A 144,179-nucleotide genomic window follows, 5' to 3' on the forward strand; every position below is an offset into this window, starting at 1 on the left:
CAAGTATTTTATTTTTTTCGAGGCTATTGTGAATGGGGTAGTTTTCCTAATTTCTCTTTCCGAAGATTCATCACTTATGTATAAAAATGCGTTGGATTTATGGGCATTGATCTTGTAACCTGCTACTTTACTGAATTCACTTATGAGTTCTAAGAGTTTTCTGGTGGAATTTCCAGGTTCCTCTAAATATATAATCATGTCATCAGCAAACAGGGATAGTTTGAGTTCTTCTTTTCCAATTCGTATCCCTTTAATTTCTTTGGTTTGTCTAATTGCTCTGGCCAGAGTCTCAAGAACGATGTTGAATAGAAGTGGTGAAAGAGGGCATCCCTGCCTTGTTCCAGTTTTTAGGGGGAATGCTTTCAATTTTTCACCATTTAGAATGATATTAGCCATGGGCTTAGCATAAATGGCCTTTACAATGTTAAGGAATGTTCCCACTATCCCTATTTTTTCTAGGGTTTTGAGCATGAAGGGGTGCTGTATTTTATCAAATGCTTTTTCTGCATCTATTGAAATAATCATGTGATTCTTGACTTTAAGTCTATTAATATGGTGAATTACGTTTATTGATTTCCTGATGTTGAACCAACCTTGCATCCCTGGGATGAAACCCACTTGATCATGGTGCACTATCTTTTTAATATGTTTTTGTATGCGATTTGCTAAAATTTTGTTGAGAATTTTTGCGTCGATGTTCATTAAGGATATTGGTCTGAAATTTTCTTTCCTTGATGAGTCTCTGTCTGGTTTAGGTATCAGTGTGATATTGGCTTCATAGAATGAGTTTGGGAGGGTTCCCTCCTCTTCTATTTTATGGAATACTTTGAGAAGTATTGGAATGAGCTCTTCCTTAAAGGTTTTGTAGAACTCGGCTGAGAACCCATCTGGTCTCGGACTTTTCTTTGTTGGTAGGCTTTTGATGACTTCTTCTATTTCAGTACTTGAAATTGGTCTATTTAAATTGTTTATGTCCTCCTCGTTCAGTTTAGGCAATTCATATGTCTCTAGAAACCTGTTGATGTCTTCGAAATTTTCTATTTTGTTGGAGTAGAGATTTTCAAAATAGCTTCTAATTATGTTTTGTATTTCCATCCTGTCTGTTGTGATATTTCCTTGTTCATTCCAAATTTTAGTGATTTGGGTTTTCTCTCGTCTTCTCTTTGTTAGTGTGGCTAAAGGTTTATCAATTTTGTTTATTTTTTCGAAGAACCAACTATTTATTTTGTCAATTTTTTGTATTGTTTCTTTTGTTTCAATTTCATTGATTTCAGCTCTGAGTTTAACTATTTCCTGTCTTCTACTACTTTTGGTGCTGGTCTGTTCTTCTTTTTCTAGGGCTTTGAGCTGTTGTGTTAGGTGGTTTATTTGTTGAGTTTTACTTCTTTTATTAAATGCGCTCCATGAAATAAATTTCCCTCTAAGTACTGCTTTCATAGTGTCCCAGAGATTTTGATATGATGTTTCTTTGTTCTCATTTACCTCTAAGAATTTTTTAATTTCCTTCCTAATATCTTCTGTTATCCATTCATCATATAATAGCATATTGTTTAATCTCCAGATGTTGGAATAGTTTCTGTGTTTTACTCTTTCATTTATTTCTAACTTCAATCCATTATGATCTGATAGAATACATGCTAGTGTCTCTATCTTCTTGTATTTGCTAACATTAGCTTTGTGGCATAATATATGGTCTATTTTAGAGAAGGATCCATGTGCTGCTGAGAAGAAAGTGTATTCGCTCTTGGTTGGATGGTATATTCTATAAATGTTCGTTAAGTCTAAATTATTGACTGTGTTATTGAGATCTATGGTTTCTTTGTTCAATTTTTGTCTGGAAGATCTGTCCAGTGGTGAGAGAGGCGTGTTAAAATCACCTAGTATTATTGTGTTGTGGTCTATTTGGCTTCTGAAATTGAGAAGGATTTGTTTGACATACATGGATGAGCCACTGTTTGGGGCATAGATGTTTATGATTGTTATATCTTGCTGATTTATGCTTCCCTTAAGCAGTATGAAATGACCTTCTTTATCCCTTCTGACTAACTTTGGCTTGAAGTCCACATTATCGGAAATGAGGATGGATACTCCAGCTTTTTTGCTGAGTCCATGTGCATGGTATGTTTTTCCCCATCCTTTCACCTTTAGTCTATGGGTATCTTTTTCTATGAGGTGAGTCTCTTGCAGGCAACATATTGTTGGATCTTTCTTTTTAATCCAGTCTGCCAGTCTATGTCTTTTGATTGATGAATTCAGGCCATTAACATTCAGGGTTATTATAGAGAAATGATTTGGTTTCCCAGTCATTTGGTTCATTTTTAAAATTTTGTTTATTTATTTGTTTGACACAACTTGTTTCCTCCTTTATTTGACAATTCCTTTAGGATAATTCCTCCCTTTGCTGATTTGCTTCTTTGTTTTTCATCTCTTCCTCATGGAATATTTTGTTGAGAATGTTCTGTAATGCTGGCTTTCTTTTTGTAAATTCTTTTAGCTTTTGTTTATCATGGAAGGATTTTATTTCATCGTCAAATTTGAAGGTAAGTTTTGCTGGGTATAAGATTCTTGGTTGGCATTCATTTTCTTTCAGGGCTTGAAAAATGTTGTTCCAGGCCCTTCTAGCTTTTAGGGTCTGGATTGAAAAGTCTGCTGATATCCGTATTGGTTTCCCCTGAATGTAATTTGGTTCTTTTCTCTCACAGCCTTTAAAATTCTGTCTTTATTTTGTATGTTAGGTATTTTCATTATAATGTGCCTTGGTGTGGGTCTGTTGTAATTTTGTGTATTTGGAGTCCTATAAGCCTCTTGAACTTGATTTTCCATTTCATTCTTCAGATTTGGGAAATTTTCTGATATTATTTCATTGAATAAATTGTTCATTCCTTTGGCTTGTTTCTCTAGGCCTTCCTCAATCCCAATAATTCTTAAATTTGGCCTTTTCATGATATCCCATAGTTCTTGGAGATTCTGTTCATGATTTTTTACCATCTTCTCTGTTTGTTCAACTTTGTTTTCAAGGTTAAATATTTTGTCTTCAATGTCTGAGGTTCTGTCTTCCAGGTGTTCTATCCTATTGGATATGCTTTCTATGGAGTTCTTAATTTGGTTTATTGTTTCCTTCATGTCAAGGATTTCTGTTTGTTTTTTTTTTCAATATCTCTAACTCTTTATTGAAATGATCTTTTGCTTCCTGTATTTGCTCTTTTAACTGTCGATTGGTGCGATCATTCAATGCTTGCATTTGCTCTTTCATCTCATCGTTTGCTTCTCTGATCATTTTAATTATGTACATTCTGAACTCCTTTTCTGTCATTTCTTCTGCCATGCTGTCATTGGGTTTTATTGATGTAACATCTAGATTTGTTTGCAGCATTTTCTTTCCTTGTTTTCTCATATTGTTCAGGTATCAGTGGACCACTGAGATATTGCAGATTTCCTCTATTGACTTACAATGTCCCTGAAGATTTCTATATATATCCCCCCTTAGCCTTCAGTAGGCTGAAGTCATGGAGGAAGTTGATAATGCGGTGCTCCACAAGGAAGCTGCCTCTCTAGGAGTGGTGGCCTTCAGGTGGGGTATAATCCCTGCTAGTGGGCAGAGGTGCCTCCACTTGTTAACCAATGGTCATCCAAAGGGGACCTAGGCTGCGGGCTGAGGCAAGGCCTGTTTGGGCCTGAGTCTCTGGTTTTACCGTCCTTGTGGGGAAACCTCACCCAGCAGGGAAGACTCACCCGGTGGGGAGGTCTCGCTGGTCAGTTCCCTCCTAGAGGTTCCCCTCAATTTACAGCTACCGCCTGGGCTGGGCTGCCTTCCTCTGCAATGTTCCCAGGGGCCCGGCCCTACCTCCTGGGCCTGGGAGCCTCACCCTTTGCAGATGAATCTCCTTAGGCTGCCCCTCCTCAGAGAATTTGCCCACAGGCCTGGAACCTTCGCTCCGCCCTAAGCCTGTCTCTGTGCGGCTCTTCCACCCAGAAGCCTCGTAGATCCTGGGACCCTGCTCTGCACCTAATCACCTGGCTGTGTGGCCCCTCCTTTGAGCAGCCACCTGTGGTCCCGAACAATCGCTCTGAGTCCCAGAGACCCGCCACAGGCCTCTTCCTCCAGACAGCCGCCCAGTATTCCGGTGCAGTCACTAGGAGTCCAAGAAACTCACTTTGTCCCTCCTCCTCCCACCAACCACCCGTAGCCGGGGCAATCAATCACTCCGAGTGGAAGTGACCCTCCCCGTTCCTCCTCCTTCTCCAGATAACCCCCCGGGTGTTCAGGAGCACTCCCTCTGAGTGGCTCTGAATCCACGTGACCCGCTGCACGGGTCCTCTGGGCAACTGCCTGGAGCTCTGGTGTGGCCACTCAAGACCAAGCGTCCCACCACGCTTCTCCTCCAGGCAGCCCCACTGTGTTCAGGAGCTGTCACTTTAAGACCAAACAACTCACCACTCGCCTTTTCCTCTGAGCAGCCTCCTGGAGCGCTAATGCAGTCACTGCGAGTCCAAACGACCCGCCGCACTCTTCCTCCTCCTCCTCCTCCTCCTCCTACTCCTCTGGGCAGGCCCCGGGGTTCAGAAGTGGTCAGAGTCCAAACAGCTCGCCACGCAGTCCCTTCTCTGGCAACTGCCTGTAGCTCTGGTGTAGTCACCTGAATCCAAGCGGCCGCGCTCCTCTTCCTCCTCCTCGTCCTCAGGGCAGGCCCCGGTGTTCAGAAGCGTCGTTCTGAGTCCAAACAGCTCGCCGCGCAGCTTCTCCTCTGGCAACCTCCTGTAGCTCTGGTGCAGTCACTCCAAGTCCAAGTGGCCACGCTCCTCTCCTCCTCCTCAGGGCAGGCCCCGGTGTCCTGAGTCCACACAGCTCTCCTCGCCACTCCTCCCCTGGGCAGCCGCCGGAGCCCCAGTGGTTGCTCTGAGTCCCAGCGCTGTGCCGAGCGGCCTCCTTTATGGCGCTCCCAGCTGTCCGAGTTCACTGCTCCAGTGGGGGGAGGGGCGTCTCGCCGGCAGTTCTACTTCACAAAGTTTCCTGCGTTCCGGGACCACCGTCCCATCCGGGATGCCTCCCCAGGGGGTGAGAGTCACCCGGCTGCTTTGAGTTGGTCCCAAGCGTCTCAATATCTCCTCTTTTGAATCCTGAGTCCTGGAGCAACATGAAATGCAGCCACCCTCTAGGCCGCCATCTTGAAACCCCTCCTTTCTTAAATGTACGTTTAAAATTACCATTACAGACAAGTTTAATTTGGAGAATAGCAGGTTGATAAATTTTCTGCTTTAAAGACTTGTATACCTGGAAAATATGAACACATTTAATATACAAAGAATGACCATTCCACAATTACCAAATTTAGTTTTTAAAGAAAAATTTAGACTCTGTAACGTAGTACAATACTTTAACGGTTGTTGTTTAACCATAATTGTATAAACTCCAATTTTTAAGACTAGTTGATCTAAAGAATAGTACTTAACAGACATATGAAGAGTAAATTTTACCAACCTATGAAAACACCAATAATGTTTAAGTATGTTACTCCATGGAATTTAAGGAGTTGAGAGTACTTGATGTTATTTAATAACTTTGTAAATTAATCAGATGTCTGTAACAAACACATTTGAGTAAAAAAAACCAAGATATCAGACAAGTGTTTGCCGTCTCTTTCTTGTTGAACAAAAGTCCTAGAAAAATTGATGTTAGACATTTTATAAACATCAACATTTTATGAGCTCAACCACCTAGAGACTTATGAGTTAGTTTTAAAGACATTTTACTTCTATTAGTTTACCCAATTTAAATTGAACCTTTTTAAATCATGTGAATTAAAAGTATTTGGATTCATTTTTAAAAATTTTAATTTTATGCACGCTTATATTTAACACAAAAGCAAAGGCCTTGTAATATTTATCTCCATTGCAATGTAACAGATGTTCAAAAATAACTCTAGAGTTGGATAAAAAGAACTGATCAAAAAAATCATTAACCTAGGTATGTAGGATCAAAATTGTGAGCTCGAAAATATAGCATTTAAGAAAAACAAGAGTCCTAGAAGAAAAAATGATAATGGTCATTAATTATAGCATGAGAGAGTGAGAAGGAGAAGGGCAGAGAGAAGAGGTGAGAGGGAGAGATAAAGTGTTCTGTGTTGCAGCCCAGGAGAAATTTAAAATGGACATTCTTTTTTTCCTTGGGTTTGATACTGGTTTCCCACTGCACCTTCTGGCTTCCTCCATTTACATTTCAATGTAAGCCTTGACTGAGATCTAAAAGGAGCTAACAGGTTCTAGCAGAAACTTGATGCCTAGGGCATTTTAACCCTCTTCCTGGTTAGTAATCAATTCAGGTTTGGATGCAGAAAATTGTGAAACATTATCTCCCACTATGTATGGGGAATGGGGCTGCTATATCATACTCCTCACTGGGACATGCCACTGATTGTCGGGCTGGTTACTCCCTCCACACCCGCATATGCGGGACCTCGTGACAGGAGGACTAGGTGGGCTGGGCAAGGGAATGGAAGCAGAAACAGCTGAGTTGAAGTTGGAGGAGGAGGAGGGATTAAGAGGGGAGAAGAAGCCAAAGGAGAAGAAGCAAAGAAGTGCAAGAAAGAAGAGACTTGAAGATAAGGAATCCCTTTCCATCTGCCTGCTCACTCACAGAAGCTGTGTGCCATTACGTGGCCATTTTGGATTGATTATCTAAGGGGTACTGTGGCCAAATATCATCAAGTTTTGATGGCTTTAAGCCGGGGGTCAGGTGAAGGGTTCTGAAGTTGTCTAATCCCAGGGGTGAATCTACCGGAATGGAGGACCCAGATCCCATGGTGGAGACTGATACAGCTGAGTCTGTGCCCCAGCATCCTACAGAGTAGTCAACTGGAGATGAGAAGGCAGCACATAGTTGGAGTCATCACCCAAGCATCAATGTGGGTCAGGCAGAAGCCGAGAAGGGTTGAGGACTTGATGTCAGGGTTTGAGAGAAAGAGAGAGAGAGAGAGAGAGAGAGAGAGAGAGAGAGAGAGAGAGCGCGCGCAAAGAGGAGACTCAACCCTGAGAAAGAATCTCCATCATAAAATCAGGAATCCACCTGGCAGATGAGACCGACTAAGGGGGCCAGCTGTAACTATAAAAGTCATGGCTGGGGGTACCCCCACCCCTCAGCCACCTGGAGGGCCCTGGATACTCAACGGTCGCTTCTCAGGTTGGCAGAGGAGTGTTTAAGTCAGCCTAGGGGAATCCGCCTAGGGAACTCACCAATCTGAAGTCCGGTGATGAATGCAGAGCAGAGCAGAACAGAGTGTCCAGGTGAATGGAAGGTGAGGCTGTGTCTGGGGGGCACCAGGGCATCAGATGGGGTTCCACTTGCCTAAGAGGCAGTGGAAGAGCCCATCCGAGTCACGGCACCAATGTAAGAACCCAGAAACCAGTCCACATGCTGGAATTCACATAAGGGAGTTTATTAAGCACACAGACAGAGTGTCTCCCTGCAGCGTAAGAGAGAAAATTAGGAAAAGAGAAAGGGTGCACTCAAGAGAATGTGTGAAAAGCAAGGAGGAGAGAGAAAGAAAGTAAGTAGGAGAGAGAAAGCAAGAATGTGAGGAGAGAGAGAAAATGGCGGGGAGCTATCCTTAAGCAGTCAAATTCCACCGGTTAACGGGACCAATAACGGAGAAGGATACTTGCAAGCTGACTGATGAACCAAAAGCTAGCTAGAATGTTCACAGACTGACAAGGAGTTGGGAGGTGGGGAAATGACTGCAGCAGAAAGGGCGGGGGAGCAGCTTTATATTATGTTACATTAAGACCCCCAATTGAGTACGCTCAGAGACGTGCTGGACTCTACATGGGATGATGAATCTTCCCGGTATGGATGGAAATGTATATCTAAAATACTATAAAATATAAATAAAAATACTGTTTTTTTTGTAAATCTATGTAAATTATATAGGTAAAAATAATTTTATTTTATATTTATTTATTTATATGAATTTCTCCAGCAGAAGTCCCTTGCTTGCTTGCTTTGAGGAGAACTTTGCAAATTAATTCCAGTGCTCATCTTATTTGTTGCAAGTAATAAACCTCTCTTCCTCCTTTAGCATCTGCACTCAGAGAGACAACTCCACTGCATTCAGTCACAGAATTGCTAAGTTAAAGTGCATGCATGTTTTGAAAGGTTTTTGATTCACACTTCCATTTTAACCTCTACAAATATCGTCCCATTGCCCCAGCAAGCAATTATATTCTTGTGACCTCTCCCTAGGGTGAACCTTCAAGTTCCTGAAGGAAATACACTTCCTCTTTTTGTCCCTGCATATGCACGTTGGGGACAAAGTCTCTTGTTCATTCCTGACTAATACAGACCTGGTCCAGGTAAAGTGAATGAAGTACTTACACCCAGGGTTGTGAAAAGTGCTGGATCAGGTTTGTTCTTTAAAATATGAAGTTTTGATATTTTTTTAATTGTTGATTTTTAAAATCTTGCATCAATTTTCATTTAAAAAAGATATTATGCCAGTGTGTTGGGTTGCTATAACAAAATACCCTAGACTGGTGACCTATAAACAACAAAAAATTTATTTCTTATGGTTCTGGAGGCTGAGAAGTCCAAGGTCAAGGTGATGGTGAATTCAGTGTTTACTGAGAACCCATTTCCTCATTGATTGCTGTCTTCTCAGTGTGTCTTCATGTGGCAGATGGGGCAAAGGAAGGCTCTTGGTCTCTTTTCTAAGGTCACTCATACTGTTCATGAGGGTGCTGCCCTCATGATCTCACCTCTGAAGGTCCCACCTCCCAATACCATCACCTCGAGGGTTAGGATTTCAATCAGTGAATTTTAGAGGGGACTGTGAGTGAAAATTTGCCCTAAAATGTTACTCCTCTTGATTAATGAGTTCTTACTGCCACCTTACATTTGTACCCAAAGCCTCACTCTCCTCCCCCTTTTCCTAGTTTGTGGCAGCTTCAAGGTCCTCGGTGCCACCTGAGATCCAGGATCTCGCTTATGTTGTCCTGTGTGAGCTGACTAGCTGACCACGTCTTTCTGGTCCTCTCTCTGCGAGAGTAAACGTGTCCCATCTCGAAGATGCTTGTGAGAGAAATGATGACTCCAAGGTTGAGTTCAACTCTTGCCCCACGCCCCCTCCCTATTGGGCATCTGATGCTTTGGGAGGAGGACTGAACCGACTGAGGACAGGAATGAGATGATGCTTCTTGGTTCAGGGCTTCAGATGGGCAGAGTTTAAGTTCTGGCTAGGAGATCGGTAGCTTCCCATCGACCTTTCCTCCTTCCTCTTTCTAAACCCCACAGACATCCTCCCTCATGGTCTCAATGCTTGAAATTTTCATTTTGTGGTACTAATTATGATTAATAATAATGATCATAGACACTATTTCTGAGTGCTTACTGTAGACTCAAGAGAACACAGCCAGGAAGTGATATGGTCTTCATTAAAACTCAAGCCACTTGGCCATGGCAGAATGCCAACAAAACCATGGTCCTTGGTTTGGCCTACTGCATTCAAAATCTAATTTGGCTGTTTTCAGGCTTAGGGACTTTGGTCAAATGACAGAGACCTCCCTTAGCCTCAGTTTTCTCAGTTATAAAGTGGGAGTAGTGAAAGCACTCACTTTACAGGTAGTGCTTTGCAAATAGCAACTTGGTGCTCAGCAATTAAAAATGAGGATTCAGTGTTAGTGTGGCAATGTTAGTGTGGTTATCCTCCCAAGTTTGTTCTGTTTTAGATGGTACTAGAATCTTCCATTTCATCTAGGCATATAGCTAACCCAAATCAAGATTTCCTTTTCCTGCACCTGAGAGTCAGTGTGACTACCTACTTCCCATCCCAGAATAGAAGGGACCTTGGCACCTCCTTCTTTATTGCATAGTGTGGAGTTTGAGACCCAGAGGCACAAGCACCACCTGGGGGATTGTCAGAAATGCAGGATCTGAGGCTCTACCCAGCCCTGTGGAATCAGAACCTGCTTTTAAACAAGAACCCTGAAGATTCCAGGCACCCTAAAGCTGGAGAAGCACAAATCTGGCCTGATTCTCTTCTGGCCTAATTCTGCTCCTCCTAAACTTGCCCTCAAGATGCTCCTGCCTTGACTAATATTCTGCGTATCCCTAGTTCACCCAGCTTAGTTCTGACATGGATAGAAATGGTGGTGTCTTGTGGGGAGCCAAATTCTGCTCGAGTAGGGGACATGCCCCTGGTAATGCCCAAAGAGGCTGTTACCAACATTGAATGTGGGTGAGGGGTTAGGCATGGAAAGGAGGTTCAATGAACCAAAGAGTGAGGTTAGATGAGTGGTAACAGAGTGGACCCTGGACTGGTATCACTGCAGCCTGTTCCTACATCTGCTGACAGAGACCCAGTGGATACTAGTAGAAAGATCCATGTGGAATTGTCGTTTTTAGAATGCTCAAAGTCAAGTTGCTCTTTGCTCTATCTCTGTACTTCACCTTAAAATTCAGCTTTATCAAAAGTGGCAAATGCTTATTGAGCTCTTGCTATGTGCTGAGCTGTGTGCAAGGTCAAAGAAATGATCGTTCCTGCCTTCCAGTTCGCAAAAGGCTTCAGGGGAGTTGGATCTTGTATAACTTTGGCAACCTGAACAGGTTAAGGAAGAAGGAAAAGATTTCAACCTTTTTTTCCCCAAAAAACATCACTATTCCTTTTTCATATATTCATGTCTTTTAGAAATTTGTTTCTTCCCTTTGGAATCTAAGACCCTTGACAGCTGGGATTCTGCCCACCTTGATCAGGCAGGGCTGTTCCCCTAGCCCTTTGGGAATGATGTCTGGCATGTGGTAGACTCTCACATGAAATATGCAGACCAACCAGTCGGCTACTCATTTAGATCCAGCAAATAGTTATTGATTTTCCATTGCATGCCAGACCCTGTGCTGGGCCCTAAGGACACCATGGTACAGTGATACAGATCTGGGATGACAAACACGAAACAAGTTACTACAGAAGTTTCAGGGTTGGTGAGCACATCCAGGGGTCAGAAAGGTAATGTGCAGAGATAGGGTACACTCTGAGTACCCCTCATGCCTTGCCACATGTGTCTTCCATCTGATTCTGAGTTCTGCAGGGTGCTTATTACCTGTATGCTTATTTTAATAACACTTTTAAAAGGTATATTTTATCAAGTACTGATTACTTTTCAGAAATGTGTTTATTTCCAAATAAATTTCCTCATTTTATATTGTTCATAAAATGTTTTTAGATGTGTTTAAGACCTAGAATATTAAAATTTTAAAAGCTGCTGGAGTAGATATTGCCAGTAGCAATATCGAGGGAATTTACTTGGAGATCACTGAATTTCTCCTTGCACTAAAAATGGTCTTTCAAAACTAAGTTGTAAATATATTTTAACCATTTTTTTCTTGTGTCTTTTTATTTGAACAATAAACTGATAAAATTTGATGTCAATCAAATCAATTGGATTTAAATTTTATCATCTCAGAATTCACTGCAGCAGCAAGTTAAATAGCAAAAATGCCAAGTTGAACAGAAAGTAGAATTTCTGGCTTTTGTGCTATAAACAGAATGAAAGAATGCTATGGTCTGGATACGAGGTATCCTCAAAATCTCCTTTGTCAATCTAGGCATGCTCAGAGGTGGAATGATTAGATTAGGAGAGTTGTAACTTAATCAATCCATCCCAATTTGAATGGATTAATTGGGTGGTAATTGTAGGCAGATGGGGCGTGACTGGAGGGAATGGGTCACTAGGGGTGTACCCTGGAAGGTTCCCTGTGGCCCCTTCCCCATCTCTCTGTGTTTCTTGGCCACTCTGAGTGGAGCAGCTTCCTCCTCCTACACCCTTCTGCCATGATGTCCTACCTCACCTTGGGTTCAGAGCAATGGAGCTGACCAACCATGGACTAAATTTCTGAAACCATGAGCTGAAATAAACTTTTCCTCCTCTAAGTTGTTTTTGTCAGGTATTTTGGTCACAATGACAAACAGCTGACTAACACAAAGAAAATGACTGAAGTCAAAAAACTAACATACGTAGTTGGATTAACGATAAAATCTTTGTTATGTTTTGGCATATCTGTTTTAAAAGAATATCATAAAATCCATTCGCACAGTAATGAAGCTACAGAAATTTGCAATCTGCACCTCATGAATTACAATTACCTTTAGTCATGTTTATTTAAATAATTATAGCCTAGTCTTAGTATACTTGTGTTGTTATAACAACATACTTGAAGCTGGGAACTTATATTAGTCAGGTTTTCATTGCTGTGACGAAATACCTGAGACTAACAATTTAAAGGAGAAAAGATTTATTTTGGTTCATGATTTCAGAGTTCAGCCATACTCAACTGTCTCCTCCTGAGGTAAGGCAGGAGGGTGTAGCAGAGGAAGACTGCTCACCTCCTGGTAGCTAGGAAGCAGGGGAGGGGGAAGGTGCTGGGGACAAGATATAGTCCCCAAGGTCATTAGTCTCCATGGGGATTAATCCACTGATAAGGTTAAAGTCTTCATGATCCAATCACTTCCCCAAAGCCTGTGGCTATACTAGGGACCAAGTCATCAGCATGAGATTTTGGGGGATACTTCATATCCAAACATAACAGTACTTTATAAAATAAAGAGGTTTATTTGTCTCATGGTTCGGTGGCTGGGGGCTCTGAGCAGCATGGAGCTGGCATCCTGGCAAGGGTCTCCTGACTGTCACAAAGGCAGAAAAATGGAAAGGGAGCCAGCTGTGTGCGCAGCTCAAGTGTTTGTTACAACAACACAAGGGTGTGTGTTAACTAACAGTGCACAGGGCAATTTCTATCCGTGGGTGAATTTCCAGTAACTTTAAGATTATGATTGAAGATGCGTGGATTTCCCCGAAAGCTGGGAGTGACAGGCATGGGAGGGAGAACCATCTTGGGGAGGAGAGGCATGCAGAATTTTAACATGAGGCTTTTAGGTTGAAGTTCTAGTTTCCTTGTTCTTTCTCTTCTCTCCTTTCTGTCTAGCTTTTATTTCTTCTCTCCCATCTCAAAACCATTGCACCAAATAAATATAACCAATGACATTATGGCATATGCAAACAAGCACCCCCCAAACAAACAAGCAACAATCACCCAAATAAAGCTGCAAAGCACGGCCAAGGATACAGGCAGCTCACTGAGCAGAAGCCTTAGACGCTACCATGTCAGGAAAAGCCACCCTGAGGCAGGAAGAGGAGGGGGAATTATCCAGCTAAATGGCAGCCACGGGGAGACTAGAGGAAGGGCATTGCAAGCAGAGGAAGCAGCATGGAATCCTGAAGAGATAGGATGCTGGGCAAGTCTCAGGACCTGCATGATGGTCAGAGTTGGAAGAAAATAGAGGGTGAGGGGAAGACGGGGGAATGAGGATGGAGAGAAACTGGGAGGAGTCAAGTGGGTCAGGTAGAGTGCTGACAGTCACAGAGGGGAGAGGAGGCTGGGGATGTGCACAGGGCAGGACCCCGGGGGACCGAAGAGGCCCCCAAAACGCTGATGGCAGTGCAGAGCTCTAGGGTCATGGCTGGTTAGGACTGACACAGGTGTGCTGGCTGCAAGTCCTCCACCGAACAAGCAGCTGGAAGAACTTCAGCAGTAGTGTCCCCTGCCTGTGCCTGTGCCCTTGGGAAGAACTTCCAGAGTGGAGAGGGAGGTGGAGGGGTGATTCGGGGCAGAGTTCCACAAGTCTCCACAAGTGGGCATTACACTGTAGCCTTTTAAGAAAGCACTGCATTTACTTCTCATTGTTTTGTTGACGTGTTTTTAATTTCAATTAAAATGATGGGATGGAAATGTCTGAGACCTTTCCTGGGGGAACCCTAAGTCCTGAATTTAGTTCCATTAAGAGGGCTGTCGAGACAGAAGCTTTGTCTGCCCTCCCTTGTCTTGCCCAGCCTTTCTCCAGAAATACGTTGGAGTCCTAGCATCTCAGCGAAGTAAGCAGTTCCTGAGCTTCCACTCTGTCAAAGTGCTAGTTAGTGAAGGTGATGCAAAGACAGGCCAGAGAGTCCCAGCTTTGGAGTCTGACACTCATTAGGGACAGATATGTAGACAGACAGCAGCAAGAAAGGACTGGAGCGCCAGGGGAGCTCAGAGAGGCGCTCAGGAGAGGTGCAGGGAAGAGACTGGGGTCAGGAAGCTTTCTCTGTGGACCAGCCCCAGCACAGAGACTTGCAGACCAGTGTCATTCTGATAGGAGAGAAAGGGAGTCCAAGTGCAGGGAACAACACAAGCAAAGGAATAGAGTCCCAGTGATTGAAGTACAGGGGAAGAAAAATACTCTTTTTTTTTCTTCAGGCTTCGTAAGTTCTTGGCTGGAAGGAATCTCTGTAGCAAAAGACGGATCAACAAGAGAGAAACAAACAAGTTTATTAATAAGTGCATTTCATAGATACACAGGAGACACCCAGGGATGAGCAGTTCTCAATGGTTTGAATTTCAGTTTATGTAGCATCTTCAACCCAAAGCAGTCTACTTTTAGAGGAGCCACAAGACAGGAAAAGTGTTAGGCTGGGAAAAAGAGGCGCGCATTTATGGTTCCTCGCTAGCTCCCAGAACCGCTCCACAGGTAGAGGAACATTTATTTGCCCAGACGAATTGACGTCTGCACAGGGAGAAAGGGAAAAGCAAAGAGGGAAGAAGGCGGATGGCTCTCTCAGAAACAGGAACTTCGTGGGCTGAAAGGAACCAATCGTGGAGGAAAATTCTTACAGACTGACTGATGGGCCAATGACATAGTGGGACGTAATGCTGGAGGCAGGAAGCAACATAAGCCGGAAATTCCTGAAATGTTAGAGGCGGGCTAACGCAGATTGACAGGTGGTGGGGAGGACGGGAAATTCCTGTAACCGGAGAGGCGGGGAAACACAGATTGACAGGTCATTGGGAGGTGGGAAATTCCTATGGTGGGAGAGAAAGATGGCCTTATATCTTACAAAAAGGACTTGAGTCTCCAGAAGTGGCAAGGTGCAGGCGGATAGAGGCTGGTTGGTAGAGTTTGTTAATCCATCTCCAGGCCCATAAGAGTCCAAGGTCATCTTCAGCCGTAGAAATGGGGCAAGCTGTGGGGGCGGGGGAGGGATTTGTCTTTATAAATTAAAGTCCTGCTTTTAGGCAAATAGCAGAAGGGCAAAGAGCTTTCCTGCATCTGCTTCCTCTTAACTGCCTTCAGCTCAACCATCCTTCCTACTTTCGGAAGCATATTCTGACCTCCCACAGAAGCACAGAGTATGTGGTAGACCTGTGGAGGGATGCAGCTTGAGGGACAGCAGGGGACCGCTGCAATGGCGTCATACACCACACTCAAGAGTTAGAGTTGCCTCACGAGGCAGTGGGGGCCACTGAAGATTTTGTAGGAAGGGAGCGACATGGTCTGTTAAGTGCTATATAAAGATACTCCTCTGACTCTGGAAGGGAGGACTGGAGAGGCAAGAAGCTAAGGATTCAAAGATGAGTGTCAGGAAGCAGGGGGCAGCGGACCTGGAAGGAAAGATTAAATGCAAGTTAGAAGAGGAAGCCATGCTTATCAACCCCATCTGAAATGCAGTTGACAAAAATAAAAAATTATAATAACAACCAATCTAATCTCATCATTCCAGAAATTATGATGCACAGAGTGTAACATCAAGGAGAAGAGGAAGGAAATGCATGTGAGGCCGTCAGGTACCGTCACCCACACTAAAATCATCCTGAAGAGGAGGTCGGCAGGGGGTCTCATGCCGCAACTTGAAGACCGGAAGACATTCTTTCATTTGTGACGTGATTTCTTCCGAAATGTGCAACACATCTTAGAGGAGCAGAGATGCCGGGGCAGAATCTAAGGGATGCCCAGGTGCCTGGAAAGGCCAGCTGGGGGAAAGGAGAGATTAGGATGCCCCTGGGGTTTCTAGCCCATCACTGAGAGGAAAGTGCTGCCTTACCAGAGGCAGGGAGCTCAGGATGGGAGAGTCCTTGGGGATGCCAGATGCAGATTGGAGACGCAGGCAAATGTGGACCGCAGGTCTGTTGAGTCTGAGGGGACATTGGCCCTCTCCGTGTAGCACTCAGGCTTCCCTAGAAATCCCTCAGCGTCCATATCAGATGTGACAAAGACTAAGTAAAATGAAGACTGAGGAGAGGCCACTGAATGTAGGATAAGGCAGTAGCTTGTGATCTTTTTATTCCTCTCCTCTCCACGGGGCTGAGTATTGGACCCAGGCTTGGTACACACTAAGCACGTGCTTTACCCTCAGTCCCACTTGGGACCTTGAGAGCGCTGAGTGGAGTTGTGAGGGAGGAAGCTGGAACCCAGAAACGGGGGGGGGGGGGGGGGGGGGTGGGGGGGGGGGTGGGGGTCGGGGGACACGACACATTAGAGCCGAATGAAGCAGAAGCAGCAGGGTTCCGAAGTCTGGGTTGCTGCAACGCTCTTGACCTCATGGAGTTAGGCTCCTCCAAGACTCTTCTCAACTAGGCTTGCCCCTGGGGCCCCTGCTGTCTGTGTCAGGTCTGCTCCACCCAAACTCAGCAAGAATCCTGCTAAAACCAGGTCCATTTAGAGAGAATCTCTCATTCTCCCTATCTGATCATTCTCAGTATCCAGTCCCATTTCTCATGCTCCAGCTGATACCTGATCAAACTGACCAGCTGTCAGCAAGAATCCTGTTAGGTCAGTCAAGCAAGAGCCCCCTACCCTTCAGGTCTCCTCTTACTGAAGTTTCCACCCCTTGATCCCCTCCCCAACTCGCCCTTTCCCTTGTATTCTGAATTGAGTTCAGCTCTATACTGAGGTCACTTTTCCCCTATTACAAGAGTTTCCGAGTAAAATCTGCTTTTAACCATTTTAACTGCCGTCAGAATCTGATTTTCTATAACAGTTGGAAAGAGCAAAGAGTAGGAAACAAGTGTGAGTATTGTGTGTGTTTGTGTGTGTAGTGGCTGAGCAGGTAGAGGTGAGGTAGATGAGGATAAATTGTTATCCATTTGATACGAGTTCCATTTACAAAGTTTGTTGAACTAAGAGAGAGCAATTTTACCTAAAAGAGTCAACAGCAGTGACTCCCTCTTGGGCTGTGATGACCTCTCTGTGAACTGACAGACAGGCCAGAAGAAAGTTACTTGCTCAGAAGGAACGTCCAGAGGATCACACTCAACTTTCCAAGGACAAGGAGCTGATCTGAGTTGAGCTGTGCTGAACCCAAGAGCTATAGAAGTAAATTTAGCTTCTGGTCATAATTCCAGAGAAATAGGCTTCATACCCCACTTAAACTCCCTCATTTTGCCCCCTTAAAAAGACACATTCTAGTTTCTACTGGAGTCTGTAATCTCTAAATAGCAATTCTAAGACCCCAAATAAGTGTTTTTTTTCTTTTCTTTTCTTTTTGCATCACAGATCACCTAAACTTCTTTGACTGACACTATCCAGAAATTTTTTTGCCTAAAAAAATTTAAAAGGCACCTAGCAGTCTAGTGTTCTTGGAACACATCACTGGCACCTGATCACTATGAGTTGAATCCAGATGTTGGTTGGTATTCTAGTAAAACAGCAGGTAACTTAGCGAATGCTTGGGATGCAATGAGTGCTTCCCAATGACCAGATCAAAGGATCCCCCAGCTTCTGGAATCTTCTGTTGGGCAAAGACTCTTAGAGGAGACCATGGACTGATGCCAGATTATCACTTCTTCATCTGGACAGGGACAAAGGGAAATGTAATTTTTTTTTTTTTTTTTTCTTTAAAAGTCACCTGCCTGGCACCAGAACAAAAACCCACCAGGTTGCAGGGGTCAGAGTAGAATACAGTGCTCACAGGGGGAATCTCAGAACTCACTCAGAGACAGCACTGCTCCTTAGCTGCTCCCTCCCAGCCTGCCACAGAAAAATCCACCTAATTCCATTTTACCTCTCCAACCTGCTGTGCTTATTAGTTCCCTGACTCCCATTCACCCAATTGTTTAGAACAACTGAATCAAGCTGACATTTTGATAATAAACTCCAGGCGGAGCCGAGTTTTCAAATTTGGTGTCTCTCTCCCTAATGTGGTTTTCATTGATCCCGGGAGTTGCTGGAACATTGGTGGCTCTTTTACAATTCCTGGCAGAAATTTAAACATTCTCCTGGGTGAGTGTGCAAGCACACTCTCTGTAAAAAGATGGTTTAGATGTCTTCGGCCACAGCCCAGGAAGCACAAATGAACGGGCTGGGGGATGGGGTATGTGAAATGGAAACATTTTATGATTTCAGAGCAACCAAACAAAATAGATCCTTCAGATGGTTTTATTTTCTGTGGCAAATGTAGTCTTGGGTGTAATATCTCCTCCTGTTCCTGAACCGGCGTTTGTAGCCTTTTGCATTATCTCTGCACTAGCAGAAAATAGGATTTCTCACCTACAGATGGAGAATAGAGAAGAGGCTGGCCTAAACATTAGGTAGAAATTACTTGTCAAGTTTGATCAATTCAGAGAAAAACCCAAATCCCCTTTGAAAACACACAGTTGATACTTGGAGATTAGTGGGGAGGTCCTTATAGATCCATTGTTTGGCTAAATTGTCCGCATATGCAGCCTGTTTGCTAAATGAATGATACATTTGCATCTAAATGGTCCATAAATAATTTGATTCTGCTCCAGACAGTGCAATAAACAAGCCCCCTCCTCCTGTTTGATGTGGGAGATGTGGAGTGTGGACTCCTCTGTTATTGCTTTGACTGCTATTATTTGACAAGGCACTGGGGAAGGAGTACACGAATCTATTAACAAGAACCAATCTCCATTATGATTTGAGAGATTTGGTGAACCGGCAGAGGAATCTTTCATAATATTCAGCTTTTGGCCTCCAGCTCTCAGGGCAAAAAAAATTTTAAATAGTTAAGAAGTAAGAGTCCATGCTTGAACAGGAAGCCCACCCCCTACTCTGTGCCGCCTTAGCAATTTTGCTGGGTGTGTTGGGGATGGTGTGCGGTGTTAATTACAACCTGTGCTGCTTTTCTCGAGAGCATTGATTACCTACTCCTGCCATCCAGCACACGTGTGGATGCCAGGCCCACGGTCTACAGTGGTGGTCCCTTTGATGCCCCAGGGGTATTAGCTGCTAAGTGGCCGCAGCCTCATATGAGAGTCACTCAGTTTGCTCCTTCCATGTCCTGACAGATGAGTTCCAGCTCTTAATTTGGATGGTAGAGATCGAACAAAGGCATGGACGAGTGCTAGTTTCCATTCACGCTTACGTGATGTCCTGTTACGCCAAAACTGACTTGTTATAGCCTCCTTTCAGGAGATTTGTGAAGTTCAGTTCCTTTAAAAGGCTCCAGTGGAATGGTGTGCCTTGATTTAAGAAAGTTCAATGTATTAAATCCAGTTTCACATGAAAGAAACACAGAAGGATGGTTATTCACTTTGCCAAAGGATTCACGGTGGGATTCTTAAAGTGATAAATATTGTATGTGGCATTTAAGCGTGTGATTTAGTTCATTGTTCCAGGACTGTGTCTGTGGGGCAGAATTCTGCCTACTTAAAGGGTTTTAGTGCTTCTGTCTTCAGATTAGTCAACCATTGTTCCCTGCCCACAGGGACAAAGGGACAGTGAAGAAGTTAGGGTTTATCTCAGAGGTGGTCACCTCTAAGCCTTTGTGCTGTTCCCTGAAGTTCCAAGTCTGTGGCTCTTTACTATGGCACATGGGGCACATAGGTTCATTTTGCCAGGATCCCGATCCCCTTTGAGTTTGCTTTTCTGAGCGATGCAACTGGAAAGCCAAGACCCATATGCCCCCATTTCCCCGGCATGTGGGACTTCTCCAGTGATTTAGGGGTTTTACCTGTCAAGCAAGATGGCAGGCATGGCTGGCTTCTTTGGGCAGCAGGGGCAGAGCTTCTGACCCTAGTGTCCAGTCCCTGACATCACAGTGCCAAGCACCAGAAGACAACAGCTGTGGAATTTTTGTTAGAAGAGCTCTGTGAGGTAGCTGGGTGTTTTCTGTATGTGCACTGTCCCTTGGCTGTGTGACTCTCTAATGGTCCTATAAATGACCCATTATTTTCTGATTGAACTAGCTAATGTAGATTTTGTTGCCTGCAACCAAAAACCTTGACTGGTATGCGTTCCTCTCCCTGTGTGTCCTGGGGGCTTGCACTTTGGGCTTCTGTGTCCAGCTGTGCAGCTAGTATACAGCACAACCCAGAGTACACCATTCACAGAAACTGAACAACCTTGCCCGGTGGATGGCTGTGCTGTTGAAAGGTCCTTGTCTTTTATAAGCTCTGCTGCTCCCCCTGCCTCAGTTCGGGCCTCACGCTCCAGCCTGTGCTGTCTGGTCAGCCAAGTGTGAAGAGACAATTTTCTACAAAGATTATAACTCTTTCAGAGCACAGAACCTTCTCCAAGAGATTAGAGCTCTTTTATTTAGGCTATAGTTTCTTCTGTCCACATACTTAGAACAGAATTTTCCATGGGTGGGGTGTATTAATCATGTATTTCATTTTCCATAAATGAAAAATAAGCCATGAAATTTTGACATCTTTGGGCTTTGCAGACCTGGGGGACATACTGTTCCACCTAGTGTTATCTAATTTCTAGACATATCGGACAACTTATCTGAGAACGCACCTTTGATATGCAATCTAACCAAACCTAAGTCCATAACTTACCCCTTTTAAGTCCTTATAGTCTAGGCATTATCCCCTGTCCTAAATTCCCCCATGTACAACTAGAGGTCAGCCCTATAACCTAGAGATTCCCCCCAGAATTGTTCAAACTAGCCGATTCTGCACCTACTCAGCTGCTTACTCTGCCTCCCCCAGTCCTTCTGAGAAAGTAAAAATGAAATTTTTTTGCCCAGACTTCCCCTCATCCCCCTGCCTCCTGATGGGCCCCAGTACTTCTGTGTGTGGTCCTGCATGGCATGTCCCCTCCTACTGGGAACTATAGGAATAAGCCTAGGAATAAGCCTTTCTTTAAAGGCAGTTGTGTCCAAGTCAATTCAAACAAATCCTGGGCACATCTTAAAACACTGGGAAAGAAAGTATTTGTGCAGTGCCTTGCAGTGTCTTATTCAAAGACGATCTCTTGTGATGAACTGGATTTCCTAAGACAGAGCCCTGGCATTTTAACTGCCTTCCGCCTCAGGAACATACCTACAAGACTCCCCATAAACGCACTACCTTCACTGTTACAGTGACAACTTCATCCTGGTGTTAGGGTCGCGTCACTGACCATCAGATTCCAGGTCCCATTCATCATTTATTTCAGGTGCTATCATACTATTAAAGGCGCTCTATGGCCTGCTCAGTTCCTGTAGAATCTTGGAGGTGAATACATGGATAAGATTCCAGCAGGGTTCTGAATTCATTCTTATATTTAGGAGGGGAAGCTCAGAATACCTGTACAGTTTATGGTTACCTTACCAAGTCCCTAAATAATTATGAAATTGCAGAGTGATAAAAGACCCTAAGCATTACCTCAGTAAGATATTTCCTCTCTTATTCTTCTCATTCTTCTTCACTGTTTGTCCCTCTAGCCTTCTTTCACTTGAATAAATTCCTTCTACTACTTCTAACAATCAATCATCTTGTATCTGTTTGGATGTTATCTGTTGTGTGTTCTAAAACAGGAATTGACAAAATTCATCTCATGGGACAAATTCAGCCTACTTCCTAGTTTTATAAATAAAGTTTTATTGGAACACAGCCATAACTGTTCATTTACATATTATCAAAGGTTGCTTTCCTATCACAATGGCAGGACTGAAGAGTTGTGATAGAGGCCAGGTAGTGTGCAAAACCCAAACATTTATTATCAGATCCTTTACAGAATAAGTTTGTGGACCCCTGTTTCAGTGGATAAATTGGACAGGTAGTCTGGGGACATTATTCACTGTTCTTCAGAGACCACCTCAAATTCTTCATCTTGGACTAATCCAAGATGCTGCTACCAAGCTCCCCTTCAAACCATACCAGTTGAAGTCTTCCATTAATCTTCATTGTTAAGTTTGCATTTTACTATTGGGACACAATTGTGCACTTGTTTTTCTACATGTCTAATCGTGAATGACCAGTTGTTGCAGAATTCTTTTTTGAAATGTGTATATAGGCATGGAGACAGTGACTTCCTCTGGACCAAACTAATTTACATCCCTAGATGGTAAAGACAGATCCCTCCTCAGAGAGGCTTGCTTACATTTCAGGGTAACAAAATATTTTCCCTCTCTCTCAAGAGGAGGATGGATAGGTTTGTTTGTAGTCTTATATAAAATATGAGTTCCTGTCTTAGTCCCTGGGTTCTTTTCCTTTAATGCACATCCTCTGTGTGTGCAGGCAACACCCATCCCGTGGTGCATTATTATCCTAATGGAATTGGGACTTAGGGAACCTGCACAAAAATGTTCCTATTGCTGCAAATAAAATAATTAGCTGTCAATTACTTTGGGGCTTATTGTCTGCTTATGTGTCAAATCTGCAGAAGCAAACAACCAGTCCAATAGCTGCTACCGGAACTGGTGGGCCATTCCATAGTTGCTTAATGCAAGTTTAAGTGCATTTGTTTAGTCTCAAGCACACCGAGAAGTTCCTTGTGGGCAGAGACTAGATCTTTCCTTCCCTTTGGGTGCTCCAGCACCCCCAATATACAATAGGCATTCAATAATGTTTAGTCACTCAGTCATACCTCTGTTCTTCAGTGTTCTTCATGGAACAAAAATACTTTGGATTATTTTCTAAATTGATGGCTTCTGCCCAAGTGCTGATGTTATCTGAGACTCTGGGGTCCACAGTCACACTGATCTTGTTAAGATGCAGAGACAAGCTCTATCCCAAGACTGTTCAACCAGTAAACAGGCCCATGACCTAATAGACTTGTGACCAGAGGCAACAGGCCACACGGTAGGCTCCCTAGAGAATGAGTTCGCCAGGAGAAATTCTCCCTCCTGCTCTCTCAGAAAAGTGAATACATTTAATGGATTCTTGCCTCCTAGTTTTGCCAGATTTAGCAAATAAAAAACACAGGACACCCAGTTAAACTTGAATTTGATAGAAATATTATTTTAGTATAAATATATTCCAAATATTGCACAGGATATATCTACTAAATTTTGCTGCTGTTGTTTATTTGAAATTCAAACTTAACTGGGTATCCAGTATCTTATTAAGCAGGCCTATTCTTTGCCCTTTTCCCTCTAAGCCTATTCTCCACCTGAGCTTCATCCTCTAAACTCCCTCCAGGAATGGATGTTTTATTCTTTTTTCCTTAGAGTACCCTTCCTGGGTTGGTGAATCTGTGAAGCTGGATATTTAGGAAATACACACACCTTTCAGGAGACTTCCATTGAGTTTTGCTGATTGGCCTAGATTTTGTTGCTGTTTGCAGCAAGCGGGACCATTCAAAGCCAGTGGTTTGCCTTTGAGTAACTTGGACACATTGTAATGTTTTGAAGCACTTGATTTCTGGTTTAATCTTTTTATTTTTTAAATCCATAATTTCCAGAATTGCCTGTTATGAAAGAAAATGAAGTCATTAAGCTTTCTTAAGTGGAGTAGGGAGACCCCAAGAAGATTGTACTCAAACCTGCCAAAGGTCAAACCACAGAATGCTCCAATATCCTTAAACAGGTGAAGTCTGATAACTGCTGGCCTTCAACATCTCTCAGCCGGAAGTACCCCAATTAACAAACCAATCTGAACAGGTTTGTGATTTAGAATTTCAGTCCAGCTCGTGAATTGCCTCTGAAAACTGCTTTTGTGGAAATACTGTTAAAGAAATCTCTCCTGCACTTGCCCCACGGGATACTGCTGGGAGTACCCTGATTTGGTGTACTAGAATTGCAATTCTTTGTTTCTCAAATGAATGCTATTTCCTTTGACCTCTATGTCAATCTTTTTTAAAGTTAACACTGTGAAGTCTGATCTAAAAATCAAGAAATGTCTACCCCTTGTGTATTACTGGAAATAGAATTGAAACTGAGGAAGAGACAGAATGGAAGATTCAATTACCTTCTAGCTGGGTGGTAATCAAAGCCCCCAACTTTGATACTTAATAGATGCTTTTCCCGCTGGCCCTTGCAGAGCAAGCGCAGAGTCTGTCTTGTCTACCCCTGGGCTAATAGGGAACCAGTTCAGCCTTTTCCTTCTTTCTCACACAGCAGGCAAGGCATACAGGGGGCTTAGATCAGAGCTGCGGGAGAATGAGATCTGATAATTCACATTCCCCATGGAAGGTCGTGAAATGGTGACCCCTGCCCAGGCAGCCAGGGGAGACCTGCAGGATGAATAAAAGCCTCTCTAGGGATTTGCTAGGTGACTCCTTGTCAGGGCTGGGGGCAGAGATTTAAATATGAATTAGGGCCAGGGCTGGGTGGGGGAGTGGTTTACTTCATGCTCAAAGGAAGATTTACAGGGTTGCAGGTCCTTTATCAGCACCAGGCTATGAGGATTTTCACTGTGTGACACTCAGCACTGGGGACTATTCCACGCTGGGCTGGTTTATCCGTCATGGCTGAGGAGCTCCCACATCCCCATATCCTGCCAGCCCCCCTTTCTTGCTCCTCTGTCCCCCTGCCTTCTGCTGCCATACCCAGATAACAGAACAGAGTTCCTTCTCACGCTGGGTTACAGAGGACTCCTACCTAATACTCCTTTGTGCTCTTTTTAGACTCCATTTAATTTTTTCTTGCTTCTCCATTGAATGCAACCATGGTCATTTCCATTCACCTCTCTCCTGCTTTCCTCCCTCTTAAAGAAGTACCAGTTCTCTTCCTCAGGCGACTTTTCCTGCCTCTTTGTCTTCTGTGACCTGTTTTCTCACCAGACCCCTGGCTCTGGATTTAAGCACCTGATTGATGTTCAGCCAAATAACCTTAGCAGAATCCCGTGGGGGAAGAGAGTCAAAAAATCAGAATCCTGGGTTTCACTCTGGACCCCTGCATCAAAATCTCTGGTTCTGGGGTCCAAAAACTGGATTCTACAGGTGATTTTCAAGCACATTGAAGTTTGGGAACCAAAATCCCAAGCTGGGATCAGGCTGGGCCTCCCTCCCTCTGCTGGGCTTATGGAGGACGGCTTCGTCCTTCTTTCAGGGGAGTCTCTCTCCAGCACTAAACAGCATTAGTGTGGAATTCTGAGGTAAAGGGCAAATAACCTCACCACTGTGAGGTGCAGAGTGGTCCCCAGAGAGGACATGGCCTGAAAAGTGCCCAGCTCATGAATATTCATGATGGCCATGCGGTCAGTTTTGATCACACAGATCAATTCAAGGCACTTTCTCTAAGCCTTTGTGAGAGCAGGAAACAGGTTCAGGGAATAAGGAGGAAGGGAAGAAGATTGAGGTTAAAATGAATTGACAGGCAATAGGATTAGAACTCTTGCTCAATTCTGATGTTGCGAGTAACTAACAGTGGCCTGAAATTAAAGAATTAAACCATGAAGGCTTCTTTGACAACTGATCTGATAGGCCCAGAAGTAAATTTCAGGGACAGTGTTGTTAGGCAGAGGCAGGGGACAGCTAAGATAAGGGACTTGGGAGGCCAGGAAGAGGAGGGAAGCAGGTCTTTCTTTACAATTCAGGGAGAAGGGTTTTGGTCCCTCTTCTCAGGGTGGCACTAGATATTGAAATAGGACTGGGGGCAAAATAGGACTGTTTACCTCTGGTGGTACTTTATTATGTACATCCACTTATGACTTTTAAATGGAGGCAAAAATGAAAGAGGGGGACAGATAATGACACCTCAGTCATATGTGGCAACCGGAGAATCTCTGCTAATGGCACTTCCTTCATGTTGCTTACTAGTGTTTGCGGGGCAGAGGAGGGACCACCACCAACAACAAAACAACTCCAAAGGGGTCAAGGAAACAATATCAAATGCGATTTAATGACATTTTCCATGGGAGACAGGGTAGAGATAAAGTAGCACTCTAAGTTTGTTGCTGCTTCTTTAACATTAGAAAGCCTAGAAAATTCTATATACATCAATTTCAGGGTAAGTAAAATGCCTCTCAGTTTCCTTTCTCTTTCTTATCTCCATACCTTAAACCAAGGTTAAAAAAGGATGCAGAATGTTTATAGTATAATCAAGGAGAAATATTTTCACAGTATTTGGAAAAGACAAACTCTAACCCGTGCAGATAACTCACAGGATGACCTGGTGTTGGAAGAAATCAATGTTTATCTACAGTAGAACTCTGGGATCCCTTCTCAGAGGAGTTTCCCTTCAGCTGGCCATCCTCCAGGTTAACAGCTGGAGAGCGAACCGACTCTTAAAGAAAATCTTCAGAACAAATAATCTGAAATTTGACAATCTGACTAGGAGACTCCACTTGATGCAATTTGGCACTGAATTTCAATCAAAGCCTAACTCTTTGATGCCCAGTCTTTGATATCTCCCCTCCCCCACCACAATCTTGCTCCAAGGGGAACTTCAGGGAGGCTCACTTCTGCCATCCCTTATACGGAAACCCCTGGGATCAGAGTCACTGATTCACCCCTGACTTTGGAGATTCTACCAGTTTCCAGGGACTTAGCCTGCTCTGTCCCATGAGTTTTGCCCTAGTGGGAACCATATACCCTTGCAGGGTCCTTTCTGGGTTGCAATGAACTGAAGTAGAAAAAAGCAGGAAAGGAAGATGCTGGACTCTTTTCTTCATATAACCTCTTTTGACTGACTACCGTTTCTGTTCCTGGAATTTCTGCTATATATAACAGGGTCCTAGTTTCATGGAAACCCATTTTATGTGATGTTTGAAACTACTGCTTGCTGTGTCTTTTCAGATTTCGGATCATTTTAATCTCTAATTTCAAATTAGAACATTTCTTTAGGTTAGGTTTTGACCTCTGTGTAAGGACATAGAAGTAGGAAGGGGAACCAAAGTGATAGGAGATTCATAATTTGTAGAACTTGGTTTCATTTTTGAGTTGGAGTTGCTCACAGGCTAGTTTTATGGGCCTTGATTCTCCATGAAAGCCATTAAATAGGAATTTGTGTACTCACAGAGATAGAGAGGGATCCAGGTAAGGTGGAGGAAGATGCCCTTTGGCAGGGAAGGCTCTTGCAGCAGCTTACAAGTCTCAGAATCTCTTCTCCAGCATGGTTTGCGTTTTCTGAAAATTTGCTCAGTGACTGTCATCTCTGCCTCTATCAATATGGCCACCAAGGTCTTACTTTCTCTCAAAGTCCCCTGACTACAATAGCCCTACTCTGTGGTATGCATCAGCAATGTCTAGGTAAATGTTCTGGTAAATGTTTAACAACTGGATTCTTGGGGAGATAAGGGGAGCCTCCAGCTTGCATTTGCTAATTTCCATGGTGCAAATTCTCCCACCGTGGCTAATTTTGAGTTATCACCATGAAGTCACTAAATGTGGAGTTGGAAGATGAGCTGTAGCACATCATTGTATAGCATGTTCATCTTTCAGATCTGACTGATGCAAATAACCTCAGGAGCACAGAAAGCAGTGATGAAATAATTAGGAAGTGATGAGTTTGGGTACTTATTAGCTGTGCATTAAATATAATTTATTTAGTTGAAAATTTATACGATTTAATTTTTAATAATGGCAGTACTTAATGATCAACTTGCAAAATTGCTAAGAATTTAACAACCAGAATACATGGCAGTTCTGGTGTACCACTGGGTTTTAGGCTGGAAAAAAAGGAAGAAAAAGGAGAAATGAAAGAGCACATTTACTACTAAAGTATTAAAAGGCTCCTATGCCATTCAGACTTTATGACTGGGTCCTTCTGTGCCTTGAGTCATGAGTTCATAGAAATGACATGGTTGATGTTGGTCAGAAGCCTGGACTGGGGAGACAGACATGTAGCTTGTTTCTCAACTATAAAGTGGATATAATAATAGTATCTGTTTCATAAAATTGTTAGGGAGATTATATGAGATAATATATTCAAAGTACTTCATCTACTGGGTAGTTAACTCTCAATAAATGGTAGTCATGTGTGCTGTTATGACTTCTATCTGGATTCTTTTCTAAAAGTCCATAGCAGCTTCAGGTAAAGTGATTCATGTGGATACCAATTGTTAAAAACAATCTTTCTGTATGGACTGATATCCATGTTGCCAGTAATCATTGGCTCAAGTGGGGGATGCTCTCCTCTCCATACCTAAAGAAAAAGCTGTTCTCACAGATGTGATTCAAATATGCGTAACTCCTTTCTCACCATTAAGTGCTGTTGTCTCTCTAGGTCTTCTTAGAATGTAAATGTTCCAGAGGATGTCAGAAGGCCTAGAACCTCGATGTAAATGAGAAAACCAGAACCCAGGGCTGTGCATGGCTTCTTGGGAATCTAAGAAGCCTGGCAGTGGGTGGAAGGAGACCAAAAAGGGCACTGAGGCCTCCATATGTCTGTCCTCATACCACCTCCCTGGGGCCATCCTGTTCCCAGGTTGACCAGATGCCCCTAAAAGCAAATCCACTCTAGTCTTCCTCTTCCTGTTCTCCCAACTATCCCAGGATGAAGACCCAGTTGATTCTCAGGCCCACCATCCACTGCTGATGTGGGAACATTGCTGAATATTTTGGGCAGTCTTCTTATTTTGAGAACTCTAAGAGTGTAGTTGGTTGATCTGAGTTCAACCTGTGGTCTGATCACTCAATGTGTGACCTGGAGAAGGTAATGTCCTGCCTGGGAATTTTTATTTTTATTTTTTTAGTACATTGAGGATACTGATGAGGATTAACCTGAGACTCAAATGAGAGAGAGCCCTTGAAGAGCAGCAATAAAGCTCAAACACACTTTTTGGATATCATTTTCTATTTCTTATTTGTTGTTAGTCAGCTCCTTTTTCTTTAATTCCTCATATGTTAATATGGAGAAAAAGGCCTTTGGGATTACCAAAGATGGGAGAAAATAGCACATATCCTCCTCCTTATTCTAAGGATTTCTAGGAACTAACATGCAAGATCCTATCCAGGATCATTTACTCATAACACAATCTTGTATGCCATAATAATGATCTGAAGTTATTCCTAGGTTGGCTCAGGTAACTTGGCACAGGAAGGCAAATGTAATGTCTTCAGGAGCCCTGAGGCCCTGTGAATGTTAGTTGTATTCTTCTTGAGGGTTGTTTATTTATCTGGGGCACCTGTGATGCTACACAAATGTTTTCAAAATGGTTGCATATCAGAAGCCGGGAGAGGACCGGTAGCTTCTACAGGTATCAGACTTACAGCCAAGCAAGTCTTGGATCACAGAAAGGGATTGGGGACTAAGCAAGGAGTCAGACAGGCCTATTTCTTCCAGCACTGACCAACCAGCCTGGGGTCATTCCTGGACCATTCTTGTGGGTGGAGGCGGGAAGTTAGTGCCCTGAGGGAGCATGTCCCATAGCTTTGAGAGCAAGCAGGATGTAACACTTTCACTGTCTCTTTGCTCAGTCCATAACCAAAGTTTGTTATCCACTCAGGGCTCTGGAAGAATGAAGTCTCAGCCCCAGGCTCCAACAATTATTGTGTGACTCAAGAGGATTGTGTTGTCAAATCTTCCAAGGACTGGCACCTCCTTCTGGTACTTGGGGTGTAGGTTGGCAGCAAAAGTGACTGGGGAATTACTCTGTTGTTTAGAGGGAGGGTGTAGTGTTTCAGGATGAATTATTTTTGATGAAGAAAAGATTGCTGATGGGCAGCCAGGGCAATCTGCCTGAAACTAAGTACTCATTTGGAGGCCTGCCAGGATCCAGCTGAGGTAGGGAATGGGTTGGCAAAAGGCCTGTAGGGCCCCAGTGACCACTTCCTGGGGTTTGGTTGTAATGCTTCCCCAGTGCCTGAAGTGTGGCAGAGGGGAGGAGCAGATGCAACCGAAAGGAGGCAGAAAGATCCCAGTGGGAAGGCTTAAAGGTGTCCGACTTAGAATGGAAAGACAAACTTGACTGAACATGCTTACTCTCTTCAAAAGCATGAGGGATTTTCACAAGAAGGTGCTGCTATTCTGAAAAACCGGATTCCAGAAAGCAGCCTATGCAGAGGTAAGATGGATTTCCATTGCTTTTTCATTCATGCTATGCTGAATATGAACCTGACCAATGTGCTAAATGGGACATTCAGAGCATTTTAGAAAGCAAGGAAAGGAATGGGAGACCCCAGTGCATGAATCTTGGAGCCAACTCTGGGTCCAAAGTCCTGGGTCTCGCCCTCTGTTTTCTTGGTGTTTGATGCTGTTATGGTTTGGATGAGATGTCCCCCAAAAGCTCACATGTGAGACAATTCAAGAAAATTCAGAGGAGAAATGATTGGGTTACAAAGCCCAATCCAATCAGTGGATCAGTCCTCTGATGGGATTAACTGAGTGGTGACTAGGCAGGAAGGGTGTGGCTGGAGGAGGTGGGGTATGGGGGCGTGGCTTGGGGGGGCATATGTTTTGTATCTGACAAGTGGAGTCTGTTTTCTGATCATCATGTGAGCTGCCTCCCTCTATCACACTTTTCTGCCATGATGTTCAGCCTCCCCTCGAGCTCCGAGGAATGGAGGCTGCTCTCTATGGTCTGAAACCATGAGCCCCCAATTAAACTCTTCCTTCTCTACAATTGTGTTGGTCAGGTCTTTTAGTCACAGCAGAGAAAAAGCTGACTAAACAGATGCCAAGTAATGGTTCTGCTTTAGAAGTATCAAGAACCAAGCAGGTCCTTTGCCTGATACAAGGGGTGTCATTCTAGTGAGGGGAAGGATGGATTTTATAACTTGATTACAAAACTCTCTGAGGAGGGAGCGTCCTCCAGGAGGTGAGAGATAAATTTTATGTTTTCTTTTTTCTGCTGTTTCTCTTCACCTGTACCTGGCCTGTCCTTGTCTATCACTTGCTCAACAGAAGGCAAAGGGTTTTTTGACAAAGCACCAAGAACTTGAAAACTTTGATTCCAGAGCGAAAAAGGATGGCATGTCCTGGGAATGAGGCCACAGGAGCCTGAAGAGAGAGGACTCAGCATCTGACCACTGTCCCCAGCCCCAGGTGGGTGCAGAGAACTCGTGGCCTAAGAGCACCTCCAGCTCAGTCCTCTCCCTGCAGAGGAGACAATGTCCCCTTATGTCCACGTAGCTTAGCTTTGACCCTAAGGCTCCTGGGAAGGTATCACTTATGTCTGGCAGATCTATCACTGAGTTGGCCAGGTCCCCTCCCCAAACCTCCTCCCCTCCCACACAGCATTTTAACTCCCTCTGAAATAGACTGAACAAAGAAGGAAGAAACTATTTGGACACTAAATCTTTCAACCCCAACAGCCTGCTGTTTTTGGAAGCAGTGGAGAAAGGAACTGGGGTGGCAGGAAATAACTATTCTGATCGAATCTTACGGACATTCTATATAACTATGTCAACAAAACAGGACAGACATCACGGCCAAGATCTGGACTCACAGGATGTTTACATGACATAAATGCCTATGGCAGACCAATACTAAATACCACAAAGTACCTGAGACAAAAAAAGAAAGAAAGAACAGAAAGAAGGAAGGAAGGAAGGAGAAGAATAAAAAGGAGTCTGCTGTCCTGACATCTGGAGGTTCGAGGCTCATGGGCCCTGTGTGATCCTCCAGTGGCTCCTGGCCTCACATCTCAGCTTCTGTGGAGTGGACTTCCGTCGCAGTGATGGCGATTCCGATGGCAAGGCTGCCATTGTCAGAGAAGAGCTGGGCCAGGGAGGTGTTGAGGACCAGGCAGTCCCCGTCTGTGATGACCGAGTCCACGCACTCAAGGACAGACCGGGGGGTGGCCTCCCATTTGAGACGCCGATGGTTTCTGTTGAGCTCCAGGCGATAGGTGAAGCAGTCGGCCTGGGTGGGGGTCCCGATCAGCATCATGGTGGCAAAGAACTGGGGGTGCCCTTCATGCCTCTCCTGCTTCCTAAGCACCAGTAGAAAGTGGTGGCCGAGGCAGGAGTGCATGATGATCCAATCGGCCGGCGCCGGCAGGTGCATGTCTGTGGCCAGGAAGACTATTTCCGCTCCCTGAAGGATGTCAACCCTGTGCGTCTGCCGCAGATGGGGCACGACCACCTCCAGGTGGCCTTCCCACTGGCAGGAGAACAAGGGGCACATGCAGGGCGTCACCTGGGTGGCGTGCAGCCCTGCCTCCTGGTGGTGGAGGTGGTGGGGGCGGGCGTGGTGGCGCAGGTGGTGGTGGTGGCGATGGTGGCGGTGGTGGTGGGGGAGATGGTGAGGGTGGAAGCTGCCTTGCTCTGCAGTGCTCTGAGTGATGGCGCGTCTACTGGACACATACTAGAAGGAAAGGAGATAGCGTTAGTGGGGCCTGAGGCCCGTCTTGGCCCCTGGCTGTGACTCCCCTGGTGACCAACATGTTAAAAGCAGATTGTTGGGCTGGGGTTGTAGCAGAGTGCTTGCCGACCAAGTGTGAGACACTGGTTCAATTCTCAGCACCACATAAAAATAAATAAATAAAATAAAGGGATTGTGTCCATCTACAACTAAAAAAATATTAAAAAGAAAAAAGCAGATTGTCCTGGGTCAGCAGAGAAAGCTTCATTTCTTTTAAAAAATGAGGGACATTGCAGGTGCCTGGGGAGATAGAGGGTTAAGATTCCAGAAACTTGGGCCAAGAAAATGTAATATTTATGTCTTTCTGATTCTTTAATAAGATATCCAAGCAAATAGCAAATAGGCAATTTTTCCCCTCAAATAACATTGTACTGTAATGGTCATCAGTCATGAAGAACAATCCCCCACCCCGTCCGTTGTTTTTGTTTTTGCTTCTTTGACACTGTTGGTATTTTTGTGCAGACAATGGGAGTCAATGGATTTATTTTTTTCTATTTTATCATTGCTTAGTTTTAGAACAAAATGTCAGTAATTCCTATTTGTCCTTCCAGGGTTATCAGGGGTCATACTGTTTGGAGTACACTTCTCCCAGGTCCTAAGGCAACCAGTGGGATGCAGAGGCAATTGTGTGCAGTTAGACCCCAGTCACCAGGGAGGAAGCCAACCTGTGACTCCTGGCACTGTCCCCCTCCATGGACATTTATACACTGTTCCTGGCTCTATGCTCCAGAGCAACTTCCCAGGGGCTCACTTCTAGTCACCTCCACTTTGACAGTCTCCTGATCTTTCGTTCCTCAGGTCACACAAATGCTCTTAATAACAGCCGGAACCTGTGATAGCACCTTCTGATCAGGTATCCATAAGCATGTATTGAGCACCTGCATGTGTTGAATACCGCTGTGAACAAAATTGACACTGTCTTTTGCGTGGGTGGTACAGACGTTAATATGCTTATAATTATCTGCACTTTTGACAGGAGTCTCCTTGTGACATGAGGACTCTGATTCATATTTTCCAGTTGAAGAGACAGGCTCAGTTGTAACATGCCTGAGGTTCCAAAGCTGGGAAGCCACAGACTGGGATTCATTTTCACACCTCCTGACTCTGAACACAGAGCACACTCCCCATCCCAGTTCTGCCTGCCTTCAGCTCCCTCCCTCTCACTCCTGAGTTCTTCTTGTCTTTAATTAGCAGAAACTGGGCCACTGGGTGGAGGTGGCAGCCTTAGAGCGCACCCCAGACATGAGGCCCTCACCTGGCAGAGGTTTCCTTGGCTACCCTCAAGTAGCCAAGGTCCCATCTGCCCTAGTTCTCCAGATGCTTCCCAGACTTCAAGTGCCTTTGGGCACCTGCCTTTTTGCCTTGCTTCAGTTCATTCCCAAAGTATAGAAAATAGGATGAAAGTCTGTCTTTCACACTCACCACACCATGGCTACAAGTATCTTTCTCCCTCTTCCAGCTCATGAGGGCTGACTGCTCAGGGCAGACTGGCTTCCTCCCTTCAGAGCATGTGCACACACACATTCGTACACATGGTGCATGGAGACAGCCACCTGGCTGTGGAGGTGACCTAGAGGCACATGGGCACCAGTGAGCTCTGCTCTGGAGTTGTTAGCACCAGCTTCCAGGGTCTGGGTTCTCCCACAAGTTATGGGGGCCCCTCTAGCCGTTGCAGCCTGCCTCTGATGGAAGCTACTGGGCAGCCTCTGTCACCCATCCTTCACCCCCAAGGGAGACATTGTGTCTTCAGCTGTGAAGCAGAATTCTACTACAAATTACCCTTTAGTGTTAAATGCAGAGAAGGGAGTTACTTAATATGTAGCATCTACTAAGTGTTAGGCACTATGGAAAGTAGATTTTAAAAAATAATTATTTCATTAAGTTTTTTGCAGGAAGGATCAGTTTCACTTTTTTATTTTAAACAAATAAAATTAAATCTTGTTGAATTGCCATCTGCCTACTGGCAACCTGGACCATTTACTCAAGAAATCCAGGGCATACTTCATCAGTTAGTCTCCAGGGCCCCTCCATAGTCGTTCCAGAAGGCTGCAGGCCTGGAAGGTGGTCTGCCTCTTCTGCTGTGCTCAGGAAAGCCTACTCTGGTGCTCTGATGGAAGACCCCAAATGCTGTCCCCACCCAGTCTCTGAGAAGACCCCTCTCTCACATGGGCTTTACAATAATCATGAGAGAAATGTGTTATGCTTATCTTATTGATGAAGAAACTAAGACTCATAGAAATTGAGTCACTTGCTCAAGGTCACACAGCACATAAAGGATAAGTCTGGAAATATAGACCAGAGCAGCTAAAGGGGACAGGATTTGTAGTCTGGAAAGAACACAGACTGGATGTCAAAAGACTCTTGTCTACTTCCCTATTTACTTGTCCTGCAGCCTTGAGGAAGGAAATTTTCTTATTGGCAAAGATAATTAACCTCAAAATGTTGTTAGGGGATCACATAAAATAATGCCTGTAAGATGGCAATAAAAATGAAGTCAAGTGTTGTACCAAGATGGTCTTTCCACTTAGATGTGGTTGCGGGTAAAGACTCTGGTGACCTTCCGCCTTGGTCTATGCCTGCCTCTCTCCACATATGAGCGGCAACTTGGTTGAACACAAGAGCTCAGAGAACCTGACTTTGCCCTTGGCCTGACCCATGATGACAGAATGTCATTAAATTCCCATCTCAGAAGTGGCTGTGGGCTAGTTACCTTCCACAAGCCCTTCCTCAGTCCACTTTCCATCTTCCGAGTTCTGACTTGTGCAGTCAATGTCAGAGGTGTGAAGTCAGGAGGGAGGAAGCAGGGAAGAAATTCCTCAACCTCCCTGATCCCTCCCTCTAGTCTGGGACAATGCAACCAGGAACCTGCCAGCAAAGGGAGTCAAGATTGCACCAAGCAAATTTGGCTCCCCTTGCAAATGGTACCGAGCAAGGCAGACAGGTGAAGGAGGATGCCCATCTGCATGCAGATATCTCTGTTCCCTCCTATGTGATGTTGTAGGTGAGCTTTGATGAAACTTCAGGTGGGGAGGAGAGAGAAACGTGACCATAACTCACACTATTCACGTAACAGTGCAAAAGGTTGAGAATACAGACGAGCATCCTTGTTCCTGGCTCATTGGCCCCTAGGATCATGCATACTCTAATATAATGCAACATGCAGTGCATAGGTCCTCTGTATCTGGGGGTTCCACATCCATAATTTTAGTTAACCACAGATTAAAAATATTTTCAAAAGTCATATCTGTACCGAACATGCACAGACTTTTTCTTGACACTAAGCCCTAAACAATAGAGTTTAACAATAAACTGTCCAGCATTTGTATTGTCTTAGGTACTATAAATAATCTAAAGATGATTTAAAGTATTTGGGAGGATGTCCATGGGTTATGTGTAAACACTAGGCCATTTTACATAAGGGACCTGAGTATCCAAGGATTTTAGTACCACAGGGGGTTCAGGAACCAATCCCAGCTGACACTGAGGGAGGATTCCACACATGAGGGGCTCTCATAGCAGAAAGTGGGGGAGGCTATTCTAGCCAGTATGAGTGACATTTTCACTGTGTGAAGCATGAAGGGTGAATTCTCTAACAAAATAGGTAAAGGTCTTGCCGACGAGGAGAACAGGAAGTTTGAAAGGACCAGATGTGAAACAACACAAGATGTTTAAGAAGTGACAAGAAGTTTCCAACAGATCTGGTAGATGGAAAATCTGGTGGAGATGGAAAGCCATTGGGCCTTATTGCCAAATCAAGTGGAGGCTGAGATAGCCCTCAGTGTCCAGTGAAAAGCAACAGGAGGACCCAAGACTCAGCTGTGCACTTTAAAGTGCTCTCCTAGGTGGCACAATACCCCGAAGTCCACAAGCAGAGCCTGCTCCATGCCAGCACTCAGAGTGGGGCCAGCAGCCAGTCCCCACCCCATCCACCCGACCTACCCCGTGGAACCAAGCAGCACTCATTCTGCTTTAAGTGCTCCTGTTGCTTCCTTTTGGTTTCTTCTTCTGCCAGCCTTTCTTGTGTGTGTTTTAATTGCTGCTGTATCACAAAGCAGCCAAGGGTATAATCCAAAGAGACTGAATTGAATGACTATGCAAATAGAGTGGGACATTATGAACTCACGGAGACCCGTGCGCTTGCTGTGCTCCGAGAAAGCGCTAAGAATAAATGCAGCCTTAATTCCTCATGTCTTCCCACTCCATCTTCTGATGCAAAATATGTTTCATTTAAATGATCTTTGGGTGAGGGAGGTCACAGGTCTGCTGGCATGGAGAAGGGATTCTTTTAATTGGCAAAATGCTAATCGTTTTTGGAAAATGAATTCTAATCTTCCCATCTAATACAGTGGATATGTGAGTAATTACTTTCCTTCACTAAACTGTTAATGCAACATTAGTGATTACACTAATTAAAACTAATGAACTCTTACAGACTGATAAACCCCTCAGTCAGTCAGAGGATGCCTTCCTTCCATTGGCTGTATTTAACTTCCCATTTGGAAGAGAGATTTTGAATTAACCTTTAGAATAATGTGCAGAATTGGGTTTAGAAATGTTAGGCTTTATAGACTGGCTATAATTCTTTCCCCCAAGCATTTGTGAGGCTATTTCCATGGCGGGTGTAATTGAATTTAAAAACACATTCCTTAATTTGATCAGCCACACTCCCATGGTTGGTAAAGGCGATACCTCCAAATCCTAGCTTTCAAAGTGAAAACCTGCCCTTGGAATTATGACACGACCCTTTCTCCAGCCTGCACTCCCTGTGGTCAGTAAACTCACTTACGGGATTGTTTTTCCTTTCCGCTTGCTTCCAGAACACTGCCATGCTAATGCATTTTGGCAGAAAGAGGATTCTGCACCCAATTTTAAAAAATGACAGGCTCTTGCTTTCAGCTTGCGCGTGCCTTTATGTATATTAATTAACTGAGGCTTTTTCATCCTGGGTGAAGGGGGAAAAGGAAGTGATTCTATGAATGCATTTCATACAGAAGGAGGAAGAGCAGGTGGAGGATGGGGGAACACGACACTAAAGCAGGCTTTATTGTTTGCGTATGAGGTGTCCCCCAAAAGCTCAGGTGTGAGCCAAGGTAGAAATGTACAGAGATAAGATGATTAGATTATGAGAGTTGGAACTTATTCAGTGGATTAATCCATTTGATGGATTAATAATTTGAAAGGACTACTGTACTGAGTGGTGACTATAGGCAGGTAGGGTGTGGCTGGTGGGGACATGCCTTTGGGGTTTATATTTTGTCCCTGATGAGTGAAATGCTCTCTCTCTCTCTCTCTCTCTCTCTCTCTCTCTCTCTCTCTCTCTCTCTCTCTCTCTCTCTCTCTCTCTCTCTGCCAGCCACCCTCTCTGTTTTCTGGTGGTCATGAACTGAGCAGTTTACCTCCATCACACCCTTCCGCCATGATGTTCTGTCTCACCCCAGGCCCAGATCAATGGAGTCAATGACCATGAACTGAATCTCTGAAACTGAGCCAACACAAACTCTTCCTCCTCTAAGTTGTGCCTGTTGGGTTTTTGGTCACAGCAATGCAAGGCAGGCATGAGAGTATGGGGACAAAGTCAAGGTCTGAACCATGTTCAAAGTCAGGTCTGCTAAGAAGGGAGAGTACTTGTGCCTGCATTCTATGGTATTTAGAAATTCTCTGTTTCTGGGAAGGATAGTCAGAGGTGAAGGCTAAAGGTTGTCCATTTGGTTTTCTAGACTCTCCATTTTCTTCCTCAAAACCTAGTGTGACTAACCCAGGAAGACACTGGAACGCTTCAAAACAGTGAAGAAATATGACAAAGTGAGATAGAAAACAATAAATGAGTCTTTGTGCCTTGGGGTGGGACATCTTAATGTATCTCATGCTGTTTTCTTTCATACCAGAGTTAGTTTTTAGTTATATTTGGGGCCTATGTGGATGTCATCTTCCTATAGATGGCATGATCATGTCTGTACCTTTCCTCAAAATATTTTAGTATGGATAATGTGAGATATACATAGATAAGACATATTATATAGATGTGTAATACATTATATAGATGTATAATACATTATATAGATAAATAATCCTTGTATATATAATATATGTGTGTGTATATATAAATATACATATAGATATATAAAATTTTTAAAAAATCATATTCCAGGGGCTGCTAATTCTTGGGTCAGGAATTCTCACTTCAAGGTTATCACCTAACATTTTATTGGAGAAGCCCGCACCCCAGAGATAATGAGTACAATTCCCTCAATTCCTAGCCAAATTTCTGATTCACACCAGATGCTGCTAATTAACACTTCTGCCTGGTCTTCACTGGCGACAGCAGTGGTTTGTCAATCAGCATAATGGATGGTGAGGAAATGAGTGAGGATTGGGTAACATCATTCAGGGAGAGTTCTTACTTTACAAATGGGTTCCAAAAGCTTGTTCTCTAAACATTCTATGTCCAGCCCCTGGGTCAGGACTTTTGACAGTCTGATGCCATCTCTTAGGACTATTGGGATCTCAGTCTGAAATATCATTACATGCAAAATTTCTTTTCCGGTGATCAAGATTATGTAAATTGAGTATGGAGGCTGAGGAGCACACGCGGGAGCCTCTGTGTCATTGATTCATTAGATAAAAGGGAAATGGGGCATTGAATCGAGGAAAATGACAACTTTGGAGGACAAGTCTATTTAAAACCAAGACCCATGGGTGAAAAGTAGTGAAGAGAGCCTTACCGATGTCCTCACAAACACTGGTCTGTGTTCCCAAAAGCCTCCCTTGCTGGTCCTCTCATTAATGCGGTCCCTGGCTATGTGAGGGTCTGGTAAGGAAAGCGTGGGTTACACTGTGAAAACAAAAACTATTTCTCTGAATCCCCAAGCTTGGGACCCCAGGGCCTTTTTTAGCTTCTAGATTCCAGACCTTGGCCGACCAGAGTATTTCCTGCTTGTTGAGTGCCAACAGGACTTTTTTCTTATGCTAATACAGCGGATAGATGCTTGACACCTGTTCGTTGCACACTTTGATGCATTAATAGTACCTTCCCCTATGAGGATCACATTGGTTCTGTCCTTATATCATTCAAGTGTGCCAACCATTGGTCTAACTGGGTTCATCTATTTGAGACAATCAACTGCTCTAAGATGGGGTGCTCCCTTCCTCCCCGGCCTCTGAAGTAGTCATGCAGCAGTTCGGATCTTCTTATACAACTCACCACTCACTGCGACCTGCACTGAAAATCACTAGTTGGTGGCCTTCTAGGAGGACCAGTGCCTGGTCCAGTGATGGGAAAATCCCACATTTTGCAGTGCCTGGCATCTGATATACTCTTTTTTTTTTTTTTCCTGCCTTTGGATTTATTTATACAAACAGCACAGGAGGACACCAGTTCCCGTAGACAGGGGCTCAGGGATCACACCAGTTCTTCTGTCCTCACGTTCACAGAGGCTTTTACTACAGAGCCTTTGCAGGGTCCTGGGCACTCCTGGGAGTGAGAGCAGGAGCAGGAGCCAGAGTTGGAGTGGATACTGGTGCTGGAGTTGCAGCCTGGGTCTTGGTCTTTGGACGACAGAGCCTGCGCTCCCTGGTCATGTGGGCACCTGCATGCTTCCCGAGCTTGGGATGGGCAAGCAAGGCAAGGTGATCAAGCTTGTGACTGGCACCCTTTGGCATCTTGGGCTTAACCTCCTTAGGCTTCACCAGGGCCTTGATGGCCTCAGCACATGCACTCATGGCCTTGGTGTTATTTGCCTGCATCTTTTCCAGGGCCTTCTTGTATTTCTTGACAAAACACTTATTTCTCAGGAACTTGGGGTCTTCATATCTTTGTGATCGGGATTTCTTGAGGCCATTTCTGTGCCATTTTCAGGATCGGTTGTGCATGGTGTGGTTCTTGGACTTGGCCATGTCTGCACCATAAGCCACTGCTCCCTCTGATCGACTCTTGATAAGTATATTCTACTTGAATGAATGAATGAGTGGCTCATTCATAAACAGAAACTGTGGACCACATGCATTGGAGGCACCATCCTCTACCTTTGCTTCTCAGCTACTGGAAAAAGAGGCGCTGTGTGTGTGTGTGTGTGTGTGTGTGTATGTGTGTGTGTGTGTTTGTGAACAAGGAGGCCACAGCTGTGAGCTCATCAGGATGGTGTCCTGGCAGATCCTCACCCAGAAACTGACAAGGATGGAACTAAGAAGCTGCATTTGAACCTGACCAACAGTAGTCCAGCTGCCAACATGAAAGTGAAATAAAAGCTTCAAAGAAGAAACTTCTCATACCAGAGAGGCACTTTCTTTGCTTTTACTTTTTACCGACTTTTACTTCAAAGCCTAGGCATTCCTTTTTAGGTAGCGAATTGCTTCTCACAATTGGATTGGGAAGCATAGTCTGCTGGATGGACCCAGGAAGTCTATCTGCCTCCTGGATGGATCTAGACCATTTCCCCTCCAGCACCTCAGCAGGGCTGATGCCTTAATAAAAGTCTGGATGCCTCTCCATCTTCTTGCTCATTTTCTCTTGTCAATCACCTGGAGGCAACTGCAACCCAACCAGAGAATATCCTTGCCCCTCCAGCTACACCCTCCCCATGATGAGCAGCTAATGGGTTATGTCCACCTGGAATCACACGATCCACACTTCTACACACCATCCAGATAACTGGGATGCTGGACTCTCCTCTCAGTGGCCCCAGGTCAGTTCCCAGTGGCCCAGGGAATCATTGTCATAGGATGTGAGGTGTGGCCAATGAGCAACTGTTTGGGGGTGTGTGAGCAGAGCTTGGATGTGTGACCTGGAGTGTCCATTTGCTTTTCATGAGGTTCATCATAGGAGAGGAGAAAGCCAGAAAAGGGAGAAAGTGAGACAGGTGGCAGGCTGTGCGCACAGCTCATTATGAAGGTTTAATAATGAAGGCAAGAGGATAGAACGTATTTGAAGAGTCTCATAGCTTGAGTTTTACTTTTAAGCATTTAGATTTACAGCGTGTGGGCCTTCGCTGTTACTTTTGCTTGGAGCCCTGCAAACATCAGAAGCAGGTCTGTCGTCAAAGCAAATAGCTGAGGAAGACGGCTCCCTCTCTGTTTACTCTTTGGTTCTGCTTTTCAACTGCAAGGCTTGGAGCATGTTAATGAGTCTTGTAGATGAAAGACTTTTTCTTGAAAGCACCTTTTTATATAGTCAGACTTTAATATCTGCAATTGGAAAGGGAAACCTGAGCTTGCATGAGGAGTTTAATGGTGAAAATTTAAATACCTTAAGCCCCATTCACTGGGAGCAGCTCTGTAGATTGACACCAGGACCACAGGGGTAACAAGGGAGGTGTGCTGGGTTTGCTTGCAGGACAACCTCTGCCAATCTGGACACCCTTAAGTTGTGGGCAACAGTCACTCAGTAACAGGCTGCTGTGGCTGGAGTCCGTCTCCTAACTATTATGGTTTGGATCTGGAATATCTTCCAGAGGCCCATATGTTCAAGTGTGGGTCCCTAGTTGATGGTGCTACTGGGAATTGGTGTAATCTTTAGGAGGAGGGGCTCAGTGGGAGGAAGTTAGGTTGTTGGGAGTGTGCCCTTGAAGTCCTGGAATATTGAGAACCCCACTCCTTCTCTCTTTATTTTTACTTCCCAACCACCAGGAAGTGAGCAGCTCTACCACAATACTCCCATCTCCATGATGTACTGTACCGTCACAGGCTGAAAGCAACAGAGCCGAGCAACCATGGACTGAAACTTCTGCAGTCATCAGTCAAAACAAATCTTTCATCCTTTAAGTTGATTATCTCAGGTACTTTGTCACAGCAATGGAAAGCTGACTAGCACACTAACTTTAGAAACTTAGATTTCCAACTTAGGTTAGAAACTAGAAACTGCAAAGTCAAACTCTGGAAGCAGACATGTTAAGTTATGCAAGGGCAGAGGTGTGTCCTGGGTGATCTGAGAAAATCTGATGGTCAGGTTGTCCCTAGGCCACATATCAAACTTATGTCTCTCAGTTCTTCAGAGGCATCTTGTCTGGAAACTCCACAAATTCAGTTCGCTCTGCCAGAACTCTCCACCCTTCCCATTCCCTACTTGCTTTTTTTCAGTTACTTTTTATTCATCTTTCAGGGGTTCCTTCTTCTCACTAGGTCAGGTCTATCTGTTGCATGCTCCTTTCTAACATGCAACAAACTTACTCAATTTCTGGTCTTCCTGCTGGACGGTGAGGTGAGCTCCAGGTGGGTGAGCATTGTCTGTTTCTTCCCTGTTGTTTGTCCAGTACCAGCACAGTGCTGGGGAATGACAGGTGCCCCATAACTATGGATGGAGAGGATGATTGGCTCCTCCACGTTCACCATCTGCCCCTTACCACTCAAAGACAAGTCACCCTCATGGCAGGGCTACTACAGTAGCCTCCCACTTGGAGTGGGTTGGCAGGGGGTCCCTCAAAGATGTGCTCACATGCTGACATGGAACTTGTGGAAGGGACCTTATTTGAAAAAGTGTTCTTTGCACAGGTGATTAAGATGTGATTAAGACTTGAGATGAGATCATCTGGGATCACCTGAGTGGGTTCTGAATCTAGGACAAATATTTCTAGAAGAGACCTAGAAGACACAGAAGCAGCAGAGATGGCCATGGGAAGAGGGAGGTAGCAACTGAGTGAGGTGGCCACAAGTCGAGGAAGGCCTGAGCCATCAGAACGGGAAGAGGCAAGGGTGGGCTCTCTCCCTTAGAGCTGATAAGGAGCGTGGCCCTGATGACCACTTTGATTTCAGACTTCTGGTGTCCAGACTGTGACAGAATAAGCTTCTGTTGTTTTAAACAACCAAGTTTGTGGTAATTTGTTATGACAGCTTTAAGAAACGAATACATGAATCTTCCTGAATCCATTTTTACCCACTTACTAACTTTTCTCACTAAATATTCTAATGGTTTCCATCAACCTCACAACAAAACTCAAACTCCCAGGAATGGCCATCAAGAACCAACATACTCTGTCCCCTACCCAACTCTCTTGTCTTATATTCCTTTCTCCCCAACCTGCCTCACTCCCTCTACTTGAAGCACACTGGTCTCTTGTAGTTGTTTGAACATGCTGACCACATGCCTGCCACATCCCTGCCACAGGACCTTTGCACTGTTCATTCCCTCTGCCTGGAACACTGTGAGATAGATACCCATGTGGCTCACTCCTTGACTTCATCCACATCTCTTCTCTACAGTTATTTCTACTCTGAGGCTGTCCTTCTCTTGTCTGTTAAAAACACATTTGAATTACCCTGCTTTATTTCACTTCATAACTCTTATCAATACTATACAATGATAATGTATATCAGAGGACAGAGAGAGAGCATAGGTCATAGATTTACCTGTGTACTATTTTTCTTCCCAACAGCAACATAAGTTTCTTGGGAATAGCTACTTGGTTATACTCACTTATGTATCTCTGGAACATTATTTGAAACCTAGAAGGGCTTAATGTATTTTTAAATGAATGGACAGATTCCTTTGCATGTCTTAACCTTTTCCATCTTAGAAGACCCAAGTAAAGGGCGCGTGTCCCTGGAGGGTGGATGTGTGCACACTCCTGCTTTCTCCCATTCCTGGATCTCTAAAGACAGGAAACCTCAGGTCCATGTAGCTCTGACCTGGTGGATTCTCATAGCTGCTGACTGTTGAGAGCATGGACGTTCCGATCTGCAGGGGACCTAGGGAGGCACCAGAGCCCAGTATTTGCAAACATATATGTCCATTCCTGAGTGTAGCTTTGAATTCTATTTTGTGGATTTAACTGAAGCAGAGGCAATGCTAATGTTCTCACCAGGCTTTAAAAATGGGCCAGTGCTTGGGGTCAAGGGTAGCCCCCAGGGTATAATATCAGGCCTGTCCCCTGCTGACTCCCACACTGTCTCCAAATCTCCCACTATGAATGAATTCATACCGACACACTCTGTATTCTTCAAAGTCTTCCAGGCTCTGACAGCAAGACTGTGGGAGAATCAGGGGTTCACTCTTCCAACTTCCTGGGACCTCTACTCAAAATTATGGTTTCCTTAAGACTTGCCTCTTGCCTGAATAACTCTGACCATGAGTGTTCTGGATGGCAGGAGACACAGGGCTTGCAAACAGGAATGGATGTAGTTCATGGGTCTTTTCCAGGATAGTTATTCACTTCACACCCATGTGCTAATAGCAAAGGCATGCAAATCTGGAGCAGGGAGACATGCTATTTCACACAACGGACTTTCTTCCAACAGCAGGCTTAACTCCCTGATAACCATCTTTAGAAAATTAGGCCTTCATGTAAGTCTGCCCTTAAAATAGGACATGTGTCATTTAACCAAGGGAGATGGAAAGACAGAGATGCACAGTATATAAAAAAGAACACTATAGTTTTGAAGTCAGACCCACTTGGGTATGAATCCTATACTCATTAATTAACCTCTTTATGCTTTTATTTCTTCATTTATAAAGTGAGAATTATAATATCTCCTAGGGTTGAAGTAAGAATTGAATGAGACAAAAAGAACACTGTCTAATATCATCTAGCTCAGAGTAAGAAAGCAGTAAGTAGTAGATGCTATTACTATCACTATTATTATTATTATTGTTACTGAACAACTAGCTGATTAAGGTGTAAGACCAGTAAGCACTGCTGAGAACTCAGTACCTACTTTCTGTATCATTAAATGTGCTTCTGAGAACATGTAATGGCAATGATATTCATGTTGACTTGAACCATAATTATAAAGGATACCCAAGCAGTTCTATGTGGAAAAGTCCCTGAGGTGGAAAGGAGGCATGGCCACAGCAGGGTGGCTAAAGTGAAACAGACAGACAATGCCAAGTGTTGACATAGACGAGGAAAACTCAAAACTCTCAGGTACTTCTGACGGAGGTATAAATAGGAACAATCACTTTGGGAGCCTCGGTATCTAAGAAAACCAGACTTTTGACCCAGTAGTTCCAGTCCTAGGCATGTACCTGTTGGGAGACCATTCTCCCACTCTGTTGCATTTCTGCACATCAGGTACTTTGACATGCTGAGAGACCTCAGAACCTACCCTAAAATCTAGGTTCCTTTGACCTGCCCTGTTTCTCCCCCTCCCAGCTCATGGAGTGGATTTCTAAAAAGTTCCCTTATCTGACTAAAGTCTGGACTCACAAGGAAGAAACAGTACCTCTGGTCCCTTCCTTGTTTCTACTATCTAAACTCATATTGCTGGAGAGAGATGAAGTCTGTTAACATAGCTGGACAGACTTCTGTCACACACCCATTGTCCTTCTATTTCAATCCCAAAGGGACTCTTTACAAATCACTGTCTCCTTTGCCAACCAATCAGACTTTGTCCCAGGCCACTGTATGTCCTCCAAGCCCATTGAGCTCTCTTCAAAATCACTTACAAAAGCCAGGTATAATTGTACGCACCTGTAATCAAGGTGTCTTGGGAGACTGAGGCAGGAGGATCATGAGTTCAAAGCCAGCCTCAGCAACTTAGATAGGCCCTAGCAACTTAGAGAGATCTTATCTCAAAATAGAAAATAAAATGGGCTTGGGATGTGGCTCAGTGATTAAGCATCCCTAAGTTCAACCCCTGGTACCAAAAAAAAAAAAAAAAAAAAAATCACTGTGACTCTTCAGGTATGTCTGCATTTCTCTCTCCCCTACTCCTTTATAGAAAAAAGATGTATGGATTTCTGAATGATACTGGGCTAATGGGTAACCACCTTGTGTTATTTTTCCTCATCCTGTGATTCTCCCCTTTTTGTGTTAATAAATTTGTATGACTTCTATTTAATCTGTCTTTGTCAATTTATTCCAGTGAACTTTCAAAGGGCATAGGGGAAATTTCACTTTGCCCTTACACAATAAAGGACTTAGTTGTCTTTTATTCCAAACTATTGTTTCAAAGATGTTTTTATGCTGAACAACCTAAAAGGGTTGCATCTCTTCCTGGAGCAAAGGACAATTTTGCTTACAACCTTGGGACAAACACATGGCATCCATCTTGGGTGCTAAGGGCAGGAAAGTTCACGGTCCACTGTTAAAGATTAGGGTTTTCTAAGTTTTTGTAAGGCAATCTATTTGTGTGTTCAGGCATCATTTGACAATAATTGCATTATCTTGTGGGAACTGGGTCTCAGGGACCTGGTATAAAAGTGTGAACACTCTGGCTACTGCAACTGCTATGAGTCAGAGACAGTCCTTCATCTCTGACCCAGGAATCTCATGTCTTCTACCCACATCCATGAAGTTGTGACTTGCAAACTTGCGAGCCTGAAAGTAATGTAAAATCTGAGATTCTCACAGTTGCATTCAATACCTGATAGATATGTTATGTGACCAGAAAACATGCACACGAATGTTTATAGCAGCATTAATTCATCATAGCCCAAATCTCAGAAACAACTGAATGCCCTTTAAATGAATAAATTGTGATATATTTGCACAACACACTACCATACAACTACAACAAAAGAAAGAACTGCTGCTGCATGCAACAACGTGGGTAGATTTCAAAGACATGATGAATAAGAGTAGACATTGAAGAGTACATATTTAAGAATTGTATTTGTATGAAGTTAGAAAGTGTACAAAACCAATCCTCAGTGATAGAGGTTTGAACAGTGGTTATTTTTGTGTCAGGGCATATTGACTGGGAGGGGAATGTGGGAGTCCTCGGGGGCTGGCAGTATTTTAACTCTTGTTCTAGTTAGTGGTTCTATGGGTGTATGTACATGTGAAGATCCATTGAAATATACACTTAATGTCTGTGTACTTCACTGTGTGCTACACTCAATAAACAAAAAAGGAAGGAAGGAAGGAAGGGAGGAAGGAAGGAGAGAAGGAGGGAGGCAGGAAGGAAGAATGGATAGTAGGGACTGAGGCTGCCTTTGCTAAAAGTACTGACTCTTCACTTGGGTCTGCGGATGCCCAATTGGTAATTAAAAGCTCAGCATCTCTGCCTTCACTTTGTATCTGTCTCATGTCTACTCTAAACTTTGGGTCAGATTCTTGTTCAACTCTGCACATAGGCATTTTCATCATTTAAGAAGTGTTCATCTAAAACTGGCAATCTGCCTCCTTCAAGACTGAGGATACCACTATAAGAGTAACTAAGGTATTTTCAAGATTTGCAGAGACATTCAACTTCCTGTTTCAGATCCCCTAGAGAGGTACCTAGAAGTCTCCAGTCTTTGCTCTGCACCTTCCAGGAACAGCAGAGCCTGGCAGGCAGATCGCCCCCCTGATGAGCTCCCAGCCTTGAGCAAGAGTGATCATCTCATGGGAACTCAAGTTACCCCCTTCCAAGATCTCAGGTCTGATGGATAAATAACCTGAGAGTAAATGGAGATTGCTCCCTCAAATGATAAGCACTTCCTTATAACCACCTTATAGAACCAGAACTCATACTGATCACCCAGACCAGTTTGACCTCGTATTAAACATACTTCTCACTCCTGCCCCAAATCTGCCTCCATTTAACCTTAAATTCATGTCAGTTCCCCACAGATAAGTTTGAGATGCTAGCCTCACTTTGCCTTTCTACTATAACTATATTGATTAAAGTTCCTTTCCTGCTTCTGCCATTGTTTTTCCATTTGGCTTATGGGGTGTGTGATTTACTGGGAACCCAGGCCTCTGACCTAGGACTATGATAACAGAAGGAAGGGGAGAGAGAAAGGATGGGTGTGTCTGGTCATTGTCTCCAGGTCAGGATATATGGGCACAATTCACAGGGCTGAGGAAGAACCCCGGGGGATCTTTGCTTTCACTTTTTCATTTGCTCCTTTGGCCCATCTGCTAGAGGTTGCCTCTGGTCTTCCTGGATGCTAACAGCTGGGGGTGAAACCAGAATTGGGGACAGGCAGTTAGTGTAGAAATAGGGGATCAGGCCAAATCCAGGAAATGGAGGCCTTGAAAACCATCTGCCTCTGGAAGTTGGAGACTGCCCCTGGGAGAATGGAATGTCAAGGATCTCCAGAGCCCATTGATTACCAAATTTACTTGCCCTTATCAAGGACTGCAGACAAGGAGCTGCTAATGAATGCCCCCTGGGCCCTTGCCTGGCTGAATCACTTTGGCCCTCCCCCTGCCCATTTGCTCCTCACTTTATGCATCTCACCTGCAAAACCAGGCCTAGTCACAGAGGCAGGAAGGGGAGATAAGGGGGGAGAGAACTGGAGAACAAGAGACCTTAACCTATAAAGGATGTAGGGTGTGCTCACTTCTTGGGATTCTAGAACATCAGTCATGGCCCCCTTCTTCCTCCTGGGAGAAGTCTGTATTATTACCTTTAAATAAAACCTGCTTAATATGCTTACCTTGGCGTGCTTCTCTAGTGTTCAAACTTCAACATTAGAGGGAGCAGAACTTGTCACCGGTAAATGGAGGTATCAGGGTGTTGGGGGCCGCTGCCCTGTAGGGCCCGCAGTGGTGGCTGGCCTCGCCCTATGGCGCCGAGAAGCCCAGCTGCAAGTGCGTTCTATTGGCTGACTGATCTCCTCCGCATCCGTGCTTAGCTCGTGATCAGTACGTGTCCTCATTACCCACCATTAAGTCTCCACGAGCCAAACGCCTGACCCGTTAAGGTGATTGGCTGTTATATCCCATAAAGCTGCGTACTTTGGGCAGGCAAGGGGAGCAAGCAAGGCAGAGCAAGCAAGGCAAGGAGGACAGGCAGCAGCTGTGGGACGAGAAAAGAGGAGAGGCGGCCCGGGCGTGAAGAGAGGAAGAAGAGAGAAGTGACAGCTGCACGAGAGAAAAGAAGGAGAGAGAAAACTGCACGACAAGAGAAGAAGGAGAGAGAGAGCTGCGCGACAAGAGAAGAAAAAGAAGACGGCGGCGGTGGAGGAGGAGGAAGAACCAGGCACTCGGCTCAGAAGCTCTCCCATAAAAATAAAGACCTTAAAACTTCATTTGAGAGCCGAGTCTTCATTGTACTCGCTGGACGAGACATCAGGGGGATTGGAGGGTAAGCCATGCCAGAGATAGGAAAAGGGAGTGTAAGACAGGCAGGGTCTTGGAATTGTGTCCCAGGGAGACACAGGGCCTAGAAAGCCAGAGGAAGATATCTGAAGGTGTCCACAGCAGGCTGGAGAGGCACAGAACTTGCCCTTTGGTCCCTGGGACAGAAGGCTTCTTCCTGAGATGCTTAGACCGAGGACCTAAGCACTGAAACCGGGGCCACAGCATGATTGTCAGGTGGATGGGCTCACCCCTGAATGAATGCCTCTCCAAATAAATGACGCCATTTCTCTCTGTGGTGTGACCGCCCTCACCCCAATCTGAGGGACAGCACAGCCATGAAAAGCCACTGACAGCTCCAAGTAAATCCCCATAAGCGAGGAGGGGGCAGGTGTTTTATTGACTCTAAATCTTTGCCAGTAGCTGGGTACATATTTAATAAAAATCTTGGGCTTGGGGGAGAGGCATGAGAAGGCAGAAGGGAGAATTTCTGCCCCCTGGGTTTGGGAGGTTACAGTCCAGTCAGTCCCAAACCACTCATTCATCCAATATTCATTTTTCAGTTATTACAGTCACTGTGTGTCTCTGAGGAACAAGTTTATTAGTCTTGTTAAGATAATTAGCCTATTCTACTTCAAGGCAATTCAGGTTGCCCCCGTATATGTATTTCTTTCTAGAATTTACCATGGCTACCCTTCAGCATCGGTCCTATTTTATTCACATTTTCCCAGTGGAGAGTGCTCACTTTCTACAGGAGGTCTAAAGCTCTTTGATTGACCCAGTCTCTGAATTGAAGATTAAGTCTCCAGTCGCTAGCTCAGTCTTCTTCCAGGCTAGGGCTGCTCCAGCCTACACAATCTTGCAGCTCAGGTCACCTCCTGGACTATCCTGGGAAGCTGGCTCCCTTAGCGTCCCTGCTCCTCCCTCATCCTGGGGGATGTTTCAGAGGGGAAGGAACATTCGAAGTCCCACCGACGCAGAGCACCTGACTTTGCGGTCTGCACTTGTATAAATCTATAACTTTCCTAGCAGTTTCACAGGCAGCAAAACTCTCCGTTCACTACTCAGAGTGGATTAAACCAAGGTACCTCCACCACCTCAGTGTGCATGCACAGGAATCACCCGGGCATTTTATTAACGCGCAGACTCTGGTTCTGCAGGGTTGGGTCATCTCCCAGGGATGCCAAAGCTGTGGGGTTACAGACCACACTTTGAAGAGCGGGAGACTGGACTTATTCTTGATGGTCCACTTAACGTCAGGCTGGCATCTCTGTTCCCTTTAGGAATCAAGTAGAAGGTTCTTAATGACCTCAGACCCTCCTCTCTAAGTCTTTGATTCTTTAGCAACCTCCAAGTCCCCTCAGGTTCCTTGTTACCTTCACAATGGAGGTAAGAGAGCTGCCCTATTGGGGTAGATAATTGTGATTTGTTAGTCACACAGAGTGCTGCGGGCAGTTCACAGGGAGACAGAGGAAGCAGAGCTGTAATTCTTAAGCAGAGAATGGGGAGTTCATTGATCATTTTTCTTTTCACAGTATTTAGATTCATGTTTTAGGAGAGAATTCAGCTTAATTAATAAATTCACCATATTTTATGGCTGCCCATAATTTCCTACTGTTTAGTTTAATTGGGTTTCCCATTCAGGATTTAGAAGCAGCCTCCTTCTTTTAAGTTATATATATAAAGCATATATATATATATATATATATATATTTTTTTTTTTTTTTTTTTTTTTTTTTCCTGCAGGGCCCATTGATTTCCATACCCTTCTGTTGTTATATAGTGAATTCACTCATTCATTCAATCAATCGTGTATTGAGCGTTTGGCACATGCCGCGGTAGGTGCTGGGGACACAAGTGTGAACAGAACAACATGGTCCCTCTCCTCAGAGAGCTTACTTTTCCAGGAGGAGGACGAAATGCTTTCAGATCAGGAAGATATTTGCAGACTGGCTAGGGTGGCATCCTGCCCAGTTTCTTGCAGAGGTCTGTTAAAATAATTAAATAGGCCGGGCGTAGAGGCACATGCCTGTAATTCCAGCAGCTCCAGAGGCTGAGGTAGGAGGATTGTGAGTTCAAAGCCAGCTCAGCAATATAGTGAAGCACTTAGCAACTCAGTGAGACTTTGTCTCTAAATAAATTTTAAAGGGGGTGGGAGGTCTTGGGGCTGTGACTCAGTGGTTAAGCACCCCTGGGTTCAATCCTGGGTGCCAATAAAATAAATTAAAATAATAATCAAATAGGAGGCCATTTAGACCCAGGTGGCTCTGACACCCTGAATTCTTACATAAGCAAAATGAAATTTAAGCTCAGCCAATCACAGGTGGTCACCTGGGCATTAGTTACTATGGTCTTGAACTTCCTATTGGAAAAGTCCAAATAAGGCAATGGCTCAAACTTAAACCAATTAAATATTTCTTTGTTTCATTTCTGCATTCACTCTGTGAAGGTTTATTCTTCAAACACTTCCAGAGGAACCCTAAACCATTTTTGGTTTGGAGGGGCCTTATTCTCAGGTCAAATAAACTCTTTAACAAAATTGAATAGTCCAAGGTTTATCTTTTAACCTGAGTACAAACTGTCTCCCCTTTTCTGTTTTCTCCCTTCTCTCTCTCCTTTCTCTCTCTCTCTCTCTCTCTCTCTCTCTCTCTCTCTCTCTCTCTCTCTCTGGGAGGAGGGGGGAGTACTGGGGATTGAACTCAGGGGCACTCAACCACTGAACCACATCTCCAGCCCTATTTTGTATTTTATTTAGAGACAGGGTCTCACTGAGTTGCTTAGTGCCTTGTTTTTTGCTGAGGCTGGCTTTGAACTTGAGATGCTCCAGTCTTAGCTTCCCGAGCTGCTGGGATTACAGGCATGTGCCACCATGCCTGGCCCTCCTCTCTTAATGCTGGACCTAGTGGCAGTGGAGGGGGAGAAGACAGAACTTTGCTTGGTTGCTCCAGATAGCAGGTGAGGAAGGCGCTAGGATCCACTTTAAGTCATCTTGAAACAATTGACCTATGCATAAATTATGCACAAAGGAGAGGGATTTAGGAGGACTTTATCCCTCCTCTGCCCCTCCCCCCATTCCACTGCTGCTCAAACATTCTTTCCATGATACTCATATTGGAGACTATTTCTGATGCAGGGCAAGTCGATAATGGCACTCAAGCCTTCTTCCATAAAACAGAAATGACAAGTTCCCGAGTCCAGCTCTGCTAATGCACCAGCCTCATGACAAAGATTCAGAATGAACCCAAACCTCTGCAATTTCCCTGTTTCTAGAACTCTGTGTTTCCACGACATTTGATCTGAGCCAAGCACTTAACAGTAATTCCTTGTCTAAATTTCACAGGTCTTTATGGGTAGGTCTCGGGCTGAAGTTTAAATTTCCCTATGTTGACTCAGAAAGGGATGAAGGTATGAAGAGGAGAATTCAGCAGTGGCTGATGGGGTGGGGAACAGTGACACACGTGGGTCATGTGGAGAACTGGGGGGTGGGTCCAGTCCCTACACCCTTAGAAGATAAAAGGGCAGCTCCTTTTATTTCCCTAGACCATAGCTTTGCCTACAGAGTAAGATCCATGATACCTGCCTCCCTTCTGGATGATAAGATGAATGTGTTAAAATGGGTCTTAAAGAGTGGAATTCATGTAAGAAGAAAGTATCACGTGAATGCCAGTCGTGGAAGGCCATGCCTGGAACACACACTGCCCAGGCTGAGCCCTGCTGAGTCCTAAGCTAAACACGTCTTGAGCGTCATCTCACACATGCCTCCTGTCCCCTCCAGGAAGTGACTACTGTTACCACGGCAGCTTGCAAACAGGGAGGGACACTGGAGCACAGAATGGAAAAGGGTCCTTCCCAGGGCCTGGGGGTTAGTGGCAGTGTCTGACCGCAGGGCGTGGGTGCCTCCTGCCACTCTCCGTGCCAGTCATCAACGCTCAATTGTGCCCTTGTGGATTATCTGCAGCTCATATTTCATTTCCTTCTGAGCTGACTCTTCCTCCCATCCAGCTTAGCTCATTAGTTGGCAGGGGAGCTCAGGGACTTAGAACTAATCCTAATATTAAGTAAAGAGCAAAGCATAATTAGGAAGATAAATCTTCTGAGGGAGAAAATGTATGTAACATATTCCAAAGTCAAGCATGGGTGATTTTCTGCATCCTCTTGATGATCTACATCAACCTTCTCTTTTTCTACCTCAGATAACTGAGGGTTGATGGTGGATGGTTTTTAAATTTAATTTCTTTTTTCTGATCAGGAGTTAATATATTCTCATCACAAAAATTTTAGAAAAATTCTGTACTGTGCAAAGAAGAGAATAGAAGGCTCTCTGAATGCCACCATCCTGACAGTAGCATGGTTAACATTTTGGTGTGTATTTTTTTTTTTCAGAGCCTTTGGACATAATTGCCTAAATATTGCATGTACAGTCTTGTAAGCCATTTTTCCCCTGCTTGATAGCTTGTGGAACAATACATGTCAAAAAATGTAGATGAGCACTGTCCTTTTCAGTGGCTCTTTTGGCCTTGGAGAACTCATGGAGAACTCATGTGGAGGTGGCATAATTGGTTTTATTCAGACCTGGCTCAGAAACACAATTGTTGCTTGCATGCAATCATGTGTTTGTTCATTCATTTGGCAAACCGGCCAGACATTTGAGATAAAAATAAAAGGAAGATTTAATTCAGATTCTCAAAGAAACCACAGTCTTGTCTCAGAGCCACCTCCTCAGTTTCTCTTTGGCTCAATCTCATTGACCTCTGTTGCCCCCACCTCCCTTGTCCCCATGGCTCCAAGAGTAGCTTGCTTTGTTGTTGGAGGCAGGCAGGCCACACTCACCGACCCTCCCCCACTTCCAATCCCTTCCCTTTTTTGCCTCTGGGTTTAACAGTGGCATAAAACTAATTTATAGCTCTTGCCAGGAAGAGGACAAATTTTAATCTCAGCCCGTCATGCGAAAAGCGCTAGTACAAATGAATAATTGTTGACCCATGCTACCTATTAGAGATTGTGCTGGGGTCACCTCGTTTGTTGTTTTAACACAAGAAATTAAGGGCCCTGGCAAGGACTTCCATGGGAACAGAATCGGTAATGAGACAGAACATTGCTGTCTTTGTGGGTGACCTCTCCTGGAGACGAATTCATGGTAGAGAGAGGGATGGAGCTTCACTCTGACAACCATCCCCAGGGAAGGACAGACTACCTGGGTCCATTTAGATTTTAGGTTCAGGGTCATTTCCCCCAAGGTCCTTATCAGTCAGTGTATGCTTATAAAGCCACTGGAATATGCCAGACCCTATATGGGCTATTGAATTGGGCCGTAGATGTCGCTATTTTGGCCACCAGAAGCTCACCTCTACTTGGCACATGTGAAACCATTTGTTTCTGCAATCTCCAATGTGTGGAGAAATGCAGTCTGCATTCCTTTCAGTATCAAATGGCTTGACTCGTAGAGGCTGGCTCTTGAAATGGACCAGACACGATGGATGAGATCTGGGAGGAGAGAAAAACTCTTCCAAAGGACAGAGAACATCTTAAACACTGAGAAAAGTTGGTCTTTTGTGGACCGGGGAGACCCCAGGAGAATAAGGAGAAGTAAGTCTGAGTAGAAAAGGTGTAGGCAAGTTACAGATGCTCCTTAATTTACAATGGAACTCCATCCTGATAAACTCATTGTGAAATGAAAATATCCTAAGTCAAAAATGCATTTGACACACCTCACCTACCAAACATCATAGCTCAGCACTGGGTCCACTGTAGAGTACTAGCTCCCTGGTGATCTTGGGGCTGCCTGGGACCTATGGTTGCTACTGCCATCCAGCATCATCCTGCAGGTTGGTAGCCCAGAGAAAGACCAGAATTCAAAACTGAAAAAATAGTTTCTACTGAATGTGTCTTGCTTTCACAGCAGTATACAGCTGAGAAATCATAAGTTGGGAACCATCTGCACAGAGAACTTGGAGAGCAAGAGGAAGGTGGGAAGGTTGGAGGGGCATTTCATGACCCTTTTGAATGGTTCCATATCCTAGATGTATGACTGTGATATTTAGACTACATTGAAGATGATATGCCTTCTGATATTAGTGACTAAAAATCACAATGGAAACATGTATAGAGCCTTCCACATAGCTGAGGTTCATCCTATATTTAATTACTCATTACATTATTCACTTGTATACTATCTCTGTAGTCAAAAACTATTACCTTGAATGGTCATGTGACCATTTTAAAGTGTTTTCATACCTAGTGTCTCATGTGATCTCAAATATAAGCAAGGTCAAGTGCCTCCGTTTTTCAGGTGGGAACTTCTGCCAACTGATATTCCCTATGTCAGGGCGCTGGTCTAGGCCAGCCAGTGAAGATCTTAGGGGCAGTGGGCTGAGTTCTGATGGGGACTCTTCGGTTCATGCTGATACATGGGAAGATACAAGCAGCAGTAGTGCAAATGTCTCTCACAGAAATTGTGATTCCACAGAGAAAGGATTAGAAAATTGTTACAGAGTGAGACAATTCAATAAAATGACAGGATGATAAGGAGTTTTTTTCTTTTTTTCTTCTAGTCTCACCCAAGGCTGAGGGTGGTGATATTATGGGGTGAGGTTGGTTGAGGCAGAGAAGGAACTAGTGAGTTAGTCCTTCTTTTGGATTATGGGATGCGGTCTCTGGGTGGAAAAGGGAGTGGAAAAAAACTTCTAGATTATTGGGACAGTTTCCAGCACAGGTATTCATGTACCAGAATGGGAAGCATATTTGCTGTGTCTAAGAGCTATCTTGGGATAAGCAGTGATAATGTAGTACACTGGGATAATGCAGGATTCTAAAACAGAGATCGGAGGCCTTGGTGAGGCTCATGAACCCCCCAGCTAGCTCCAGATCTGCATTTAGCAGCTTGCTATCCCAAATTAATATGCATTAGACAAGCTCAAGAAGGCAGAACAAGGAGTCTGGATTAAATCAGTCATGGACCATAAAGCCTGCTTGGTAGGGTGTAAGCAAGAGTGACTTATCTTCAAAGTAGTTTGAAAGAGAGGGCTGTATTTTGTACATTGTTTTACTCAGGTCACTGATGGGTACCCAGCAAGTCTTCAAGCAGTTTCTACTGATATGTTTCAAGTTGGAACGTATGGATTTAGTTTTACTTACTCATTCATGAAACTTTATCAATCACCTTCCCTGTGGCAGAAACTGAGATCCTGGTGATAAAATGATAAACGAGACCTAGTGTCTGTCCCCCTAAAGAGTACATTGCCTAAAGGAGGGTAGGCTGGAAAATAGACAAATATAAGACACATGCAATCAGTGCTCCACAGAGAGAAAAGGAGAGAAATTGGGCTTAGGAAAGTCTCACAGAAGAGGTGCCAACTGAGCTGGGTCTTCAAAATTGAATGGGATTGCTGTAGCAAAGAGCAGGTTATTCAGGGAGACAAGATGTACAAATCATTTACGAATAGTTCACAACCCAGGGTCAATGTGTTCAAGGTCAAGGTGGGAAGGAGTGAGTGACAAGAAATGGCAGAGGAGAAGCCACTGAGCAATATGCCCTGCTCAGGGCATATATTAGGTCTTGTCATGAAGACTTTGGTAGGTCACTCAAGGATTTTAAGGAGGGTGGAGAGGAAGTTGACATGAATAGATCATTTTATTAAAAAAATTGCCAGATAGATGGGGACTCTTGGAAATGGACTAAATGTATTTTGCAATGCCAGATGTGTATGCGCTTTTGGAGGGCCAGGTGCAGAATGTTATGGTTTAGATATGAGGTGTCCCCCAAAAGCTCACATGTGAGACAATGCAAGAAGGTTTGAAGGAGAAATGATTGGGTCATGAGAGTCATAACCTAATCAGTGAGTTAATCCCCTGATAGGGATTAACTGAGCAGTAACTGAAGTGGTAGGGTGTGGCTGGAGGAGTAGGAATCAGGGCATGGCTCTGGGTATATGTTTTGTATCTGGAGAATGGAGTCTCTCTCTCTCTGCTTCCTGATGACATGAGCTGCTTCCCTCTGCCACACTCTTCTGCCATGACGTTCAGTCTCACGTCCAGCCCTGAGGCGTGCAGCTGGCTGTCTATGGATTGAGAACTCTGAAACCGTGAGCCCTCAAATAAACTCTTCCTCCTCTACAGTTGGGTCATGCAGTCACAGCAGCAAAAAAGCTGACTACGACAGGATAGTTATAAGGTAATAGCATTTGCAAAATGCATAGTTTATCCAACTCTAACCCCTTTGTAGAGATACTGATGGCTCTACACTGAAAACAGAATGGTTCCTAAAAAGTAAACTGTGATTGCAAATTCTACAAATAGAATAATTGTATGTATCATTTTAAAATATGACTGTTCTGTATTTTGTGGGTTTATTATTGAGATTAATACTATTATTAAATTAGTATTAATGTAGTAGTATTAGAAACCACATGGCTAAACCTTAAAAACAATATGCTAAGTAAAGTAAACCAGTCACAAAAGATCATATAGTGTATGATTCCATTTACAGTCCTGAGTTACTTAATGACAGGATATATTCCAAGAAATGCGTCACTAGGCAATTTTGTCATTGTGAGACTATCACAGAGTGCATCTGGATCAACTAAGATGCTACACTATCATGAGGCTACATGATTTTATGGACCATCAATGCACACACTGTGACTTGTTAAGTGAAAGGTTATGCAGCCTACAACGGTATATGAAATGTCCAGAATATGAAAACACATATGGACAAAAAGCAGATTGGTTGACGGGCTGGGAGAAGGGAAGAACAGAATTAATTGCTAATGAATACTGGTTTTTTTTGGAATGATGAAAATGTTTCAGAATTAAGAGTGGTGATGGTTGTATAACTTTGCGAATATACTAAAAATTACTGAATTACACACTTTAGAAGGTATGTAAATTGTATCTTGTAAAAGTGTTATAAAAGATAGTACCAGACAGAAACTTCCTTCACAAATAGTCTGGCATCATTTTTAGTGGGAAATTCTGGAAGCATTACTAAAGTCTGGAACAAACCAAGAATGTTCATTATGTTAAATTACCTTCTACAAAAAGTAACCAAAGCAATTTAACAGGAAAAAGAAAAAAATGGTATAGAAATTTGTAAAGGAGAAAATCTAGGGAAAAGTATTATAAAAAATGAAAAATTCAATGGAGCACAAATTTAATATCTATAAATCAATAATTTTATGTATTCAAATAAATAGTTATATAAATTAAAAACCATGCCTAGGAATAAATGTTACAGGAAACAGTTGAAGTCTACAAGGAAAAAAAAAATGTTTAAAATGCTACTAAATCGCACAAAGAACAAATTAAATAAATAAAAGTGTAACCTATTCAATAGATGGCTCACTATAAATATGTTGATAGTCCCTAAATTTAATAAAAGCATAATAAATACAGTAAAAGATTTTTAAAAATCAATTAAATAGAATTTAGAAGTTTATATGAAAAAATAAATATATAAATATAGGTAGTCAGAATGTTATTGAAAAATAGGGAGACTATTCGAATTGTAAAATATATAATAAAGTTACACTATTTAAAACAGTGAGGTTCTGGCACATGAAAAACAAACATATCAATGGAATAGCAGAGTACAAAAGCAGAGGCAAACATGTATGAGTCTATACAGTAGGTGTAGCAGAGTAAAATCAGCAATGCATATCACTAGAGAATTTCCTGATCCTCCCACTGAGCTGAAAATCTGCATTGAAAGTGACAGAGAAGTGAGTCACTTCTTAGGGACCTAGAGAAGACTCAGAGTACATGAAACTTAAGTCAGGACACAGAAGTAACCTGCTGGGCCCAATGACTAGAGACCAGATGGGACTCTCTGTGGGTGTCAGTATGGACCAAAGTTAGAAAGAATGTCCACCAAATCCAACCATTGACAATGCATATGCCCAATATTGTGTCAGTTCACAAGAGCTAATTATTTAGGGATTTCGTGAGTTAATTGCTAAACACAGTCATTAATTATTAAAATTAATGGTATGGACTTGTAATTAATTATATTGTGAATTTATTTAATTAAATAGCATTAATTTTAAGTTAAGAATACAGTAAATACACCCTATTCATTACTTTCTAATTAGTTTGCTACATTTTACTATTATACACATTCTTGAGGTTTTTTAATATATGTGTAAGTTTGTATCTGTATTGACCCCCAACTTCATGTTCAATGATGTCACATCAGTAACCTGGAGTTAGCCATGGCAGGAGAATTTATACCATGGAAATTGGCAAGTGCTACACATCAGCACTTGTTCTGATTGCCTTGAGTAGAATAAAAAAAAGTGATGGGGAAAGTGTTAATAAGGCAAATTAAACTTAAAAGTGTGCTTTGTGTGTTGTTGAACAGCACAAAAAATTGAGAAAATATTTTAAATCTGTCATCAAGAAATCATTCATGTTATTTAGTAATAAGTTATAAGCTGACATGAATCTTTGATGTTTCACTTTTATTTTGTTAAAAGAATATCAACCAACATGTATTGAATTCACACACCTTCATTGGCAATGGGTGACTTTACTGCACTGGACAGTCATCACCATCTGATTTTGTCAAAGATGGCTGAATTGCAATTCTAGGTTGGTTATGGATACAAGAGTTTAGCAAACCTAACTGAAGACATTCTGTGTGGGTATGTGGAATTTAAAATAAAGAGTATAGTATATTTGATTATTATTTGTAAATTGTGTTGCTCATCCTTTGTAGCAGTAAAATTTATAATAACTTATGTATGCATGCACACTTTTCTCCCCAACAGCCAATTGCTAAGCATGTGCCAGACCACCATCAGTACATAGGCCCCACAACTTGGATTCAACTCTGGGCAAAGTAGGGAATCTCCAACTTGGGTAAGATTGTTTCTACTCTTGATGGAATGGGAACTCAAAATACATATTAAATTCTGTTTTAGAGAAAAGAAAGTTACCTTTATTGCACATCTCCAATTATGAATGTGCTTAAAATTTGTACCCATTTTGCATCTGAAAGAGCTGAATAGGGCAAGGAGACCATGGGGCCAGTGTTTATGCTTCAGGTGGTATTACCCACATGGGCAATAAGTGGGTTTCCAATCCTGTTGTAACAATATTGATGACCCCTGCCCAGTCCTGACTCATAAAAGAAGATGATGTGGGTCAGTGAGTCCTGAAGTGGACATAAATCCTGAGCTGCCTTGCCTAACCTCTGACTTTTTAGCAATTGCTGCCTTAAGGTAATTGGCTGAGCTGCTGGGAGTTATGGTGGGGGGAATGGGGATATTGGGGGCTCCATAGAGCTGAGACCTTTAAATGGACTCCATAATTTTTGTTCCACACTTAGGGCTATACCAGGATTTATAGACTGTGAGCTGGAAATCATTACAAGTATTAGATGTGCTTTTTTGTGTGTTGACAGATCTATGGAATCAGAGTATCCGGACGTTGCAACAGATGCCCCAGATAAATTGTGTGTGCCCATTAGACACTGAGAAACTGTGCCTCATGGAGGAATTACTAGGCATGGCTCAAGATGATGGGTAGAATCATCAGCTTTGCCACTATAAGGAAAGCTTCAGTTGAGGGTATCAGTAATTTGGACCATCTTCTAGTCTGGCCAACACTCAGTCAGGAAATACTGTGATGAAATCCCCAAACTGCTGAACCAACAGGGTCCTACTTTCATAATGCCACTGAATGTTTACAATAACTTGCTTTTTTAAAAATCAGGATAAAACTGTACATTCATGATGTGAACCCTCTTATAAAAAATAATCAACCATATTGCAATGAAAATTATGGAAAGCAACACCACTAGATAATGGTAGCTAACTCTGGGTGGGAGTCTAAGCAACTTTTTTTCTTAGTTTTTCTGTTTCACAAGTGTCTGTACAGGGCATATACTACTTTTATAATTTAAAAATATTTTAAAAATAATGTAGTTGAATGTAGATGTAAAACAAAATGAAAGAAAGCAAAACCAAAACAAAACAAAAGAAATCCTCAGCAGTTCATGATGAGGACTGTTACTTTGCCACGGGCTCTCTGTTGGAGTTAACCCTGACCCAGGGCCCCTAACTCCCCATCCCAGAGTGCTGGGGCAGAAAGCTAAAGGCACAGTTCAACAACTGCCGAGTTCAGACAATAGCACAACAACATCCTGGACCCTGAGCTCTCTACCCTCCCCCTAGAGATTCCTCAACCTGCTCAGCCCTACCTGGACATTCTGACCCAGGCTAGTTGGCTGAATGGATGAATGAGCTTCTGCTTAGCACCAGGCCTGGGTGAGGAATTGTTTGCACCAGGAGCTTCCATATATCTTGACTCTTGCGTGTGTCCTCTGGCTGATATAGTGCCGCTGCAAACCATTCTGGATACTTAGAATCCAGGAGGCATTTTTCAAACTCTGTTACCAGCAGCTGGTGTTTGGTGACTTAGGCATGGGGGTATTGATGTGTGGAATCAGAGCAAATCACCCTCTGGAAGTAAAAACAAATGGTGTGACAGGGACCAGCGTTGGACTGGAATTTTAGCTCAGTGCGTTTGCCTGAGACTGGTTGGTTTTTCCACCGCTGGGCTTGGAGTCAGAGACAAAGCCTTAGAGAAATAATGTGCTACTATGCTGACGTGACCAATGGGAATCTAGAATTGATATTCTACAAAAATGATCAATTTGAACAAATTCTACAACTAAATTTTGCTGCCAATCAGTTACTGACAGCCCTGGAGAAATGAAAAGGTAAACTTCCCCTGATTTTCAGGTTCACAGTGCACCTTTCCATAACGGGACTGGTATGGACTTTACAGAAATCAAGATAGAGTCAGAGAAAAAAAAAAAAAAAAAGAGCATATACGGCTTGCATACTCATATTTATTTGTTGGCTTCCATGAAAATATGGTTGAAGGATTGTTCTCATAGACCTGAGAGAGGCGAATAAGGAAGAAGGTAAGAGAATGAGTTAGGAAGGCTGGATTTGAGTCCCTAGTTCGCCATTCATTCACTGTGCAACCTAGGGAAAGATATTTACCCTCTCTGAGTTTCATCTGCAAAGTTAGAACGATAGTAGAACTTCTGTCACAGGGTGATTTCAAGAATTTAAAAAGCCTCATATAAAACCCAAGGGACATGGTTGGCATGGCTATTGATGGTGGTGATGATGATTCTTCTCTTAATAAGGCAAGACTGGGTGGAAAGGATGAAAGGTGATGGTAATTGGTGCTCAGGCCACAGTGGGGACAGTGAACATTTCCCAAGAGAAATGAATGTTTTCAGCCTAACTAGGTTTTGAAAGCTCTGTAATTAGGCTTTGTTGATAGGAAATAGGCTGTTCTGAAAACGGACTTTTAACGATCTCTAAATGAAACTGTGTGACATTTTCTTTGCAACTAAGAAACCATGTTAGGATCCTGGTGCAATGAAATCATGGAATAGGACTGGAGGTGATTGCTTCCATTGTTAATCCCTCCAATTTCTTTTTCCAAGTGCCAGGAGTTTGATGCTCTGGACTTTGGTGGCTGCTCCATCTATGCATCACCTCTGCTGATCCAGGGATCTGAGGTCATTTGGAGAAAGGGTCTTGTGAAGGGAAGGCCATTCTGTCTCTGGGGAACCAGAAAACCTTTAGCCTGGTCCAGTTAGGAGAAGGGCTCAGGCCTGAGCATGGGCCTACAGCAATCGAGTGGGAAGGTGCTGTCTGAACTTCAGAGAGTCCCACCGGACTCTCCCTCACACATTCTTATAGCCCAAAGCCATTCGCCAAAAGGACACCTCCAGGTAACCATGAATACAGAGGAAGAAATAAGCCAGTCACATTGGAAGCAGACCCAAGGAATTCTGAAGAAAAGCTGCCAGTGGGACCCCAAGCTGTTCAAAATAGACACTTGGCCTGAGAGTTGATAATGCAGGCCAAGCTTGCTAACACATCCCAAGCTCTCTAGTTATCACTGGAAAACATCTCGTTCTCCTTCTCACCCAGAGCTCAACAGAGAGAACAGAAAAGTCCTCTGAGTCCATTTACACACAAGGAAACAGAGAGGTTACATGACTGGCCCAGGGTCCCAGGCTAGGACTTGACAGGCAGGGAACAGATGTGGCCTGATTCCTGGTATATCTTTTTTTTTTTTTTTTTTAATTTCCAACAGGAAGAGGCTAAAAATAGTGCCTGCTAAAGAGCTTTCTCCCAAAGACTCGAGGCACTATATTAAAGATATCCCATTAATCCTCACATTCACTGGGGAGCAGCAGGTGGCTAACATTATAATGATTATAATGATCATCGTCATGACATGGAATCATTAGGAGCCTGGGGTACAGCTGCCTTAGTGCCATGCTTTCCCGTGATGCATGTGGGTGCATACACACACACACACACACACACACACACACACCAAACAACAACCAGACGAGGACACATTTACTGAATGCTGCGGATGGGACCTGAGATCCCAGCAGGAGCAAACAAACATTTTTTCCTGGGTTTCTCTTTTTCCTTCCTAGGCTGTGGCAACCCAACAGCCTCTTTCCCACCAGAAAATTTCCCAGGATTTTCTTTAGTGCCTGTGGCATGAAAGCTTCAGCAGACGATACACGGGAAGAACGAACACATCTAGGGAGAGTCTAGGTATCTTCACAGGCTCCATGCAGACAGCACATAGAGGTCTGTGCATGGTCTGTGGGCTGGACATGTCTTCTCAGGAGAGGGAAGGATGCCAGCACACTGAAGCCCCCGGGGCCTTCTGTGCTCTGTCAGGATGGCAGAGCAGGTGGGCTCAGGTCCTCACCAGACATTTATTTTACACAGTTCTGGTGACTGGAGGTCTAAGATCAAGATGTGGACAGCATGGTGTCCGGTGAGGACCTGCATCCTGATGTGTTGATGGCATCTTCTTTCTGCATCCTCACGTGGTGGAGAAAGAGCTCTAGTCTCTCTTTCTCTTCTTTTAAGGAAACCAATATCACCTTGAGAACACCATCCCCGTGCTTTTACCTAACCTAGCTATCTCCCCAGAGCCCCACCTCACCGGAGGTTAGGACTTCCATGTACGAATTTTGAAGAAATGCAAACATGTAGTCCATGACACTCACGCATCCATTCAAGAAGTGTTTTGGAGCGCAAGTCCTCAAGGAGCGACAGTTCACTTTATTGATAGGTAACTGGCAATTATGTCAAAGTGCCACATCAAGGGACAGGCATTGGGTGTCAGGGGACATATAATAGAATAACCAGTGCCATCTCGGGGTATCAGGAAGGCTTCTGGGAGGATGAGCAAAGATCAGGAAGGGAAGCAGACTTGTAGACATAGTGATACCCTGTGCAAAAGAAAAGCATGTCACCTGCATAGGTGTCATCTCTCACTGACCTAGACTCTTAGCCCCTTTCAACGACCCCACAGTGCTCAGAGCCTCCTGGGATGATGGAAGAGTCACAAGTTTGTCTCCAAAGATCCAGCAGAAATGGAAAATTGATCATGGTGGGTTCTTTGTGGGGAGGGGCATTCCATCTTCCTGAAAGTGATGGTTAATTTTGTGTTGACATGGTTAGGCCATCATATCAGATATTTGGTCCAATGCTGGTTTAAATGATGTTGTGAAAGTAATTCTTAGATAAGATGAACATTTAAATCAGTAGGCTTTGAACGAATAGATCACTCCCTATAAGGTGGGGGCCTGTCGAGGGCCTCAAGAGAAAACAGACTCAAGTCCCACAAGGAAACAGGAATTCTGACTCCAACTTGTCTTCAAGTTGGAACTGTGGCCTCAGTTCTTCCCAGGGTCTGCAGCCTCCCTCCCTCCCTACCCTCTTGCAGATTTGAAATTGCCAGCCCTTATAACTATATAAGCTAATTCTTAATATTGATCAATCAATCTTCTCCCTCAAATATTTACGGTATTTATTTGTGTGGGTCTTAGTCCCTTCCTGCTGCTAGAACGAAATATCTTAGCATTGGAAATTTATAATCCATAGACATCTTTTCTCACAATTCTGTAGTCTGGCAAATCCATGATCAAGACGTCAGTATTCTGGGGCCAGGCAGCTTCCTTCAATTCCTAAGAACATGAACCCCAATTATGAGGGCAGAGCACCCCCTATCTTAATCACCCTTCCACAAGACCCACATCTTAATACTGTCACACTGTGAATTAGGTCTCAACATATGCATCTGTGGAGACACCAACATTCAAACCATGCTTCTGTGTGTGTGTATACAGATGTATGTATGGATCTGTTCAGCCAGTCCCCATACTATGAGTTCCAAATCCACGGCTCCAACCAACCACAGACTGGAACTGTCGTTAGGCCTGCAACATTTGTGACTGTACTGAATATAAGCAGACATTTTTCTTGTCATTATTCCCTCAATACTACAGTATAACAACTAAGTATTAACATTGTACTATATATAAGTAATTTGGAGATGATTTAAAGTACATGGAGGATGTGTGTAGTTTATATGCAAATACTATGCCATTCTGTGATGAACTTGAGCATCTATGGAGTTTAGTAGCCACAGGTATTCTGGAACCACAACCCTTAGCTGCAAAGGGGCAGTCATCTGCACATGCCCAGAATCCATTCTCTGAAGAACTCTGACTAATCACTGCACAAGGGCAGAAACTCAGGGTTGCCTGATGTTTGATACTGTTCCATCTCACCCCGAGGACAGGCCACACTACCTGGCTTTTCCTGATGACTACAAGTGTTCATGCTATGATCCAAAAAGTTTTTGTGGGAAAACAAAACAAACAAAACCTGAGCTGGATTTTTGCCTTAGCCTGTAATGAGACTCCAGAGTCTGCATGGGTCCATCAACTTTCTGGAGTGGGTTTCTTTTTCTGTCACACAGCTAACAGAGGCCAAGAGGACATGGCAGTGGTGGGGGGTCCGTTTAATAAAAATGACAACAGAAACCATTTATGCAGTGTTTGCTAGAGCCGCCACCAGCACTTCGAGGGGCGAAAGGGGATTAAAAAAATAAAGTCTCACAAGCACAGATTTTGAAGATTAAGCTGGGATCAGGTGAAGCTCTGCTCTCTGGTGGAGATACAGATCTAAAGGGTTAGCCAGCAATCTTTATTTATATATGTCTCATTATCAGGTTAAAGACTATGCAAGCATTTTTCTTTGTATTCAGGAAAGTTACAGAAACTAGAACATCTATGTAACTTTTCCACAGTTGCAAAGTGCAATGCTAGGAGTTTTGTGTAGCTCTCCAGAAAGTCCATTGTTAAAAGTTACTGTAAAGCCAGCAGGCTCAGGAGAAGTGGAGCTGGTGAAACATTGTGGTTGTCTAGCATAAGAATTCCTCTATTCCCAGGATCTGTGTGCCTGAGATCAAGGTCAGAGCTGATAGGACTCTTGCACAGAGCCTCCTCATGCAGGGCATTGCCACAGCAGCTAAGCATCCTGTGCCCTTGCACAGAAACATTCCCAGGCACCAGACATGCTGCAGCCCTGAGGTCATCAGAGACCCCCGATCTCGATCATGCTCTCCCATCCTCTGTCGCCACTCTCCACCTGTGTGGAACCACCCTCTGCATTAAGCATATTACAGGCAGGATCTCATTTATTCTTACAGCACAGCCAAGAGTTAGGCATCATCATCAGCCCCTTTCTAGAGGTGAGGAAACTGAGGCACAGGGACACTTAGCTGCCGTGCCCAGGTTCGCACAGGCGGTTGGAGGCAGGACTGAAGCAGGGCAGTTAGGCCAGGGTCTTCCCTGCTTCATGGCTCTCCTGCGCTGGATGGAGCCGAGAGGAGCTCAAGTCACAGCTGCAGTCTAACTAGGGTTTCTGTCCCATGCCACTCTGTTGCCTTGCTCCAAGGGTCCTCTGCTCTGTTCACAAAGACTATAGAGAAGGATTGGACTGAAATAAAGATAATGATGGATGGTTTATTTGGTGAAATAGGATAAATCCCAGCCAAAGAAGAAAAGGTGTGTACCACCCACTGTGCATTTCAGCTAACATGTGGACTGAAAATAATGCGCATCTATTTTTAAAAGTCCTGTTATAAATTAGAACAGCTGAGTTTTAAAACCCTTGAGGAAGGGCATTCATCCGAATGTAAATGTCAGACAGCAGCCCTGGCAGGCCGCAGCCCATAATTACGCTTCCTCTAGGTAGAATGTCATGGCGCTCCGCCCACTCTGACGTCACGGTGTTCAGCAAGGGCTTCTCTTCACCGCGTTTAACTGCTTCTCACCTGCTCTGGGACAGCTGAGCCAGTGTGACGCTCAGGGTGCAACAGCTGTGTGGGGAACATCTACTGTAATGCATGTGCCTTCAGGTAGCCGCAGTTCCAGCAATGACAGCGACAACAATGTGCCGGGTGCCTCTTACCAATCAGATAATTATTCCATTGACTCAGGCGACGGCACTTCACTGGAAAGAGGTCGTGCTATGCAATCACTAGGAGCCCAAACTAGGCCACCAAATCCCACTGCTGCTACTTACTATCTACTTACTATCTTAATTTCCTCATGAGTAAAATAGGAATAATGATACCACTGGTCTTTCAGTATTACTGTAAGGACTGAGTGAGTTAATTTATTACAATAGCATCCAGATTTTTACAAGCATGTGTGTGCGTGGATGCTGCACACACGCATATCGAGGGCCCAATCATGGATCAAAAATACTAAAAAAAAAATTATCTATGCTAAACACGTATGAACTTTTATCCATGTCATTATTCTCCAACAATGCAATGTTGTGACTATTTACATAGCATTTACATTGTATTAGATATTATAATTAATCTAGAAATAATTCAAAGTGTTTAGGAGAATATACATAGATTATATGCAAATACTGCATCATTTTATATAAGTGATTCAGGCATATGGGTATTTTGGTATCTGCAGGGGGGTTCTGGAACCAATTCCTGGAGGATACTGATGGACAATTGTGTGCATGAGGGACAATTTTATATTTATGTATGTATTTTTTCTCCTCCCAATAGTCCTACGAAGCAGATGTCATCGGTACTCCCATTTTAGTAGTGAGAACAGAATCTGTGGTCTGCCAGAGCTTGTCACCCGTCCACTCACCCACAGGCTCCAGGTGCCGTCTGCTGTGTGTGAGGAGACAGAGTGTTTATCATCCACCTTCCAGGGAGGCTGCAGGTTCCCCACACGCCCCCTGCCCCCCGCACCCTTGGTCGCTCCACTCCCCAACACTCCAGTGCCCTGTGACAGCAAACTCCTGCAACTCTGCTCCAGGAACAGCTGCTGACAAATGATGGCAGAAATTGGGGGAATCCCCGGATGCCCTGGAGTGAGGCAATTCTGAGACATGCCCGACACCTTTTCCCATGGGTCCCAGGGGTCTGCACCCCAGTTGCCCACAGTGATACACTCTTGTGCATGTACCTCATATGGCTTCCTTTATGTCTCTGTCCCAGGTTCCCATTTCCCATTTCCTTAAATCACCTCCCAAGTAACCTATTTACCCTCATGTCCTCATATCAGGGTCTACTTCTGAGAGAACACAAACTAAAACACACATACATACACATATGTATTTGCTATGTTTATGCATGTAGTTAGGTTAGATATTGACTTAAAGAGATAATTAAGTGGATTTGTTTCCTATGGTACTGTAACAAATTATCATGAGGTTGATGGCTTACACAACAGAAATGTATACTCACACATTCCTAGAGGTCAGAAGTCTGGCATCAGTATCACTGGGACAAAATCAAGGTAGACTGTACAGTCTCTGGAGGTTTTAGGGGAGACTCCATTCCTTGCCTCTCTCAGCTTCTGGGGGCTGCCAGCATTCTTTGGCCAATGGCTTCATTGCTTCAATTTGGGGTCCTGTCATGTACTAGGGTGCTAGGGACATGTGAACACATGAAACACAGTCCTAGTCCCCCAGCTGCTCATATTCTAATGGAGAGATAGACAGGGAACCCCACCTCTACCAGGTGCTGGCTAAATGCTGAACCAGAGTCCTAAGGAAGGAACTGAGCAGTCATGATAAGGGCAAACAATTGAGTGTGGGCAAGGCATGGAGGAAGTGACCTGATGGAGAAGGTAAAAGAAGTTAATATGCAGCACAACAGACACTACCAGTGCCCACTCTGCACCCCTTTTCCCCGCCTTCTTCCAGAGACAGCCTGAGTTGGTTGGGGAGAATCTGAGTGGGGCTCTACACTACACAGCCCTGCCTCCTATTCAGATGGGGTGACCATAGAGATACAGTGGAAGTTACTGGGTGAAACTTCTGGAAAGTTCTTTGATGGGCAGCTGCCTCAGTCCATATGCCCTTTAGCCTTTGCCCTTCCTCCTTGCTGTTGCAGCATGGATATGATGGCTCACACTGTCAGGTCAGCTGTTGACCTCAAAGACACTGAGCAAGGAAGCCCTGTGCTAGAGAGGACAGTATAGAAAGTCAAAGGACCATGGGCCCCAGTGATCCTCTCTGGTCACCATACTATCAGGGGACTGCTTGCTCCAGGTTTTTTGTTTTTGTTTTTTTAATTTATTTTTATTGTAAACAAATGGGATACATCTTGTTTCTCTGTTTGTACATGAAGTAGAGGCATACCATTTGTGTAATCATACATTTACATAGGGTAATAGTTTTTGATTCATTCTGTTATTTTTTCCTCCCCCCCACCCCACCCACCCTCTTTTCCCTCTATACAGTCCCTCCTTCCTCCATTCTTGCCCCCCTCCCACCCCCCATTATGTGTCATCATTTGCTTATCAGCGAGATCATTCATCCTTCGGTTTTTTGAGATTGGTTTATCTCACTTAGCATGATATTCTCCAATTTCATCCATTTGTCTGCAAATGCCATAATTTTATTCTTCTTTATGGCTGAGTAATATTCCATTGAATATATATACCACAGTTTCTTTATCCATTCATCAATTGAAGGACATCTAGGTTGGTTCCACAATCTAGCTATTGTGAATTGAGCAGCTTCCAGGTTGTTTTAACATGGCAGCCCAGTAAACTTCCTATGGGCCATTACTTGGATGGTTCTGTTGGGTTGTATCGGCTATTGGGCTTTACTTCCAGCAGATACAGAATGGAAAGAACATTCGAGTAAGAAAGAAATAACAATGCACACCGGTTCACAGATGCAGGAGGCCACAGTACACCTGGGGGCTGCACACCCTGGGGCCTGACTGGGTGGATGGGCTGTAGGCAGAGCAGGGGTCACTGGGGTACTCAGATCATCAAGGGCCTCTGCAAGAAACCAGTAACTCCACATTAAAAAAAAAAAAAAAAAAAAAAAAAAAAAATTAGCGAAGAGGAAGTCGGACTTTCGCCTATGACCTTCTAGATCTTGCTCCACAGACCTAGTCCATGCTTTCGAAGCCCCAAATCCACTTCCAGAGCCAGCAGGGCCTCTATCTTCCTGTCTTAGATCATTTGTGCTGCTGTAACACGATATCAAAGATTGAGTAATTTATAAAGAGCAGGAATGTATTTTCTCTCAACACTGGAGGCTGAGAAGTCCAAAACAACGGTACCTGCAGGTTCAGTTGTCTGGTGAGGACTGCTCACTGCTTCTGAGATGACTGCACCACTCATAAGGGTATGCATGGCGTGTCCTCACACCACAGAAGGACAAGTGAACCACACATCGGTGCAACCTCTTTTATAAAGGCCTTCACCAAAGGAGGGGCACTGATCACGTATTTCCCTTTTAAGGTCCTACCTCTTACTCCCATCCCATTGGCCATTAAGTTTCCACACTTGCATTTGGAGGACTTGTTCCAACCACAGCACCTCTCTAGGATGGGCCATACCCCACTGGGCTATCCCTAAGCCAGGAGGCAGTCAGGAGTCTCTATTGGCTGAGGGGATGGAGGACAGATTGTTTGGGATGTTCACCCCCATGTCGGGAATCTCCCAGGGTGTGGCATGGAGCCAGGAGTTGGCTGAGAAGGGCTCGGGGCTCGCTGTCCTTATACTACCATATCTGCTGAGGAGCAACACAGAATCTAGGAATTGTATTTGAAGTTGGTCTTCCAGGCTGTTACAAAGATGTGTGTACAAAAGGTAGAAGAGAGTGTATTTTGAGTTTGCTCATCTGTAACTAAAGTGTTAGACATCTGGAATGGGGTGAGCGTCAGTGCCAGCAATCCCAGGGTACTAGCCCCCTTCCCACCACCCCACTCTCCATTACCAACATCCTCCATCCACCCTGTCTGCCCTGAGCAGCTTCTGCAGGAGTCTCTGGGTTACCCAGAGCTTGACTCTCTCTTCTGCTTCAGGTTCTGGGGCTCTCAGAGCCCCAAGTTTTACCTGGAAACTTAGCCTTACCAGTGCTACAGTTTGAAAATGGTGTGTCCCCTCCAAAACTCATACTGAGACTTAATCCCCATTGTGAAATATTAAGAAGTAGGGCCTTTAAGTGGTGATTGGTACTCACTTTGCCTCTGAATGAATTAATCAATTCATGAGATTAATGGATTGATTTTTTTTTTTTTTTAATGAGTTATCTGGAGAAAGGATCTGCTATAAAAGCTAATTTGGCTGGGTCTCAGACTCCCAGTCTCTATCATGTGATGCCCTGTGCCACCTTGGAATTCTGCTGGTAAGAAGGCCTAGAACCTATGAGCCCAAACCTCTTTCCTTTAGTACTTACCAGTCTGTGGTACTGTGATGTTGACAACGTAGAACCGACTAGAACGTCAGGAGCCAGTCAGCTGCTGGGCCTTGTTTCTGTTGAGTCCCTGCCTTTCCCCTCGTCCAGGGGCTGATCCCTCCTCTGGCCCTCAGCATGAAATGTTTCCACTTCCTGGAAGGTGGTCTCTTCCCTCCCCAGAATTTCTAACCAAGTATGTTTTCCCTTCTCTGCGTTCCCCTCTGCACTCTGTACATACAGTGCATACCATTATGGGATGGATTGTGTCTCCCCAAGAAGGTGTTCAGGTTCTGAGCCCCAGCACCCCTGGTTGCAGCCCTACTTGGAGATCGGGTCCTTGCCCATGATCAAGTGCAGATGAGGACAACTGGGTGGACCTGAATTCAGTAGGACCCATGGGAAAATTTGGACACAGGGGCAGACACACGTGTATAGGAAGGTGATATGAGGACAGAGGGAGAATGTCATTTACAAGTCAAGAACTCTGAGACAACCAGAAACTGGGAGAGAGGCATGGATGGACAGACTCTCCCTCACATCCCTAAAAGGGAACTAACCCTGCTGTCACCCTGATTTCAGACCACTAGTCTCCAGAACCCTAATAAATTTCTATTGCTTAAGTGACTTAATTTGTAGCATTAAAAAAATTTTTTTTTAGTTGTTGATGGACTTTGATTAAATTAATTTATTTATATGCGATGTTGAGAATTGAACCCAGTGCCTCACACATGCTAGGCAAGCGCTTACCACTGAGCCACAACCCCAGCCCAATCTGTAGCACTTTGCTACATGTCAGCCATGTATCAAATGGTCACTAGTATAGGTACAGTCTGACACCACATAGCATTTCAGTTAGAGGTCCGTCACATACGGGTATAGAGGACAGTGATCCCACAGGGTTATACTGGAGTTGAAAACATGCTATCACCCAGGGATGCATTAGCTATGGTAACATAGGAAAGTATAGCACATACAACTATGTACAGTACAAAATACCCAACAATGATTGCAGAAGACCATGTTACTGGTTTATGTATTTACCATACGATACTTTTATTACTGTTAAAGCACACTCCTTCTTACTTATAAAAACAAGCTTACTGTAAATAGTATGCTGTTTTCTGCTGCCAGCAGCCTCGTATTTCTCGTTTACCAAGTCTCTTTATGCATCAAGACACCAGGTTGAGTGACTTACCTGTTTCATCTAGATCTGCGTGAACACATGCTATGATGTTCACGTAATAAAATTGCCTAGCAATGCATCTCTCAGAACACAGCTCTGTATCTTGCTAAGGGACATATGGCTGTACTAACAGCTGCATCAGACTGTGTTATATTTATTTGAAACTTTGTCTCCATAACTCAGCCACCAGTTTCTTAAAGGCTTGGACCATATTGACCCAGAACCTAGTACAGTACCTGACACAGCTGAAAAATGTTGGTGCCATAACAATAATCAGACCTCAGGTGGGAAATCACCAGGGAGAATTTTAACCATTGTCCTAATTAACTGTAACAAAGAAGCTAATTATGAGCAAGTATTATGCAAATGACTCTGTGCTCCTCTTAATTATATCACCACATAGATGTGCTCCCCCCAGGAAATAACTAATAATTGTTCTCAATTTTTGAGTTGATAATCAATGAGAGTGGGATAGAAAGGCAGTGAAGAGATGGTTTGTTGCTCAGCAATGGGGTAGGGAGAAACAAGAACACATGCTCACTGAGAACTCTCCAGAGGTTCTTTTTCTCATGCTGAGTTGATTTCTGGTTCTTATCTTTCGGAACCACCTTTCGTGGAGCACAAACAAGGGATTGGATACCAACTAGGAGTGATTTATGAGGTCCTCTGAGGCCAGCATGGGGACTGCTCACACATGTTCCCAGCTGGGACTACATGCCTTTGCTCTTATGTCACATGTCCCCTGCTGCAAGGGTGTCGCAGTAGAAACCAGGATTCTGAAGTCACGGGTCCCAGCTTCCCAGCACTAGCCCTGAGACCCGTCCAGTTGCTGAGACATGACACTTCTCTGAAGACATCGGGGTCTCGATGTATAATATCCTGACCTGTATAATATCCTGCTTCCATAATTCAGGAATAATGAGCAGAAAAATTGCAGTCTTTCTGGTATGTGATTTGGGGACTTGTTCTTCAGTTCTGATATAATTTTCTTAGAGGTGAACATATCTCCCCAGTAATCATTCATTTCCAAGTATAGTAGGCAACACATTACCATTTGAAAACAGACTAAGCTAGAAGGACTTATTTTGTGGCCAAATAAACTGCATTTGAATTTGAATCTTTGCTGATCTCATCTCAGCTCTAAATTATTACTCAAGAGTGGTCAATACTGTGAATAAGTGAGATAAAGTTTTCATTATCAAGTAAACAGAGAGACTAGAAAAAAGCAAAAAACAATATTAATAATGACTGCCTCTAGGCTGTAGGATGATTGGAGATCTCAATTTTTTATATTTCTAATTTTTGAATTTTGAAAATGTACATATATACATGTGTAAATATATTTGTCATTACATATGTGTGTGTGTGTATTCTTTTCCCAAGAGTTGATGTCCTCTGTGCAGATGACAGCCGTTTACTGCGTGGGAGCTGGGTGCACAGGAGGCCGGGAAGTCAAAGCCTCATCTTCATTCTGAAATAGATTTTAAAACTGCTGTGTTCTCGCGCCCCTCCTCCAGCTGCCATGACCTGCAGCCCCTGCCTTAGATGTATCTCCATGAGGGTCTCTTTATTTCCTTTATTAAAGAGCAAATGAAGTCCAGAGGCCACCAAGTCATCCACAGAGGTCTATCCTCCGCGGGTTACCCTACAGAGAGGCAAATACTTAGGGACTCTTAATCCCCAGCCAGCCAGAGTGCTCCTCCTTCAATTAAAGCTCATCCCTTCTGCTAGAGATTAAAGCTACTGACTTCGATTATACCTCAGTAGAAGGAGGACACCCCATTCCATAATAGTCCTGGGTCTACTTGAACAGTAAAGTAATTACAACGAGTATTTGCATGTTGCTGGACCATGGGGCTTCTTAACACTAGCCGCTCAATTCAACTGCCTGGGGAGCTTTTACCAAAGCCCCTGCCTGGTGCACCCCAGAGTGTGGATCAGAGACCCTGCAGCTGGAGTCCTGTAAGAACTCCCCAGGCGACTCTAATATGCAGCTGGCGCCAAGAACTGCCACTTCGTTTTTAGAGCACTTGTCCACTATTTCAACTGATCCTTAGAACCGCTCTGGGCAAGGCATGTCTGCCCTATTTCCCCAGGCAGGTCTTTTTATAGCTACTACTTTAAAACCTTAAGTCGCATTCTACTTCTGGAGCTTTTCCAATTTCTTTTTCTTTCATGAAATCTACAATGGATATGCCTTCCAGCTTGAAAATTCTCCAGGTACCCGAATATAAACTCTCAGCCCTTGAGAGCTCGGTCTATTCTGTGATTCCCCAGGCGCTTGAAACATTTTGGTCTCAACACTTTTGCTATCCCGAGACACCAGGAAGCCTTTCCTTCCTCTTTGGAGCCAGCATTAAATGCCCTCAGGGCCAGGCAGGTCCTGTGAAAGGATGAATCCATTGGTTTAATCCAGTGGAATGGTGCTGTTGGTGTGGGTCAAAGGACCCAGCTGTGACTGTGACCTTGGGCAAATCACCTAACAGCTCTCACCTCTGTGCTATCTTTGGTACTACATTTTAAAGTCTGCCTAGTAGCCAGGTGCAATGGTGCACCCTGTCATCCCAGAGGCTCCAGAAGCTGAGGCATGAGGATCCTAAGTTCAAGACCAGTCTGAGCAACTTAGGGAGGGAGGCCCTAAGCAACTTAGCAAGACCCTGTCTCAAGATTAAAAAATGGGCAGGAAATGTGGCTCCTTGTTTAAGCACCACTGGATTGAATCCTTGGTACCAAAAAAAAAAAAAAAAAAAAAAAAAAAAGAAAGAAAAAAAAAAAAAAAAATTTTCCTTGCCAGTTCTACAAAGTTCAAATATGTGTTTTCATCTCTTTGGTCTTCACGATGCTAATAACTTAGGGGAAAATTTTTCATCCCATTTTTCATACAATTTAGACTTAGAGGTTTTAAGGGAGCTTAAGTTTCAAAATCACACAAGTAGAAACTAGCCAAATTTGGTCTTGAAGTCAATTCCTTTTTGTTCCAAGCCCTTCGTCCCCCTGTGCCATATGAAGTTCTATAAATGTCAATCATGTTCCCTGCCTCAAAGGGCTGTTGGAAGAACTGACCGTGATGAGGCCCTGTAGCCCTGTCTAGTGTGGCTATCAATAAAGCATTGCTATCAATAAAAATAAGAGCAGAGAAAGACCACAGTTGGGTGGGATGCACTCCGTTCCCTCACCGGTCATCAGATTCTTCCCCCTCCTAGATTCTATGAGCTCCAAGGGTCTGGACCTGATCTCATCTAATTAAAGCAGAATCTCTGGGGGGTGGCATCCAGCCTTCGGCATTTTGTCTTTGTTTAAAGCTCCTAAATGAGTCTATTATTCAGGCAGGCTGAAGAGCACTGTTGGAAAAGGGACCATGTGCTAAATGTCTTTGGAGCCCCAGACTCATCCAGGCTGGCAATAAAGAAGGTATCCTTGGAAAAATAATGCCCCAAAGTTGGAAAACCCAGGTTAAAATCCAGCTCTGCGACTTATTAGAGAAAGGGACTTATTCTCTTTGAGTCTTAGATTTCTCATTTATCAAAAAATAATAATGAAACAAAATGTTCGTCCTCTGCTATCTCCAAGGCTGTGCTAAGAAGCGACAGGGACCAACGTGTTGTGCTAACGTGTCCATGCTCGTGAACTGACACATTATGCAAAGGGAAGGCAGTGTGACAGTGTTATAGGAGCTTAATAAATATTTATTGATCTTCACGAGGTCTTACCTACCCATCTTTTCTTCACCCTTAAATATGAAGTCGGGGGAAATAAATAAGAAATATAATTGCACCTCACACTTCAGGACTCCCTAGACATCTTGCATTAATAGGTCTCTGCAGCTTTCCTCTAAGTGCTAATAATTCCTGGGCGTTTTGATGGTAGCACTCTCTCCCAAAGATGAATTGACCCCAGCTAAGAGCCAGGCTTCTTCCCAAATCTCATTACAATCAGCCTTGATGGCAGCCAGGCTTCAAAATGTAACAAAATTAGAGCTTTTAAATCATTATCTCGACGCTGGGAGCATCATGTTAATAAATGGGAATGTAGATGATAGAGACAAGGCAGGGACTCACTGGCAGCCACGACGCCAGAGCCTCACCCCACACTCCTCACCACAGAGGGAAGGGAAATCAATTTCAGCCCAGCTAGGAGCATAGCTCCCAGTCCAGCCTGGGGGCCATTCGAGCTGACCCTCCTACTCTTCTGCACAATCCTCCTCCAGCGATCCACCTCTCTCTGCTCCCTCTCCTGCTAAAGGTAGGAAAAATGAGCACATCAGTGTCTTTTAGGGAACCTCTCTGAGCAAGAGGTGACTTAGGAGCCCTTTTCCTGCTGCAACTCTGTTCTCTTGATGCTCTTCTGAGCTTCTGAGTATCAGTGCACATCTGTCGTAGGTCGGGTCCCAGGAAGGAAGCACCCAAAGATGACAATTCAGTTACACTTCTACTTCCCACTTCTCCTCCACTCAGCTGTCTTTCCCACTTCCTCCACGGTGGGCAAGTCTATCATAACAACTCTCACAGGTCTCCCACCACCTTCCCTCCAGGATGTCCTGGCTGCTAACGCATTCTCCCCACCAGGGAGTCGAGAAGCGTCTAAGGCAGGGTCACTTCTCAAAGACCTTTGTGTCTGGTCCTGTCCTGTCCACCCGACAGCACTACTGCCTGCTCCTGGGCTTCCTGGCTTCCTCCTCCAAGGTTCAGCTTTCCTCCAGACCTTGGTAGGCCACACCCGGGTCCCCCAGCACCCAGAGGGCTCTGTGTTCCTCCCCTGGCCCCCACACTCAGCCCATGTCTTTGTTTCTTGGTGTCTCCTTAGGCTCTGCCTGGAAGGTGTTTCCCACTGAGCCTGAACTAGACTACTTTCAGGGATAATTCTTTTCATTTAGATTCAGGTTAGTCTGTCACTGATCTAGAGAAGGGTTTCCTGGATGACCCAGTCTGTAGACTTGATTTTATTCTTTAAAATACACACACACACACACACACACACACACACACATATAATATAAAGAATACATACACATATATATATATATATATATATATAATATATGTATGTATTACTTCTTGGACTGGACAGTAAACCCTACGAGATCAGGAATCTGTTTCTCTTTCTCACAAATACATCTCCAAAGCCCAGGACAGTCCTGGGCACATATTAGGTCCTAAATAACTATTTGGATGGATGAATGGATACATGATAGATAGATGGATGGATGAACGGGTAGATGAATGGATGGGTGAATGAATGGACGGAGAGATGGATGGATAGGATGGATGCATAAGCAGCCTTCTCTGCAAGTCCTCCTTCATTCCCCAGCTTGCCCCTCATCCATGTTGCCGCCTTTACCATGTTTTAATGGGCAGTCACATAATCACAACTCCTAGCACAATGGATGTTGTTAAATACCTTTTTTTTTTTTTTTTTTCCCAAATGGAACACATATTTGCTCTTTAGGAGTTTATAGTCCTGAAGGAAAGATAAGGCATATTTGGAGAGATCTAAACCCTTTAAGTGAGTTGTAAGTACCCTACAAAGAAGAGATGAGGTGACATGGGATCAGCAGGCCATGCGATGCAGAGGATGTCAGCTTCCTACAGTTAGGGGGTAACAGATACCCTCAGATTGAAACCCAGACCAGCCATGACCTTGGGCTCCACTAGAATTGTCTCCTGGGGACATACATGTGGACAGGGATGAACCGAGGGGACTGGAGTCGTCTGTAGAGTAACCAACAGTCTAAATTCACCCCCCCCCCCCTATCCATGGCTAACAGTGCTTCAGTTTCGTTGGTGGCAATTTAGTGCCCACTCCCATGTCTGAGCCAATCGCTGTTCTTTGTTCTTCTCTCAGTCCTTCTCAGCATTTCTGGTGGCCATGTGACCTAGTTCTGTGTGTGAACCAAAAGGCTGTGTTGTTGGGGAGGGATTCTGAGAAAGCTTTTGCTTCCTCAAAAAAGGGAGCTGTATCATCCTTTCCCTTTGGATTTGTCTTGAATGCAGGTAAAATGGTTGGAGCTGTAGTAAGTATATTGTAACCACATGGTAATAATTTGAGGGAAAGGGCAAGAGAACCTCAGAGGGGCCAGTACTGACATTTTGAGCACCTGAGCTAATGCTAGAAAGCATCTACTCCTAGACTATTTTGCAAGAAAAATACACTTTTATTTGTTCAGGTCACCATTGCTTGATGTTGTTATTTACAGGTGATCTTAATCCTAATGGATTGTAACTGTACAGATATGTCTAATCCAAGTCAGTTGGTCACAGTTCTCAGAGGGCTTGGGAAAGTTATGGACAGCAGAGACTAAACCTAGAACTGGATTCCTTCCCAACATCAGTCCAGGTGGCTCACTCTCAGGACGGACTCAATGAGGCTTCAGGAGACTCCTAAGCTCCTGGATACATCTTGTCCTGATTATGTCAGTAAAAACAGTCACCAGGGTGGCCTTGTGTTCCAACTATATGAAAACAAATGGCATTCCCCTCCTGGTTCACTGCTACTTCTGTCAATAAAGCTTTCATTTTATCAGTATTTCCAACTAATGTGAGTCCTTCCCCGTTCTCCACTTCCACAGCTCTTGGTAGTATCTGCACCTGATGCTGTCTTTGTAGACATCAGACTTGTGCAATTCCATAGGCCCCCGAGCTGATGAGGATCCCCTCTTGATTTAATGTGCTTCAGTCACTGAAATTTTTCATTTTTAACTAGAGGTCTCGAATTTTTCTTTTGTACTGCATCCCACAAATTATGTAGTCAGTCCAGCTTCCACTTCCAGATTTTGTGACTTTGGGCTATGTCTTAGCCGCTCTAAACCTCAGTTTCCTCATCTGTAAAATGAGAATGACAGTAATGCCTTTGCTATTTGGGGGAGGTCTAAATGAGATATAAGCATGGCATCCCCACTGCGTCTGGCCTGCTCTGAACAGCTTCCTTCTGCTCTTCTCCCCTGGAGTGTCTGTCTGTCCATGATGGACTCCTGCTGTGGTGAGCTTGGGGGTCCATCTTCATAGCTGAAGTCCATGACTCTTATGCCTCGTCTAGAATAGTGGGCTGTTAAACTCTTTGAGGGTTGTCATGGTTCCTTGTCCTTACAGGGCACAAGATAAAAGCTCAGTGAATAAAGGCATGGTACTCTGAAAGCTCCTGAGAGTCGGTGTCAAGCCCACTTCTCCTTCTGTAGTTCCCTTTAGGGAAGAGCATAATTTAATGGCAGTGTGGTAAGAAGGCATATTCAGGATTTTGAGTTCAAAAACTGCTACTCCCATTTACCAATAGAAGAGCAGTCAAAATTTCCTCTCATCTCAGACTCCCTATGGAATTAGATGAGAGATAGGGCATTACCACAGGGAATCGAGTGCAGCAAGACTCACCTCTTCTCACGACAGAAGGCCAAGTCCATGATGGGAGCAAAAAAGACCATTTTCTTTTCTTTTTTATTTGTGGCACTGGGTATTGAACACAGGGGCACTCCATCCCTGAGCTACAACCCTGATCCTTTTAATGTTTTCTTTTGAAAGAGGGTCTTCCTAAATTGCCCAGGGTGACCTTGAACTTGTGATTCTCCTACTTCAGCCACCTGATGCCCTGGGATTATAGTCGTGCACCACTGTACCTGGCTACAAAGTCTTTTTCAATGAGCCACCTTCAGCAGCAGCTCTAGCCTCCTTGAGGATTGAACTCTGGTTGCCTGTGATGTCCGATGGGGAAGCAGAAACCCGCTTACCGGGCAGAAGAGGCGGCATTTATACCCAAGTGTGGCTTAAAAGGAATCAGTCTGTTAAATGAGTGGTATTGACAGAGTGGTTAGGAGGGAGGAGACTTTTGGACAGAACTAACTCATTTCTTAATATTTAGAAAAATCCATTTTAAAATGCATTTCCATTTCAAAGCATTTTAATAATCAAGAGCTTATGGAGCTAATTTGATAGTAGTTAATGTGTAACTACCACTGATGGATGCTAACTCTTCAGCGCCTCCACAGAGCCGTGAGGTAGATATGCTGGTGTCACTCGCTTCGCAATTGAGTAAATTGAGGTTTCTGAGGATTAGTAACTTGCTCAAGGGCAGGTAGCTGGCAAGCCCAAGCTCACTGACACCAAAAGCTGCTTGTGCATGAAGTGCATGAATCTCGAGTGTGCAACTTGGTGAATTTTAACACATGCTAGTCCAGCAACTGCCAGCCAGTCACAGCATCAGGCCCTTGCTACATCCTAGAATGTTCTCCTGAGCAGTGGTCACTCCTCTTCTGACATTATCCCCAGTAAGTCATTTGAGGTAAAATGTCTTGCTTGTTTCCCTTTTTATAATCATTTTTCCTCACAGAAAAACAACAGGTGATTTTTCTCTCATACTTCATAATAAACTTCACATATATATGTATATGTGAGATATACATAATATATCTCATATATATTTGTGTATATACCATATACATACATGGTATATATATATGTATATATATTATATATCTAACTATAGAAATGTAGATATGTATCTACATATAGGGATGGTGATATAGCTTATGTACATCTATGTCTCTACATAGATATAAATATAGAGCTAGAGCTAGAGATGTATATGTTGGAAGAGAACTCAGTTCTTGGTGGGACTTTGATGAGTGTTCCTTCTGGTTAACTGAAAAAATTCAGGGGAATCTAATTACCAATGACAACGAACAAGTAGAGATGGAGATGGGAGGAAACTGGATAAGAATTAGGAAACCAGTGAAGAATGTGGGACTTCTCCCAGGAGAATGCTGATATAGTGAGCATCTTCCAAGGACTTTAAACTCTCTCTATCATAGCACTAACCACATAGTAGGAGCCCAACATATAAATATATGTTCACATCAGGTGCTCAATAAACTAGTGAGCTACTCCATCTTTATTCCTCCATTGTTCATAATTCAGAGCACTTTCAGCTCTCTGAAGACCTGGCCAGGGCTTCAGCCCATTTCCCTAGCTCCTTTGGAGCAGGTCAAACCCCTTGCAGGGCCTTCAGACTACTGTCCATCTAGACTCAGCAAACCATCCTGGATCCTTGTAGGTACTGAGATAACTTGAAGGTACTGAGATATCACTGTCATGGCTATATCGCAGGTATAACTATGATAGCAATTTCACATGGTTCCCACAGCTTTGTAAGAAGTTATGAGCTAGAGAGCGAGAGCGAGAGCGAGAGAGAGAGAGAGAGAGAGAGAGAGAGAGAGAGAGAGAGAGAAGAAACTTAGGGCTGGGGTTGTGGCTCAGGGATACAGCACTTGCCTACCATGTACAAGGCTCTGGGTTCAATGCTCAGGATTGCACATAAATACCTAAAGGTCCTCTGACAACTAAAAAATATTAAATAAAAAAGAAAAGAAAAGAAACATAGAGTCCTTTTTAGAATAAGGCAAGGCTAAGAACTAGAAAGGAAGAAATTTCTCCAAATATTCCCCTCCACCACATTGTGATACGAAGACTGCTCAGCACTTTGACAGATACTCTCTCATTTGATCCCCTGGATCAGTCATTGAGGCTAGCAAGGAACGTGCTGCTATCCACCTACTTTTGTAGGAGGGGACAGATTCATGAAGGGGAGGTGATCTGCCGAAGGTCAGATCTGTAAGTGCAGGGACAGATGATGCCCAGAACCACCAGTTCCCTCCCCAGCAAAGTGACTCCCGATGACCTCATTAGCCCCAAGCTGCTCAGGGTCTTGGGACAAGCTCAGCCTGGCTTTTAACTATCAACCAAGAGCGTTTGTGGGGCGTCTGCACAGACTTTTGGCTAGTGGTCTCAGAAGTTGCTCTTGCAAAACACTTTCTTATTTTTTGTCCAACCAATGCTGAGGTCAAAACAAAACAAAACAAAACAAAACAAAACAAAATAAATCTCCCCAGCAACACCACCCTTCCATTCTGTACCAGTCAGCCTGGCAAAACCTGTTTCACTTCCAAAATTTAAATTGGAAACTGCCTTCTGTTCTTATTAGTTTGGGTTGTAGCAGTCATTACATTCTAAACAATTAATCCCCAAATGCCAATTTCTTAGTAGAATTATCCTGGACTCAACAACTGGTTTTCTTAACAGCAAGGCTGAAGCAATTATTCCTAGCTTTTGTAACTAAACATGCTGCGCTTGACACTTTACAGTGTTTTCGTCGTCATTGAGTTATCAACATTTATCTCTATCAGGGGAAAGAAAAGGCCATTCCATTGTGAAGGCCCCATAATCAAGGAGCCTGCTCTTGGGCTTCCTCTGCTTGCTCAGAGAAAAGGGAGAAAATCTCCTGGGCCTCAAACCCCACAGAAAAATCAGGATTTAGCTATCTTGAGACCAAAACCAAAAGGCAGCATGTACCAGAGGGTTCTTGGATTATTGGACAGCTCTTTATGAGCTCAGCTCCAAAGCTGGGTGGCTCAGAATCATCCCTGGGAATCTGGGTTGGTCCAGGGGATTCCCCTTCCTTCCAGCAAGAGAGGCAGGGAAGCTTCAGGCAGGACAGCCAGCATCCTAACCCACCCTGGGCTACATGAGACCCACTCACCTCCTCATGTATTTACCCAAAGGGAGGCCTTCTGAAGGATGGCAGGGTAGAAGATACAGGCAGGCTCCTGACTGCACGATCCTAGGTCCATCACCTGCTGCTCTGTGGCCCTCTACATATTGCTTACCCTCTCGGTGCCTCAGGTTCCTCTTCTATAAAGTGGTGGTAGTAATAGCTCTACTTCACAGGGTTATTTTGAGAATGAAATGAGTCAATATGCATAATTAGAACAGTGTGTCTGGCACATAGTTTGTGCTTTATAAGTGAGTATTTTTAAAACTAAGTGGAAAAGAACTTTCCTTTAACAATTGAAGAGTCCTTTTCATGTTCTCTTGTCCTCAGTAGATCTGAGAGCCCCAAGAAAGACTAGAAGAACAAAAGAAAAAAAGCCCCCAAATCTCCTCCTTTATTAGAGTACCTGCAGACCACTGTGCTGGTGGCTCTTCCCCTGGCTATCAAAAAGTGAGCCTAAAGCATTCCTCAACAGCATGCAGAGAACAGTCTTCAGATCATTGAGGCCCACCTGAGGTTAGAACAACCCTAAATCAGCAGATGGAAGTCAGGCCCCCTGGATTTTTCTCTCTGCTTTTACTGAATCACCATTAGGATCCATGAACCAAGCGTGCCCTCCTCGTATCTGGCAACCATAATAGCAGCAATAATAACAGGTAATAATAAACCCATACAGTGCCCTTTACCAGGCACCCTTCCAAGTACTTAATTACATTAACTCATTCAGTCTTCAGAGCAATGTTAGTGGGTGGGTACCGCTGTTATTCCCATATTACACGTACCAAGAAGAGCTCCATTGTAAGTCCAAAGCCAAACAGCGATCCCAGGTAGTGTGGCTCCAAAGTTCAGCCCTCGCGATCACACTGTGTTGACTGTATTAATTACCCATCCGCAACCCCAGACCCTGTCTGAGCACAGAGGCCCAACTCTGTGCTCAGGCAGGAGGGATCTGGGCTTGGGACCAAGTCTTACTGCTCACCTGGCTCTGGCCTTGCACCTGGAGGCTTTCCTGCTACCATGTTCCTGCCGTAGAGCACACCTGAGGCACAGGCTCCTGCTCCTGAGCTCCCTGCCCAGGGCTCCCACTTGCTTGCCTTGTTCATGCAGTCTTGAGCCTCCATTGATTAATTAGTCCTGCATTTACCAGCATCTACTATGTGCAGGTCATTAATTTATGCTAGGCCTGGGAATACCGGGCCCTTGAGGAAGTTGCCATCTGAGATAGACAGACGTGCAAATGAACTAACGAACCAGCAGAGTCTGAACATTGCACTTACCCCAACGAACCAGCAGAGTCTGAACATTGCACTTAGCCTCAATCCAGGGATCCCTGAGTCAGAAGGGAAGCATTCGATTATCCCTGGGTTATCAGGACAGGCTTCATGGAGGAGGAGAGGGCATGAGCTGGATCTGGAAAAGTCTGGCCCTGATCTCCGATCTGGTGGCTATGGCCCTGTTTCTTTCTGCTGGATATGGCCTTGGAGGTCCCTAGTTGCCTAGAAATCTTATGGTGGTCACTGAAAACACCACCTTCCACCTGCCTGGACATACCCACATGATCTCAGAGAATAAAGAACACTGCATTTATTATCTTTATTTTGTAATTGGTGAGTGGTAAATGTGCAAATACCTTGCTGGCCTGGAGCCTGCTCCAGGTGTGGGGAACAGCAGGTTCTAGCATCCTGTGCATAGTCCAGTGTGAATCCTACATCTTTTGGACTTGTGACCTCCTGGCCTGTTCCTGGTCTTCCCAGGCTCATATGGAAAAAACAAACAAACAAACAAAAAAAACAAAACAAAACAAAACAAAAAAACCCAGAATTCTCTTTTCTACTCCCAGATGTCTTTGGAAGATCTGGAGATATACAAGGGAACCCATCTTATTGATTCTACACTCAGATGACAAAAATGAGACTCCTCTGGTGACTTTGGATTGGTTTACAGTCATTCCTACGGTGACAATGTGTCCCTTTCTTGCAGTGTGAGGCTCCCATCCTTTCATAATTTCAAACTCCCTCCTTCCTACAGATTATTTTTAAAGTGTCTCACCCACCATGAATGGGCTGAGTTTGTACAATTAGCTTACTTTCCCTTTGTTCCCAATTCATCCACCTCATCACAAATTGCTAAAACCTCTTCCTCCTCCTCCTCCTTCTTTTTTTTCTTTTCGAGGTTGTGGAGATTTGAACCAGGGGTCGCTCTACTACTGAGCTATGTCCCCAGCACTTTTTATTCTAAAAAGTGCTAAATTGCTAAGACTGGCCTCTATCATGTGATCCTCCTGCCTTAGCCTCCCGAGTCACTGGGATTATAAGCATGCTCCACTACTCCTGACCATCTCAAGCTTCTTTCGAGAAGAGGCTGCATGCAAATAAATCCAATTGTGAATACGCATCTCTACACATCAAGGTCACCTTGGAGGGAGGCTAAGAGCAACTGTCACCCTCTGGTCTAGCAGATGGAGAGGCCGAGGCTGGATGACTTGACACAGGAGGCTAAGCCAGGACACAAATGCGGCTTCGCCTGGGGATCTAGATTAGACTTCCTTGGCCAAGTACTTTCAAGAGTGGGCGGAAGTGCCTGGGAATTCGCCTTTGTGTTTTTAATTCCTCTCGGATTCTTGGAGAGCACTGTGTTTCTGGCACTTCCTCCAGTAAGCACGCTGAGAAGGGTCCAACTGGCATTTATGTAATTACCATAAACAGATGTATCACTTTGGCTTCAGTGAGACAACTTCTTGATGTGCTCAGCAGCCCGTCTGCCTACAAGGAAGCCTGTGCAGGGCATGGGGAGGGGGGCCGGGGGGACAGCCTGGCCCTTATAGTGCCAGCACCAGCCCTCTTGCCCACCCCCGCCACCACCCTGAGGGACACTATCACAAGTAGGCACCATGGGGGACCCAAGGGTAGTGAAGGCATATCACCCAGGTCTAAGCCACCTCCCTCAGGTGTCCTGGTCATTCTTCCCACTTCAGTGTCATCTGTGAGCCTTCTGCAGCCCTTGGTGGCTTCTGCTCATGTCCTGCCTATCTTTGGGTGATTCCCCTGCCTGGCTCCTGCCTGAGCCTTTTCCTCCAGCCACTAACGTGAGCGTAGACCCTGACCCTCCTTCCTCCAGTATCTGCCCTGGAGCATAGCCTGCGAGTGTATTCCTCGCCAGTGGGATGGCCTCTCCTTGCCCACCCTGATGCCTCTTAGCTCAGTTCTTCCCCCGGCAGTTTTGCAAAGAAAAGCTGTTTGTAGAATATTAGGAGAAGGGCTTACCAGAAACCAAGGTAAAAGCTGAGCTAAATTAGGTAAGAGCTGGTCATTAAAATTTTGTTCTTTTTTGATTTCAGGAAAAAAAAAAATCAGTAATAGAAGCTGGCTGCTAATGAAAAAGGATGTTTCAAAGGCCTTTGGTTCTTACAGAACAGGTGCTGTATGGGAAGACCCATGCTCTTAAAGGGGCCTTTTCTTTTTGAATAAAAAGACTCTTTCCTTCCTTCCTTCCTTCCTTCCTTCCTTCCTTCCTTCCTTCCTTCCTTCCTTCCTTCCTTCCTTCCTTCCTTCCTTTCTTTCTTTCTTTCTTTCTTTCTTTCTTTCTTTCTTTCTTTCTTTCTTTCTTTCTTTCTTTCTTTCTTTCTTTCTTTCTTTCTTTCTTTCTTTCGTTTTTAAGAGAAAAGAGGCCTGGGTAATGTTATCCTAGTGCTTAGACAGCATGTGCATTTCTAATGTGTCCCTGGCTCCCATCGTCACTGAACAGCGAGTCAGATGTTGACAAGGTGACCACACCTCTCAGATCTGGGGTCAGTCTTAGTTTCAGACATGCTGTCCACCTGTCAAACCAGGTAACCCATTTTTTTGTTTTGTTTTGTTTTGTTTTTTAAATAAGGTCCTAGAGCATAAACGTCCTTTTCTTCAGGATAATTTTGAGTTGGGCATTTCGGTAAAGCTGTGGCAAAGATTTCTCTGAAGGTATTTATGCAGATCATCATTGCTAGAGAGCCTGAATTTGGAATACTGTGTTGTTTGTAGAAGCTTCCAGACAATCTATTCTGAGATCAGGAGAGAGAGAGAAAGAGATAGCATAGCGGTTGAAAGCATGCATTAAACTGTTTCATGTGTGGGATGGGGCCTTGGGCAAGTTATTTTGTCTCTTGGTGCCTGGGCTTCAGATTCCTCATATGTAACTGGGCATACACTTGGGGTGTCATCTTGAGACTTTTCTTAATAAAAAGCAATTTGAGTGAATCATTTAGCAAAGTGCTTGGCATTTAGTAAGTGCTCAATAAATGTTACGCAATAACACACACACACACGCAGTCTTAATCTTGGTTAAAGCAGAGCCCAAGATAAGGCCTCGGATGTGGTAGTTTATTTGGGAGGTGATTCCAGCAAGCAGAGGAAGAACACAGAGTCACTGCTCCAGGTCCCAGGGGTTCAATTCCATGGGTAGCCTACAGAAGCACAGAGAACACAGCCCAGAATCATCACCAACAGCTGGAGCACCTGGGCCTGTGTTTATACACAAGGATGGGTGAGATAGGGTCTCTGTTCAGTATTTTAAAATGAAAAATCATATATTCGATATTAGTCCTAGGGTCAAGTAAGTTGGCCCATTGTTTGTTGTGAAAAGTAAACTCTTAGGGATGAAATATCAAGAAATGCTTAAAAGTACAGGATTTGAATTTACAAGACACTATTTCCCAGTGGCAGATCCATAAGAACTTAACAGAGTTGCTAGCTGTAGCATGCTTTCAGTGTATGGCATCTATTTGTGATTGTTATTGTTGTTATTGTTATTATCGTGTGCATAACTGAGACAGTAACAAACTATCATCTGAAGGGTTCAGAACGTGCAGCCTACTCAGACTAGGATAAAATCACAATAGAATTCTAATTTGCAGAAGAGGTTTTGAGTGGCTACTAACCTTGGATTTCTCAGCACATCTTGGCCAATTTCTGTGAGTCAGATCTAAGGTCGCCATGAAGTCTGGCTACAAAGCCAGCCGGTTGCTGGGCTTGCTCACCAGTCTCTTGTAAAATCTGCATTATTGATCTGAATTTGGTTCCATTTCTGTGGGGCCTTCCTGGTGCCAGCCTCTCCCCCTCTTCCCTCTCCAACTGTGGTTTGCAATGCTCTTCTCTTCTGCAGAGGACCTCCTGCTCCACTGTGGGGCCAGGTCGGCCCCTCCCGTCTCAGGCCACTCTCTCCTTGCGGAGTCTGAAGCCGCACGCTGCTGGAGACAGCCCTGCAGCACACAGCTCCTTTCTCATCATGGATTCATAATTAAAAATACATTAAAGGTCTAAGAAATTATTAAGAGATACAGCCAGCATTGTGCAAGTACAACTGACATTTCCAGTTAGACCACAATTCTAAATAATCCACGAAGACCCTGCTCTTGTGCTGAAAAACACTAGGCTGCTTTCTGACCTGTTTTCTGATGGTACTTTCATCCTGGGCCCACGGTCAAGATGAAAATGTAACCTTCACTGGTAGAACTTGATCCACTGAGATACTGGACAGTCTGGGATTTATGGTTATGTGGCTCTGGTGGCATCCCACGGAGTCTTGTCCCTGCCTGTCTTTATAACTTAGCACTAGAGACACAAGGAACATTGCCTTTTTATTGCCCCACTGATGGCCAGCAGGTTTATACCTAGGCCATGTCCTGAGAATGAGGGTCCTCTGGGAAGATGTCCAGCACGGTTGTGGGGACACAACACAGAGGCAGTGTCCTTAACCAAGCCGCCCATCCCTCCTGGGGTGGTGGCAGAGGCAGAGCAGTGGCTGAACACAGAGCATGAGGGTTGGACTGGCCCTACTGCAGCCCATCTAGTTGGGACTTGGGGCACGTCCTGTGATCCCTTTGAACCTCATTTGTTAGACTCAAACCTTGAAGAGAACATCATTCTGGTTCTCTTTGTTGAACACACAAGGCTTTGAATCCGGGTCCCTCAACGGGTGGGACCTTCTACTGCTGTCCCTGCCCATTCATTCCCAACATCCAGTTATAGAAGTTCGCTCACCTATTCAAGTTAGGTAAACCGAGTCACACCTTGTGCATCAGGTAATACATTTCAGGAAGTGGACTTAACAGCACTGGTAATATAACTACTGTTGATGGAGTAATTACGATGTGCCAGGTACTGGGCACTTCACGAGTATCATGTTATTTATTCTCTACACCAACTCTTATACAGATGAGGAAATGAGACTCAAAGAGGTCAAAGATATCACAGAAGTCCAAAGGTTCCAAACACAGAAGTGATAAATGTTCAACGATGTGGAAATGCAGATTACCCTGACTTGATTATGGTGCGTTGTGTACATGTGTTGAGTTATCATATTGTACCCTATAAATCTGTACACGTACTAGGTGTCAATTAAAAATAAAAAATTTAAAAGATGTTACTCAAGAAAAGCAGCATTGGCAGGGGAGGGTAGAATAGACATTCATTGGATTAGATGAAGAGGAATGAAGGGAAGGGAGGAGGGTGGGCATAGGAAAGACTGAATGAAAGAATGGGACAGAACTTTCCTATGTTCATATGTGAATACACGACCAGTGAAATTCCACATCTTGTACAACCACAAGAATGGCAAGTTATACTCCAAGTATGTATGATATATCGAAATACATTCTACTGTCATGCATAACTAAAAAGAAAAAAAAGAAAAGCAGCATTAGGTTTAAACCCAGATCTGTCTGACTCTCAAACACATACTCAGCTAAAACATTACTCTTTCTTTCCCAGCACTGCTCTGTCCCCTCACCTCTCTCCTGATCCTGGAGTGATGAGTCACAGATGGGCCGGGGGAGGATCCTGTTCATCTCCATTTTTCCTTCCAGCCCACTGGGGACCAGGTTGCCCCACTGACTGGGCTCTGCACCTGTGATCTGAATATCACTGCTGTTCTGAATATGCACTGCTAGTCAGTGGCCACTCGGGTCCACCCACGTGGGCATCTCAGGGTGGCCATCATTCATATGTGTGTAAGTGTGAATGTGCATGTGAGTGTGCGTGTTTGGGAGGTGGAGTCAGATGCCCCTCACAGAGCCACCTACCCATGTGCTTCCTCCAGCTGCTGCTAATTGAAAGAAGCCATGAATAAGTCATAAGGGGCAAGTGTGCAGGATGGGTGGAGAAGGGGATTTATCTGCACTGCACAGCTCCTGTCTCTGTGAATGACAGGGCACACCACTCAACCAACCCCTGTCCCAAGGTGGGCACACATATCCTCCCAAGATCCAGTCCCGTTCCCACAGACTCAGAACCCAATAGTGTTCAGCACTGTAGAGCTAAACATCAGGGACAAGTGTGACCTGCATAAGGCAAGAAATTATTTTATTAAAATTCCCTTTAAGGCTAAAGACAATTGGCAAATAAATGCCAGAAAGAAATAGTGAGTACCGCTTGGCAGAGAGAGGGAAGGCCAAGGGAGACAGCCAGGTGTGGGGTGTGGGGAGTCACCGTTACCCTAAGAGCATATTGACAGAAGCTGCTGCCATGAGTCTCCTCCCCGGTGGCCACGTGCCTGAGGTGAGTTCCCTCAATCCTCACAGCCACCAGATAAGGGGAACATTGGTTTCTTTATAGATGAGGACTTGGCGCCTCTAAGAGGCTAAGTTCAAGGCCATGTGTCAGCAAGTGGCACATTTGGGATTTGACCTCACATGTCTCCCATAGAGCTCAAGATTTTCCCCCCAAATTTACTTCTTCTCCCAGTATTGATCTTGTGGACTTATAAAGTAGGCACCAAGGACAAAATACAAAGCTCTACTCTTTTACAGTGTACCTTATTATCAACTGATTTTTCAAATATGGTACATATGCATGCATATGAATTCTATGATTTGTGAAAGAATTTGAAATAAAAGAAATGCATGGCGACACATACCTGTAATTCCAGCTACTCAGGAGGCTGAGGCAGGAGGATCACAAGTTTGACACTAGCCTGAGTAACTTAGTGAGATACTGTCCCAAATAAAATTTTAAAACTTCTGAGGATGTAGCTCAGTGGTAGAGCTTGCCTAGCATGCACAAGGCCCTGGATTCAATCCTTAGTATAGACCCCCAAACCACCACCACCAAAAAGAAAAAAAAAAAAAAAATTGGAGGAATAAAGGAGGAGGAGGATGGAGATACTGTGATTTGCTAAGGAATGTGGGTTTGGAGAAGGGGGATGATGGGATGTGTGGGGCAGCCCATAAGGTCATACTGCTGGCCCGGAGTGGGGTGATAAGATACAGTAAGGAGTCCTAGCATGTTTTTGCTCCTACCTTATGTACCTGGGACATTTAGCTTGGGATAATTTGAAGGCAGTTTGAAGCAGTTCTATGATACAGATTTGGCAATAAAAGACCTCATTTCTGTCCCTAATTAGGCAGACTTTGCAAAAGTCATGCAGGAGGTCAAATAATGGTTTTAAATGATATGACCGTATCAAATGCCCTGAACTTGTGAATATTATCTTATACAGAAAAAGAGTGAATATCATATTCCCAAAGGTGTGAATAAATTAAGGATGATGTGGGGGAACTTATCCTGTGTTATCCAGGCAGGCCCAAAGTACAGTCGCCTGTGTCCTCAAAAGATAAACATAGAGACAACATAGAGAAGAGAAAGAGGCCTGTGAACATGGAGGCAGAGATGGAAGGGATGCAGCCACCAGCCAAGGAGTGCATGGAGCCATCAGAACTGGGAGGGGCAAGGAGGGACTCTGCCTAGAGAGTTCTGAGGGAGCCTGGCCCTGCCAACACCTGCTGTCGACTTCCTGTCTCCAGGACTGTGAGACAGACAATGCACTTCTGTGCTTGATGGCTCTTTGAAGCTGCCTAGTTTGTAGTAATTCGTTACAGCAGTTACAGGAAGTGAACACATGTTGTTTCCTTGACTCTAAAATAAGGTTTAATCTCCCAGCTTTGACGTTCTCCCCACATTCCCTGAGCTGTGGGAGGGTGGGTCTCCCTTCTCCAGGTTAACCCCTCCTCTGTGGCATTGCACATCTAAACAGGTCACTGATCCCTCTGGGGGAAAAAGGTAGGGTGAAGATGACATTTTAAGGGTAAAATACCTTCACCAAGAGTTTTCTTTTTTTCCTTATTATTTCTTTTAAAATGGGATTGAATCCAGGGGTGCTTAACCACTGAATCACATCCCCAGCCCTTTCTATTTGTTTGTTTGTTTGTTTAGACACTGTCTCCCTAAGTTGCTTAGGGCCTCACTAAGTTGTTGAGGCTGACCTCGAACTTAGGCTCCTCCTGCCTTGGCCTCCTGAGTCACTGAGATTACAGGCATGCGCCACTGTGCCCTTTCTCCATATTGTTAATTCCTAGAAAAATATTCTGCCTTATCCTGGTGATACCATCCAAATAGCTCTGACTTCTCTGTGGATTTCAAAGAAAGCTTGCAGTATCAGTTTTCTACTTTTCCAAACAGTCCCTGCAGGTGGAGGGGGTCATGGTTAAGGGATGTCACAAAATTTACTTGGGCTGCTGGACAAATGCAGTACAGAGGTAATCTGCTCACCTCTGCAAGTCGCCTGCTTCAGCCTTCCCTGCAACTCAATCGCTAGCACACAGCTAACCAAATTACTGCTCAGGGCTCTGGGCCTCCCGTTATGTGACTCAGGAGCCTCATTTGCAATCACCATTAACCAGAAAAGCTGCTCTTGACTGCTCTGTGCCTGCGCCCGTAGAGTCGAGTGTCATACAATACCAACGGGCTGGAAGAGGCTGCAGAGAGCCTCTAGGATAAAGCTCAGAGAGCACAGACCACCAGCCTGGACCCCCTCCCTCCCTTACCTCTCCCCAAACCCTGTCCAGTGCTAATGAGCAGTGAAGTGACTCTAGTCTAGGCAGACAGATGGGGAAATTGGTTGGAAGACTGGGAATGGAGCCTCAAGGTGGCTGTGTGAAATAAGAAATGGGTAACCCACATACCTGCTGTTAAACAATCCCGTCAGAAGCCCTGAGCTGCTTTATGGTAGGTATTCGCAGGGCACACTCTAAAAACAATGCTCAGATTTGCTCTGGTCTTCAGCTCTCATCCCTGCTGCTGCCTGCTGTGCTGTGTCAACCAGTTAGTGAAGCCCCAGGGCAGCACGGGATTTCCAGAGATTACCCCAATAAACAGTTAGAGGTGATGCTTGGCTTTATGACACATCTCACATCTCTCCTGCTTCTCTCCTTTGAGGATCACCTCCTCCTCCCCTTCCCTCCTCCTCCCTCATTCAGAGTACATTCTTCCCCACAGGCTGGTCTTAGAATGCAAGGCACAGGAATGCTACAAGGAATGGTACTGAAACGCTCCAGTTTTAGATTTCACATCTGCCAGGCACTGAAAGCCATCATTGTCCCATTCTGTGTGTTTCTGTCTGCAAACCCAAGGTTAATGGTTACAACAGAGAACAGCAGGAGGGATCTGGCTGGCTGGAGGCAGGAATGGCCTTCTCTTCCAGGAAGATGGGAAGACTTATGTTTCCAGGTCAGGATGCAGAGGAGGGCACTGGGGTCTCAGGGATAATGCTGGCACTGGATGGAGGTATCAGAGAGGGCCTTTTGGACGTTTGACAGAAAGTATTTTGCATTTTGGGTTTTCTTTCTTTCTTTCTTTTTTTCTTTTTCTTTTTTTTTTTTTCAGAAAGCATTTCTTTTTACAGGAACTTGTTTCAAAGCCTGTGGTTAAGAGAAGGAAGTCACACAGACCTCTCTTCTCAGTCACTATCCACTTGGGAAGTGCTAAAGACTGACCTCAGAAGGGCTCAGGCTAGTGCTGCAGACCCTTCTCTGGGAGAAACCTGACTGCAAGAACTGGTCATCCCACCCACCCTCAAAGGGTGCCGTCCAAAGGCAGTGCTGCTCAGGGCAGCTAGTGCCAATGGGAGAGGAGCCAGGAGACGAAGGGTTCCTGGGTTGGAAACAAGCAAAGGAAGGAATGCTGAATCAGGACCAGGCGCGGGAGCCTCAAGAGCGCCGCCTGCAGCTTTTTCGCCGCATTGCAATACCTCTGTGGCCCGGGAAGCAGGGGGCAGGCAGGTAGCCAAGAAAGCTGGCTCCTTGGGGCCCACTTCTCATGAAGTGGGAAGGAAAAGCGGGAGTATCACTTGAAACCCTGCTCTTTGCAGGAAGTCATCCCTACAAACAGAGACAGACACAGGGAAACAATCCTATTTGCTCCACTGCCTGGCATCCTCTCAGAGCTGAGGTCTCTAACAGTGCCAGTTACTCCGAAGAACCCTATAAATTAGGATAGGATTCAGGTGTAATGCTTTAACCATAGTTTCTGCAGTTCCCAGGAAGGCTCTGCCTTCCATTTAGAAAAAAAGGCATGAGGCTTGAAGGAATCCCAGGTTACTGAGTCATCACCATAATGAGATTGAGAATGAAGGTGACCTACAGAAGCATAGTAAATACACGATTTACTCTGCTCAGTAAGTGAATTTTGACTATAACCCAACATTTGTCTCAGGTTCTTGGATGTCGTTAGAATTCCCAGCAAAACCCAGGAAAAAATATAGCATGTAAAAGTGCTTCCACAAGGAAAAACATAGGCTTCCCAGCCTTATTTGTAGCTATGTGCAACACAGAAAATTGAAAACAAGGTTTCAGTCTCTCTGTCCTTGCTCACAATTTCATGTACCAGCCTGTCATACAAAGTGTGGGCAGGCACCACAGATCAATAGCTATTCTGGGTTATACTACCACAATTCCTTCTCTGCCTCCCCATTTTTTTTTTTTTTTAATTTTCTCTCTCCCTCCTTAAAAAAGAGGGATATTTATTTATTTATTTATGTATTTTAGGTAGATCACAGCTTATTACATTGAAGGCATATTTCTGTGGTTTATTTTTGGACATTAATGTTTAGAAAGGGAACCTTTCTTTTGAGCCTTTGTACACTTTTTAATCTAAGCAGTGGGGCAGTGATACTTTTTCAGGGTTGTTCCTTTAGAAACTTTGCAAATGGCAGTTAGCCCTCAGGTGTGAGGAGACTTAACTGCTAGGCCATCCAGACCCTGGCTGAGCTTGGGATGCTGGTGGAGATCCTCACAGAAGCAGCCTGACTGACTGAGCGGCGCTCTGAGCTCTGCACTGGGCTCCAAGCCTGGGCATTCAGATGCTCCATGTGCTTTTATTTTTAACCTATGGCAATTCTTTTATGAGCAAAATCCCTAAGTAGATTTTTTAAAATAGGAAATGAAAAGTACAATCAGAGTGTATGTGAAAAAAGTGAGCCGTGCAAAATAGCCTCTCAAAGCATATGTCACCTATTTTTATGTTCCTGCTTATATGATTTCCATGTTGCCTGAAGGCTTTAAGTGACAACTTTTGAAGTTCCTACAAATTGTATGCAAAAACATAATTTTTTTTTTTTTTTTTTTTTTTTTTGGAGGATAGTGTTAGAAAGTACATTTGTCCCTTGTATCTCTTGGCAAACTCACAAAGCTATGGAAGAGCCAGGACAAATATTCCTATGCTCCTTCTGAAGGTGAGGAAGGGGAGTCTCAGAGAAGTTCAGTTATTCAAGGTCATACAGTTGGTCAGAGCTAATTCAAGACCTCCAGCCCTGACTCTGAACCCCTGGGTTTTGCAGCAGGAATAAATGTCAATATCCAAGCAGACATCACTGAAAAATATCCACAGATGGCTTCCCCTCACCCCACACAAAGACCTCCGAACCCCTCTCTTCCCCATCATCAACTGCAGTCAATGAACCATATAAATTCAAACTTCAGAAACTCTAAGTCTCGTAAACAATTTTTAAAGGTATTAAAATGCAAAACAGGAGTAAACAAAATTTCTTGCCACAGGGAACTAACTAATGTAAAGTGACAAAATAATGGGAGTTTGAATGTGGTCTCAAAAGCGACCATAAAATGGAATTCAGAATTGTATTTTAATATGCATGCTATACACATGCTTTGTCAGGGATGACTGGTAGAGTTCTCATTTATAAAACTAAACTATAAAGGAAGAAAGAAATGAGAGGGGGTAGAGAGAGAGAGAGAGAGAGAGAGAGAGAGAGAGAGGGAGAGAGAGAGATATTGAGTGAGATGGTATCAGTCTCAGCTGGGTACCACAGAAAGTCAGTTCCTAGGTCAGGTCAAGCGTACTGGTTCCAATACAGTCCATGGCTCCTGCACCTGGAGCTGACCTTGGCATAAGGCCTCAGGATCTCCAGGCAGCTCTCCTTCCTAGGGACTTCCAGGAATGGGGGTTGGAGGGATGATCAACACAGGTCTGCAGGGTGGCAGCTGAGGACAGCTCCCTGGTGAGAGTTCATAAAGTGACAGGTGACACCCACACTCCACCCAGAAGCAGTGTTCAGAATGACAGATCTGTTCTGGACGCTGTCCAGCATTCCTGCTACAGACTGGCCCCGCCCCCTGCCCTCAATCTTCCAGTACAGTGGGGAGGACAGGAAAGCAACTCCCAAAGAGTCCCGCCTTTTATTTCAGGACAGAGTCAAGGTGGCTCAGAGTTTCTCGTGTGGGGAGTTCAACTGAGTCCTCCCACCATGCCTCACCCCGTTTTCTCCCCCTCCTTTCCACCACCCCTGGCCAGTGGCTCTTCATTCATTTCCCCATCAGTCCTGGCTGTGAGGTGTAGTGGTCTTTTTAGAGCCCATATTTTGACTGTTCTCTTAAAGGACCTGGACGGAAGGCACAATGCAGAGGCAAGGGCACCAGAGGAGTAGCGAGGCAGCCACTCACAGCTCGGCACCCAGCTGCCAGCAGGGCTTCAGGCAGCCGCGGCTCCAAGCTGGTTTCATTATTATACAATTGAAGCAAAGCTCCCCCCCCCCCGCCCCCCGCGCCCCTTGTACTCAGAGGAAGGCGTACATCTAGCTGGCAGGAAGGAAATAAGCTCAACTCCTCCCAACACCAGACAGACACACAAAGTCCGCGGACAAGGGCGAACACTTTGCAGAAAAAGTCCCCTCACCGATTCCCAGGTCCCTGTCTCAGGGCTGCTCAGTCCTGTAGTCCTGCTGTAGCCGTAGCCAGCAGGGGCCAGCAGGGGCTTCCAAAATCCCTGTACTTAACTGCCTTTCCCAACACATGGGACAGACAGCGATTTGGGTAACTTTTCAAATTCTATCTTCTGAGCACTTGCCCACAAATACTTGAAAGCGAGGCGGGGACACCCCCTCACCCACCCAGCACACACATACTCTCTCCAACACCTGCATCTACCCGCCCCGCCTCCTGCTCCTGTGGCCGGCGTGGGCAAGACACCAGCCCATCGCTCCGGTGTTTCCTGCTAGTCGGGGAAAGAGCACACCGTCCCCAAGAGCATCAAGCCCGCTGGAGAGCGAGAATGAGCAGAGGCAAGCCCCGCCGACTCGCCCCGGGCCCCAGCACCGGTGTTTGGAAGGGGCTCCAGGCGCGCCAGAGGCTCGCTGATGCCGCGGGAGGAAAGACTGGTCCACGAGCCGAATGAACCCGCCAGGCTGAGAGGCAGCGACTCACCTTTAGGTTGTGCGTGGGGTTGACAACGCAGACAAGTTGCCCCGCAGCAGAGAAAACCCGTTTAGCCTTGTAGTGCTGAAACCGGAGGTGAATGAGATCTAACACAGCCCCAAAGCACTGGGTAAAGAAAAGCATCACAACTTTTGGGGGGTGGTTGGCACAGGAAGGCGGCGGAGGAAGCTGTAAGTCCTTGGGCTCTAGAAGGAGCGCAGCCTCTGAGACACTCCGCTCCAGCCCGGCTTAGCGTGCCTTCATATTCATCATCAAAATAAGACGGTTAGAATCTTGCAGCAGTGAGGCAGCCAATCAAAAGGACAGAAATGTTATCCTTGAGGTGCAGAGACAGCCAATAACAAATGCCTCTCCTACCGAAACTCCCTGATGAATTGAGCCTGGCGGAGAATGTATTATTGAACATTACCATAGATCAGCACATTGCATTTATCTTGTGATTACAGCCAACCATACATAATGCTGGGGAGATAGGCTGACAAAATTGATTGCTTAATGTGTCTCCATTTATTAATTGACTTAATTTAACATGAGAGCCTTCTTTCTTAATGCCCTGGCCAAAAAAAAAAAAAAAAAAAAGTAAAGCGTTTAAACCGCCAAATAGTAAAACACCCCGCTCCAAAGTAGGCAGATGGATAACGCAGACCGTGGCTCGACTCACCAAAGCTGCTTGGGAGAAAATCAAATATTACAAGACTCTGATTCCAGATAAGGATTTGGCAGCAGCAGAGATGTGTATCTTTCAATCTTGCGCTCTGACTCTCTGCAATTTGGATTACAGCCCCTTGATAAATCTAACTCTCCACTTTTTATATATATTAAAAAAAAAAAAAAAAAAAAAAAAAAAAAAAAAAAAAAACCTGACAAACTCATTTGGAGCCGGGGGGGATATGTGTGTGTGTATGTATATATATATATATATATATATATATATATATATATATATATATACACATTTTTTTCAAAACACTATAATTACTGAAGTCTCTTTTATTAAAACATAAAAATGCACAGAATATACTTCTAAAAATAATGAAATCCCTGATGCATGAAAGCACACACAGAAAAACCTACACAGAGAAGAAAGTGGCTTGTAAATCAGCAAAATAATTACAGAGGCAGAGACCCTTTGCTTGTCATTCATTTGCATATTGGTGGGCAGCAAATTGCTAATTAACCACTAGATGGTTGGAGGCATTAAAATAGAGATGAAGAACACACGTACCACATCACTTACTTGCTTGGGGAATGCTAGTAGCACTGTTTCTGTGCTGGAGCAGGCCAGAGCATTTGGTCCTCTTTTGTTTACACTGTTTACACTTTTGTAGCATTTGTTTACACTGCTACAAAAACTTACCTTGCCTTCCCAAAATGGGCTGTGGGGCCCTAAGGCCACCAGGTGGTTCTCAAAGAAGGGCTCCCAAGCAGTACAAAGAGCTTCAGGGTTTTTAGGGATAAGCTCTGATTATGTATGTAGTCTTTGTGACTAAAGCCAGGTGCATTCCAGGTGTACTATATTTTCCCACTCCTTGGACTGTTTCTCCATGGAGCAGTCAGACCAAATCCAGTGCTGCCTGGGGTACAATTGGCCTGAGTGAACTGGATCCATTGAGTGTGAGCCCATTACTCCTTCCTGAATGGCTCCTCACTCTGCTCCACTACAGTGCTCAGGTTGCGAAGCATCCAAAACATGCTGAAATACCTGGGTGTCCTGGTCAGGCACTTAAACTAAAACAGATTAAAATATAGGAAGGAAAATAGGCACATGTTTAATGACATCAGAACAGAGCCCAGGTTAATTTTAACCTGAATTTACAACCAAACTCACATGTTAAGGGACAAGCTCAACACCAAATAAAATTGAAAATTTGTGCTTTTAAAAATAATCATTCTGTCATAAAACTAGATGACAATATTTGAATTGATTAGACCTTTTTCAGTGTGCTGTTTTTATAGGATAAGAGTTCCCAGACCCACTTATTACACTGTTGTAAATAAAGGTTGTTGGTCTACACTATTAGAATCTGCTTTCTGAAGTTTACGTTTTCTGGAAAAAGCTTTCAGCAATTCAGCAGGAGACCATTTGGTGGGTTTTTATTGTCTTACCTAAAAAAAAAAAAAAAAATGTGAACATAGACTCCCATAGATTCCTTAAAGAAACACTTCATAATTCAGAAAGGTTAAAACTTCCTCTTTTATATTCTTGATTAGAATGTTTTGTTTGTGCGTTTTGTTTACATTTAATTTTTTGTTCGTTTATTGCTTTTCTCACCCTCCAGAAATAAGTACCATGAGGGTGAAGCTTTTTTCTATTTCTTTTTAAAAGATCTGTTTTAAATAAAACGATTATAGGGAAAATAAGGAAATCATCAAATAGGACAAAGGTCTGTTATTTAATTGATAATCTTATGTTTGTTTGAGATATAAAAATTGGTGCTTCTTGTATGTTTAAAATTTTATTAAAGATATTTTCAGAGCTGGGGTTATGGCCTGGTGATAGACAGTTTGCCTAGCACGGGTGAGGCACTGGGTTCGATCCTCAGCACCACATAAAAATAAATAAACAAAATAAAGGCATTGTGCCCATCTACATCTAAAAATATTTTTTAAAAAAGATTATTTTCAGAGCAATATAAGATTCACAATAAATTGAGAGGAAGGCTCAGTGAGTTCCCATGTGCCCCCTGCCCAACACATGTCCAAGATTCTCACTATCAACATCCTCCCCACCAGCACTGCAGTGCATCATTTGCAACTGGCAAACCTCCACTGGCACATCATCCTAATCCAAAGTCCACAGTTCACATCAGGGTGCACAGTATGCTGGATACACTACAGATTGGTACAAACATATAATTAAATATCTACCATTGTAGAATCACACAGGAGGGTTTCACTGTTCTAAAAATACTCTGTGCCCCTTATTCATTGCTCTTTCCCCCCAGATTCTTGAAAACAATGGGTCTTTTCACCATCTCCATAGTTTTACCTTTTCCAGAATGTCGTGGTTAGGACTATGTGTTATGTAACCTTTTCAGAGTCATCTTTTTCACTTAATAATGTGCATTCAGGTCTCTCCATGGCTTTGCAGGGCTTGATAGCTCCTTTGTTTTTAGTGTTGAATAATATTCTTTTTTCTGGATGTACCACAGTTTACCCATTTACCAACTGAAGGACATCCTGGTTGGTAATTATGAGTTTCGCTGCTGTAAATATCCATAAGCAGGTCTCTGTGTTGACATGTTTTCAACACCTCTGGTTAGATACCAGGGAGCCAAATTGCTGGATTGCATGGTAAGAGTATATTTAGTTCTGTAAGAAACCACCAGACTGTATTCCAAGGTAGTTATGCCATTTTGCATTTCCACCAGCAATAAATAACTTCTTGATATTCCACATCCTGAGGGCACAGATTGGGGTGATACATCTATAAGCTAAGGAATGCCAAAGATGACCGGAAGCTGGAAGAGAAGCATGGAACAGATCCTCCCTCCTAGCTCTCACGGAGAACCAGTCCAGCTGACACTTGGATACTAGATCTCCAGCCTCCAGAAGTGAGAGGTGGTAACTTTCCAGCCACCTGGGTTGTGGTACTTTGTTACAGCAGTCCTAGCCAACTAGTGCAATGACTTTGTCCATTTCATGGAAATCTATCAGACTGTGAGATTATGATCAATGCAATTTTCTGTATGAAAGATATATGTCCCCAGAATAATACTAAAATAACACATGAATGAGCTTGTCATTAAATTAGTGAAGTATATTGAAATAGTGAAGTACTTCTTAAAAATTTTTAAAGCTCTATTGAAGTAATCACAAAGGGAAATACCTGATTACATAAAATATTAAACTTTGTATTTCAAAATAATTTCTAACAAATTTGAAAAGAAAACAAAGCATTGAAGATATTTTGCAGGAATTATGACAAAAGATTTCCATTTCTAACAAAGAACTCTTCTTTTTGCATTTTAAAGAACTAAAGTTACATTTAAAAAAAAAAGTTGCAATGGAGGTAGATAGAGCACACGAAAGAAATAAAAAGATGAACAAGCAGAAAGCAAAGTTACCAAGAAGGCAGAATCAGAAGTCCCAGTCCTCACCTTCTGCTCCACTAGAAACATCAATTTAATAACCATCAACAGAGGAAAATACCTCTAGGAATTTTCCAGAATCCAGTTGTGCATATTAAATATATATAGCTTTTTGTATCTCAATCATACTTTAATAAAGAGGTTTTAAAATAAAGATTAATAAGTAAATGAAAAGTGCTCAATAGAACTAGAAATCAAAGAAACGCAAATTAAAACAAGATAATATTTTTTATCTGTCAAATTGGTACTTTTCATTTTTAAACAATCTACAACATAGAGTAAATTATAGCCATAAAATTATGTGTCTGGAAAAAAGATGCAGAAAGACACATGCATAAAACTATTCATTGCAGTACTGTTTGTAACAGTAACAGACTAAAATAAAAGAATAGTAATAAAAATAGATAGTAAAATATTAGAAACTCCCAGATTATCTCTATATGAAGGACTGGTTGAATAAACTATATACATCTACACAATGATAATTATTAGCTGTAGAAAAGACCATTATGTGCACATAATGGATTTTAAATACTGAAATGAATTCCAGTTACATTGGCATCTGAAAAAAGAAATAAGAAGGGTAGTATGAATAACAGGAAAATATTTTAGTATTAAAAGTATACTGCCAGCTCAGTGGCACACACCTGTAATCCCAGCAGCTAAGGAGGCTGAGGCAGGAGGATCTAGAGTTCAAAGCCAGCCTCTGCAACTTAGTGACGCCCTAATCCTAAGCAACTCAGTGAGACCCTGTCACTAAATGAAACACACACACACACACACACACACACACACACAAAAGGGCTGGGGATATGGCTCAGTGGTTAAGTACCCCTGAGTTCAATCCCCAGTACCCAAAAAAATTTAAAAGTATGTGTTTATTTAAGTAATTGTTTTTAAAAAGGAAGAATATAACAATAAAAACCAGATGTGTCAGAAAAAAAGGAAGAATACATAAAAAGCTAAAAAAGTTAAATATAGAGGACAGACGGGTACAGAGGGTGCAGAAATGAAGCTAGAACTTTCTGAATCTGGCTTGATTGGTTTGACTTCAACACATTTAGGTTATTTTATAAAATTATAAAACAAAATGAAAAAGAAGAAATTCCCAAAAGTCAAAGGCAAACGAATACAAGTCAACTGTTTTTAAAGTTGGTGGCACACGCACACAGAGGACAATTCTATGTGAATTTGGAACATAGTAATTCGGCTATATCCTTAGTAAGAAACACTCTTTATAGAGTGTTATGGAAAAGTTATGGAAAATGTAACTACTTTTGGTAATTTTATCATTGGCAATAGTGTTTGTGGTGGTTTAAAAATACATCTCCACCTTCGAGATGTGGAACCTAATGTTCCTTTCTGAATCAAGTTTAGTGACTTGACGCTCATAAAAAGCATAATGGCGGTCATGTGTGACCTGCGAGCCTTGGTCATCAGTGGAATCGCAGTTTCCCCATTGTTCTTCTGGATGGCTTGCTCTTAGACCCACTTCATACCATGAGGACACTCTGCCACCCATCTGGAGAGGTCCATGTGGAAAAGAAGCTCTATCTTCCACCCACAGCCAGCACCCACTTTCCAGCCCTGGAAGTGATTGTCCCTGGACCCAGATGCCTCAGTGTTGGTCCAACCGTCAGGTAACTGCAGCCCTTGCCAAATTCCTTCATCCAACCTCACCAGAAACTCCCCTCTAGAATAGCCCCGCTGAGAGCAGCTCTCAGATTTCTAACTTACAGAAACTGTAACAGAATAAACGTTAATTATTGTTTGAAGACACTAAACTCTAGGGTAACTTGTTATGCAACATAGATATCTAGTTCAGAATTTGTACCAGAGGTAAGGTATACCATAACAAAGCCCTAAAATCTAGGAGTGACTTTGGAATTAGACAGTAGACCGAAGATGAGCATATTAATTAAAAATGAAAGGGCCTTGAAAAGACTGTTGGTAGAAGTCCAAGGTTGAGAAGGACTTCTTTGCAGGGAGTGAAGAGTGGACTACAGTAAAAATCATAAGAGATCCATGAAGTTTTTAAAAGAGGTGAATTGGCAAAGAGATTACAAACTTAGGCTGAAAGAGGCAGAATATATAAAGTGAAAAGAAGCTTTTGAAAATGCAAGTTTCTATAGGTAAGAAGCAAGCTGAGAAAACTGTTCCAGAGAAAACGTGGAAAAGAATGGATGTCCTAGAGGGTGGGGACTGGAGCTCAGACACTGGAGCTGGGAGCTGCAGAGTACCAGTCAAGGAGTTTCCATTTGCCCTGATGGATTCCCAAATTGCTGTGAATCAAGGACTCTTGTGCTTCTCCTGTTTTCCTGTTTCAGACAGTGTTGGTGGGGTTTATAGTGGTGATCTTGTCCTTCTCCCACCACTCATGTTAAGTGTACCTGTGGACAGGGAGTGAAAAATAACTTCTCTTTTTAGATTACATTTCTTTAGATCATGAGGAATTGTGCTTAGGGAGCTAAATTCAAGGAACCACACCAGAGGTGTATCTTCCATATCTGAACCTGATTTGGGTGACAAGACCTGGACTTCAAGCTGATGCTTGAAGGAAGGAAACTTTTGGGGAGTCTTTGGAAAATATAATCCTGGGTAGCAGGATTATATTTTGCATGTGGGAGGAATATAAGTAAGTTGTTAGCCATAAAGTAAAAAGAAATACGCCTGCAAATTCTTTGACAATCTTCTTTTGACAGTTGGAAAGCATGTGACATAGTGACTTAGAGCAACAGCATAAGATTCTGAAGGTAGATCACAAAAGCAATGCTGCTTACACCTTGCTCTCTAGCATCACCTGCTTTGGGTGAAACCCAAAGCATCTAGAACCATCTAGAACCAGAACTCATGTTGCAAGGACCCTCCTGCAACTGTGTGAGAGTCCCCTGTGAAGAGCAGCAGAGGTCTTCTGTCAGCAGCCAGTATCAGCTTGCCAGCCTTGGGAGCAAGTCCCAATGGAAGCAGATCTCCCAGCTCCAGCCAAGCCTTCCATGACTACAGCCCTGGCCAACATTTTGTCTGCAATCTCATGGAAGACACTTTGATCCAGACTGTAAGCTAAACTGCTTAAGATTTTCTGTCTGCAGAAGCTGTGATATTATTAGTGTTATATTGCTAGGATCCACTAGGTTTTGGGATAATTTGATGTGTGAATATTGTTGATGAAACAACTGAGTAATTAAGTGGGTGTCGTTGGTGTGAAAGGAGCTACAGGTGTGAAGTTGATGAGGTTAGGCTTAAATTGTAATGATTCGAGTGTACACCCTTTACGTTAAGGAAGAGGGGAGGTGCAGGCAGAGAAGGAGCTGGTGGAGGAGAGGAGAAGGAGAAAGGAAAGGGAAGGGAAGAAGGAGGAGGAAAAGTAGGAGAAGGGGAAGGGAAGAAGAGAGTAAGGAGAAGAGGAAGGCACAGAAGGAGAAGGGATGTTACTTAGTTTGATCCACTGAAAAGACCTTCAACCTGAGTACCCTAGGACCCAGACCATGGTTCTACATACATTTTCCCACTTTAAACATCAAACCAACAAACTAGAGATCAAGAAATGGAGGGGCTGGGTTTGTGGCTCAGTGGTAGAGCACTTGCCTCACACGTGCGAGGCCCTGTTCCATCCTCAGCACCACTTAAAAATAAAACAAAAGTATCGTGTCCACCTACAACTAAAAAAGATATTTAAAAAAAGAAATGGATAGTTCTAGATTGGGAACAGAAAATGATGTGTGAGATGAGCCTGGAAACACCACCACAGAAATAAGGAAGCAATTTTCTTAAAAAGACTAGAAAAAAATCGTAGAGTCTCGTTAAAGACTCAGAAGCCAAAGTGAAGAGGCTGTCACCGCTGACGGCGGGACAACCGGAGCATCATTAAAATCATAGCTGCAACGGATTAAAATACATCAAAATGTTCAAATCCATGCATTCATAATGATATTAAAAAAACTAGTTCCCTTTGGATCGTGTTTGGCATCTAATTCGTTAGTTTGGTAACTGGCAAATAAAGGGAATAAATACAGCATATATTCTGTCTTTCTTGTGTGAGCTGTACTTCCATATAATCAAGTAGTGACTAAAGAGAAGTTTCTCTTTGTAGAAGTATTCCAGTTGATAGATAAAGGAATGATACGAAAATGAGAATTGAAAAAAAAATCTTAATGAAGGAATGGGTCTGGGTAGTGATCATCAATGGCTGCTGTCCACACAGAACCAAGACAACCAGGGACCTCATCCCTCCCCAGGGGAGATGACAACATGGTTTATGAAGCAGGATCACCTAAGTGAGCATCCAGCAAACCTCTAAGTTCAGCAACCAATTTTTAGGAAACATAGGGAACAGAGGACCACTATCAGTGAAAACCTGGGAATCCAACTAGGAAAATCCAAGTCATCGGAAACTGTGGGGAAAATGACTGGGTTCTCTAAGAAATAGCAAATACATTGCAAAGACAGAGAGGGATCAATCAGACAGCGAGGAGAGAGAATCATGTTTCAAATAATCTGCAAGAGCGTCCAACATACATTAAATTAGGAAAATCAGGATATACAGTTGGATTTAAAACATGTTTGTTTCTGGGTAGCAGGATTGTTGGTCATCTAAAAAATTTCTTCTGTGGTTTCCAATTTTTTTTTCAAGAAGCATAGACTTATAATCACTACATTATATATCTTTTGGAATAAGAGAAAGAAATAACTAAATTTTCTTAGATTTTTAAAAAATGTAAAAATCATGCAATTTTCTTGTGCTTTCTTGTTTGTTTTTTGTTTTACACGGTGGCCCTGGGCTTCCATCCACTGAGATTCTGTTTTTTTCTACAAGAAAACCAACCAATCCCCCTGGACTGCCATGCCACCATGGGTCCCGTCTCCCTAGTAACAGGTGTGTTTTGTGAGGGGTCTTATGGGAAAGACCTGCATGCAAAGGAATGAATCAGGGCTGCTTGGGCTTGGAGAGGTGAGAGCAGTCAGGCCGTCTCTCAGAGGTGCCCAGGCAGGTCAGCCTCTGGACTAGGCATTCAGACCTTCACCTTTAGTCGATGACACACAGGAAAAGAAAGCACACAGCCCCCGCACAGCACAGGTTGGGTACAGATGGTCCAAAAGCAACAAGTTTATTCTGTAATGTTGCCAAGGCAACAGCAGCTGCTGCTGGCATGGAGGAGGGTGGGGGGAGGGGAGAACCATGGAAATAAAGAGGCAGGATGATTCTGTAAACCTTTCCTGGGGAAATAGGAAGGAAGATGGCAAAATAGCGAATGTTTTCGGGTGTGCCTACGTCCACAGCACTCGAGTGTCAGCCACGCTAGGCAAATGGTGTTTTTCACATTATAATCTGCCTAGAACTAAATGGGAGCCCAGAGCCTCTTGTCATATTGTCATTTTCCCTTCCGTGTCTCCAAACAGCTTTATCCCCTTGAGTGTTAAAACACATTGATGTTTTCCCGTGACAGTTGCTGCAGCATCTATTCACAGAGCTGAAAGACGCTTATTATGTGTTCACTGTGTCTGAACGTGAGAGGGAAGGAGAGGAGAAGGGAGCAGCATGGGTCTTCCTCCTCCTCCTCGCCTCCCTTCCACTCCCACCTCCAAATCTTTTCATGGGCAGAGGAAGAGGATGAAGGGAGGAGGACGTGGCAGTGAGGACGGAGAGAGAAGAACAGGTGTGGGGAATGTGCTGGAGATATTTTCACCCAAGGGGGAGAGCAGTCAGCAGGCGCCCCTGCTAGAAGGCAGCCCAGGAAACACTGAGTCAGGGCCTCCCAAGCCGGGCCGAGCCCTGCTCCACCTGTGACAGGCCTTAGTGAGGGGTGGGAGCTGGAGGCCAAGGGAGGGAAACAGAAGCCGTGGCGTGCAGAGGTTGAGCTTCTGAATCATCCTCAAGCTGGACAAGCGGAGATCTGACACACTGGCTCTGGGGAAGACTCTTTCCCCATCTGAACCCCACCGACTGTTCAGCACCTGCAGTCATCTTGCATAGTTTTCACTGGCTCAGAAGTAGGGTAATATAGAGCCCTGCTTGTGTCCAACTGGGACTGAATGGTGTTTTCTCAAATGCTAAACCATTCTGACAACAAGGTGGGATGGCAACAAGTTGGGGCAACGTAGGTCCGAAGTCCAGGCTCGCTACTTGCTGGTGTTTCACTGGAGTGGCACTTAGGAGGCTGGAAGCTGGAAGACCAGCCTCCAGGACCTCAGCTTTAAACAGAAGTGCCCAGGTCAGCTTCCTAATGTTGGGCTTTGCATGAAGCACAGCATCTAGAACATCATCATTATCGTCACTCTCGTTTGACCATGTTGGCAAAGGACCTGTTAGTCAGTGGTCATCAGAGAAAGAGAATAGAAAGGACGTAGGAAAAAGAAGAAGTGAGAGAGATTTATTTTAGGGAATTGATTGAGATTGGGTGGGCTGGTAAGTTCAAATTCTGCAGGGTAGGCTGACAGGCTGAGACCAGGGAAGAATTGATGCTGCAGTTCAAGTCCAAAGGTCATCTGCAGACAGAATCCCTCCTCTTTGGGGAGATCAGTCTTACCTCATAAGGCCTTCAACTGAATAGATGAGGCCCACCCACATTATGGAAGGAAATCCACTGTTACATGTTAATCTTATCAAAAAATTACTTTCACAGAAGCATCTAGTGTTTCACCAAATATCTGTATACTATAGACTATCCAAGTAGACAAGTAGTATCCAAGTAGACAAGTATCCAAGTAGTGTGATTAACCACCACAGGGCTCCTTAGAGCATTGTCCAAAGGTTGCTTATTCTTCTCTTGGGAAGCTCCTGACAAGTCAGGAGCCTTGACCCCAAAGATTCATTTGCATGTGGATGGGGTCCTACTGATGCAGTCTGGGGCACAGCTTCTGTGAGTAAGTTTCCTTTATTCTGTGCTTTGGGGGAAGGAAAGAAAACAAAGGACAACACCACGAATCGTATCAAAAGGTAATTCTACCACAGATCCTGGGGTTACTATGTATTGTCGTTACTATCTCTTACATATGAAGTGAAAGAGGAAAATATTTAAAGGGAGCCCTAGACTGGGGAGGGGGGGGTGCTGAAGGTTTCACACGCTACTCTGTCATTCAGGAAGCCTAGTAAAGCTGGTCCTCCTTCCGATGCTGACGAGGAGTGGGGAGATTTGCTACAGTCATCTGAGTAAAAGTGTGCCAGGGTCAATTACACTCGAACCTGGAAAAGACTTGAAAGCTGAGACCTTGCTGGGGTGATTCAGCTTTCTCCGAAGAGCCAAGCTAGATAAACGGCAAGGTAGGGCTGCTTCCAACCAGAAAGGAAGGCAGCATGTCTCTGAGGATGACACCTCATTTCTCTCTCTCTCTCTCTCTCTCTCTCTCTCTCTCTTTTTCTCTTGAACAAAATCTTCCTAGGTCCTGATGGCCCATCGAGGATTTTCCTCCAGCTTAGGGCTGCCTGCCCACCTTTCTTTGTGTGGTGCACACGGAGTGGTGCAGAGCATTTTCTGTAATCTGCTGTCAGAAAAGGAACGCGTCCTGGCTGAGAAGCCAAGGGCAAAGACCATCACAGGGTTTTCGAAGGTGCCTCCTGTAAGTCCAGGGAAAGAGGTGCCCTTAGACTGTGCTGCTGACATGGCTGTCAGAACGTATTCCTGGAGCAGAGTTTGGAAATAAGTAGCAAATATCTCAAAGAGGTGTAGGTACCTAGCAGTTCCATCTAAGGAACTTATCCAAGAGAAGTATGCAAAATATATGCACAAGGAAACTCTTAGGATATTCTACTAGTGAAAAGCTGCAGGCAACCTAAATGCCCCCCAATGCATAAGATCCAGTGAATGAATTGTAGTCTACCTTGAGAATAGACTATGATTTAACCACTGAAATAGAAAACCTTGATATGCTTGTGTGCGTGTACAATGAATATGTGCATATACATACAGGTAAAGATGTTCATCCTATGTTAAGGGGGGATGTAGGTTGCAGAATATATGTGGAATTAATTCCACGAAAACTACACATATACACAAAGTTTGGAGAGCTGTATGTTGAAATATTTAGCGATTTTCTTTGGGTAGTAGAATTTTGGTTGCTCGCTTTATCTTGTTTTACTATCTGTGCTTCTATTTTTCTGACACCACATATATGATTAGTTGTGCGTTTAAAAATAAGGGGGAAAGTGCTTTCTTAGATGCTAGTATTGGCTTCCCTCTGATCTGTCCAGTCCTGATTGGAAGGGTTTTGCTGGGTGTTTGAGGCGCCCAGAGGTGTCCGGGGAGGAAAATTGTTCTCAGCATTTCTCTGTTCTTTTTGCCCTCCACTGGCATTTAAACATCAGTGTTGATGGTAACCTCTCAGATTGATTTTCACTCTCTCTGGTGTAAAACAAAATCCTTGCAGCCACCAACACCGGGTAGCTCTTTGTAGGGAATCTTGATCCTGAACAGTGGTGAATTCAGTAAAGCAGTCAGATAATTCCATCAGGGACCCCTGAACCTTTAATTATCATAAAGCAATATTACTCTGGGGTTTGTTAACCTAACTTCATCAAGAAGATTCTGGGGCTAATGGCAAAATCCAGAAGCCAGGAACATCACTGAAGGTAGAACTGAGAAACCTGAGGGTGTCCCTGGGTACATGCGCATGCGCGTGCAGATGTGTCTTTCAGAGAGGGGGTGCTGGTTTCTCTTCCTCTGTGTGAACCCTGAAAGCTGATATTTTCTGTGTGTGTAATGGCAGGACTTAAAATGAGGCTATTTCTCCATGGTGTTGGGAGGGTTCACCCTGAGTGCTTGTGTGTGGATAAGCAGCCAGCACTTCCAGGCTGGACTCTGCAGAAATGTCAGTTTATAATCGAATTACCCTGTTCTTTTCTTGGACTGTTGACTTTTAATCAGAGATCGAGCCTTCCGACTACACAAATGTTAAGAGACCTTCGAATGGCTTCAGACTTTTAGGCCCTGAAATGCAAAGCAAAAGGCCCAGTCACTGTGGTTCTTAAAGGACAGCAAATAGCAAGTGCACACAGGCCACAGGGGTCAGGACAGGAGGCAGACACACTGCCCACACACCTGTGGTGGCAGATGCTTCAGCAGTGGGCATCAGGGACCTGACATCCCTCCTCTCCTCCCATTTTGTGTAAAAATGGAGGGGGCACATTCTTTTCTTGTCACATCTCTTCCTCCTTAGTACCTGCTGGCCTCTATTTGTATTGCTCTAAAGGCATTTACCTTATCTTGCTTTGTGTAGTAGAAATAGCTGAATACATTTTTGGACTCTTACTAGATGGCAAGCTCTCTGAGGGTGCCAACATTCTAAATGGACTTGGCATTGACAATATACAGTACCTAGCAGAAAAAAGAAAACAGAAAAACGGGAAAAAAAAATCACCGAAAATGAACAATAGGCTCTAGAAGTTTTCTGCTTTTGCTGACAGAACAGGAAGTTGGAGCCCCTTTAAGAAAAACAAAAGCTCATTTTTCGAGCTCCTAATGCTTCAATGGTTGTGCTAGATTCTTCCTCCTCAAGAAAGGCCTTGCCTCTGACCTCCTGGATTTGATGTTTTCTTATTCTGCCCCTCCCAGCTGAAAAGGTGGATTTAGCAATGAAATCAAGGACCTGTTCTCCGTGTGAGAGTCTACCTAGACAGTTTCTCTTTGCACTCCACGGCTAGCAAGCTTCCTGAGGATGGAGCAGACTTAGTCTTTCCACTTGCCATCTATTAAATGGATTCATAAAATCAGTCAACTGGTGTTAACTATCCAACTATGACATGTTCAATACAGAGAGGTAAAATTCATATTTTTAGAAATTTTGAACAGAGGAAGAAAGTAGTGTTTCATAGGTTACAAGAAATAAAAATAATTCATTTAATCCATCCCTTTCTGCAAAAAAGATCGTATCAAACCAAAAGATCCCAGGGCCTCATCATGATCATTGTCTCCTCCTCCTCCTCTTCCTCTTTCTCCTCTCTCCTCTTTCCCCTCTCCTTTTCCTCCCTCCTTCCCCTTCCAACACCAGCTACAACCTTTACCCAAAGCCCTGCATTCAGGGTACTGTGCTGAGTGTGTGAAATGAATTCAGAGAACTGTTAGATGAATTCCTCTGTGGCCTTGGAACAGTTTTACACTGTGGACTGAAATAGGGACTGTGTCTTCCATTTCTAGATGACATCCCAGCCTGAGCTGCTGCTCTGCAGGACATTTAATAACATTAATAGGATGCACCACAATTTACTGGCACCACGCCCCTCTCCATCTCGCAGGGCCTACTAAAGCATGGCCAGAGGCAAGCTCAGGGTGCTTCTATAAACAGCAGCCCTGGCTCCCTCATAGAGGCTCCTGTGAGGGGTATGCCGCCCCTCTAATTAGGTAGTGCTCCTTCTCTCCTTGAGCCCCCACCCCAGCAGCCAGAGCCCCAGCCTCTCCACTCGGTTGCCAGTGTTTCCTTCCTCGAGGTAGAAGTGTTCCACCCTCCCCTACCTTGGATGTCAATGGAGCCTCACACATTGTCGGAATCATCAGGCCAAACGCACCAGGATCATAAAGGGGAAAGATGCTTGGAGTGAGTTATATATGGCAATGAATTCATACGCTGGGGGTAGCTCCTCATTCCCTTCCATTATGTTAATTCTTCCAACTCAATAACCTAATTCCCTTCCCCCAACCATATACATTTTTCTTTTTCCTTGTGAACGAGCTGATTGATGCTGAAGCCAGAATCCATCCAATTCTGTGATGGTCTGTACTCAAGGCAATTGCCCCGCTGCAGCCAGTGGCCGTCACGGGGCCACACTGAAACAACCCCCACGTTTACAGCAGGTTATTTTGGGGGTTTTAGAGAGGCTGGTGGCGGTGTGTGCTAATTGTGCATTTAGGAGTTTGTGTGCTTGTGCCTGCTTGTCCTGGACAGACGCCAAGGCCGGGAAATCTATGGAGGGTTATTCCAACATTTCTTCTCCAATCTGTCTCAACCTGCCTCCTCGCTGCCCCAGAGAGGCGCTGCCCCAGCTTGTCGGCAATGCTCTCTCATGCAGCTTGCTCTGACGCGGTGCTTATTTATTATTCAATTATTAGAGTTATTGGATGTGCTTATGGCTTATTACCCTCTGGGTAAGTTTACAAGTAGGACAGGAAAAAGCCACAGCAGCTTAATTTCCGTTTTTACCACCAAGTGTGCACCTACTGTGACATCTTGTCTGTTGAATAAAGCTTTTATGACATACTCATCTTCTCAAGCCTACGTTTTCCCCTTAGGGACTGCTGAAAATGTATATATGAGCCCTCCCTGTGAAGCGGGTTAGAAGCAGTCATTGCCGATCAGGAGACTGGGCAGGAGCCCCCAACCCCCACCTACGGGAGAGACACAGGGGTTCAGCCCTTCCCAGAAAGCGGTGATCTGACCCCCCATTATGCCATTAGCCTCAGGGACATGTCTCTTTTCCTTCTGGGTCTCCCTGAAACTTGTTCTCTCTCTGATTTATGGACAAAAGCGAGCACACACACACACACTCACACTCATGGCTGACACAGCCTCCTCCCCACAGCACAGCAAAGAAACTTGGGCAGTTTTCTGCAGGGACACATTTCACGTCACCTCAGTGGATTCTCCCTCTGGAGGACAGAAGGCCCCGACTCTCTGATTTCTTAAATATGCTGATGCAAAATGAAGGCCCTGCGAATACATGGACCACTACCTGGGCTGGTCCCCTCTATGCGTGAGGTGGCAGAGGACTCAAGACGCTTCGGAACATTTCTCCTCCCTGCTCAGGAAGAGGAGTGGTGGAACTGAGAAGCTGGAAACCTAAGTTTAATCAGTCTGTCTTAGACATCGTCAGTTGATCGTGAAGGGAATCTGGGAAATGAGAGTTGTGTCATTCCTTCTTCCTCATTTCTTCTCATCCCTGCCTTTGGGCCACCCACCCCACCCCTGGATTAGCCCCAATTCACTCCAGAGACCATTTTAAGTCCCGCAGATTTCCTTCCTGTGGCATCTCACACAGAAGGTCCTTTCTGCTAGCCAGGTGTTTATCAGAATGACACTTGGTGCCGAGCCTCCTTGAGGATCAGGGCAGGAGCTGAGCAGTGATTAGCTATGATCTCTCCTGGGGGTGACACCTGGAGGCTCCATCTGTTGTCTTTCCAAAGCTTGAATAGCACAGATGTGTCCCACAGTACTTAGAAGCAGCCAAAACCTACCATCTTCTGCTCATTCTCTGAAGGGTCAGTGACAGCCCAAGGCAGAGACCACCTACAATAATAGCCCACGTTTGGTTTGGTTAGAGGTTTGGGGCCCTGGAAAAAGCACCCCCCAGGCATTCACTTGCACTCTGGCCTGTCTGGGTTCTGGACTCGCTGTTTGCTGACCCTGGGCTTTTGTAAGGAAGTCAGAGGGCAGCAGGCTTTACCTCCGAGCAAGAGAGTGACTCATAGGGAATTGAGTGGAGGAACTTGGTTCCTCTGCCAGGGTCGCACTCAGTCTTAAAGCACTGGAGAGGAATGTTGTGCATAATTTAGACACTAGAGTGAACAGGGCTGTCTATCGATTCTACAGAGCCCACTGGTGAGCAGCTCTTTCACCCACCAGCCACTCAATCTGATACAACCGTTTACCGGTGACAAGTTCTGCTCCTTCTAATGTTGAAGTTTGAACACTAGAGAAGCACGCCAAGAAAAGCATATTAAGCAGGTTTTACTTAAAAGTAATAATACAGACTTCTCCCGAGAGGGAGAAGGGGGAGCCATGGCTGATGTTCTAAAGTCCCAAGAAGTGAGCGCACCCTACATCTTTTATAGGTTAAGGTATCTTTTGTTCTCCAGTTCTCTCCCCCTTATCTCTTCTTCCTGCCTATATGATTAGGCCCAGTTTTGCATAAAGTCAGAAGCCATGGGCAGGGGGAGGGCCAAGGTGATTCAGGCAGGTAAGGGCCCAGGGGCCATTAATGAGCAGCTCCGTGCTTGCAGTCCTTGATAAGCGCGGGTAAATTTGGTAATCAATGGGCTCCGGAGATCCTTGACATTCCTTTCTCCCAGGGGCAGTCTCCAACTTCCAGAGGCAGATGACTTTCATGGCCTTCGTTTCCTCGATTTGACCCGATCCCCTATTTCTACACTAACTGCCTGTCCCCAGTTCTGGCTTCACCTCCACGTAATTTGCCAAGTGCAACAGGACAGCCAGGAACACAGTGCTCTTCCGTGGGCTGCTCTGTGACAGCACAGTTGCCACCAGCATTTTTCATCCTCTGGGAGCCCCTGAGTTCCCACTTCCTACTGCTTCTGGAATTAGTTTATTTCCTAACGATACACTTGGATTTGTGTCTTGGGAAAACAAAACCCCAAACTGTATTAGGTTTTTTTTTTGCTACTGAGGATTAAACTCAGGGGCACTCAACCACTGAGTCACATACCCAGCCCTATTTTGTGTTTGATTTAGAGACAGGATCTCACGGAGTTGCTCAGCGCCTCACCATTGCTGAGGCTGGCTTTGAACTCCGATCCTCCTGTCTCAGCCTCCCGAGGCGCTAGGATTACAGGCAAGAGCCACCACACCGTGCAGGTCTATTAGTATTATTGTTGTTTTCCTTAGTCGTTGGAATCAGAGCATGAGGATGCTGGGGTTCTGCAGCACTTCCCTCAGTCTCTTATTGACTGGACTTCCCGGCTTAGCTATTGAAATGCAAATGGCCAATCCAGCGGTAAATCCCTCCTGAGAACAAGGGTCCCTCCTGAGAGCAAGGGCCATCTTGGCCACATTGGGCTTTGCCAAATACTTTGAATAGCCTTTCTGATCCAAGCAAGGGGGGATGTTGCTATTTCTCATTAGTCTGACACAGTGTTCTTTAAACTTTAGGTTGTCTTCCATTAGTGGGTTCTAAAATCAGTTTAGTAGTTTACAACAGGCATTAAAACAAAAAAGAATCGAACCAAATAGAATAGAATAAAAACATAACTGCACTTCATTTAATAAAGGTCAGTTTCTCTGTGGCATTTTTATTCTACCGCATACACACGCACAGATATATGAACGTGTGTACTGAGGTGAGACATAAAATGTATTTGTTTATTTTTTAACCTTTACTTTTATTGTAAAATATATTAAACTCCCAGCCACAGATATAGGGTTTATATATTTTTGAGGCTTATAAAACGGAAACCTGAATTTCCACCACTACAGTTGAGAACCAAAACCAAGACTGTCCCTCAGAAGTCATCTCAGGACCCTCCTCTCCTCTCTCCTCCCTCTCTCCCTCCCTCCCTCCAGAGGCAACACCATCTGACCTTGATGATAAGAATCCCTCCTCTTCTTTATCATTTAGGCCCCTCCCCCACGTGCACTTCAGGACAGGTGTTTAGTTGTTCTGTCTTGGAGCTCTCTTTAACTCGGTCTGAGATGTGCCTCTTCTCATCCCTGTGTGTGTGAGAATTATCCCCTGATGTGTGCAGCTGTGACTATTCCTTTCACTGCTGCCCAGCACCCCTTCCTGGAACTGTACTTCTTCTTTTTTCTTTTCTTTCTTTTTTTTTTTTTTTGGTACCAGGGATTGAACCCAGGGGTTCTTAGCCACTGAGCCACACCCCCAGTCCTCTTCATATTTTATTTAGAGACAGGGTCTCCCTGAGTTACTTAGGGCCTCAGTTGTTGAGGCTGGCTTTGAACTCCCGATCCTCCTGCCTCAGCCTCCCAAGCCACTGGGATCACAGGCGTGTGCCACAGCACCCAGCTGGCAGTGCACCTTGATTTATGCACTGTTCCATGGCTGATGGACACGGACTTTGTTCCAGCTTGGGCATTTGCAAACCTTCTTCATTTCCTTGGCATGCCTTGGAGGAATCTCTCTGGACATACAGGAGAGAGATTGGTTTGTGGTGCTTGTATGTTCAGCCTGATGAGGCAGAGCTCAGTATTTGCACCCATACCTACCCCAACCCTCACATGGTTTAGTTAAAATGCATTTCTGACTGTGATTGTGGTCAAAAAAGGTTTCCAAACACTGGGTCTTAAAGTCTCCTAAGAAAGAAAGAGTGGTACCTCTTGACATCTCCTTGCCTTTCTGAGTCTGTGTGTGCATCTGTGTGTGTGTGTGCAGGGCTGGGTTAGGAGGGAGTTGAGCAGAAAAACAGATAAAAGCTGCATCCATTTATGGAGTGCTTGTCACCTGCCATGCACTGAGCGTCATACACACCATCTCAATCTTCACATCAGCCTCATAGGTGAGGTATTAACCCATTTGTTAGAAGATGAAACTAAGAGCCCACACAAAGTCACGTAGCCAGGAATGTGCTAGAGCTGGAATTTAAGCCAGGCCCATCCATCTCCAAAGCCTCCCTTGGGTCCTCTTCCTGATCCCTGGCACCTCCAGGCTGTGTTGCTCTGCCTCATTGGGGTGTGGCTTTGGCCTGCAGCTGCCCTGGACATCACAGTGAGGGAGGCACGGTTCCTCCGAGGACCTCCCTCCTGCATGCCCAGGCCTTCCACCGGTCCCCAGCCCATGTCAGCCCTCCAGGTGCTCACACTTCACGGCCTGCTGCCTCGCTGGGGCTTTTCCAGCCCCGACTGAGCTTGGACATCTCTTCCCATTGGTGGACTTTGCACAGATACCCAGTCTCTCCTGGCGTGGGAGCTGTCTCCTTGGAGAGGACTAGATCAACCTGTCTCCTCTGAAAGTCCTGACCCTCCCACACAGGGAGCCGAGTTCAAAGGGATCACTCCTTGACTCCACCAAGCTGTTCTCCAATGTTGACATGTCAGTCACTTGAACTGGCCCACCAGAGAGATGTGTGTGAATCAGGAGTCCTGATCCCACCTTGGTCATGTATGGACAGAAGAGAGCAGGCCTGGGACACGAAGTTGACAAAATCATGCCTTGAGTGACACTTGACCACGAGCCTTGACTTGGCCATTTGTACTTTGGCAGAACCTCTTTGGGGTTCTACCTTAAATAGCCTCCCTATAAACTTCTCTGACAAAATCTAATGTGGCTACTGTTCCCCTTCATTTCAAACAAAACCCAAGATGGAGGGGAAACCAGAGAAAAGGACATTTATTCCTTCATTTATCATCTTTCCTTCCTTCCTTCCTTCTGTCCTTCCTTCCTCCCTCCCTCCTTTCTTTCTTTCTTTCTTTCTTTCTTTCTTTCTTTCTTTCTTTCTTTCTTTCTTTCTTTCTTTCTTTCTTTCTTTCCTTCTTTCCTTCTCTCTCTCTCTCTCTCTCTCTCTCTCTCTCTCTCTCTCTCTCTCTCTCTTTCTTTCTTTCTTTCTTTCTTTCTTTCTTTCTTTCTTTCTCAGTGTTGGAGACAGAACACAAGGCCTTGTTCATGCCAGGCAGACACCCTACCACTGACTCACACCCCCAGCCTGGCATCGACCATTTCGAAGCACCTTTAGTAATTGTGGGAGATTGGTAAGCATTGGGGTAAAAGAATAACATACAGCCCTTTGTCTTGAGGAGTTTGCCATCTGGTTTGAGAGGCAGATACGTAAATCACTAAGGATAACGCAGTGTCCTCAGAATTACTAATGCTTCACACTCATTGCTTTCTGGGAAAGATTTTATTTCTTGGCTTCTCTGGGATTAGATGGGACCCTGAGGCCAGTTCTGGCCAATGAGTTGAAATGGTAGGACTGTGCTTCGCTAGGGGCTGGGCACTGGATTTCTTGTACACTCATTGCTTTCTGGGAAAGATTTTATTTCTTGGCTTCTCTGGGATTAGATGGGACCCTGAGGCCAGTTCTGGCCAATGAGTTGAAATGGTAGGACTGTGCTTCACTAGGGGCTGGGCACTGGATTTCTTGTTTGAGTGACTCCAGAATGCTCTTTTCCCTCTGCCATAGTAATGAGAGAAACACAAAGACCAACTGTTTTGTCATTCTGGGTTCCAAAATGAGGATGACTCAGAAGAGTGTCCCTAGAAATAAGTACTATAAGAGACTTTAGAAGACTGGGAGTGAAACTTAGTGGTAGAGTTCTCATCAAGAGGCCCTGGGTTCAATCTCTAGCACTGCTAAAAAGTTTTCAGCTACCGAGTTTGCAGAGCTATTTGTTACTGCAGCATAATTTAGCCAGTCCTCACTAATACACACATGCAAAAGTATTCATCCATTCTAAGTTTGTGAGTTATTATTTCCATATGTCTAACAGAGAAGGAGGTTTTCCTCTGGTGCAAAACACTCTCCTGACCATGAAGAGGCCAATCACAGAGAAGATGTTTCATTACCTGGGTATTCTTAGAATGTTCTAAAAGTCTAACAACCCATGCAATAATGAACGTATTCAGACAGATTAGTCACTTACCAGCAAGATCCTTGATTTCTGTAACACTGCTGGAGGCAGAAAACTCACAGTGGTTAGCAGACTTAATTAGTAGCTCACAGTCGCAACTGAGATCATTTGTAAGGCCAATGGACAAGATAAAGTCAAAGGAAGCACTGATCACAAAGCTGGAGAAAATGTGTTATCTAGGGAAACAAAATTAGTTTCCATTTACTCAAACGGGGTTCACTTTCAAAGGCACGGTCCCTTGGGATAGGACTTATATTCAAGAGCCCATCTTCCCATCCCTTTCTCTTTGAGCCAATCCACTCCAGGACTGGACCCTGACCCTTCAGATCCTGAGCCTTCAACTGCTGGGCAGCACAGCCCTGCAGAGCCCCAGGTGAGTGTCCAAAAGGCAGGCATTCATGGCAGTGATCCATCTAGGTTTGTAGTCCCTGATAGTCACAGAGGCACTTTGATGTGCCAAATCTCAACTGAAAATAAGGGCCTATGAACTTCCCCCTCTTCTGTATAGGGTTCTTGAGGGCAACAGAGGTAACTGCCAATACATTGCATATCAGAGAAAATCCAACTATATAACCAATCTTTCTCTCTCTCTCTCTCTCTGGCGCTCTCTCTCTCTCTCTCTCCCCCCCTCTCTCTCTCTCTCACACACACACACATACCATTTTATCCCACATATGAAGATCTGATTTAAAGAATGGGCTTCCATGACCACGAGGCTGGCAAGTCTCTAGGGCAGGCTGGACACTCAGACAGGATTTCCGTGTCACAGTCTGGCGCAGAATTCCTTCGCCAGGAAACCTACTTTTGCCTATAAAGACTTCAGATGATTGGATGAGGTTATTATGGACCAAAATGTGTCTTCTCAAAATTTCTATGTGGAAACCCTACCCCCTGAGGTGACAGTGTTTGGAGATGGGCTCTTAAAGAGTTAATCAAGGTTAAATGAGGACATAAGGATAGAGACTAACCCCATAGGACTGGTGTCCTTAGAAGGGGAAGTAACACCAGAGAAAGGACCCATGAGGATACAGAGAGATGACAGTCACCCACAAGCTGAAGAAAGGGGACTCAGGAGAAACCAAACCTGGCTGTGGACCTCCAGCTTCCAGAAGGGCGAGAAATCCATCTCTGCTATTTAAACCCCCCTGTGTGGTATCTTGTATGGCAGCCTTAACAAAGCATTGCAGAGGCCTCCCGTCCCGTGGAGGTACAGTCAGATCACAGATGATGCACTTCTTGAAAATACCTTCACAACTTCTAAATTGTATTGGACCAAACAACTGGGCACCATGGCCTAACCCCGTTCCCACTGGCAAACACATGAAGCCATCAGCAGCCACACGTGTGCATCCTCACACTAAGTGAGATGAAGTCTGTCATTAGCCTCCCTTGATTTCAATCAGGTTTTGCCATCAAAGGAGTTATAAAACAATAATTGGTTTTTGGAGCTTGGGGATAGGTATTAGAGGTGGAAGGAAGCCAAAAATTAACTTCATTTACATTATAGTTTTGCTTCTGACCAGACCTGTTTGCCAAGGCATATTGAAAGAAGAAAGTGCTTTTATTCATTTCTAGCAGTGATAATAATGGATATATAATAGATATGGAATAGTTATAGATATATAATTTATATATGCAATATTTATTGATGTTATTTATAGGTATGTAATATTCTGTCCAGCTAAATAACTTTCTCATGTATCTTTTTTTTTTTTTTTTTTTTGTGGCGCTGGGGATTGAATCCAGGACCGTGTACATACAAGGCATGCATTCAACGAACTGAGCTATATCTCCAGTCTTTCTCATGTAACTTTCATAATAATCTTATGAAGCATAGATTATTATACCCATTTTATAGAAGAGGAAACTTCACATAGAGATGGAAAGTAATTTGCCCTAAGTCACACAGCTACAAGGAGGCAGAGCTTGGTGGAACTCATTGAGGGGAGGCAGCTACATATATTGTACTGCCTCCTCCCATGAGTGGCTGTGTTCAAAAGACAAAACATGTAACTTTTCAGGAAAACAGAGAAAGTCCAAAGCCTGCAGCCTTTATCACCACCAAACCACGGACCCTCAAAGCCCTTGCATTTTGGCTTGTTCCAGATCTCTGCAGGAGGAGCCTTCCTAAAGATCTGGCACCAATGCTGCCTTCCTCACGGATCCTTGGTGTCCCCCAGCTGGTGGCCCAGCACTGGCAGTAAGGCTCGTCCTAGTGCTGAAAGCCCCCCAGAACTCAGCCTCTTCTGGTTGATTGGCTGGTTTGGTAGCAGTAGATTTCATGGCTGCTCCCCAGTTTCCCTGGATTCCACCCCAAAGAGGAAAATGTCTTACAGGTGCTGCTGAGGTCTGTCCTTGAAGGTGGGATGGAAATAGGAAGGTTCTGGAGTCCTAGTGTCCCCTGTTTGACCATCTGGATGGACTTCAGAAAATTCTTCACTCACTCTGAGCCAGCTCCACTTGCAGGAGATGGACAGAATCATGACTGTGGCACAGGGTTGGTGGGAGGACTCAGAGAGACAAGGGACATAAGCATTTGTCATGCTTAGGCAGCTCCAGAAATACGAGCCTTTCTCCTTTAAAGGGAGCCAGGTGATAGGAACAGGTTAATCTGCTCCCTGCAGGGTCAACATTTAGTGCCCCCTTCTTAAGGGGTGAATGGCCTCACACCCAAGGCTTCACATGGTGCCTTGGCCTCATTCACTTCCAAAACCACAGAGCCACACCATGAGGGCTGGCGCCTGTCCTCAGACCTTAGGTCAGAGCTCCCCTGGAAAGCTCTTCCTCCCTTCAGCTCCTTCCAGGGGCGTGATTGACAAGCTTTTCTCTGGAAGTAGAGCGGGGATTGAAACTTCACAGGCTCGAAAAACATCAAATGGTGAGCTTTGCTTAAATTGCTTTTCTATTTTTTTCCATGTTTAATTTAAAGAAAACAAAAGCCCAAACCCTGCAGTGAAAGATTCATTAAATAATTTACTGCACTTGCCATTTTAAGTGGTAATTTAACACAGCCACCCTGCAAGTCACCCTTATGACAAAAATTTTCACAGCCTCTGTGGAACCTGTGCACATGTGAGAAGCCACCCCCTTCCAGGGGAGCGGGAGGCGCTATGGCCCTGAAGGTGGTGTCTGGGTGGTAGAAGAAGTCACACAAGCCCTTGAATATTTTTCGGCTAAAACAAAAATCAACAGAGACTTGTTTGTCTAATGACTTTGCAACTCCATGGAGATTAATTTACCTTTAGGGGTAAAATACAGAGACATTCAGAGAGAAAACCAAATGTCTGTGTTTTAAAGGTAGCCTGAAGCCTTAGTATGTTGTGTGTGCATAAGACTCTAGTTCAAGGGGATTTGAAAAGAAGTTTGTGATCTGTGGGATTTAATGACTTTTCATTCCCTCATTGGTTTTCCAAAATTTGCAGCACCATTATTTCTTTGCAGAGTTTAGGTTAAGCATGTCTCTATTGTTATTAACAAAGAACCTAAATGGATTTTGTTCTTACTTGGATGCATTAATTGCACTCTATATTACGGCTACTACTACTACTACTATTTCCTCTGACATTAAATTCTCAGGAAACATCTTGACATTTTCTTCAAAAGTTATGGTAAAATATATAAAACCTGAAATTTACCATTTTGATCATTTTTGAGTGTATAGCTCATTGGCATTAGGCACATTTGTATTGTGCTATTTATGACACTTTTTCACTTCCTCCTATCACAACCCCAGTCTGGACTCACACAAATGGTCATAGCAAGATCTTGTTGGCTAATTGATATGACTGATTCACCCATTCCAATTCTATCAGGTTATTGTGCCTTTAACTTGTGGAAGTTTCTCCTCCATTCAAAGTAATTACTATCATGGAAATTCCTCAAAAACTTAGGAATGGAACCACGATTTGACCCAGTTATCCCACTCCTCAGCATATATCCCAAAAATTTAAAATCAGCATACTACGGCAACATAGCCACAGCAATATTCATAGCAGCACAATTCACAATAGCTAAGCTATGGAACCAACTTAGGTGCCCATCAACAGAAGAATGGGTGAAGAAATTGTGGTTTATATACACAATGGAATTATATTCAGCCATAAAGAAGAATGACTTTATGACATTTGCCAAGAAATGGATGGATCTGGAGAACATCATGCTAAGTGAAATAAGCCAGTCCCAAAAAACTAAAGGTTGAATGTTTTTGCTGATATGTAGGAGCTAAACTACAGAAAAGGGAGGAGGGAAAGAAGAGAAATTCAGTAGACTAGACAAAGGGAAATAAAAGGAAGGGAGGGAGGATGGGAATAGGAAAGACAATAAATCTGACAAGATTTTCCTATTGTACACATATGAAAATACTTAAGTGAAACCCCCCATCAAGAATGGGGTTCTAATTAGCATTAGATATATCCTATGTTTGTATAACTTTTTTCAAAATGGATTCTACTGTCATATATAAGAAGACCCAATGAAATAAACTTTTAAAAAGTGACTACTATAAAACTCTTTTATTTCAGCCAAACACCCACAGATGCATGGGAATAACATATTTTTTTCTGTAGGTCACAGTCACTCTTCTTTGCACAAAGACTACAAAGAAGAAAAGCTATGACAGGGAAGAGAACCAACCATTCTGGCAGCACTGAGCTCCTCCTGTTCTAAGAAATTTCTAGATGTCGTTCATTTACTGTTTACAGGTATTCTCCCCCATAAGTGGCTTATCTCTATTTAGCAGATGAGGAAATTGTGGCCCAAACAGGTTAACAAGGACCCACGGCTGGGATCCAACTCTATGTTCAAAGGAATGCAGAATCCAAGATGGTACATCGCCTGAAAGAAAGGGAACTGGGAAAGATGGAGAGGGTCTAGGAGGGCGATGGGGAGGGAAACTTGGTGAGGAAGAGAGAGCTGGTCTCCCTGTCCAGGAGGAATCAACAACAACTCTGCCCCTAACAACCCTTAAAGGGGCTGGTCAGTCTGCTTTCTTAAAGAGAGACCTCCCACAAAAGGCCCCTGCTTTTCTGCCTTGGGAGTCTCATTATAGACATCAAGGATTAATTTGATCACTTGCATTTTCCTGCTCAAACAGTCACTCAGAGCTGTAGGCTGAGTTTCCGATTCTGCCTTAAATTAAAATGCCAACTATTTGTCAAGACAGATTTTCTTAACCAACCATCTCCAAGTATTGGAATGTCTCAGTGAGTTGAAAATGCCTCCCTGGGGAGTTACCATGGCAACCCCTGTCTGCAGAATGGCAGGATCACATCCTTAAAAGAGACTTCCAAGTTGTATGGCCACTTCCAGCCACAGGCCCACACTGGGTTTTGCTTTGGGTCCCTATCCTGAGGATCCAAGAGGAAGGTCCTGAGGACTCCAGAAGTTTCTCCCCCAGCTCAGGAGTGGGTGTGCTCTGTCTTCATCAGGTGGTACTTATTTTCTTCTGTCTTTCCTCCCAGGCTCAAGGACAGACATTTAAAATGTAGATTTACTTTTGATAGAAAAAGACTAACATGCAAGCTAGTGACAAGGGAACTGGCTCAATAAAGGTAGATCAAATGAGAGAGAGAGAGAGAGAGAGAGAAAGAGAGAGAGAGAGAGAGACATTTGAAGATTTGAAAACTGGAATCTGGTTTTACTAAAGGATTGAGATAATTTTTAAGAGAGTTCAGTGATTGTTTGGGGGATTTTTGGTTTTGTTTTGTTTGCTTCATTTTCCCCAGGAATGGAATAGAAATGTAAACAGTTGAAAGGTTTGCAATGTAAAATCTGGCATAAGCAAGTTTTAAAGTTAGATTAATTCCCACAAGTCAATCCTGTGCCAGTATTTGATTAGTGCTGTGACCCATCAGAAGATGACAAGCCACATACCTTTAAAAAAAGATGTTCAAGCCTAGTTACATGTGCCTGCAGGTTTTTGTGAATGTGTGTAGAAAAGATCTGTAAATGTCATGACAGAATCAGTCTTGTCCTGTCCTGTCTGTCTGGAACATCTGGTCACATTGTTATTTTCATTGGTTGCAACCACAGGAAAATTCCTGAAAAGTCCACTCGCCACCTTGGTCCATCCCTTCTGCCTGATCTCTCTGGTCATCACAGTCCGATGGAGCAGAAAGAATGTGGACTCCTTCACTAAGCAGCTCAGCAAGCACGTGGCCAAGGACTCACAGCCTCTTGGAAAATTCAGTCGAAGGTTGGTGCGTGAGTTTCCTGGGGCAGCCCTGACAAGGGACCACATACTTGATGGCTTAAAAGAACAAATACATTTTCTTTCACATTTCTAGATATCCAAAAGCCAGGTGTCACCAGGATTGATCCCTTCTGGAGGCTCAGAGGGAGGGTCCTGTCCATGTGTCTCTCCTCGCTTCTAGTGGCTTCTGGCATCGATGACATTCTTTGCCTTGCGGAGTGTGGTTCTGATCTCTGCCTCCCTCTTCACATGATGTTCTCCCTCTGTGTGTCTGTGTCTCTCCTTTTCTCATAAGGACACTAGTCACATTGGATCAGGTGCTACCCTGATCCAAGATGACCTCATTCTAACTTGATTACATTGTAAAGATCCTATTTCTAAATAAGGTCACAGGTACCTGTGGTGAGGAAGGGAGGTTAGGACTGTCACATCATTTTTGGGACACAAATCAAACTCCAACATTTGGATTCCCCCTGAAACAGAACCTGAGACAAAGATTTTGACACAATTAATTTCTTGGTGAAGTGATCCAAAGAAACACTGGGAAGTCATTGGGGGGAAATGTTAGATTTTCTTTACTGTGACACAATACCTGAGGAAAACATCTTAAATGAGGTAAGATTTATTTTTGGCTCATGGTTTCAGAGGTTTCAGTTCATGGTCAGTTGGCTTCATTGTTTGGGGCCTGAGGTGAGGCGGAACATCATAATGGTGGGAGTATGTGGCAGAGGAAGCTGACAGCTCATGGCAGCTAAGGAAGGAGGGGCAGGGAAGGAATCAGGGGCAAGATATAGTCCCCAAGGGCAGGCCCCCAAGAACCCATCCCCTTTTACTAGGTCCTTTCTACGGTTTCTACCACCTACCAATAGTCATTCAAATTACAAATCCCCGAGTGGGTTAATTCACTGAGGAAATCAAGCTCTCATGATTCAATAACTTCCCCAAAGTACCACCTATGCACACTGCTGCACTAGAGACCAAGCCTTCAGCACAGGAGCCTTTGAGATCCAAACCATAACAGAAAGTGAGCAAGGCCATGAAAGGAAGCCAGGACAGAGAGGGCCATAAGCAAGGTACCCACGTAGGCAGTTGGGCTCAGCCCTCTGGGTCCTCAGAGCCAGTGTAGAATGCATCTCAGAGCTGCCTCACCAGAGCGTTTGTTCGCTGACCCTGTCCTGTCAATGGTGGAAGTCTGTGGGAGTGGCCTCCCAGAGTTCCCAGCCTGGACAGGAAACTGAGCTGAGCTACCTAAAAATGCCCTTGGGGCAGAGCTACAGGTGGAGACTGGAGGAAGTCTCAGACGTGGGAATAACAAGGTCCAAGGTGGACCAACCGTCTCTGCCACACCTTCAAATTAATGGGGCTTTCTCTTTTGTTGCAAACAAGAGTGATTCGTCCTAAATCATCTCAAGTCCTTTTCAAACACTGTCAGATAATTATTCCTTGATAAATTCTGCCTGAAAAAGATTTTATTTCAAAATAATTTTCTTCTACCATTTCCCAGCTGTGGAGCACCATGACTATTTTAAAAGAGGTAACTGTTATCTGAGGACAAGTTAAATAATCATGGTCCTGCGTTCCATCTTTCCATCTTCCTCCAGTCTGATTTTCAGTCTTCTGCCTCCTCATCCCCATCCCTACCCCTTCCGCTAAATTCCTATGTAAATTTCAAGACAAAAACCACAGCTCCCGTTGTCTCTGAGTTTCTCTGAGTTTCCCTCCTGCAGCCCAGTGCCTGGCATGTAGCCGTTAGCCCCTAAATGTTTGACGAGTGAAAAAGTAAATATATGAATGAAAGAATGAATGCGGACGGCTGGTCCTCGCAGCCCTGCCCACCACACACCTTGAGAGTGGCTCTCTAAGGACACAGCTGTAGCACTCATGATACTTCAACGATGTCATACGCCGGGATGTGCTATCTGTTTGCGCAGACACCTCGAACATCGTTACTGACCATTTGTTCAAGTGTCATTGAAAAGGCTGCACCGTGACCAGTGTTTCTTCGTGGGGTGTAATTGTTCTTCATGTGCCACTGTGTTGCTCTTTTCTCAGGGCTTTCGGTATTCATGTCATCTTCTCTTCCACTCCAGGTTGGCTCACGGCTTCCTCCAAAGAGCAAGGTGGACACCACCATTCTGCAGCAATCTGTCTGTGGTTCCAGCATCCCGCCCACGATAGCTCTGTGGGCCACAGTCCCAGTGCTCCTGGGGGCCAGAGTGGGACAGAGGTGAAGTTTTTTTCCAGTGATAGACCTTTTGTTCCCTTTTTCTAGATTTCTACAGAAACTGAAGAATATCTGAAACACTGGCTAATTGTCCAATCTTAGCATCGTGAATTCATGGACGTGTCTATGAAGTCCTCTGCTACTACCAGCTCCACAAGGAGCAACACCCTCGGTTTCCTCTTCATTACTATTAGCCGTGTGAGCATCGCTGTCAGCACCCATAATTCTGCATAGAACCGTATAAGCTGTTTTCCTTGGAGCTGGAGATGAACTAACAGAAACTTTTAAGCCTATGATTTAAAATCTATTACAAAGATATATATTTTCCACACTGTTGTTTAACATTTAACAACTATTTAGTAAATAGTTATTGCAGAACTACTTGCCCTGAGAATACAGTGGCCCAAGACTCAGTTCACCAGGAATGTCCACAGTGGCTTTATTTACAATAGACAAAAAGTGAAAACAACCCGAGTATCCATCACAGATGAACTGATAGACAAGATGTGGCACATGCATGCAGTATAATATTACTCAGCCATAAAAGGGGTGAAATCCTGATATATACCATGACATGGATGAACTTGGAAAAGGCCAGTCACAAAAAGTCATGTGCTGTATGATTCCATTTATATGAAATATAGGAAATCCCTCAAGACAGAATCCAAAGGCGGGGGGCAGGGTGGACCTAGCCGGGGATTAGATTAGGAGGTAGAGGACTTCCCTTTGGGGTGCCGAAAACATTTTGGAACGAGGTAGAGATGGTGGAGGCCCAACAATGGAAAGTGCTAAAATGACACTGAATGGGACACTTTAACATACTGTTTTACATTTTGTAATTTTACCTAAGTAAATTTTATTTAAAAAAAAATATACCCAGTTCTTTTTCCTCACAGCCTGTATTTTCTAAGTTTCTGTAGTTGTACGGCACCCAAAGAATCCATAATGTGGTGGGAGAGAAAGACACCAGTCTAGTGACGGGGACAGTAGCCGATAGCACTGAGAATGTCCAAGTACAAGAGCATGTAGAAAGGACTGATGGGTAAGAGCCAGAGTGGGAAGAGCAGAGAACCCAGGCCCCATTGAGCGAGCACATTGTGGCCTCAGCCTTTAATTAATGGGATTTCTCCCCTTTTTTCTCTTTAATTAAAAAAAATATATATAAATACTTATATATGCTTATATATGTGTATATATGTATAACATGCATATGTATATGTATATATGTATATATATATATATATATATATATATTTGTAAATATTATTACCTTGTAGTTGCCAGGAATGTTGAGGAACAGAGAGACACAAGGATGAATGAAATGTAGACCAGCAACAGTATATATTTTGGGTTGTTTTCACTCCCACTCTTATCTGGCTTATTTCTTCTGATGGGGAAAGGAGACCTGTCCCTAAACAGCTGCAAAATGTAGTAGAGCAATAGAAGCCATGAGGAGGGCCACCTCAGCTCTGTGCAAGTCCAGGAGTGGAAGCGAATAATCTTCTTCCAGAAGAGGAGTTGCTCTCCAGCCCAAGGAATTGCTCAGGGCTCCATGCCTCATGTTTTGTCCCTAAAGGGGACAGGTCTCTTTCCCCCATTAGAAGATAAGGGCTGGCAGAGGAAGGCAGCCCAGCCCAGGCGGTAGCTGTAAATTGAGGGGAACCTCTAGGAGGGAACTGACCAGCGAGACCTCCCCACCGGGTGAGTCTTCCCTGCTGGGTGAGGTTTCCCCACAAGGACGGTAAAACCAGAGACTCAGGCCCAAACAGGCCTTTCCTCAGCCCGCAGCCTAGGTCCCCTTTGGATGACCATTGGTCAACAAGTGGAGGCACCTCTGCCCACTAGCAGGGATTATACGCCACCTGAAGGCCACCACTCCTAGAGAGGCAGCTTCCTTGTGGAGCACCGCATTATCAACTTCCTCCAAGACTTCAGGCTACTGAAGGCTAAGGGGGGGATATATATAGAAATCTTCAGGGACATTGTAAGTCAATAGAGGAAATTTGCAATATCTCAGCGGTCCTCTGATACCTGAACAATATGAGAAAACAAGGAAAGAAAATGCTGCAAACAAATCTAGATGTTACATCAATAAAACCCAATGACAGCATGGCAGAAGAAATGACAGAAAAGGAGTTCAGAATGTACATAATTAAAATGATCAGAGAAGCAAACGATGAGATGAAAGAGCAAATGCAAGCATTGAATGATTGCACCAATCGACAGTTAAAAGAGCAAATACAGGAAGCAAAAGATCATTTCAATAAAGAGTTAGAGATATTGAGAAAAAACCAAACAGAAATCCTTGACATGAAGGAAACAATAAACCAAATTAAGAACTCCATAGAAAGCATATCCAATAGGATAGAACACCTGGAAGACAGAACCTCAGACATTGAAGACAAAATATTTAACCTTGAAAACAAAGTTGAACAAACAGAGAAGATGGTAAGAAATCATGAACAGAATCTACAAGAACTATTGGATATCATGAAAAGGCCAAATTTAAGAATTATTGGGATTGAGGAAGGCCTAGAGAAACAAGCCAAAGGAATGAACAATTTATTCAATGAAATAATATCAGAAAATTTCCCAAATCTGAAGAATGAAATGGAAAATCAAGTTCAAGAGGCTTATAGGACTTCAAACACACAAAATTACAACAGACCCACACCAAGGCACATTATAATGAAAATACCTAACATACAAAATAAAGACAGAATTTTAAAGGCTGTGAGAGAAAAGAACCAAATTACATTCAGGGGGAAACCAATACGGATATCAGCAGACTTTTCAATCCAGACCCTAAAAGCTAGAAGGGCCTGGAACAACATTTTTCAAGCCCTGAAAGAAAATGGATGCCAACCAAGAATCTTATACCCAGCAAAACTTACCTTCAAATTTGATGATGAAATAAAATCCTTCCATGATAAACAAAAGCTAAAAGAATTTACAAAAAGAAAGCCAGCATTACAGAACATTCTCAGCAAAATATTCCATGAGGAAGAGATGAAAAACAAAGAAGCAAATCAGCAAAGGGAGGAATTATCCTAAAGGAATTGTCAAATAAAGGAGGAAACAAGTTGTGTCAAACAAATAAATAAATAAAATTTAAAAAATGAACCAAATGACCGGGAAACCAAATCATATCTCTATAATAACCCTGAATGTTAATGGCCTGAATTCATCAATCAAGACATAGACTGGCAGATTGGATTAAAAAGAATGATCCAACAATATGTTGCCTGCAAAAGACTCACCTCATAGAAAAAGATACCCATAGACTAAAGGTGAAAGGATGGGGAAAAACATACCATGCGCATGGACTCAGCAAAAAAGCTGGAGTATCCATCCTCATTTCAGATAATGTGGACTTCAAGCCAAAGTTAGTCAGAAGGGATAAAGAAGGTCATTTCATACTGCTTAAGGGAAGCATAAATCAGCAAGACATAACAATCATAAACATCTATGCCCCAAACAGTGGCTCATCCATGTATGTCAAACAAATCCTTCTCAATTTCAGAAACCAAATAGACCATAACACAATAATACTAGGTGATTTTAACACGCCTCTCTCACCACTGGACAGATCTTCCAGACAAAAATTGAACAAAGAAACCATAGATCTCAATAACACAATCAATAATTTAGACTTAACAGACATTTATAGAATATACCATCCAACCAAGAGCGAATACACTTTCTTCTCAGCAGCACATGGATCCTTCTCTAAAATAGACCATATATTATGCCACAAAGCTAATGTTAGCAAATACAAGAAGATAGAGACATTAGCATGTATTCTATCATATCATAATGGATTGAAGTTAGAAATAAATGAAAGAGTAAAACACAGAAACTATTCCAACATCTGGAGATTAAACAATATGATATTATATGATGAATGGATAACAGAAGATATTAGGAAGGAAATTAAAAAATTCTTAGAGGTAAATGAGAACAGAGAAACATCATATCAAAATCTCTGGGACACTATGAAAGCAGTACTTAGAGGGAAATTTATTTCATGGAGCGCATTTAATAAAAGAAGTAAAACTCAACAAATAAACCACCTAACACTACAGCTCAAAGTCCTAGAAAAAGAAGAACAGAACAGCACCAAAAGTAGTAGAAGACAGGAAATAGTTAAACTCAGAGCTGAAATCAATGAAATTGAAACAAAAGAAACAATACAAGAAATTGACAAAATAAATAGCTGGTTCTTCGAAAAAATAAACAAAATCGATAAACCTTTAGCCACACTAACAAAGAGAAGACGAGAGAAAACCCAAATCACTAAAATTCGGAATGAACAAGGAAATATCACAACAGACACGATTGAAATACAAAACATAATTAGAAGCTATTTTGAAAATCTATACTCTAACAAAATAGAAAATTTCGAAGACATCAACAGGTTTCTAGAGACATATGAATTGCCTAAACTGAACGAAGAGGACATAAACAATTTAAATAGACCAATTTCAAGTACTGAAATAGAAGAAGTCATCAAAAGCCTACCAACAAAGAAAAGTCCGGGACCAGATGGGTTCTCAGCCGAGTTCTACAAAACCTTTAAAGAACAGCTCATTCCAATACTTCTCAAAGTATTCCATAAAATAGAAGAGGAGGGTACCCTCCCAAACTCATTCTATGAAGCCAATATCACACTGATACCTAAACCAGACAGAGACTCATCAAGGAAAGAAAATTTCAGACCAATATCCTTAATGAACATCGACGCAAAAATTCTCAACAAAATTTTAGCAAATCGCATACAAAAACATATTAAAAAGATAGTGCACCATGATCAAGTGGGCTTCATCCCAGGTATGCAAGGTTGGTTCAACATCAGGAAATCAATAAACGTAATTCACCATATTAATAGACTTAAAGTCAAGAATCACATGATTATTTCAATAGATGCAGAAAAAGCATTTGATAAAATACAGCACCCCTTCATGCTCAAAACACTAGAAAAAATAGGGGTAGTGGGAACATTCCTTAACATTGTACAGGCCATTTATGCTAAGCCCATGGCTAATATCATTCTAAATGGTGAAAAATTGAAAGCATTCCCCCTAAAAACTGGAACAAGGCAGGGATGCCCTCTTTCACCACTTCTATTCAACATCGTTCTTGAGACTCTGGCCAGAGCAATTAGACAAACCAAAGAAATTAAAGGGATACGAATTGGAAAAGAAGAACTCAAACTATCCCTGTTCGCTGATGACATGATTATATATTTAGAGGAACCTGGAAATTCCACCAGAAAACTCTTAGAACTCATAAGTGAATTCAGTAAAGTAGCAGGTTACAAGATCAATGCCCATAAATCCAACGCATTTTTATACATAAGTGATGAATCTTCAGAAAGAGAAATTAGGAAAACTACCCCATTCACAATAGCCTTGAAAAAAATAAAATACTTGGGAATCAATCTCACAAAAGAGGTGAAAGACCTCTACAATGAGAACTATACAACACTAAAGAAAGAAATTAAAGAACACCTTAGAAGATGGAAAGATCTTCCATGTTCTTGGATAGGAAGAATTAATATTGTCAAAATGGCCATACTACCTAAAGTGCTATACAAATTCAATGCAATTCCAATTAAAATCCCAATTGTGTACCTTACAGAAATAGAGCAAGCAATTATGAAATTCATCTGGAAGAATAAGAAACCCAGAATAGCTAAAGCAATCCTTAGCAGGAAGAGTGAAACAGGGGGTATTGCAATACCAGATCTTCAACTCTACTACAAAGCAATAGTAACAAAAACGGCATGGTATTGGTACCAAAATAGAAAGGTAGATCAATGGTACAGAATAGAGGACACGGACACAAACCCAAATAAATACAATTTTCTCATACTAGACAAAGGGGCCAAAAATATGCAATGGAGAAAAGATAGCCTCTTCAACAAATGGTGCTGGGAGAATTGGAAATCCATATGCAACAGAATGAAACTAAACCCATATCTCTCACCATGCACGAAACTAAACTCAAAATGGATTAAGGACCTCGGAATCAGACCAGAGACCCTGCATCTTATAGAAGAAAAAGTAGATCCAAATCTTCACCTTGTTGGTCTAGGATCAGACTTCCTTAACAGGACTCCCATAGCACAAGAAATAAAAGCTAGAATCAACCACTGGGATAGATTCAAACTAAAAAGCTTTCTCTCAGCAAAGGAAACTATCAGCAATGCGAAGAAAGAGCCTACAGAGTGGGAGAATATCTTTGCCAATCATACTTCAGATAGAGCACTAATCTCCAGAATCTATAAAGAACTCAAAAAACTCTACTCCAAGAATTCAAATAATCCAGTCAACAAATGGGCTAAGGAAATGAATAGACACTTCACAGAAGAAGATCTACAAGCAATCAACAAACATATGGAAAAATGTTCAACATCTCTAGTAATAAGAGAAATGCAAATCAAAACCACCCTAAGATTCCATCTCACCCCAATTAGAATGCCGATTATCAAGAATACGAGCAACAACAGGTGTTGGCGAGGATGTGGGGAGAAAGGTACACTCATACATTGGTGGTGGGGCTGCAAATTAGTGCAGCCACTCTGGAAAGCAGTGTGGAGATTCCTTAGAAAACTCGGAATGGACCCTCCATTTGACCCAGCTATCCCACTCCTTGGCCTATACCCAAAGGACTTAAAATCAGCATACTACAGAGATACAGCCACATCAATGTTCATAGCTGCTCAATTCACAATAGCCAGACTGTGGAACCAACCTAGATGCCCTTCAATTGATGAGTGGATAAAGAAACTGTGGTGTATATATATACAATGGAATATTACTCAGCCATAAAGAATGATAAAATTATGGCATTTGCAGGCAAATGGATGAAATTGGAGAATATCATGCTAAGTGAAATAAGCCAATCTCAAAAAGTCAAAGGACGAATGATATCGCTAATAATTGGAGGATGACACATAATGGGGGGGAGGGACGTGTTAGTGTTAGGGTTAGAGTTAGGGTTAGGGAGGGGGGCAAGTATGGAGGAAGGAAGGACTGTATAGAGGGTAAAGAGGGGTGGGAGGGATGGGGGGAAGGGAAAAAATAACAGAATGAATCAAACAACATTACTCTATGTAAATTTATGATTACACAAATGGTATGCCTTTACTCCATGTACAAACAGAGAAAAAAATAAAAAAAAAAATAAATAAACCATTTAAGTGAAAAAAAAAAAAAAGAAGAAGATAAGGGCTATTTGATCCCATCAGTAAAGGAAGCCAGTTAGGCATGTGGCCAATTGTTTCCCAGTGAGGTCAGCAACCTGCTGAGGACTGAGGCCCTGTCCAGAGTGCTGACTGATCTGGCCTCCTCACTTTTCTCTCCCCAGATGCTGCACGTCAGACTTCGGCACTCCCTGGGGTTGCACGTTGGATGAGGGGAGGCACTGAGGGGTTCTGACTCTGTAGCAGGGCAAAGCTTGGAGGTTTACCTACAATATCTCTCAGTCATCCTTTGAAATGGGGATTATGATCAATCTTCCTCTGCAGGTGAGTCCAGAAAGGTTAAACGATTTGCCCCAATCCAGTCAGTTCAGGATTTGAACTAAGCCCCATCCAACATTACACGGGCAGCTCGGAGTATCTCACCCCACAACCTCCCTATTTGACTAGGGATCAAAGCTAATCATGCGTAAACTTTAATAAGGACAGGTCCTCTTCCTGGAAACATCAAAGAAAAATTCAGTATCAAGCTGCAAACTTGAAAGACAGTAGTGTACAATACCATGCACAGCATACCTGGTGGTCCCTGGGCAACCCAGGTTGACTGTTATGGTTTGGATGTGAGGTGTCCCCCAAAAGCTCACATGTGACACAATGCAGGAAGGTTCAGAGGAGAATGATTGGGTTGTAAAAGTCTTAATCCAATCCGTGAATTAATCCCTGATGGGATTAATTGGAATGGTAGGGTGTGGCTGGAGGAGATTGTAATTGGGGTGTGGGTATGGCGTACGTATTTTGTATCTGGAGAGTGAAGTCTCTCTGGCTCTGCTTCCTGATCACTGTGATGTGAGCTGCTTCCCTTTGCCACACTCTTCCACCATGATGCTCTGCCTCACCTTGAGCCCCAAGGAATGGAGCCAGCCTTCTGCGGACTAGGACCTCTGAAACCATGAGCCCCCAAATAAATCTTTCCTCCTCTCTAGTTGTGCTGGTCAGATCATTTAGTCACAGCAGCGAAAAAGCTGACTAAAACACTGACTTCCTGCAGACTTCAGTTCTCCCGCCTGCAATAGGGTCTAACTACTAAAACACACCAGGGAGAAGCGGCTTTGGATCAGAAGCCAATTGTGAGGGGCAGGTGAAGGAGGGCAAATCCTGTTTACAGGACAAATCCAGTTTACAGGAATACCATGTTTGGCCCTATAATTTTTTTTCAATTAAAAAAATGATTAATTTTAGGACACTATTTAAAACTCAGGAGACTTCACAAAAAATACAGATTTCTGCCTCCTCTTGACAAGCCACACTGAGCCTATGTTCCTGAACATTCCAGGAGGTGGGCTACAGAGCTCTAGCCCTGCCTGGCTCCCTATGGCTTTGACTGCTGCCAGAAGCAGTGTCTTCAGCACACAGCTGAGGCCTGCAAGGTGTTTGATGAAGAAGGAGCAAATTGTATGCAGGCTTGAGTTACATTCCGTGATGAAAAGGCCAGAATTGGCATTTTAAAAATTCATCGCCTTCTAATAATAAAACTGTATTTACAGAAAGCCGTGCTTCGGAGAGCATCGGGTTTTGTGCAAACATGACTGGGAATGCTCACAACTGAGACTTGGGGAAGCGAGAAGGTGACTCAGACTGGGGTCTCCACGGGTGAAAGACACAGGCATCAAGGAAAAGCAGGGTCCATAGCATCAAAGTCACATGATGTCAATTCAACAAAAAAGTCTGTGCAGAGCACCCACATGCACTGGGCTCTGTGGGAGGCACATGAGCAAGACAGTCAGTCTTCCACTCTGGAGCATCTCCCTTCTGAGGCCCATGTCCCATGCTCAATCTCTCTCTCTCTCTCTCTCTCTCTCTCTCTCTCTCTCTCTGGTACCAGGGATTGAACCCCAGGGTGCATAACCACTGAGTCACATCCCCAGCCCTTTATTTTTTAGAGACAGAATCTCACTGAACTGCTTAGGGCCTCACTAAGTTGCTGAGGCTGCCTTAGAACTTGCTATCCTCCTGCCTCAGCCTCCTGAGCCACTGGGATTATTGGCATGTGGCATGCACCGCTGCACCTGGCCCATGCTCAATTTCTTATTCCTTGGCTGCAAAAGAGATGGAGCTAGAGAAAGCTGGTTTTCAGAGGTCCCAAAGGACAGAAGCCCCCTCATCACTTCCTGCATGTCAGTCCTCCTCCTGTGCTCACCCTCTACAGATCAGGTTTCCTCAGCACTGAGCTTGGTATATCCTCGTCCTTCCACAACCTGTCCAGAAGCCCCATCCCGCTCATCCTTCTGGCCTTCGCCCAGAGACCACCTGCTCTGTAAGGCAATTTATCACATTGATTGACAAGTCTATTCCCCTCTCCCTACTGAGCTGCCCCCTCCAGTAGAGGAAGCAATGCTTTTCTTAGGGGCATCTGTTTTCCTGAGGCTGTGTTAAGCATCCCAGGCACTCCTCACCCTCAATGGTTGACTCTCTGCAGAGCACTTAGTGTCCTATGTAACTGTGAGCTCTGATACGCTGCCCAGTGTACTGGGCTCAGCCCTTCTCTCTCCTTCAGACCTGGCTGCCTGTGGAGGATCCAGCACATGCCCCTTTGCTCGCAGTCTCACTCACTTGTTCACGTCAATTCAAAATTCTCACCTCTATTGCAGCCAAGAAATAAGAGATTGTGCACGGGCCAGGTCCCGTGGAGCGTGCCTGCAATCCCAGCAAACGGCCTGGCATGCTTTGCCCTCTGGGGAGGCCACCGTGGTCCAGCTCCTCGGTAATGGGATGGGCAGGTTCATGAGGTAAGAGGAAGCTGAGCATCTAGACCACATCCTCCAATTCAGATTTTTACCAATAACCAAGCTTGGTATTTTCATCTCCAACTGATAGACTCTGGAATACATCTCTCTACTGGTTTTGCACTTGGAGAATGGAGACAGGAGTGGGGTTTATTTCTTCCCTAGGACCCTACAAGGGTCTCTTTATTGGTTCTGTCTGCGTGACCAGCAGAGTGCCTAGTATGTAGTAGGTGCTCACTATCAGTTGAGTAAGGAATTAGTCAAATATTCTGCTTTCCTCTCCTACTTTGGAAACGTGCAAAGCTCCCCAGCCCACCGTCATTGCAACCCTTCCCAGGCAGGAGTAGGCTGGGAAAGGCCAGGTGAAGCCCCAGTCTTCATGGGCTGAGGGTCTCCTATCTTTGGAAAGATTATGTGTGAAATGCACAACTTATTCCAACTTGCAATGCCCAGGGCAAAGACCTCTCAGGATCTTTCTATTAGAAAAACAAAATCTATGTGAATTTGTTGAAGTTTAATTCTTATTTCAGGGATGGAAATAACTGTTCACATTTTTTGTTTTAAACAGTCCTCAACTGTCTAAATGGCAGCAGATGTTGAACACAGGACTGTGACCAGACATCAGAAGGTGAGACTCCTCATTTTGTCTTCCTCTGTCAGCAGAGTTGAAAAAAGAGAAATAAGAGGAGCCATTCCCAGCCCTTCCTGTAAAGAGAGGCAAAATCCTGTGGCGAATGTCATTTGGAGGTGGGAGCTCAGGTGTACGTTTTTGCTGCCCACAGAGAGGTGACAATTGAGGTTGAACAGCTTAATGCAAGCCCCAGGAGAAATGTTCTTTAGGGCATAAAAATGACAATAATAAGGGAAGTGTGGTAGATCTTAAGATACCCACTCATGGGGTGGAGGAGCAGAATGTGAAGATTTTTCCAAGAATGTAAATAGCAAATAGCATGAAATTAATCAGATGGAAAAATAAGTACCCATAATAATTGCATATTTCTATTGTCTTGGTGCTGAAGCAGGATTAACTTCATCATTTAAATATCCCAGTCCATGCAAAGGATATTTTTCTTTCCCCTGCCAGGTTTTGGGTTTTTTCCCCCTTATGTGTTGTGGGGTGACCTTGGAGGAAGAGTGTCCATGACAAACAGAGCTGAGCTTCACTGCTGGTGGCAGCCCCACCAGGGTCAGGGAGCCATAGATGGCAGGCTGGTTCATTGGAAAAAAAATCCCACAAAGTTGGGGTCCCACTGAGTAAGTATGGCTACTAGGCTATGTTCCCGGGGCTTCCTGCTCCTTTTGTTGCCGCCCAGTGAGTTGAAGGGTACTCAGGTGACTTGGCCCCCAACCCCACCCCATCCTTTCTTTTTGTACTGGGAATTACATGCTCATACCACTGAGTTACAGCCCTCAAATCCTCCCCTTTTTTGAGACAGGATCTCACTGAGTTGCTGAGGTTGTCCTTAAACTTGCCAATCCTCGGGCCTCAGCCTCCCAAGTTTCTGGGATCACAAGTGTGAGCCACTTTACCCAATTTTGATGTTGGGCAAACACCTTAGTTTTCCTGTTTGTATAATCAGGATAATAGCATCCATTATCTCATGAATTGTGGTGCAAGTTAAGTAAATGAATACAACATACCACAACCTAAGAACATTTTATCACTTGATTGTGGATCTGAAAATTTCATCCTTTTCCCTCTCGTCCAAGATGTATACATCCCTTTGAAAGGGAAAATTCAGGAAGCCCCAAGCATCAAGACAACAGCATGGATTGCTTCCTAGGGCTCTACCTGTTCCAGAAAGCAGGGCCCTTCTGGGATGGGGCACAGGTAGCCCTGGGGTGGGAAAGGTACCATGATACTATGGTGATACTTTGCTGCTTCCCTCAGTGAACTGTTTTTTCTTCCAGGCACCAGTTAATCCTTCCAGCAATCTTCCGAGATAGATGTTGTTATATTTCTGTCTTTGCACAGGAGGAAACTGAGGCCCAGAGAGGTTATGAAACTGGCTTTGTATCACACACCTAGTAAGTTTGGTCAAGTCCAACTGTGCCAGGCATGTCCCCTGTCTTTATATCTCTGTGCCTTCTCTCTCCTCTCCCTCACTGAATTCCCAGGCTGACTGAGAGGGCTGCACAGCAGGTAAGAGGAGAGCCTGTGAGGATATCAAGGACCTCAGGGGCTGGCGCGCCTGGGTCACATCCTCCTACCAGGGCAGTGATCCTGGGCAAGTGATAGAACTACTCTCTGCTTCTAAGGCCCTGTGTTAAATAGAGATACGGCTGGTGCCCGCCTGGTAGGGATGTCATGAGGATTAAATGAGCTAATTACAGGACGAGCCTGGCATGGATTAAGCTTTCATAAGAGCTGTTGGCTCTTATGATCATTATGGGATTCGTCCTTTCAACCGGAGCATTCCTGAAGGGAGAAAGAGAGAACGGAGCAATGGGGAAAGGGGTGGGGGGAGGGCAAGAGGCCTCCCATGATCCAAGCACTCAGTAATCAGATCTTAGCCACTTTTTTAGAGATACATGAGAGCAGTTGCTTGACTCTGCTAAAAGAAAGAAAACTAGTGCCTGTGGTCACCAGACTGAACGGCTCATCATGGCTCTCCATCTGTGATTATCAAGTAGCGAGAGACGCTAAGAACAGAGAGCTTCTTAGGTAAAAATGGAACAAGCATTAGCCACAAATGCTTGCAAGGGACATCACAAACTGCTCTGCCTCAGGCGTGAATTGGGCAAGGTCATATTGAGATTTTTTTTTTTTTTTCCTTTTTTAGTATCCAAGGCCAAATCTCAAATGTTTTAAAAACAAGGATCCAGGATAGAATAAAAATCTAAAATAGCGGAGTAGCAAATGAACTCTATTTATGGTTCTGAAAAGGCATTGGCGATATCACTCAGTTCAGAAGACTATCCTGTGACTTCAGCAGCTAATTCAGTGACTTAATCTAAGTCCCTTTTGTATACTTTCAGATTTTTGGGGGGAAGGGGTTATCAGGGATTGAACTCAGGGGCACCTGACCACTGAGCCACATCCCCAGCCCTATTTTGTATTTTATTTAGAGACAGGGTCTCACTGAGTTGCTTAGCACCTCACTTTTGTTGAGGCTGGCTTTGAACTTGTGATCCTCCTGCCTCAGCCCCCCAAGGTGCTGGGATTACAGGTGTGCGCCACCACACCTTGCTTATATTTTTATTCCCCACTTGTCCTAGTCTGTTGAGGCTGCTATAACAAAATACCATGCACTGGGTAATTTATAAACACCAGAAATGCATTGCTCGTAGTTCTGGAGGCTGGACACCAGCAGATTCAGTGTCTGGCAAGGGACTGTTCTTCAGAGATGGCATATTCTTTGTGTCTTCACATGTGGAAAAGGAATAACAGGCTCCTTCAAGTCTCCTTGCATAGGTACTAACACCCTTAATAAGGACTGTACCCCCATGACCTAACGACTCCCAGAGGTCCCACCTTTCAACACCATCACACCCAGGATGAGACTTCAATTTAGAAATTGGGGAAACACAAATATTCAGACAAAAGCACTAACAATTCTAGGATCCCTTGCAGTTATTTACTTTCCCATATTTCTCTCATCTGCAGTGTGTCAGAGCCTGGACATTTGGGGAAATGAGCTGCCGTGTCTTTTGATCACCAGGTTTCTCTTGCTTCTCTGACTCGGGGCAGGATGCCCTCTTCCTTTCCTATCCCACTGCAAGGTCACAGTGATCCTGTCCAATATGGCTGTTGTGGTGCCAACCTGGCCAGTGGTTTCCCAGGGATCCCTGCTTCTTGGCCTCTGCTGACTGGACCAAAGGAAGACACTGACTACAGCCATCTGGAGTACAGAGGTGGGCTCCACTGGTCTAATTCCTTTGCTCTGAAATTGAAACTAAGAAAGATAGAAACCACGCATTTACCCACTAGTAGCAAGAGCAATGGCTGAAAGGTCATATAGTGAAGGCAGGTTGGGGAGACCCTTTGTGGTGAAGGCACCTGTTGGTAGTCTGGTGGAAAGAACCAGACATGAGGGGGGTGGTCACAGCCAACCACAGTGGAGCTCCAGAATGCAGCTTTAGCTCTACTGCAGGCCACGCAGAGAGTCCAGTACTGGTTCCAGGTGCGTCCAAATAGGCTTTGCCTGATTTTGGGCCACGTGACCCCCTCAAGACAAGCCCTAATGTGACAGCGCTGGCTGAATGGATCTTGTCCACTACAGCCAAATGAGCCCCATCCTGACATGGAGTGCAGCATAGAGGAAAGTGATACCATCGTACCTGCATCTGGAGAACTCCAGAGGTGAGAAGGTTGTCCTCCCATCCCTCTCTGGAGTCTTCTCTTGGCCTTGGAGTGAGCCTAGCCTTGGCCCTGGGCTTGAGGTGGGGCGGGTCAGAGGAACTATGACCCAGTCATTTTCAGGCCTGCTCTTGGTGTGTGTGTGTGTGTGTGTGTGTGTGTGTGTGTGTGAGAGAGAGAGAGAGAGAGAGAGAGAGAGAGAGGCCTCTAAAACAAGCACTTAGGACCCATTCATAGCTTGTTAATTCTAAAATTGCTCATTGGAGCTGGCATCTACACAGCCATCTAGCAGATATGCATTGAATCTTTCTGATGCACAAGTCATTAGACTAGATGCTGAATGTAATTTAAAGATAAAATACCCAGGCAACTTTTGCTCTAGACTTATAATTTTGAAAAAAAATTATGTACTAGAAATCCAAATAAACAGTGGTAACTATCACAAAGAAAGAAAAATAATTCAGAACAATACTCAACTACTTTTTTTCTTTTTTTCTTTTTTTTAACACCAGGGGTGTTAAACCACTGAGCCACATTCACAGCCCTTTTTTATATTTTATTTAGAGACAGGGTCTCCTGAGTTGCTTAGGGCCTCACCAGGTTACCGAGGCTGGCTTTGAACTCACAATTCTCCTGCCTCAGCCTCCTGAGCTGCTGGAATTACAGGCATGTGCCTCTGCACCTGGCCCAACTACTTCCTTCTGGAAGGATTAAGGAAATGTTAAGGCTAAAATGATGTTGGGCTTTGCTTTTTTTTTTTTTTTTTCTTTAATATTTTGTTTTGTAGTTGTAGGTGGACACAAAACCTTTTTTTAAAAATTTTTTATGTGGTGCTGAAGATTGAATCCAGAGGCTCACGCATGTTAGGCAAGTGCTCTCTCACTGAGCTACAACCTTAGCCCCTTGCTTTGTTTTTGGTGTGCTGGGGATAGAATCAAGGTCCTTGCACCTGCTAGGCAAGCCCTGTGCCACTGAGCGCCCCACCCCCAGTCCTGAGATGACATATTGTTTGGGCCTTGACCACAGGGTAGCTTTTGAAGGCTGGTGAGTGGGAGGCAAGTAGCAGTCCATGTCTAACTGAAGAGTAAAAGGCAAGGACCTAAGTCAAGTTTAGAGGGAGATGAAGGGCAAATCAGGTGATGCAAGATACATTGAGGTCGAATTTGGGCTCTATTCTGAAGGCAAGTTTTATCAATGGTGGTTTTGAAAAGAAGAGTGGTAATCAGAGCCAGCCCTCAAAAGGATTATTAAAAATCACAGCAGGAGGATGCCCTAGTGAAATGTAAGGAGCATTCCCTCTCTTGCAGAGCTGAGCTGAGGGTCACAGCTTCCCCATCCGAGGCACCTTGGTCTCTGTTCCTTTCACGGGGATCTAAGCAGCCCTACCACATGCCCTTTCCCCTCGAGGACTAATTCCTTTCTCTTCCTGCCCCCTCCACTGTAAAACATTGCCAAATGGATTTAATTCAAATTCTATGTAATAAAAACATAAAGTAAGGCAAAATAAATGGGAATGCTTTAAGTAACGTGCTCTGGCATCTCATAAAAGCCTCTTAAATTGATTACCTAAGAACGCATGGCGTAGACTCCAGAAAAGGATTTTGGTACGGGGACTCTGGCAGAGTCCCAAAGCGGAGCTGCACTATGACTGCTGCAATCATAATTCTTCCTCGTATCTTGTTTTGTGCTTAAAATGCAGGACCCTGCCCAACGAGTGTTCCTTCCTCAACCAGAGCATAATTTTAAAAATCAAAAATCCAGAGTTGTCAGCAATTTCAGACCTCTGTGACCGGGCTCGTCATACGGGCATCTTCGCTGCTAAAATCTTGAGGTCAGTTTTCCAAGGACTAGGGAAACCAGGCATAGAGAAGAGTTCTTTTGGTAGATGGGAAAGACCTGTTTAGGGCCAAGTCTGGCAGCCTGGTGGGACTCATTGGGGTAGGATTTGAAGGCTGATGAGAAGGAGGTATCAATAAGAAAAAGTTCCTGTTTAGCTGAAGAGTGAAAAGCACACCAAGAAAGAACCTGAGTGTTCTTGGTATATAGTCCTAGTCCCGGAACTCAGTATAGACAAAAATGATACCACTCTTTTTGTGACTGGAAAACTCTTCTCAAGATAGAAAAGGACTCTTTCCCATCCTACTCTGGGGTCTTCTCTCATCTGCCCGATCCCCCAAGATGCTGGCCCTGCCCAGATCCCCGACATCAGAGCAAGTCAGGTTGACCGTG

General features: G+C 44.0%; 1 protein-coding gene across 1 annotated transcript; it reads right to left on the reverse strand.

Moving 5' to 3' along the window:
• Nucleotides 1-31,093: 31,093 nt before the first annotated feature.
• On the reverse strand, nucleotides 31,094-98,158 carry SIAH3 (siah E3 ubiquitin protein ligase family member 3). The gene is made up of 2 exons (XM_079137355.1): nucleotides 97,909-98,158; nucleotides 31,094-32,151 (listed from the first exon to the last, which is right to left on the reverse strand). The coding sequence occupies exons 1-2, from the start codon at nucleotides 98,041-98,043 to the stop codon at nucleotides 31,483-31,485; spliced, it is 804 nt and encodes a 267-aa protein (XP_078993481.1). The 5' UTR covers nucleotides 98,044-98,158; the 3' UTR covers nucleotides 31,094-31,482.
• Nucleotides 98,159-144,179: the final 46,021 nt, after the last annotated feature.

Source organism: Sciurus vulgaris (assembly GCF_902686455.1).
Source record: "Sciurus vulgaris genome assembly, chromosome: 4".
Taxonomy (NCBI): domain Eukaryota; kingdom Metazoa; phylum Chordata; class Mammalia; order Rodentia; family Sciuridae; genus Sciurus; species Sciurus vulgaris.

What these genes read in the sequence shown, in the direction of transcription:
- SIAH3 (XM_079137355.1), bottom strand. Translation starts at nt 98,043, where the DNA reads ATGCTTTTCTTTACCCAGTGCTTTGGGGCTGTGTTAGATCTCATTCAC. An exon ending in ACCCCACGCACAACCTAAAG is followed by an intron (nt 32,152 to 97,908) that starts GTGAGTCGCTGC and finishes CTTTCCTTCTAG; the next exon opens with TATGTGTCCAGTAGACGCGC.